Source organism: Solanum verrucosum, unplaced genomic scaffold (assembly GCF_900185275.1).
Source record: "Solanum verrucosum unplaced genomic scaffold, falcon-dt-bn FXZP01000252.1, whole genome shotgun sequence".
Classification (NCBI taxonomy): domain Eukaryota; kingdom Viridiplantae; phylum Streptophyta; class Magnoliopsida; order Solanales; family Solanaceae; genus Solanum; species Solanum verrucosum.
Window position 1 is genome coordinate 6,056,113 of NW_026019988.1, and position 121,743 is coordinate 6,177,855.

The window sequence follows — 121,743 nt, forward strand, 5'->3', positions numbered from 1 at the left end:
AATTATATGTACTATCAGGGAACTATATGTGATTACTGATTATGCTACTACAAAAGATAAATTTAATTTGAATTGTCTTAATTTGTTATCATGATATGACATTGATAGTATCAAACACAGCCACATAGTGTTTTAACCAATGCATATGCCGGCAAATAATCCATGTCTTGGTTTCGTATTGATCGTTCATTTTTGGCCTTATATCTTCATTCTTGACTTAAACTTTATTTGTATATATACAGGCAACAACCCCCTCTTTTCTAAACAAAAATCAACACTCCTGAAGATGGCTGATGCTTTTGTGTCATTTTCACTTCGAAAATTGGGCGATTTCCTCAGTCAACAAGTTTCACTGAGAACAAGTCTCAGAGATGAAGTTACATGGCTGAGAAATGAGTTATTCTTCATACAACCTTTCCTAGAAGATCCAGAACTAAAGCAATATGCAGATCATAGAGTTGTACAATGGGTGTTTGAGATCAACTCTATTGCTATACTCGAGACTTACACCTTTGAGGCTGGTAAACGTGCTAGTTGTCTCAAGGTTGTGCTTGCATATGTAGGAAGGAGAAGAAATTATACAATGTAGCCAAGGAGATCAAATCACTCAAGAAACGAATCATGGATATCTCTCGCAAACGAGAGACTTATGGTATTACAAATATCAATAGTAATGCTGGAGAAGGGCCAAGTAATCAGGTTGCAACATTGAGGAGAACTACCTCATATGTGGATGACCAGGATTATATTTTTGTTGGATTTCAGGATGTTGTAGAAATATTGCTAGCTGAAATTCTGAAAGCAGAGTCTCGTCGAAGTGTCCTCTCCATTTATGGCATGGACGGTTTAGGCAAGACCACTCTTGCGAGAAACCTCTACAGAAGTCCTAGTATAGTCAATACCTTCCCTACACGTGCTTGGATATGTGTTTCTCAAGAGTACAACACAATGGATCTTCTTAAAACTATCATAAAATCCATCCAAGGTTGCACCAAGGAAACTCTAGATTTGTTGGAAAGGACGACAGAAGGAGATCTAGAAATTTATCTCTGTGATCTATTAAAAGAACGCAAATACCTTTTGGTGGTTGATGATGTATGGCAGAAAGAAGCATGGGAGGGTTTGAAAAGAGCATTCCCGGATAGCAAGAATGACAGCAGAGTCATTATAACCACGCGCAAAGAGGATGTTGCTGAAAGAGCAGACGACAGAGGTTTTGTTCATAAACTTCGTTTCCTAAGCCAAGAAGAAAGTTGGGATCTCTTTCATAGGAAACTACTTGATGTTCGAGCAATGGTTCCAGAAATGGAAAGTCTAGCTAAGGATATGGTGGAAAAGTGTAGAGGCTTACCTCTTGGGATTGTTGTATTGAGCGGACTACTTTCGCATAAAAAGGGGCTACACGAATGGCAAAAGGTGGAAGATCACCTTTGGAAGAACATTAAAGAAGATAAATTTATTGAAATCTCTAACATACTATCATTAAGCTACAATGATTTGTCAACTGCGCTCAAGCAGTGTTTTCTCTACTTTGGTATTTTTCCAGAAGATCAAGTGCTCGAGGCTGATAACATAATACGGTTGTGGATGGCAGAGGGTTTCATCATACCAAGAGGAGAAGAAAGAATGGAGGATGTCGCTGAAGGCTTCTTGAATGAGTTGATAAGACGAAGCTTGGTTCAAGTGGATTATACATTTTGGGAAAGAGTTACTAAATGTAGGGTTCATGATTTACTCCGTGATCTTGAGATACAAAAGGCATTGGAGGTAAACTTCTTTGACTTTTATGATCCAAGAAAGCACTCGATATCCTCCTTATGTATCAGACATGTCATTCATAGTCAAGGAGAAAGGTACCTCTCACTTGATCTTTCTAACTTAAAGTTGAGGTCAATTATGTTCTCTGATCCAGATTTTCGTAATATGAGTCTTATGAACTTCAGTAGTAGTGTGTTCCAACATCTCTATGTGTTGTACTTGGATATGCGTGGTGACAATATGTCTACATTACCTGATGCCATTGGAAGTTTGTACCACCTTAAGTTATTAAGATTGAGAGGTATCTATGATGTTCCCTCTTCCATTGGCAACCTCAAGAATCTACAGACACTTGTTGTCACTGACTGTGGATACTCTTGTGCACTACCCCGCGAGACAGCTGACCTGATAAATCTAAGACATTTAGTTGCTTCGTATTTAAAACCTCTGAAACGTATAAGCAAACTCACTAGTCTGGAAGTTCTTAAAGACGTTCGTTGTGATCAGTGGAAAGATGTTGACCCTGTTGATTTAGTCAATCTTCTTGAATTAAGGATGAGTGAAATTAATTACCAAATCTTACTCCTGAACAGCATTAGCAGCTTGAAAAACCTTAGCAGTCTCACATTGTTTTGTGAATTTGATGAATCATTCTCATCCCTTGAATTTCTTAGTTCTTGTCAAAAGCTCCAGAAATTGTTGTTAAAAGGGAGAATATTAGAGAAACTGCCAGATCTGTTTCCAAATTCCATCACTATGATGGTTCTTTGGAAGTCAAAACTCATGGAAGATCCGATGCCTACTTTGGGAATGTTGCCAAACCTAAAAGATCTCATATTAGAAGATACTTATAATGGAAAAGAAATAATGTGCAGTGATAATAGCTTTCGTCAACTCGAGTTCCTTCATCTTTATCATCTTTCAAACCTAGAAACATGGCATTTAGCCACAAGTGCTGTAACACCCCAGAGAATTTTTCGAACTAAGACTCGAGCCGTCCTTCATGTGGAGTGAGATTTTACCGAGGAATAAAAATTTCTTGAGTGTTAAGTTAAGGTCCCTAGATGTAGCACATTGAGTTCCAAGAAGAGTTGAATTGGAAATAGTCATTTTTGGAAAGAATTCAAAAATCTGGAAAATTTGGCCAAGTATGGGCAAAAGGTGAGTTTTTGGTCAATTTTGAGCAGTCGTAACTCCTAGCTCAGAATATTGAGGCAAATTTCCAGTTATGTCTGGAAAGCCCTTGGAATGATCTTTCCAACGCCGCTGAGTTTGCTCATTCTGAGTTTGTATGAGTGAGTTATGTCCTTTGGAAGTTGAGCTGTTGGCACAGTCGCACAGGGCAGTTTAGTCCGAAAATTTTAAGGGTACTTTGGTCTTTTCCCTAGCCAATTCTTTTGGTTATATTGAGTTGTTAGACTGATTTTAAATCAGTTTTCCTTTTTAAAAGTGAGAGTTAGGGTTTTGGAGAGAAGAGAGAAAGAAGAGGAGAAAGAGAAGAAGAAGCAAGGATTTCGTCAAGATCGTCGTGGTTTTCGTTGGGGGTGATCCCTATTAAGGTATGTCAGATCATAGTGTTGGGCTGGTTCTTTCCCCCACATGCCAAACTCGTTTTTAATTCCGAGAAAGATTTGTTGTGGTTGTTGAATTCTTGTGGTTGTGTTGTTGAAGTTTCTTGTTGGTTTAGTACATGTTTCCGGTTGTGATTTTGAGTTGAGTCTATTGTATATTAAGGATCTTTATGACTCTAAGTGTTTGCTGCTGGAACCTGTATGTTGAGAGGGTTTAAAGTTGGAAAGAAACAAGGGGAAAAAGTTGGATTTTTGGGGGAAAAGGGTTGGGGTGTCGCGCCAGCCAGCGCACCCCAAAAAAAAGGGACGCTAAACTTTCCCGTTGGGGCAGAGCGCCCAGCAGGCCCCTCTGAAGTTTGAGGGCTGGCGCCCCGCGCCTCTTAGAGCGCCAAGGACGCCAATCCTTCCCTTTACCTTTCATTTCCCACTTTTTCATACATGTTCTAATTGTTCCTTGGTAAAGTACCTATGTTTTATAGTTGTTTTCAATACTCTAAGGTACATCTAAACATCCCGAACTCATCCATAAACATGTGATCATGATCCTTGAATCCATAATCCAATTCAAGGAAAGGTAGGATCCAAGTCAAGTGAAGTTAAGAGGTAAGTCAAAGCAAGTTTTTAAAGTGTTTCAAGCAAAGTTTCTTAAAGTTTCCAAGAGTTTTTATTGAATGTTTTAACTTCAAAGTTAAGAGTTTCAAGTCAAGTTAAGAGTTTCAAGTTGAGTTAAGAGTTTCAAGTCAAGTCAAAAGTATCGAGTTTCAAGTCAAGTCAAAAGTTAAGAGTTTCATGTTAAGTTAAGAGTTTCACATCAAGCCAAGAGTTTCAAGTAAAGTAAAGAGTAAAGAGTTGAGTTCATTTTCTCAAAAGTTATTAGGGAACTAAGTATTTCCCAAAGAAGTTGATAAATGTTTTCACATTTGAGCAAAGAAAGGGAACATTGATTCCAAAAGAGCCTTTGGGCTAAGCTTTGAGTAATTATCTCAAATTAAAGAAAGAAGTTATTTTAAAAGCATGAGCCAAAGTATTTTTGGGAGTAGTATTGAGCACCGAATTGGGGACACGAGTTCATATTAACTCAACTCTCCATAAGAACCATGTAGCCAAACATGGGATTTCTCGGGTCATACTTTTTAGATGATCACGAAAGTTAAGCTAGTGGATCTGCTAAGAAAAAGTAAGGTCCTATATCGATGGCAAGGTATAGGATGGTCCTTGGGCAACGTGAGGTAAAACGTTGTATCATCACTAAGGCTCATAGTGGTGGTTGTCGGTTAAAGAACCTCCCACAAAAGTTATATTACTTTTATATAAGTAAAGTTGAGTTTATTATCGTTTTATCTTTAACGAACTAAGCTGTTTATACTGTTTTACCAGTTTTTATATATATATATATATATATATATTGCATGCGTCTTATTGCTTTATATTGAGTTCAGTTATTCAAGAGTCGAGTATCTAGAGTTGAGTATCTATCTTTGAGTTGAGTATCTGTCTCTAAGTTCAGTATCTATCTTCTGAGTTGAGTAAGTTTGAGTAGTTTTGAGTATTCCTTGAGTTGAGAAAGTTTGAAAAGAGGTAAGTTATTCAGTTTATTCCAGTTTTTATTCTAGCCTATGTTGTTTAGCTTCCCAGCTTACATACTCGTACATTCCACGTACTGAGCCATTTGGCCTGCATCTTCTTATGATGCAGACACATGTATTCAGGATCATCAACAAATAATTCGTTGATACATCCGGGAGTTCCAGTTAGCTATGACAAGCCTCCTTGCTCCCGGAGGATTTCATTTACCTTGCAGTTGCATCAATTGTTAGGAGGTCGTGGGTCTTGTCTCGGCTTCCATCTTTATCGGTTAGAGGCTTCATAGATAGACAGTAGAGTTTCAGAAGTCTTTTCATTTATTTTGTTAAATGTTTTGAAGACTAAAGTTGCCTTTTATGGCGAGTTGTATATATATTCTAGTATACAGAGTTTTCTTTTGACTTAAAGATTTGTAAAGTTGAGTTTATAAACTCTTATTTAGTTTTAAGCTCTTGTATGCTTAAGTTAGTCTTCCGCTTAGAGTCAGCCAGGATGAGGGTTCGCTTGGGGACCAGTAATGGTCTTCGAGTGTCGGCCACATCCAGGGTGTAGGCTCAGGGCGTGACAAGTGTCATGCCTCTCACTAAAAGTCTTGCTATCAGTTGTTGTTCAAAGCTGAAGGAGATTCCAGAGAGAATGAAATATCTTAAGAGAAAAAAAATACGGTGGATCTTTACAACCATATGCGGGATTTTATTTGATAATAGAAACCTATTTGAATGTTTTTTGGCTTTTGAATGTGTAATTTCTTTCTGTTTTTGTTAGTGTGTGGAAAAATGTGTTGGAAGAGAACTTTTTTTTTTTTTTTTTGGGATTGTGTGATGATTTTTTTTCCCCGCAAATTTACCACTAGGGATAAGTGCAAGCAAGGGGGGTTAGGCCTTACCTTACTAATCCTAATGAAGTACCTAATGTCTACTACCTAATAAGCATGAATAAAATAACAGCTAGAGAGAACTAAGTATTTTCTGATCACCACAGAGTTTGTAATACACTCCATGGTGATATTACAAATGAGGATGCTTAAATAATGTAAAATTATGCCAATCAAGAAGAAAGTTGAGTTATCAACCTCAAACTTTCTATTACAAACGCATAAATTAAAAAAAATTGATTGCCCATCAAAAGTAACTTGAAGTATTTTTCTCTTGTCTTCTTCTTCAAACCTATCCAACAACACTTGATAATTCAAACTTTCTTTATGGATTTATTGGATCTTGTTGAACCTATACTGTCAAATGATTCTGTTTTTCCTGTCGCATTAGTAGGTGTCTTGGAACAAACTCCTCAGTCATTTTACCGTCCCAACTATATTGCCTTCCATGTGTCTTCTTTTTGATTTTGTTGCTTCCACTTCTTTGTTGCCTAGGTGATATATCTCCTTCCCTAGCCACTATATCAAAGCATATGTCCAACATATCTTCCTCATCTTCATCAAGAGAATCCTCGCCCAAATCAAGCATATTGTCTTCCTCATCTTCATCAAGTGAATCCTCGCCCAAATCAATTGTATTTGACACTAAGGCGCTTGACTCATTCATCTTTGCAATCACACATTTAGGCACAAATACGGGAGCTTCTGGACTTAATTTGCTATTCAAAGTAGGTGGTGAGACCTTCTTTTCTTGGATCAAATCGTTGTCATTCTCTGTTAACTTTACTTGCTTTCCAATAGTCTTCAATAAAGCATCAAAGTTATTCGAACATAATAGGTCTCTTGAGGCATGACTAATATCTTGTCTCTTCTCACTGTCATGAAAATTTCCAGTCGCACCTTTTTCACTACATGGAGAATTATTTTGACTAGTCGGGGAAAGACTCCGATTACTAGTTGATTTGTTGTGTGCAACCAGTGTCCAATTTTTAGTTACATTCTTGGTTTCAACTGCAAAACATGCTGCCTAGAATTTTCAGCATCTTGAACATCAGATGTATCCATTAGTTTGTGTCCTGAATCCATTAGTTTTTTGCCTGAACCAACTCGCGGCGCATCAACCCCAACTCTTGGCACTCCCCCTTTGTTTTCGGTTGTTGTTTGAACACCATTATTTTGTGATGATTTAATTAACAGAAAAGGGGTTAGAAAATATGATTGTCTTCACTAGTTTGGTCTAAAAATGTATATATATATATATATATATATATATATATATATTTATTTTTTATTTTTTTTAAAAAACACATTCTTTTTCTAATAATGATTTTTTCATTAGAAAAGTGTTTATCCTACTTCAATTTATAAAAAATGTTTTCTATTTTATTAGAAAGTTTTCATCGTTATCTAAATTAAAATTAATGATGGGGTTACTATGAGGGCATATAATAAAAGAAGTTGAGAATTCGCAAAGAGAAAAATTGTTCATAAGTCAGTTTATGCCATTAACGGTAGTTATAGCACAAACATATCTCGCTCCTTCTCTAGCGAAGTGTCCCTTTTGATTAAACTAAAAATTGAATGGCCCTTTATGTATTTTGAAGGGAAAAAGTGATGTTTTTTTAACTTTGGATTCGAAATTTAACCATCCAAATATAACCCATGAACGAGTTTTTATAACAACTTTAAAATAAAAAATAATAAAATGAAGATAATATATACTATTCCATCTGTTCACTTTTAATTGCCATGATTTCCTTTTTTAGAGTCAAACTATAATTTATACCTTCATATAAATTAGGACGAAGGGAACAATAATCATGTTGAGCCATCATGTTTGAAAATCGAAAATCAAATGATCAAAACTAAATAACAAAAACAATCAAATTGTAAAACTGAATGCACAATAATCACTACAGAGTACCTGAAGCAACTAGGAAGGGTGGAGCTAGTTTTTCAGTTATGGATTCAACTGAATTCAGTAGCTTTGATCTAAATCCTATATAATAGATATAAATTGTTAATTTTAAAACCCAATAATTGTAAATGATTAGAAATCCAAATTATTCAATAATAATAACAACATTGCATGATCAGTACTGTTAATCATCAATTGCTTTTAATGGATCTATCTTTGTATGATGAATATTCCCCCCTTTGCAAGAATTATACCAAGCATTAAGATTTATAATATCAAAGCAAAAAAATAGAAGTGGTCTTTTGCCGGCAACATATATAATTTATAAAATACAAATTATGGAATACTTTAATTTTCATTGGTGGAGAAATCAAAGGATGGATAAATCTATTTAAACAAAAGGACATTAAAGAACTAAACTCAATTATTTGTAACACAAAAGTAAAATAAATAAATATATATACATACATATAGCTAGGAGCTCAATTTTGAGAATTAGAGTGCTAACCACATTCCTAATTATAACTTTAATCATGGGGTACTTTAATTGTTTTGTGAGAAGTGAATTTCCAGAGTCTAAATTATTGGACCATACATGCAATGGTGAAATATATGACAAAAAATGGCCCATTTGGAGATAGTTTGTCTTATGTTCTTATAGATTTAAGTAATGAGACACCAAAACAAGGTTATGATTATTACATAACATTTCCTTAACCTAATGATGCTTTAGCTTATGGTCATGCTACTTGTAGTTCAAATGTAGAATATTTAGATTGTGATACTTGCTAAAGGATATTTGATGACTACTTGTGATGGTAGTATTGGAGGTCAAGTCGAATTTGTCGATGTTCCATGAGGTAAGAACAATATTCCTTCAGCTAATAAACTAGAGCCTCCATATCTTTTGTTGTTACGATACGTTGAGATTCAGATCTTGTTCGATGGTCTTTTTCATATCTTTCCATTCATTGTTCTTCTTTTGTGGCCATTGGTTTAGTGTTGAAATAATTGTGTTGAGTTTGATGTTCTTAATTTGATTTTGTAATGTTTATTTAAGTTGCAAAGTATTTTTAGTTTACCATGAAGAAATTATACTCTTTAACATTAGAAATTGTGGTTCAATATATAGAGCATAAATTTACCATCAATTTCAGCAAGGCCTTGACAATTTTCTACCATAGTAGAAGTGTCAGTATATCAGATGGTATCAACATGTCTGTTTTTGGTAATTTATTTTATTTATGAAGGGCGTTTTGGTCATTTTAGCTCAACTTTCTTTCCTCTCATTCCACGTGTTCAACTTGCCACTGTTGTGTTGTACGTGGCACCCATGCCTCTTTCCACTTTGCTCTCATGTATCATCTATAGAAAAACTCTTCTTCAGTTCTCATATAAGCAAAGTAAAAGGAAAGCAGATAAAGGTGTTTGCTTTTCAGCTCTTTCCAGGTCTCACAATGGAAAAAAAGGTATTAGCTTTCACTTTTTGTTCTTCCGCACTGCTGCTTCCATTGATTTTTGAATATGGCTGCAGATAAAACTTTTGGTTTTCTGTCTTCCGTAGTATCGCTTTAATTTTCAGTTAATTTTTTTTTTTTTTTTTTTTATAATTTTCGAATTGTTGTATTTATGGTATATGTATGGCATGTTCTGTTCGTTTCCATTAAATTATGCTTCTTCAGTAGCATTGTTATAAAAAAAAAGCCCTTCAATCATCACACAATATGTTTCTATAACACGCGTACAACCCCTCTTAGACATCTCCGAGAACTTTAGAATTGAAGAGCAGGAGTAATACTTTTTTTATGTCAACAAACAAGAAGCAAAATAATCCTCCGCAAGTGGCCTTTTGCATATTTGGTGTTCTGTAGAAATAGGAAGCTATTTGACCTGTAAGTAGAGTATGACTATATGGCAAGTATAATGTTTGTATACTTCCACTCTTGAATCAATAATGCATCTTAAGGTACAACTAAACTCAATTTTGAGTAACCCCAGAGAATGTGGTGCAATTGATGAGATTGCTCTTCTTTTTTTTTAAGCAGAGGTTTCGATTTCAAATTCTGGATATAAAAGAATCCTTTGAAGGCTCAATTTAAAACTAATATGTGTCTATTTAGGGCTGTTTGCAAGTTTTTAATCCATTAAATTATTGGGCTAGAAAGATTCCATCTAGCAAAGGATGTCCAAAAAAGAGTCACTTAACTGTTGGAAGACTACTTTTTTTGCTGTACGTGTCTATGTTTACCTGGTAGATCATTAGCAAATGTAAGAAAGTTATGAACACATTGTTGTATGTTTTGTGTTTATAAGACTTGCTCGCCTCAGCCATAGGTTAAGATAATATAATCTCTTAAATTTCCTATCATTTAAATCTCCTCTCGGGCACATTATTGTGGAATACAACAGTTTGTTAGCATGTACTTTAAAGCTCCAATAGATAAAAGTTGGTCTAGCTAGCAGACACTCTGCTAAGTAAATGCAAAGAACTTAAAGTGACCAAAAAAAAGCACATGATGAAAGGAAAAAGAAAAATAGTAAGATTTAGGCCAAGACTTGAGGAGCATACATTGAGAGTATAATTTAAAAGCCTGCACAATTCTATAAGAGATTATATGTGACTAAAAATAAGCAAAACTTCTCACATCTCTATGACTCTTGGCTTTATCAAGTCCTTTCATATAAGTTGTGTTCTGAACTCAATTTATGATTGACGGAATTGAAGTTAATACTCTTCTTCGATGTTTGAGGCTTCCTGTGCTTGCTTTTCATATTTTGTTGTACATTTTTATTTTTACTTTATTAGAAGTCTCAATTTAAGTGGTGATACTAATTTACCAAGCTAAATCAACACTCGGTTTTTCTTCTACTTTTGTTAGGTTTTTTGTTTTTGATGGTACTTTAGGTTCCATTTTGAATTGGTTGATTGAACTTGAAAAAGTTTACCGCCTTTTTAGGAAATAGCAGAACCAAGATTCAATTTTTTTTGTATCCTGGAATTCAAATTTTAGTGAGTAAATGCATGGATATAAGGGAAGGGATGGCATTATGTGGTTCTGCAGCTTAAGGATTAGTGGTTTTGGTTTTACGGTAGGTAGTGGGTCTGGAAAGTGTGTTTCAAAAATATAAATCCTAACATTGCAGTTCAATCCAATATGAGGAGTAGTAGTGGTAATGTGAATTCAGGATACCAAGTTGAGAACTGATCATCCAATTCTGGTCATGGGGTTAACATTAGTATTCTGAATCTGAATTTGTCTCTGAATAATAGTATAGTACGTACCTTATTGAAGTGACGGTGCTTCCATAGACGAAAATGTGATTAAAGTAGTACTAAATATTCCTCAGCTTTTAATTCTTTAAATATTTTATAATTATCGATACTAAATTGCTAATATAACTGTTCACACTTAGCTTATGCACTTTTCTTGCTTCGTAATTGTTCGTTGTTTACTCCTACTCTTCATCTCTTCTTCTTCTTCTTTCTTCCTATTTGGTAGAATATAATAACAAAAAACAATACATGCCTAAACTACCATATTACTAAAAAACAAACAACTTTTCTCACATATGCTTTTGCAAGAAAGTAAATCCCAGTTTGCTATCCTTTTGTCAATGCACTGCCTCCAGTGAAAATTAGGGCAAGACATCCATAGTTTCAACAAGGTACGTCACAATCTGCTACACTAGCTTCATTCTTACTAAATTATACCTCCACAATCTAAAATACTTCTTTGTAATTGCAGATATTTTGTCAACTACAAAGCATCAGCATGACTTGCCATCACGATTTATTTTGCTTTTTCTGTACAAATATGTAAATATGTATGAAACATAAACAATAACAAATATAATAATACTTACATACATTTACAACCTATCATAAAAATTACTGCCAAACATAATATATTAGGCCCGTGCGCGCACGGGCATCCCCATCTAGTTATACATATAATATGTCACACCACAAAAAAAAAGTGCAACAGGCAATCAATATTTTTATCCCTCTTAAACTAACTAATCCAGGAATAATTATTCTCAAGGTAATTTATTCCCATCAAACGAGTCCTAAGAGTAGGGCTGTTGAAATCAAATAGAAATTGATAATTTGAATCGAAAAAAATTATTGGTTTATTCATAATGGTTTATTGATTTGGTAGTTTCGATAATGGTTTTGATTTATTTTATTATTGGGTTATCGATTCTTAACAATTTGAGATTTTTTCTTAATGGATTAACTAATAATCCGATGGTAAATATTAAATGATTACACTTATACCATTTGATATATAAAAAGTCTTTGACTTAGAGTTTAGTTTCATACTTTTATTTTTGTCTGTCTGATAATCTCGATTATTCTACAATGTGAAAGTGTTTGCTTTTAAGGCATGGTTAATTTGGTTTGTCACATTTTTTCTAAGTGATTTCCAATATAATGATTATTTTTGTGTCAAATTTTAATGGCTAAATCGATAATCGAACTGATCATGATCAATAATTGATAAATTTAAGCTAATATCTTTAATGGTTGTATAACAGTTTAGCAGGTTTACAGATTCATAACCGAAAAGTCAAATCAATAAACTTTAAAACATAATGGATTAATATGCATCACTGAGAGTGGTAATAATAGAGGTATGCATCGGTCAGTTCGGTTTTATATATTATCCTTTCGATTTATTGGTTTTTTATTTTTGATTTTTAAATACGCTAAACAAATATCCAAACAAATAAGATATTTTTTGATCGATTTTCAGTTTAACCAATAAGATATTTCACGAGTCTTCAAGTTCTTAAAGGCTTTCATTGTGATCAGTAGAAAGATGTTGACTCTGCTGATTTAGTTAATCTTCGAGAATTAAGCATGCATCATATTAAGAAATCTTACTCCCTAAACAATAATGATATTGCACTACTTAGACAAAGGCCACAATCTGAAAATTCAATCCATCAATTCAAATCAAATATTCCATGCTTTTGGTGTTACTTGTTTTTAGTTTTCACTAAATATTCCTAGGAAACCATATTTTCATTACAACTTTTTCGACTCTTGCATTTCTTTCGAAGATGTTTTGAAAAATATTTTTTTGAGCCAAGGGATTTTCGAAAATAACCTCTCTATCCGATAATGATAGAGATAAGGTCCACGTACATCTCACTACTTGTGGAACTTTAATTTTCTGAATTTATTATTGTTATTGTTGTATTATATTCATAGGAAAACATACATGGGGTATATGGTTGGTATGACGAAAGTAATCATTTAAAAAAAAAAAAAGTAATTATGAATAAACTTTTATATTTTTTTGGGGAAATGCATAAGTACCCCCAGCCTATGCCCCAAATCCCTGAGACACACCTAACCTTTACTAAGGTCCTATTATCCCCCCCTCCCCCCGAACTTTTTTCATATATAATATTCTACCCCTTTTTGGCTTACGTGGCACTATCCTTGAAACAATTGTCAACACGCGCTGGACGAATCATAGATTTCTCTCGCAAACGAGATACTTAGGGTATTACAAATATCAATAATAATGCAGGAGAAGGGCCAAGTAATCAGGTTACAACATTGAGGAGAACTACCTCATATATAGATGACCAGGATTACATTTTTGTTGGCTTTCAGGATTACAGTTCCTCTTTGTCCAACCAATTATAAAGAATGTGGTTAGATCTCTCATTTTCAAATTGAATCCATATGTATCTAGCATTGTGTACCTTCCTATCTTCTATTTGTTTTGAGTTTCACATGTTGTTTAAATAGATTTGTCCATCTCTATTGGTTTCTCCATCAATGCAAATTAAATATCCATGATTTTGGTGCTACTTGTTTCTAGTTTTCACTAAATATTCATTGGCAAACATATTTTCATATTTTATTGATTTCAATTTACTCAAGTGTAAAGGAAAACGAATTGGAAAGAGCACAGAGCTATGCTACTTGTTCTGTTTTTATCTGTTGATATTCAGCCTCCCATTTTGATAGAGCGAGTTTCTGAATTGGGACAATGGCAAAAGCAGAAAGTAAAAGCAGTGGAACGAGCTGGGATGTCAAGAGCATGGATGTTGCGGTTGCTGGCTTAGGATGGTTCTCCCTGGGTTTAAAAGGCGAAGCAGATTTAGCCTTGTGGACATATGATGGCATTCAAATCACATTGCGTGAACCATTGGTACTTGATCGTTCAGCCTCTATCGAAAGACCTGGTTTTTGGCTACCGAAGGCTCTATCAGAGGCCATCGCTAACTCATCAAAGCTTGAAGGTCAAGAAGCAAGGGAAAAATATCCATCAGAGGAGACAATGCAACTTTCATAACTATCTGTAACATCCGGCAATATGAAATAATTGAAGAGGCTTAGAATTGGAAAATTTCATTTTTGGAAAGAATTTAAAGTTTTGGAAATTTTGGCTAAGTATGGAAAATGTGAAATTTTGGCCAACTTTGAACAGCCATAAATTCTAGCTCAGGATGAGTTAGGTGAAATTCCAGTTATGGTTGCAAAGTTCGTGGAACGACCTTTCCAACGCCACCGAGTTTGCTCGATTCCGAGTTCGTATGAGGGAGTTATGACCTTTGAAAGTTGGGCAGTTGACAAGGAAATCCGTCCGGGAATCATTAAGGGCATTTTAGTCTTTTCCCTAGCCAATTCTTTTGAGCTCATATTGTTGTATTAGGATGATCTTTGGATCATTTTTGTCCCATTTTTGAAAGAGAAAGAGTTAGGGTTCTTGAGATTGAAGAAGAGAAGAAGGAGAAGAAGAAGAAGAGAAGAAAGAGGAGATTTGTCAAGACCATTGTGGATTTTCGTCGGGGGTGATCCCTATCAAGGTATGTGAGTTTTCCGTGTGGGTTGATCCTTTCCCTCACACACACCAAGTTTATTCTATGCTTTGAGAAAAGATTGGGAATTGTTGTTGAAGTGTCGAAGTTGTTAGTTGTTGATATTGTTGTTGAGGTTGTTGAAGTTATTGTTCGTTGTGAGGCTTGATTGGGTTGTGCATTAAGTTGAAACCTATTGTATGTTGAGGGGATTATGATTCTAAGAGCTATGACCCTTTAAAGGTTGATCCACCATCGATTTGCAGAAATTTCTGGGCTGTCGATCCCCATCTACGGGACTGACCTACGGACCGTAGATCGATCGACGGTCCGTACTGGTCAACCGTCAATCGGAACAGAAGTTGGTTTTTGGGGCATCGATCTACGGTCACGACCTACGGTCCGTGGCCTGACCTACGGACCGTAAGTCAGGACCGTAGGTCAACACTTGGTCTTTTTTTCTTAAATGAATTCTGGGGAAAATCTCTGACGCAATCTACGGACCTGCAGTACGGACCGTAAGTCCATCTACGGTCCGTCGATGGCGTCCGTAAGTCCCATCTGTGTCACCAGAAATCTGAAGTCTCAGCCAAGTTTCCCTTCTTCTTTTCTCACTTTCTCATGCATGTTCCAAAGTAATTCACCTATGTTTTGTAGTTGTTTTCGACGTTCCAAAGTGCGTCTAAGCGTTCAAGAATCCTTCCATAACATGTGATCGAAAACCTTGAATTCATAATTCCGATTCAAGGAAAGATAGTTCCAAGTCAAGTGAAGTTTCAAGTCGAGTAAGAGTCTTAGTTTCAAGCTAAGTCATGAGTTTAAAGTTGAATTCTCTTCTTAAAAAAAAAGAAAGCTATTAGGGAACTAAGTATTCCCAAAGGAGGTTGTAAATGCTATTATATTTGAATAAGAAGGGAATCATGTTTTCTTTCCCCAAAGGAGCCTTTGGGCTAAAGTTTTGAGTAATTATCTCAATCAAAGAAAGAAGTTATTTTAAAAGCATGAGCCAAAGTATTTTTGGGAGTAGTATTGAGCACCGAATTGGGGACACGAGTTCATATTAACTCAACTCTCCATAAGAACCATGCGCCAACATGGGACTTGACGTATCATTCTTTTTAGATGATCACGTAAGATTAGGCTAGTGGATCCACTAAGCAAAAGTAAGGTCCTATATCGATGGCAAGGTATAGGATGGTCCTTGGCAACGTGAAGTAAAACGTTGTATCATCACTAAGGCTCGTAGTGGTGGTTGTCGGTTAAAGAACCTCCCACAAAGCTGTATTATGTTTATAAAAGAAAAGTCGAGTTTGTTGTCATTTTATCCTTAACGATCTAAGTTGTTTACATTCTTTTACAAGCTGTATATGTATGGCTTGTGTCTCATTGCTTTACTTTGAGTCCAGTTATTTATATGAGTTGTTCAGAGTCAAGGTAAGTGATCTCTTGTTCTCCTTTCAAGCTTAAGTTGGGGTTCAGCTTTTCCAGCTCACATATTCGTACATTCCATGTACTGATGCCAGTTGGCCTGCATCGTCTTATGATGCAGATTCAGGTACCCCGGATCAGCATCCTGCACGTCGTTGATCCAGCCAAGCACTCCAGAGTTTGTGGTGAACCTCCTTGCATTCCGGAGGACTCAATTATTTTGTGTACTTAGTTTTGTTCTATTAGGATGTTGCGGGTCTGTCCCCACATCCATCTCAGAATATTAGAGGCTTCAATAGACAGTCAGTCAGTCAGTCAGTCAGTCAGTTAGTTTTGAGTCTCTCATCCATGTATGCGTAGATATATATGTAAATATTCTATTTTGAGACTCGAGTTGCCCTTTGGGCCATACTTTTATTAGTTAAGTTGTTTATGTCTTTGCATGGCATTGAGTTATTCTGTTGAGTTAAGTTTCCGCTGAGTTAAGAAAGCCAGGCCAAGGGTTCGCCTGGGGCCAGCAATGGTCTCCAGGTGCCGGTCCCGCCCAGGGTGTAGGCTCTGGGCGTGACAAACTTTGTATCAGAGCACAGAGTTCAAGAGTCCTAGGGTGTCTATGAATCCGTGTCTGCAGAGTCCTAGTTATCGGTGTGAAGCGCGCCACATCTATAATTGGGAGGCTACAACATTTAGGAAGGTTTCCCATTTTTTTTTTCATACTCGTCTCGTGCGCTAGAGTTGATCTCTAAAGAGTTTCTTTTAATCCGTGCTTGCGCGTGTTTCAGATAGTCATGCCTCCACGAAGAGTTGGCAGAGGGCGTCTCCCTAGACGCTATGTTGATGAGCAAGAGTTACCTGATGCACCTGGAGTGCAAGATCAAGGGGAAGTTTCTAATGCCGAGTTCAGAGAGGCAATTAGAATGTTGAGTCAAGCTGTAGCAAATCAGATTGGTCAGCAAAGGGGAGCTCGACAGGAAGGAGCTGACACTTCAAGGATTCGTGAGTTTTTGGGGATGAATCCTCCGAGTTTCACGGGTTCGAGCACTACTGAGGATCCAGAAAACTTCATTGAAGAGTCAAAGAAGATTTTTGATGTGATGCATGTGTCAGATACTGAACGGGTTGAACTAGCTGCGTATCAATTGAAGGATGTAGCTAGAACTTGGTTCGACCAGTGGAGAGGGGGCAAAGTTGAGAATGCACCACCTGCGAGTTGGGCCTGTTTTGAAGAAGCTTTCTTGGGACATTTCTTTCCTCGAGAACTGAAAGAGGCCAAGGTACGTGAGTTCCTCACACTTAAGCAGGAGTCCTTGAGTGTTCATGAGTACAGTCTGAAGTTCACCCAACTTTCCCGCTATGCTCCGGAGATGGTTGCGGACATGAGGAATAGAATGAGCTTGTTTGTTGCTGGGCTGTCTCGGTTGTCGAGTAAGGAAGGTAGGGCTGCAATGCTTATCGGGGACATGGACATATCCAGATTAATGGTCTATGTACAGCAGGTTGAGGAAGAGAAGCTGAGGGATAGGGAAGAGTTCAGGAGTAAGAGAGCCAAGACCGGTAATGAGCCTGGGCAGCAGAAAGGTAATGTGAATCGTTCGTCCTTCCAAGAAAGGCAAAAGGGACCTGCTCCACCATCTGTTAGCGCACCCGCACCAAGATACAGGGGTGGTCATAATGGCCAGAATTCGAAGGACTTCAAGGCTAGACCAGTACAGTCCTCAGGTAGTGTGGCACAAAGAAGCAGTTTGTTTCCTACCTGCGCTAGGTGTGGTAGAACCCACCCGGGCAAATGTCGTGATGGCCAGACGGGATGTTTTAAGTTTGGGCAAGAGGGTCACTTCGTGAAGGAGTGCCCTAAGAATAATCAAGGTAGTGGAAGTTTGGGTAGTAGGACCCAATCTTCATCAGTTGCTCCCCCAGACAGGATGGCACCTAGAGGGGCTACTTCTAGTACCGGTGGAGGAGCAAATCGCCTTTATGCTATCACCAGTCGCCATGAGCAAGAGAACTCTCCGAATGTTGTCACTGGTATGATCAAGGTCTTTGCTTTTGATGTATATGCTTTGTTAGATCCAGGGGCAAGTTTATCTTTTGTAACTCCTTATGTTGCGAATAAGTTTGATGTTCTTCCTGAAAGACTTTGTGAACCCTTTTGTGTCTCTACACCGGTTGGGGAATCTATACTAGCTGAAAGAATTTATCGTGATTGTCCTGTTTCTATCAATCACAAGAGCACCATGGTTGATTTGATTAAGTTAGATATGGTAGATTTCGATGTCATTCTAGGTATGAATTGGCTTCATGCTTGTTATGCATCGATAGATTGTAGAACTCGAGTGGTCAAGTTTCAGTTTCGAGTGAGCCAATCTTAGAGTGGAGTAGTAGTTCAGCAGTGCCCAAGGGTCGTTTTATTTCGTACCTTAAGGCAAGAAAGTTAGTTTCAAAGGGTTGTATCTATCACTTAGTCCGAGTTCATGACTCTAGTGTTGAGATACCTTATTTTCAGTCAGTTCCTATAGTAAGAGAGTTTCCAGAAGTTTTTCCTGATGATCTACCCGGAATTCCTCCCGAGAGATAAATAGATTTCGACATAGATCTCATTCCAGATACTCGTCCTATCTCTATTCCGCCTTATAGAATGGCACCGGCAGAGTTGAAAGAGCAGTTGAAAGATCTTCTAGAGAAGGGTTTCATTCGATCGAGTGTCTCACCTTGGGGTGCTCCGGTTTTGTTTGTGAGAAAGAGAGATGGTTCCCTTAGGATGTGTATAGATTACCGCCAGTTGAATAAGGTTACCATCAAGAATAAGTACCCTCTTCCGAGGATTGATGATCTTTTCGATCAGCTTCAGGGTGCCACTTGTTTTTCGAAGATTGACCTCAGATCAGGTTATCACCAGTTAAGAGTAAGGGAACGTGATATTCCAAAGACAGCTTTCAGAACCAGATACGGTCATTATGAGTTTTTAGTCATGTCTTTTGGTTTGACCAATGCGCCGGCTGCTTTCATGGACCTGATGAATAGAGTCTTCAAACCTTATTTAGATATGTTTGTTATTATCTTTATTGATGACATACTAATCTATTCAAGGAATGAAGAAGATCATGCTAACCATCTTAGAATAGTTCTTCAGACCTTGAAAGACAAGGGGTTGTATGCCAAGTTCTCTAAGTGTGAGGTTTGGCTTAAGTCTGTGGCGTTCCTAGGTCATATTGTGTCCGGTGATGGAATTGAAGTTGATACTCGAAAAATTGAGGCAGTGCAGAATTGGCCTAGACCCACATCTCCAACTGAAATTAGGAGTTTTTTGGGTTTAGCTGGCTATTATAGAAGGTTTGTTGAGGGGTTCTCGTCTATTGCATCTCCTTTGACAAAGTTGACTCAGAAGGCCGCGAAATTTCAATGGTCTGAAGCTTGTGAGAAAAGCTTTCAGGAATTGAAGAAGAGATTGATTATAGCTCCAGTTTTGACGCTACCAGAAGGTACTCAAGGTTTTATGGTGTATTGTGATGCATCTAGAGTTGGTTTGGGTTGTGTCTTAATGCAGAATGGCAAAGTTATCGCTTATGCCTCCAGACAGTTGAAGGTTCATGAGAAGAACTACCCAACCCATGACTTAGAGCTAGCTGTTGTAGTATTTGCTTTGAAGTTATGGCGTCACTACTTGTATGGTGTGCATGTCGACATATTCACTGATCACAAAAGCCTTCAATATGTGCTTACTCAGAAAGAGCTTAATCTCAGACAGAGGAGGTGGTTAGAGTTACTCAAGGATTATGACCTGAGTATTCTTTACCACCCAGGTAAGGCTAATGTTGTTGCTGATTCTTTGAGCAGGTTGTCTATGGGTAGCACCGCCCATATTGAAGAAGGAAGGAGAGAGTTAGCAAAAGATGTGCACAGACTGGCATGCCTGGGAGTCAGATTTACAGATTCTGCAGAAGGAGGAATAGCGGTGACGAGCAGGGCCGAGTCATCATTAATGTCAGAAGTGAAAGAAAAGCAAGATCAAGATCCCATTTTGCTTGAGTTGAAGGCAAATGTTCAGAAGCAAAGAGTATTAGCTTTTGAACAAGGGGGAGACGGTGTATTGAGATATCAAGGTAGATTGTGTGTACCTATGGTAGGTGGACTCCAAGAGAAGATTATGGAGGAAGCTCATAACTCCAGATATTCCGTTCATCCAGGTTCCACCAAGATGTATCGTGATTTGCGTGAAGTTTATTGGTGGAATGGCATGAAAAAGGGCATTGCTGAGTTTGTTGCTAAGTGTCCAAATTGCCAACAAGTGAAAGTTGAACACCAAAGGCCCGGTGGTTTGGCCCAGAGGATAGAACTTCCAGAGTGGAAGTGGGAGATGGTCAATATGGATTTCATCACAGGGTTGCCAAGATCTCGCAGACAACATGATTCTATTTGGGTGATTGTCGACAGAATGACAAAGTCAGCTCATTTCCTACCGGTAAAGACTACCAATACAGCCGAAGATTATGCCAAGTTGTACGTTCAAGAGATAGTGAGACTTCATGGAGTCCTAATCTCCATTATTTCAGATAGAGGTGCACAGTTTACTGCACAGTTCTGGAAATCCTTTCAGAAAGGCTTGGGTTCGAAAGTGAACTTAAGTACTGCCTTTCATCCTCAGACTGATGGGCAAGCAGAACGCACTATTCAGACCTTAGAGGATATGTTGAGGGCTTGTGTGATCGATTTCAAAGGTAGTTGGGATGATCACCTACCTCTAATTGAATTTGCCTACAACAACAGTTATCACTCTAGCATCCAGATGGCTCCATATGAAGCTCTTTATGGGAGAAGATGTAGATCTCCTATTGGATGGTTTGAAGTCGGTGAAGCACAGTTGATAGGACCAGATTTAGTTCACCAAGCTATGGAGAAGGTGAAAGTGATTCAAGAGAGGTTGAAGACGGCACAGAGTCGTCAGAAATCCTACACTGATGTTAGGAGAAGGGCATTAGAGTTTAAAGTAGACAATTGGGTATATTTGAAGGTTTCACCCATGAAAGGCGTTATGAGGTTCGGTAAGAAGGGGAAACTCAGTCCCCGGTATATGGACCTTACCGCATAGCTAAGAGGATTGGCAATGTTGCTTATGAGTTGGAGTTATCACAAGAGCTAGCAGCGGTTCATCCGGTATTTCACATCTCTATGTTGAAAAAGTGCATAGGTGATCCTTCATTGATCCTACCGACTGAAAGTGTTAAGATCAAGGATAACTTATCTTATGAGGAAGTGCCGGTTCAGATTTTAGATCGCCAAGTTCGTAGGTTGAGAACGAAAGATGTGGCGTCAGTCACGGTCCTTTGGAAGAACCAATTTGTTGAGGAAGCCACTTGGGAAGCCGAAGAGGACATGAAGAAGAGATATCCGCATCTTTTTGAATCCGGAGGGAATGCGGATTAAGGTATTAATTTCCTTCTTAGTGCTCTTTAAAATATAATGGGCATGTTGTCGTTGTTGTTGTAGTTGTTGTTGTTGTTTGCATAATTGCTTGTTGAGTGTTTGAGTTAGATGTTACACCCTTAGTTTTGTAAGAGCAACCTCATTCGAGGACGAATGTTCCCAAGGGGGAGATATTGTAACATCCGGCAATATGAAATAATTGAAGAGGCTTAGAATTGGAAATTTTCATTTTTGGAAAGAATTTAAAGTTTTGGAAATTTTGGCTAAGTATGGAAAATGTGAAATTTTGGCCAACTTTGAACAGCCATAAATTCTAGCTCAGGATGAGTTAGGTGAAATTCCAGTTATGGTTGCAAAGTTCGTGGAACGACCTTTCCAACGCCACCGAGTTTGCTCGATTCCGAGTTCGTATGAGGGAGTTATGACCTTTGAAAGTTGGGCAGTTGACAAGGAAATCCGTCCGGGAATCATTAAGGGCATTTTAGTCTTTTCCCTAGCCAATTCTTTTGAGCTCATATTGTTGTATTAGGATGATCTTTGGATCATTTTTGTCCCATTTTTGAAAGAGAAAGAGTTAGGGTTCTTGAGATTGAAAAAGAGAAGAAGGAGAAGAAGAAGAAGAGAAGAAATAGGAGATTTGTCAAGACCATTGTGGATTTTCGTCGGGGGTGATCCCTATCAAGGTATGTGAGTTTTCCGTGTGGGTTGATCCTTTCCCTCACACACACCAAGTTTATTCTATGCTTTGAGAAAATATTGGGAATTGTTGTTGAAGTGTCGAAGTTGTTAGTTGTTGATATTGTTGTTGAGGTTGTTGAAGTTATTGTTCGTTGTGAGGCTTGATTGGGTTGTGCATTAAGTTGAAACCTATTGTATGTTGAGGGGATTATGATTCTAAGAGCTATGACCCTTTAAAGGTTGATCCACCATCGATTTGCAGAAATTTCTGGGCTGTCGATCCCCATCTACGGGACTGACCTACGGACCGTAGATCGATCGACGGTCCGTACTGGTCAACCGTCAATCGGAACAGAAGTTGGTTTTTAGGGCATCGATCTACGGTCACGACCTACGGTCCGTGGCCTGACCTACGGACCGTAAGTCAGGACCGTAGGTCAACACTTGGTCTTTTTTTCTTAAATGAATTCTGGGGAAAATCTCTGACGCAATCTACGGACCTGCAGTACGGACCGTAAGTCCATCTACGGTCCGTCGATGGCGTCCGTAAGTCCCATCTGTGTCACCAGAAATCTGAAGTCTCAGCCAAGTTTCCCTTCTTCTTTTCTCACTTTCTCATGCATGTTCCAAAGCAATTCACCTATGTTTTGTAGTTGTTTTCGACGTTCCAAAGTGCGTCTAAGCGTTCAAGAATCCTTCCATAACATGTGATCGAACACCTTGAATTCATAATTCCGATTCAAGGAAAGATAGTTCCAAGTCAAGTGAAGTTTCAAGTCGAGTAAGAGTCTTAGTTTCAAGCTAAGTCATGAGTTTAAAGTTGAATTCTCTTCTTAAAAAAAAAAAGAAAGCTATTAGGGAACTAAGTATTCCCAAAGGAGGTTGTAAATGCTATTATATTTGAATAAGAAGGGAATCATGTTTTCTTTCCCCAAAGGAGCCTTTGGGCTAAAGTTTTGAGTAATTATCTCAATCAAAGAAAGAAGTTATTTTAAAAGCATGAGCCAAAGTATTTTTGGGAGTAGTATTGAGCACCGAATTGGGGACACGAGTTCATATTAACTCAACTCTCCATAAGAACCATGCGCTAACATGGGACTTGACGTATCATTCTTTTTAGATGATCACGTAAGATTAGGCTAGTGGATCCACTAAGCAAAAGTAAGGTCCTATATCGATGGCAAGGTATAGGATGGTCCTTGGCAACGTGAGGTAAAACGTTGTATCATCACTAAGGCTCGTAGTGGTGGTTGTCGGTTAAAGAACCTCCCACAAAGCTGTATTATGTTTATAAAAGAAAAGTCGAGTTTGTTGTCATTTTATCCTTAACGATCTAAGTTGTTTACATTCTTTTACAAGCTGTATATGTATGGCTTGTGTCTCATTGCTTTACTTTGAGTCCAGTTATTTATATGAGTTGTTCAGAGTCAAGGTAAGTGATCTCTTGTTCTCCTTTCAAGCTTAAGTTGGGGTTCAGCTTTTCCAGCTCACATATTCATACATTCCATGTACTGATGCCAGTTGGCCTGCATCGTCTTATGATGCAGATTCAGGTACCCCGGATCAGCATCCTGCACGTCGTTGATCCAGCCAAGCACTCCAGAGTTTGTGGTGAACCTCCTTGCATTCCGGAGGACTCAATTATTTTGTGTACTTAGTTTTGTTCTATTAGGATGTTGCGGGGTCTGTCCCCACATCCATCTCAGAATATTAGAGGCTTCAATAGATAGTCAGTCAGTCAGTCAGTTTTGAGTCTCTCATCCATGTATGCGTAGATATATATGTAAATATTCTATTTTGAGACTCGAGTTGCCCTTTGGGCCATACTTTTATTAGTTAAGTTGTTTATGTCTTTGCATGGCATTGAGTTATTCTGTTGAGTTAAGTTTCCGCTGAGTTAAGAAAGCCGGGCCAAGGGTTCGCCTGGGGCCAGCAATGGTCTCCAGGTGCCGGTCCCGCCCAGGGTGTAGGCTCGGGGCGTGACACTATCCAACTATAAGAGGCAGCTGAGTCAATTTTCTTGTGAACATTTCTAGCGTACAAGGTCTTGTACGACGACTTAAAATGGGCAGGTTGAATTGAATATGAGCGGATTGAAACTAGATTTCTAGATTGTATTGTTTTCCGTTATTTACATGCTGTCACACAACAGTAATTTGAAAAAGGAACTACACGAAAAGTAGGTTGCATGATAAAACAGAATTACTAGATATTTAATACCACTAACTACCATTACCATGAATCATCATATTTTATCACCGCATTAGATATGACAATCAAGAAGAAGTGAGATATTCCAAAAAAAAATGCACCTTTCGCTTTAGTGGGAAATTTCAAAAAGCTTTAATACATCTTTTTCCTTTTTGATAATGGTTGTCTAATCGTACTTCTTTTATTCAGAAACCACATGGTCATGTTTAGTTTTTTCTGAACTTTAATCATATAAGTGATAAGTGGACCCTTAATTGAACACATTATTTGTTCTTACTTTTATGTCTATTCCTTCTGATCTCTATCTCCCATTTCCCAACTTGTATTCCAATCTTATTTTCAATCAAAAGTAGTATTCCTGAAGATGGATGATGCCTTTCTGTCATTTGCAGTTCAAAAATTGGGTGATTTCCTCATAGAACAAGTTTCCCTGCATAAAAATCTGAGAAATGAAATTGAGTGGCTGAGAAATGAGCTACTCTTCATACAGTCTTTCCTCAAAGATGCAGAACTAAAGCAATGTGTAGATCATAGAGTCCAACAGTGGGTGTTTGAAATCAACACTATTGCTAATGATGCTGTTGCTATACTCGAGACTTACACCTTCGAGGCTGATAAAGGTGCTAGTTGTCTCAAGGCTTGCGCTTGCATCTGTAGGAAGGAGAAGAAATTCTACAATGTCCTCAAGGAGATTCAATCACTCAAGCAGAGAATCTTAGATATCTCTCGCAAACGAGAGACATATGGTATTACAAATATCAATAGTAATGCTGGAGAAGGGCCAAGTAATCAGGTTACAACATTGAGGAGAACTACCTCATATGTGGATGACCAGGATTACATTTTTGTTGGACTTCAGGATGTTGTACAAACATTGCTAGCTCAACTTCTCAAAGCAGAGCCTCGTCGAACCGTCCTCTCCATTTATGGCATGGGCGGATTAGGCAAGACCACTCTTGCCAGAAAACTCTACAAAAATCCTAATATAGCCTCTAGCTTCTCTACACGCGCTTGGATATGTGTTTCTCAAGAGTACAACACAATGGATCTTCTTAAGACTATCATAAAATCCATCCAAGGTCGCACCAAGGGAACTCTAGGATTGTTAGAAACTATGACAGAAGGAGATCTAGAAGTTCACCTTCGTGATCTATTGAAAGAACGCAAATACCTTGTGGTGGTTGATGATGTATGGCAGAGAGAAGCATGGGAAAGTTTGAAAAGAGCATTCCCGGATAGCAAGAATGGCAGCAGAGTTATTATTACCACGCGCAAAGAGGATGTCGCTGAAAGAGCAGACAACAGAGGTTTTGTCCATAAAATTCGTTTCCTAAGCCAAGAAGAAAGTTGGGATCTCTTTTGTAGGAAAATAGTTGATGTTCGAGCAATGGTTCCAGCAATGGAAAGTCTAGCTAAGGATATGGTGGAAAAGTGTAGAGGCTTACCTCTTGCAATTGTTGTATTGAGTGGACTACTTTCGCATAGAGTGGGGATGGGCAAATGGCAAGAAGTGAAAGATCAACTTTGGAAGAACATTATTGAGGATAAATTTATTGAAATCTCCTGCATTCTATCATTAAGCTACAACGATTTATCAACTGTGCTCAAGCAGTGTTTTCTGTACTTTGGTATTTTTCCAGAAGATCAAGTTCTCGAGGCTGAAAACATAATAAGGTTGTGGATGGCTGAGGGTTTCGTACCAAATGGAGAAGAAAGAATGGAGGATGTCGCTGAAGGCTTCTTGAATGAGCTGATAAGACGAAGCTTGGTTCAAGTGGTGGATACGTTTTGGGAAAAAGTTACTGAATGTAGGGTTCATGATTTACTCCGTGATCTTGCCATACAAAAGGCATCCGACACAAACCTCTTTGACATTTATCATCCAAGAAAGCACTCCAAATCCTCTTCATGTATCAGACTTGCCTTATATGGTCAAGGAGAAAGGTATCACTCACTTGATCTTTCTAATTTGAAGTTGAGGTCAATTATGTTCTTCGATCCAGTTTTTCCTAATGTGTTCCAACATATAGATGTGTTTCAACATATATATGTGTTGTACTTGCATATTAAAGGCGGTGGTGCTATACCTGATGCCATAGGGAGTTTGTACCACCTCAAGTTGTTAAACTTGAGCGGTATCAATGACCTTCCCTCTTCCATTGGCAACCTCAAGAATCTACAGACACTTGTTGTCAGTGAGGGCAGATACTTTATCATACTACCCCGCAAGACAGCTGACCTAATAAATCTAAGACATTTAGTTGCTCGGTATTCAAAACCTCTGGTACGTATAAGCAAACTGACTAGTCTTCAAGTTCTTAAAGGTGTTGGTTGTGATCAATGGAAAGATGTTGACCCTATTGATTTAGTCAATCTTAGAGAATTAAGCATGTTTGATATTATCAACTCTTACTCCCTAAACAACATTAGCAGCTTGAAAAACCTTAGCACTCTCAAATTGATTTGTGGAGAAGGTCAATCATTTCCATCCCTTGAATTTGTTAATTGTTGTGAAAAGCTCCAGAAATTGTGGTTAGAAGGGAGAATAGTGAAACTGCCTGATCTGTTTCCAAATTCCATCACAATGATGGTTCTGAGGTTCTCAGTATTGACAGAAGATCCGATGCCTATTTTGGGAATGTTGCCAAACCTAAGGAATCTCTATTTAGTAGCAGCTTATGAAGGAGAAGAAATAATGTGCAGTGATAACAACTTCAGTCAACTAGAGTTCCTTAGTCTTTATGATCTTGAGAACTTAGAAAGATGGAATTTAGGCACAAGTGCCATGCCTCTGATTAAAGGTCTTAGTATCCATAACTGTCCAAATTTAAAGGAGATTCCTGAGAGAACGAAAGACGTGGAGCTGTTGAAGAGGTGAAGCTTTTCAAGCACATATATAATCGTAGAGGTATTGATGGGGGCATGGCATTTCTGCCAAGCACATATTGGTTATTAATTGAGTGGTTTTAGTGTTTCATTTCTTATTATTGTTTTAAGCTTTTTGAGTTGGTTTGAACATAATTCGTCTACTGTATGTTCTCTTGCTTATCCACATTTAAGACAATGCTTTATTTATAGGCATAATACATATATTGGCCCCTAAACTTGGCTTCAAATTTTAACTTTGACCTCCAACTTTCATAATGCACAAATAGGCACTTTAACTATCCTACCTTTAAATAAATAAACACGCGATTTTTGGAGTCAAAAGCATGAAATGCACACGCTGCCACGTGTATTAGTGACCCACTCAATGGCTGCCAACTATTCAATGCATATGGGCCCATTTTCCTGTCTATTTGACACCTTTTCAAATAATTTCTCTTTATTTTTGCCTCACAACTTCTTCCTTCACTTTCATTTTGTGGTAAATTAATATTTGAAAATGTCAATTATTCAATTTATAATTTATTTGTCTTATTTTTTTTTTAATTTATGTGTATTCAAAGATTACATTTAAGATACTATAAATTATTAGACTTAATATTTAAAAAATTTTATTACAAATTTGAAAATTACGTAATATACACTATTAATTACAATAATTACTAATTTAAAATATTTTTTCAATCTAATAAGAACCTACAAACACACTATACGTTATATTTAAAAGTACTATAAATCATAATTAAAATATATTTTTTTTAGAAAATTTTTTGTTGACTCTTGAAATTCTATTGGTGACACATGAATTTGAATAGATGGAACAATATATATTGAAAGTTAACAATACTATAAGTTATTCGAAAATGACGTTAATGATTTTTATAAACAACAAATTAGCAACTAAAATATTTTTGAAAAAACATACAAAAAATTAGTTGATGAATCAGCCACCACACCGTGGACATGTATGCTTTTTGTGATTAAAATTGAGTTTAAGGGTTATTTTGGTCATTTAAGGATTTTTCTTTAAACTTCAAGCTTTATTAATAGTGATGTATTCATTTTAGAGTTAACATGAACATTTACTACCATATAAATATATATAATTTATTCAAATTTAAAATTTAAAACTATTTATTTAACGTCAATTAAAAATTAACTTTTAAATTAATTATTAGCACGGGCTCGTCATCACTAGTATATAATATAATAAGCGGGAATAGAGGGGACCTTGGGGTCGACACGTGTTCCTTTTTCCTTCTGGACAAAAAAAGACTATACAGACAAGAGGTCAACCTGTAAAAAAAAAGGGGGACCCATATTTTACTATTGAAGGATACGTGTTTCTTTTAAATTTCTTTTACCATACTAAATAATTGTATAAAATATTATAAATCACGATAATTAATTACTTAAATATTTAAAAGATATAAAAATATATAAAAGATCTGATTGACTCTTCAAATTTTACCGGTGACGCATAAATTCGGACAAATGAAATAATATAAATTATTTGATAATTTCTTAGAAAGTACTATAAATTACAGTAATTAACAGCTAAAAATATTTCAAAGACAAAAAAAATTGATTGAATCTCAAAAAAAATAATTAGTAATACACGTGTTCCTTTTTCCTTCTTGCCAAAAAAAAACTTCATTATAATTTTTTTTCGTAATAACAAAATTTTTTATTAAATGTCACTTGCATTTTGCAGTAAACAACAAATAATGCAAAAAAGAGGGGAAAATTGTTGAAAAAAATATAAAAAGGGTTTAATTGTCCTTTCAATGCTTTTTTTACTGTTGACCCCCTGAATTTTTCCATCTGACGCGCCTAATTTGAGTGTATTTCACGCATTTTGCCAGGTAGGATCCGAGTGTTTTTTTGTTTAAGTTTTGGATAGTTAAAGTGCCTATTTGTGCACTTACAAAGTTAAAGGTCAAAGTTAAAATTTGAAGTCAAGTTTAGGGGTCAATATATGTATTATGCCTTATTTATATGTTAAAAAAATGAAATTAAAAATACTCTCTTGTCCACAATTTAGTAGTATTTTTTTGTTCCTCTTTAATATAAATATAAATAATATTTGTGTTAAATCAACAGAGAAGAAGCTCTCACTTGAATACATTTACCTTCATCAACTTGCCTTCTCCAACCATCAATCAAATTTGCTGTTTTTTCTTATGTTTTCGTTTTTCAATGTTTAATTTATTTCTGTTTTTGGCTTTTCTTCGTGTGTGGAAACATGTGTTGGAAAGCAACTTTTTTTTTTTTGGATTTTGTGATGATTTAATTAACGGAAAAAGGGTTTATAATATTCTTAAATCATGTAAAATGAATAAAAATATCCTTCATTGATAGTTTGATCCAAAAATATCATTATCTTTAATAGTTTGATCTATAAATGCTGTTATTGTTACTTAATAAGTCCAAACTGTCTTTTCCCAATTAAATTTATTATTTCTCTTTTTTTTTAAAGCACGTTCTTTTCCTAATAATGTTTTTTCTTCATTAGAAAATGTTTATCCTACTTCAATTAATGACGGGGTTACTATGAGGGCATATAATAAAAGAAGTTGAGAACTCGCTCAGTGTACAACGAGAATAGCAAAAAAAAAAAACTTTCAAACTCGCTTAGTATGGAGCGATTTTTGGAAAAAGAAATAGTGAGCAAATCGCACATAAGTCAACGAGAAAAAAGATAAAACAAAAGAGAAAATTGCTCATAATTCAACTATTTAAACAAAAGGACATTAAAGAACTAAATTCAATTATTTGCAACACTAAGAAACTGCATGTCCATTGCTAAATACGATTTCTCCTATTCCAACAGCAAATCTCAATATGTATTTTGTCAATCACGCATCACAAAGTTACAACGGAAGACAAGGACTTCCAATGGTGTAGATCTTTCGGCCTTTATTCTTCTTTGTAATATTCAATTTTGGGTTTAGGCAAATATTGTATATATAGTATATGATGTTGTAAAATATAATTAATATTACTAAATTAAAGCTTTTTAGTAAATAATTATAATTGAACGAACATAGGACAAGTGTTTTTAAATTATTAATACATATTGTAATAAAATTACTTGTATTTTGAGATCAAAATGACCAGATATCATTAAAACATTTCAAAATACATTCAAAGTTTAAATATGGGATAAAGTGACATTTCTTTAATAATATTATTTCTTACTTCACTCAATTTTGTAAACAAATCTAACCAACAAAATAGAAAAAAAATATTCAGTCAAAAAATGTCACCAATAGCCTTTCCTCTTGAGGTTATGAACATAAATGATGTACATCATTTAAGTACAAATTTTGTCTTAAATATTCATACTTGTAATTTAGTATGCGCATGACACTAATAAGGATTACCAAAGTATTTCAATATTTTATCTTCATATGTAACATATCTTTTACAAAATATTATTACTCTATTAATATTTGAGTAAGGCTATCATAGAGAGGTAATTTTACAAAAAATGTGTACTTGGTTTATCATGAATGATGATTATATATACTTTCGTAGAATAATTTAATTTTAATATATGAATAACATCACCTATGGTGAAAAATATTTCATTTCATTAAGTTTCTACCTTATCTTTGTGGAGTTGTAGTCTTCTCCTTTTTTTTTTTGCCGCATACATATCATATAATTGGTCTAATGAAAGTATCTAGTATCTTATAAAAGTTGTATCATGATATTAAATATTTAAATTTTTCAATAACAAAAAATAATAGATGAATAAAATGTAAAGTATTATTTATAGAATCATTAATTTGATTTAAGATCATTTAATGATCAATCACTATTTTCTTATCTATTTTCATATAGCTAGTAAGGAGTGTATCTTGTGACATAAAGAAAAATTATATGGAACAATACATAATCAATGAAGAAGGAAGACGGAAATATATGTTCGTGCTATATTCACTCTAGTGTTCCATTTGATTTAAATCTCTTGCCACCAATACTTACTTTCTCCGTTCATTTTTACGTACATATCTATTAAAAAATAATTATTATCATGCCTATGTTATCATATTATAAGTAAGAGAAAAGACATAAAGTCACCACTGAAGTTGTCCCATATTTTCATAAAGACACCTTAACTTTGGAAGTGTCCTATCACCCTACAGAACTTTTTGATATCTTTGTAAATGGGCCATTTTGACTCATTCCCTCGTCTGGGTTGTCGCGCGTGATGCTCACTCTTTTCAACCCGTTCAGCCCGACCCGATTCTTTACTAAAGTAGAAAAGTCTTTTTTTCTTTGTTATTTCTCAGCTTTCCAAATTCTTCACATTTTCTTGTCTCTCTATCAAGGAACTTGAGAACAAGAGGAAGGAGAGAGTGCAGGTAGCATACGAGAGGAGAAAGCAGTTGGCAAAACTTAGAGTTAAGGCTGAGAAAGTTGTTGAGGACTGAGGAGAAGCTTGGACCTCAACTCGGCATTATTGCTCTAATCAAGAATTGAATTGGAACATAGTTATTTTGAAGTACAATTTTGTTGAAGATCGATAAATCGACTTATAATTATCTTTCTCTTTTTGTTTCTCTTTCTTGGTATTGTAATTGGGTTTTGCTTTGATTTTTGCCTTTCTCTGTTTTTGGGTTGAATTTTTTTTAGTATTTTCTCACTTGGGTGTGAACAATTTTTGTTGGGTGTGAGTTTTTCAGTCAAATTAGGATTTCAAAATAGAGGGAATTTGAGAATTGATTGCTCAATTGAGACTTTAAGGAAGTTGTTAATGGAGATGATTATAAAGAAGAGCTTGAAAATGGTAATGTTGAGTTTGAAACGTAATGTTTTGGGGAAGAAGATGATTTAAAGCACTTAAATAATTAATAAAAAAACCAGTGAAATGTGGCACCTTTTAATTGGGTTTTATCAGAAAAAATAAACATTCACGCGCGTATTGTGCGTGTTCACAAACCAGTTGAGAAAATGGGTCAAAATGACCCTTTTGCAACGATATTCAATACTTTTGTGGGGTAATAGGACACCTGTATAGTTAAAGTGTCTTTTTGAAAATTCGAGACAACTTTAGATGTGACTTTATGTCTTTACTCTATAAGTAAAAGTGAAAATCTATTTTTGAATAGTGAATTTAACATCAAAACTAATAATTCAATGGACTATGTTGATACCCCATTGTTTTAGAAAAAATAGGAAGAAACTCCTTCGTTTGAAGAAAAAGAATAGAAAATAAAAAAACAAAGAAGAACTATCTTACCCAAATCATATGCCTTTTTTCATAGATGTTTAATATTATTGTCTCTCCCACAACTTTTCGTCACTGTTAACTCATGAAAATGGTAAGAGAAAAAAATACGAGTGTGAATTGATGAATGATTTGCTACAATTTTTTCACCAACTTTTTCTTATGAGGTACCTCGAATTTCGTTAAATTTCGAACTTCATCAATTTTTGTAAATAACACTTGAGATTTTTTAAGAAGAAGAAGAGTAGAGAACTTAAAGAAATTGTAGTTTAAAAGTGTGAGGAAACCCCTCTTTTTATAGCCGTCAAATAGTAGTATGAATAGGTGTTAATTGTGCCTTATCTGAAAAGTCACAACCTTTCAAAAAAGTCATTGCTTATCAGCAAAGTCATAACCCTTTGAAAAAGGCACAACTCATCAGAAAAGGCACAACCCTTTAGAAAAGTCACAACCCTTCGGAAAAGTGATAACTCATTGAAAAAGTCACAACCTGTAAAAAAAGTCACAATCCTTTGGAAAAATCACAACACATTGAAAAAGTCACAATCCTTTAATTTGAAAAGGTATCCACTTTCAATATAATAAACTTATTTAAATTAATAAATAAATAAATTGAGTATTTTTAATTGGGGGTATTATTGTAATTCAACATTCAAGTTTGGAGTTCATGCTTTTAAGGTAGTATAGAATTAACGGTAAAAAATGAAATGCTATCTTTTAAAATTCATTTGGATAGTTGAGCTCCTGATAAATTAATATCTAGTTATTGAAAATCTTATAATATCACATGAGAATGACCTAGCTCCTATGGTGAGATTTGATATCTTTGATCAATAAAATTTTGATAAACCATTTTGTTATTAAAACTGATAAGAACAAATACAACATTCATATCCTTCTTAAGACTTTAATTATAACAACATATATAGTAAAAAAAAATACATAAGGAGTAGAGTTCTTGATGATACCTTCTCCCGTAACCAAATAAAATTCAAAAGCCTTAATAATGATCCAAGTGCTTCACTACTTTAACTGTACAAAAAATGGATAACCTTTTGTAGGGATTCTTCTCATGAAATAAAAATAATGATTTATATAGATAAAAGTAGAGGAATATCAAAGACATCCTAAAGTTTTGAATTAAATATTTGAAAGTTACGAATATGAAAAACATGAGAGTTATGATTATTAAGAGTACCAATTGAATAGGTAATTATAATAGATATGAATTATGAAGGTGAGTATTTAAAGCAAAATAAGAAGAAAAATAATAAATAAGTAAATAAAAGAGAGAAAAACATTACGGCAAATGATATTTAAATAGATAGTGTTATCATATTATTTATAGTGAACAAAAAATAACCACATCATAATAATAAGACTTCAAATATAATTCTTTGATTTTTCCTATACATGAAAGTATTAATTACTTTTATGAACTGCATAAAATACAAAATGCACATAAATTTTCATAAAGTCAAATACTACTACATTAATTAAGTTATTTAAATTATTTTAGAGAAGGGGGAAAGGTTTAGTTAGAGTATCCGATACAAGTTTTCACGTACTAAATAAATGCACATACTTTTATGGATATTTTAATCTGGGAAAATGCATAAGTACCCCCCAGCCTATACCCGAAATCCCAGAGACACACCTAACGTTTACTAAGGTCCTATTACCTCCCCGAACTTATTTTATATGTAATATTCTACCCCTTTTTGGCCTACGTGGCACTGTCTTGTGGGCCCAACGCATGTTGACATTTTTTTCGAGGATAGTGCCACGTAGGCCAAAAAGGGGTAGAATATTATAGATAAATTAAGTTCGGGGGGGGGGGGGGTAATAGGACCTTAGTAAAGGTTAGGTATGTCTCTGGGATTTCGGGCATAGGCTGGAGGGATACTTATGCATTTTCCCTTTTAATCTTTGTTATAAATACATTAATGTGGATGTCATCCGTAACTCTCTTCAAAGATCATTCGTAACTCTCTTTGAAGTTCATGTATGAAATAAATGAACACTATTTAGTTCATGTAACTTTCAAGAGACATTTTGTCCTATAAATAGGCGATGATTATTTTATAAAAGATACAATTGAAAAGTACAGAAGAAAGAAATAAGAAAGCATTATCCCTCATATATCTTGTCTATATATTTATTGTCTGATATTATTTTATATTGCTAATATTTCACAACACGTTATCAGCACGAGTCTCTAACCAACTGAGACCTACTTAATTCGAAATTAATTCCTAAAAGTTAATCAACTTTCTTTTAGAGTCAGGTATACATTTATATGTTTATAACACCTCTTATAGGACTTGCATAAATCTTTGATCGATAATTTAATTACTGCATATATAACTTGATTTAGCTATTATTATGATACTTTACTAGGCATAATAATCAATACGTTGCAAGTTTATATTGTTATGTTATTTATATGCTACTAACTTATAACTCTAAATTAATTACTAAGTAATATGATAGCATGCTAGTTAAAATAACTCGTAAGTATTTTCATACATTATGATAAGTATATTGGTGTGTCATAAAGAAGAATATTATTGTATTAAATATGACTTGAAACTCTTACAAAAATTTGGCGTTAATATCTATTGAAACTAATAATAAATATTGTACAACAATTAAAATTACATATTAAAACTATTGTTTCAATACATCATTAGTTTATATGTTTTTGAGACATTCAATGTGCATGCATATAACATATAATATATTTTATAATTATATTATACTTTATCATTTATTATAAAGAAACCAACATCATAATATTAACTAAATTATTTTATGATAGTTTTCATCATGTCGAATTTGTCAAAGCTTGAATTTGTGGCACTTGACATTTCTGGAAAGAACTATTTGTCATGGGTACTTGATGCTGAAATTCACCTTACCGCTAAGGGTCTTGGTGATTGTATAATCGAAGGAAATAAAGCATCAAGTCAGGATAAAGCGAAAGCTATGATTTTCCTTCGTCATCATCTTGATGAAAGCCTGAAGGTTGAATACTTAACAGTGAAAGATCCACTTGAATTGTGGATAGGTTTAAAAGGGAGGTATGACCACCTCAAGGCAACTGTATTGCCAAGGGTTCGTTATGAGTGGATGCACTTACAGTTTCAAGATTATAAAACTGTAATTGAGTATAACTCTGCTGTATTTAGAATCACTTCCCAATTAAAATTATGTGGGGATGTTATAAAAGACGAGGACATGTTGGAAAAGACACTAACTACTTTCCATGCCTCCAATATGATATTACAGCAACAATACCGTGAAAAGGGTTTTAAAAAATACTCTGAATTAATCTCATGCCTTCTGGTGGCTGAGCAGCATAATGGCCTTTTAATGAAAAATCATGAAGCCCGTCCCACTGGAAGTGCTCCATTATCGGAGGCCCACGGGGTAGAAGCACACGGCCAGTCTGAAATAAGACAAAATAATCGGGGCCATGATAATGTGCGTGGACGTGGCAAAGGCAAAAGACGATATAATAATCGTCAAGGTGGTGGTCATAACAAAAGGGAGAACAATATGGGTTCTCAAAATAATCCTTCAAAAGGCAAGGGCGATCACTGTCATCGTTGTGGCCTTAAAGGTCACTGGAAAAATGAATGTCGGGCACCTGAGCATTTTGTCAGGCTGTATCAAAATTCCTTTAAAAGGAAAGGGAATAAAGGTGGTGCCTCCTTTTCTAATGCCCGAGTGGAGTCACATTTGACTCTAAAAAATGATGCTCAGGCAGGGTCTTCTCAAAAATATGATGAGAATGTTGAGGCGAATTTAGCATTGAAAGATGATGCTTTTGATTGGCTCGATGATATTACTCATCTAGAAGCCGAGGACTTCTTTAGGGATCACAATTGAAGATTGATAATTGAATTGGGAAATGAATAATATTATGTGTTTTTAATGTCTTACTTAAAGTTCATGTACTTAAATTTTCTTTTGTTAAGTTTCATACTTCTTATTATGTATTTTTATTTTTATGAAGATAAATAAAATTTCCTAGTCTTCAGTTGGATCCAAGATGAGTAATGGAGATATGTGTCTTCTAGACAATGCCACAACTCATACGATACTAAGAGAAAAGAAATATTTCTCTCATTTGGTAATGAAAAAGGCATATGTTAATACAATATCTGGTAGTACAAAATTGATTGAGGGCTCTGGAAGAGCAGCCTTGTTACTACCCGGAGGAACATTATTGGTAATTGATAATGCATTGTATTGTAGTAAGTCTCATAGAAGTTTGTTAAGTTTCAAGGTTATTCGCCAAAATGGCTATCATGCTAAGACTGCGAATGAAGGAAATGTTGAATACCTTTATATTACTACAATAAATGCGGAGAAGAAAACTGTGCATGAAAAATTGCTTGCACTCTCTTCTGGGTTGTACCATACAAATATTGGTACGGTTGAATCACATGCCATAGTAAACAAAAGGTTTACTGGTTCTAATGATTTTATCATTTGGCATGACCGGTTGGGCCATCTCGGTTATAATATGATACGCATAATAATTGAGAATTCACATGGACATAGTTTGAAGAACCAAAATGTTCTTCAATCAAAGGAATTCTCTTGTGCTGCTTGTTCACAAGGAAAGTTGGTTATCAAACCATCAACGACTAAGGTTAGAGTGGAATCTCCCGCATTTCTGGAACGGATACAGGGTGATATATGTGGGCCTATTCACCCTGCATGTGGACCATTTAAATATTATATGGTCTTGATAGATGCATCTACAAGATGGTCTCATGTGTGCTTATTATCAACTCGTAATATGGCTATTGCGAGGTTGTTGACTCAAATAATAAGGTTAAAATCACAATTTCCAGATTATGCAATAAAAACAATTCGTCTTGATAATGCTGGTGAGTTTACATCTCAGACATTTAATGATTATTGTTTGTCCACTGGAATAACAGTTGAACATCCTGTTGCACATGTTCATACTCAAAATGGTTTAGCAGAGTCATTGATTAAACGTCTTCAATTGATAGCTAGACCATTGTTGATGAGAACAAAGTTGCCTGTTTCGGTTTGGGGGCATGCTATTTTGCATGCAGCGGCACTTGTGCGCATAAGGCCAACCAGTTATCAAGACATCTCCTTATTACAATTGTTTTTTGGTCAGGAGCCAAACATTTCCCATCTTAGAATCTTTGGTTGTGCGGTATATGTTCCAATTGCCCCACCACAACGCACAAAGATGGGTCCCCAAAGAAGGTTGGGGATATATGTTGGGTATGAATGTCGTTCTATTATAAAATATTTGGAACCTAGAACTGGAGATTTATTTACGGCAAGGTTTGCTAATTGTCATTTTGATGAATCAGTATACCCAACATTAGGGGGAGAACAAAAGCAATTGGGAAATGAGATAGATTGAAATTCACTTTCACTGTCTCATTTAGATCCTCGAACAAATCAATGTGAGCAAGAATTTCAAAAGATAATTTTGTAACATCCGACAATTTAAAATGAACATGAAGAAGCTTGAAATTGGAAGTAGTCACTTTTGTAAAAAGTTCAGAATCTGGAAATTTGGCTAAGTCCAGAATCTGGAAATTTGGCTAAATTCAAAATCTGGAAATTTGGCTAAGTGTGGAAATCAGTGAGTTTTTGGCCAACTTTTAGAAGTCATAACTCCTAGCTCAGGATGATCCAGGAGTAGTTCCAATTATGTTTGGAAAGCCCTTGGAACGATCTTTCCAACGCCACCGAGTTTACTCGATTCCAAGTTCGTATGAGCGAGTTATGCCCTTTGAAAGTTGGGCAGTTGGCAGGGAGTCCGTCCGGAAATTTAAGGGCATTTTGGTCTTTTCACAAATCAATTGTTTTGGTTATATTAAAGTGTTAGACTGATTTTAGATCAGTTTGTCTCATTTTTTTTAAAGAGTAAAGAGTTAGGGTTCTTGAGAGTGAAGAAGAGAAGAAGAGGAGAATAAGAGGAGAAAGGGAAGATCAAGCAAAGATTCTTCAAGATCATCGTGGATTTTCGTCGGGGGTGATCCCTATCAAGGTATGTGAGTTCTTAGTGTTGGGTGATCCTTTCCCCCCGCACACCAAGCTCATTTTTATGATTTGAGAAAAGATTGGAATTGTTGTTGAAGTTGTTAGTTGTTATTGATGTTGTTAGTTGTGTTGTTGAAGTTATTGTTGGTTGTGGGACATGATTGGGTTGTGTATTTGAGTTGTAATCTCTTGTATGTTGAGGAATTTTATGATCCTTAGTGTTGGTTGGTTCATACCCCCACACACCAACTCGTTTTTAATTCCAAATAAGATCTATTTTGGTTGTTGAAGTTGTTGGTTGTGTTGTTGAAGTTCTTGCTGAATTGGGACAGGATTTGGTTGTGTTTTTGAGTGGAATCCACTGTAGGTTGAGGGGTTTATGACCCCAAGTGTTTGGGAAAAGAACCTTTGAAGTTAAGAGGGTTAGAGTTGGCAACATGAAGGAGAAAAGGCAGCCTGCTTTCAGGGAAACAAGTCTGCGTCGCGGCTGTTTTCAGAATTTAATTTCGCAATTCTTCTTAAGTTTAGTTGTCCTAAATTATTCCTAAACATCATGGGGTCCTTCCAAACACAAATCATTACCCTTGAATTCATAATCCAATTTAAGGAGAGTTAGTTCCAAGTCAAGTAAAGTTAGAATTCAAGTGAAGTTAGTTTCCAATTCAAGTGAAGTTAGTTTCCAAGTCAAGTGAAGTTAGTTTCCAAGTCAAGTCGAGTGAAATTAGAAGTCAAGCTTAGAAGTTAAGAAGTTAGTTCAAGCAAGTCCTCCAAGCTTTTCAAGAGTCTTTATTGAACGTTTTAAATTCATTCTAAGGCTCAAGTTGCAAGTCAAGTAAAGAGTAAAGAGTCAAGAGTCAAGAGTTTAAAGTTGAGTTCATTTCTCAAAGTTATTAGGGAACTATGTATTCCCAAAGAAGTTTTAAGGAAATGTCTTTACATCTAAACAAGGTTGGAAACTGAGATTTCCAAAGATCCTTCAAGCTAGTTTTTGAGTAATTATCTCATATCAGGAGGAATAAATATGTTTTAAAAACATAAGAGCTAGTACATTTTTGGGAGTAGTATCGAGCGCCGAATTGGGGGAGCGTTCAAAGAACCCGCAGCCCCCATAGAACCATGTTAGCCACCATGGGTAGAAAAGGATCATACTTTTTATGAATCCTTTTCAGATTAGACTAGTGGATCCATTAGGTAGTTCAGGTCTTATACCTTTGGCCGGGTATAAGATGCTCTGGCAGCGTGAGGTCGATCGCTGTATCATCACTATAGCTCTTATGTGATGGTTGTCGGTTAGAGAAACTCCCACAACAGTTATTGTATTTTTATACACAGAAATTATTGTATTTTACATACATCAGTTCAATTGTATTTCTATATACATCTCAGGCTTATTGTATCCTTGTATACACACAGAGTTTATAGCATGTTTTAAACAGTCTTTCTTTATATCACACTTGTTTTAAATTGCCTTATATTGAAAAAAGTCAGTCAGGTTGAGTTGAGTTGAGCAAAGTAAACTTTTCAGTTTCTTCCAAATTTCCTTCTAGCCTATGTTGCTTAGTTTTCCAGCTCGCATACTCGTACATTCCATGTACTGATGCCAGTTGGCCTGCATAGTCTTATGATGCAGATACAGGTACCCCGGATCAGCATCCTGCACGTCGTTGATCCAGCTGAGCACTCCAGAGTCAGTGGTGAGCCTCCTTGCATTCCGGAGGACTCAATTATTTTGTGTTCTTAGTTTTTGTTTTATTAGGATGTTGCGGGGTCTGTCCCAATATCCATCTCAGTATTTTAGAGGCTTCATAGACAGACAGTCAGTCAGTTAGTTTTGAGTCTCTCATCTATATATATATGTAAATATTCTATTTTGAGATTCGAGTTGCCTTTATGGCCATATTTTATAAGTTAAGTTGTTTTGTAATATTGCATTGCATTGAGTTATTCTGTTGGGTTAGGTTTCCGCTGATTTAAGAAAGTCAGGCCAAGGGTTCGCTTGGGGCCAGAAATGGTCTCCGGGTGCTGGTCCCGCCCAGGGTGTAGGCTCGGGGCGTGACAAATTTATTTGCAGAATATTGCAAATCAATTGCCGGATGCATTTACTAACCTTTCACGGGTTACTAAATCATATATCCAAGTTGCTAATGCTCAAGTTCGAGTTGATGTCCCGATAGGACAAAATGTTAAGGCAAATGAGTCTGGACCACGCTTAAAACGTGGTAGACCAATTGGTTTCAAGGATAAAAATCCTCGAAAAAGGAAAGGAATAAATGATCAAGATGATCATAATATATAGGCAATTGCTCATGAAGAGCTCCAAGACATAATAAATGAAGACACCACAGAGGAGGTCCATGTACCTGAAAATAATGAGAATGAAGAAATCTCTATAAATTATGTCTCGACGAGAAAAATGTGGAATCGAAATAATATTGTGTTGGATAATATTTTTGCCTATAATGTTGCAGTTGAAATAATGCAACAAGATGAGGATTTAGAACCACGATCTGTCAATGAATGTAGACAGAGAAATGATTGGTCAAAATGGAAGGAAGCAATTCAAACAGAATTGGCTTCACTTGAAAAACGTAAAGTTTTTGGACCAATAGTTCGAACCCCTGAAGGTGTCAAGCCAGTTGGGTACAAGTGGGTTTTTGTGCGAAAACGTAATGAAAATGGTAAAGTCGTAAGATATAAAGCACGACTTGTGGCACAAGGATTTTTGCAAAGACCTGACATTGATTATGAGGAGACATATTCTCTTGTGGTAGATGCAATTACCTTCAGGTATCTAATAAATATGACAGTTCATGAAAAGCTTGAAATGCATCTAATGGACGTTGTCACAGCCTATTTATATGGCTCACTAGACCACAATATTTTTATGAAAATCCCTGAAGCACTCAAAGTGCCTGAAGCATATGAAAATTCAAAAGAAAATTGTTCAATAAAGCTTCAGAAATCCTTATATGGATTGAAACAATCAGGGCGAATGTGGTATAATTGTCTTAGCAAATATTTGCTAAAAGAAGGGTATAAGAATGACCATATTTGTCCTTGTATTTTTATACGAAGGTCAAAATATGAATTTGTAATAATATCTGTTTATGTTGATGACTTGAACATCATTGGAACTCCTACAGAGCTTTCAAAAGCCGTTGAGTGTTTGAAGAAAGAATTTGAAATGAAAGATCTTGGAAAGACAAAATTTTGTCTTGGCCTTCAGATTGAACATTTGAAAAGTGGAATATTTATCCATCAATCAACATATACCGAAAAGGTTTTGAAGCGATTTTACATGGATAAATCACACCCATTGAGTACCCCGATGATTGTGAGATCTCTCGATATAAATAAAGATCCATTCCGACCTCAAGAAAAGGATGAAGAGATTCTTGGTGATGAAACACCATATCTTAGTGCTATTGGGGCACTAATGTACCTAGCCAACAATACCCGGCCTGATATTTGTTTCGCAGTAAGTTTATTGGCGAGATGCAGCTCATGTCCAACAAGAAGACATTGGAAAGGTGTTAAGCATATATTCAGATATCTTCAAGGAACAATTGATATGAGATTGTTGTATTCTAATGCATCCAAGTCAGAATTGATCGGTTATGCAGATGCTGGCTATTTGTCTGATCTACATAAAGCCCGATCTCAGACAGACTATTTATTCACATATGGAGATACAACTATATCATGACATTCGATGAAGCAAACAATAGTTGCTACTTCTTCAAATCATGCAAAGATAATAGCCATTCATGAAGTCAGTCGAGAGTGTGTTTGGTTAAGATCAATGACTCAACACATTTTGCAATTATGCGGTCTTTCTGTGCAAACAAAGATTCCAACAATATTGTATGAAGATCATGCTGCTTGCATAGTTCAATTAAAGGGAGGATATATCAAAGGAGACCGAACAAAACATATTTCACCTAAGTTTTTTTTCACACATGAACTTCAACAAAATGGTGAGATAAATGTTCAACAGATTCGTTCGAGTGATAATCTTGCAGATTTATTCACTAAGGCATTGCCAACATCAACATTTGAGAAGTTAAGATATAAGATTGGAATGCGTTGTCTCCAGGATATCAAATAAAGTTTTCATCAGGGGGAGTAAAATACGCGTTGTACTCTTTTTCCCTTAACCAAAGTTTTGTCCCATTGGGTTTTCCTAGTAAGGTTTTTAATGAGGCAACACTCAAGGCGTATTACAAGATATGAGTACTCTTTTTCGTTCACTAGGATTTTTCCCACTGGGTTTTTCCTAGTAAGGTTTTAACGAGGCACATTATCTATGGACATCCAAGGGGGAGTGTTATAAATACATTAATGTGGATGTCATCCGTAGCTCTCTTCAAAGATCACCCGTAACTCTCTTTGAAGTTCATGTATGAAATAAATGAACACTATTTAATTCATGTAACTTTCAAGAGACATTTTGTACTATAAATAGGCGATGATTATTTTATAAAAGATACAATTGAAAAGTATAGAAGAAAGAAATAAGAAAGCATTATCCCCATATATCTTGTCTATATATTTATTGTCTGATATTATTTTATATTGCTAATATTTCACAACAATCTTTTTATTTTTTTTATTTTACACATTTTCACTTGTAGTATTTATCATCATAATACTAATATAGTTATATGATTATTATTTAATATTTAATTAGTTAAATATTTTATAATATTTTTAATTAACATAGGGGTAATTAAATGATGATTCAACTTTAGACTTATTCTTTATATATATATATATATATATATATATAAATATATATATATATATAAATATATTTAATGAATGGTACATAGCATATAAATTTTAAAATAATTGAAAATTCAAAAAGAGCAAGAAAAAGTTAAATGATTCTCTTGACCACATAGATATGCCCGTCACTTGGACTTCCTGAATACTATTAGTTTGTAGTTTATATTTATTACCGAAAATTTTACAAATCTAAAATACTAAAAAGAAATTCTAAAGGTTGAATAATTGTGGAATATGAAAGCAATTCCACCACATTGAATTGAATGAACTAATGAGTGAGAATGTATATGTTTTCTTGTTTCATTTTAATGAAATATATTATTAATAGATCGGTAAATTTACTTTTTAATACCTATAATTAAAGGATTAGTGTTTAATTAAATACTTATATGACTATTCAACCTATAAAGGATAATTTGATAATTCAACTTTTAAATTTTTTTGTTCCCACTTTTAGTATATACTAGTCAGGGACACATGCGTTGCACGTGTGAGCCATGTTAATGTGTATCATTCTCTGTGGAGAGACATTTGTAAAGCAATGTTTTCATGAGTGGGTGCATTATTATTGATGTAGTAGAAGCGTACATTGTGTTAATTAGTCTTCTGATGATTGCATGAGATATTAGTAGGAACGCCAACATGAAGTTAATATGAAGTGTCAAAAGAGAAGTTTGGAAGTAATGTAAATTATTATTAATAATAATAATATTAAGATATTAGAACGGAATACAATATCAGGAAAGCTCATAATAGTACTGAAAGAACTATTCCGAATATGATATTAACACATTGAAGAGTATGGGTCGCTGAAGAATCCATTATGTTTGCATAGGTGTGTCTTCTAAACCTGAGATTTGAAGCAATGTAATGTTGTTAGTATGCAGGATCTGTAAATAGTTAATTATCCATGTTAGAATGGCCATATATGTATATGGAGTTATCGTACCTAAAACTTCTTTATAGACGATGTTCTTTGTGTATGTTCCATTTTGACGTTTGGGTTGCTCTGTTAGGACAATTACTTTTGTTGTGGACATAGATATCCCTTTTGAGAGTGCCACATACAATTGACAATGTGAGAAAACATGTTGGGGCAAATACAAACAAACATTTTGAATTGTTTGACCTTGGGCTTTATTTATAGTCATTGCAAAGCAAAGGCGTACCGGGAATTGCTTCCGAATGAATTTAAATGGGTATCCTTCATTTTCTGGTGGTGATAATTGAATTCTAGGAAGAAACACATGGTTTGTTGCAGAATGACCACTTGATATTTCCGCTTGCAAGACATTTTGGGAGAAGCCTCGACATATCATTCGTGTTCTATTGCATAAGCCACTTGAAGAGTCTAAATTCCTTAGCAACATGATGGGTGCATTTTCCTTCAATTCTAACCTGCATTTAATAAGATATGTCAAAATCTATCCATTTTGATATTTGTTACCGCCTCTTCATGATTGTAACTTGTAATGTATGATCATCAATACCTATGTGGCGGGAGAACGTTTGGTGTTAAAGTATTTAGATAGTCTTCTTGGTAATAGTTGTTGGTGTCATCTTCTGCTGAGTCAAAGCTATTGAATATCTTGCTTTCACCTGGGAACATGGCTATTAACTTGTCATTAAGTTTATCCACATGGTCATTTCTACTTGCTAAAATAGCTCTTTAGTGACATATTTTGCCGTAGCAGCATTTTCTTGCATGTTTGGAAATATCTCTTGTATTATGGATTCTTCTGGAAATCCATCCCAAGAATGCTTAACAATCAACTGTTCAGGGAGAAGGATTAAATTGTCTCTTATTGTTGGTTCATCTCCGTTACCCACGCGAAGTAAGAACTCACTGAATGTTGGATCTGTTCTTGCTCTCATAGTTCTTGTAAATTGAATCTTCTCCATCAAAGGCCAGAGATATGATTTTACCAAGCTTGCATTTACAATTTCCGCTCTAGTTGATTTTGGAACTACTGGTAACAGTACCTGCCGAAAATCTCCTCCAAAAACCATGACTTTTACACCAAATGGTTTATCGATGTCCATTATGTCTCTGAAGCTCCTGTCGACTGTTTCTATTGTTTGTCGTTTGGCCATTGGTGCTTCATCCCATATAATCATTTTTGCTTTTCTAATCAATTTGGCAGCACCACTTTGCTTTGACATGTTTGTCATAGTTGATTCATTTGTTTGAAGGGGGATCTCAAACCTCGAGTGTGATGTACGTCCTCCTGGTAAGTTTGAAGCTGCTACGCCACTGGTTGCTGTTGCCAAACCTATCATACCTCTTGATCTAACATTGGCAAGCAATGCACGGTATAGGTATGTTTTCCCAGTTCCCCAGGTCCATCCACAAAGAATATTCCAATTGTTCCAGCATCGATTGTTTGCATTATTTTTGTAAAAGCATGATGTTGTTCTGGATTTAATTGTGATTGTGCCTCAAAATCTTCTGTAGGTATCTGCACAGACATTTCTTCATTTATTTCTCTACTTTCTGATGGACTAACTTCGAGCAAATCTTGATCTATTTGAGGAATGTCATATATGGCTATGCTCTTGCCCATACTTTGCAAACAATTATTAATACTATTTAGGGTAGACTATAATATAGTATTGTGTGAGTTGCCATATAGCCTGTTGAAATCCTCAGACATATCCTCATAATAAGTATCCCAAAGTTTTCTAATATCCGTTGGGTTACAATGAACCAAAATTGTAGCAAACAAACTTCGGAGAGCTAATGGCATTTTGAAGACAACAGCCTCACTTAAACATTCTGATATGTTGTTGTCGGACTCGAGTAACCCTCTTTCTTTGGCTGCTTCTTTGAAGGTCTGACATTGTTTGCCGTTGACCGTGAGTAAGTCATTGAATGACAATGGTCCTCTTACATGGTTTAGTAATAACCGCTCATAATACCTTTCCCCTTCTCGAGGATTAGCTGTACAATATAATCAATATGTACTAATTAATAAGTTTAACAATTATCGATGTGTATGAAGTTATAGTTTACTACATTTGGCTTACCAATTGCAATGCGACCAATTACAGATCTTGTTTTTCTTTTTGTCCAAGTCTTTATCTTTGAATTCCAAACATAATACTTTGGGAATTCTCTATAAAGGTATGCTTGTGCTTCAGTGTCAATTGAGCACATTCTGAAATACTCGGTCAACATTGTCTGCTTGACACCATTCCAGGCAATGACATTTTGTAAATTTTGGTTTTTCCAGTAAAACACTGTGAGCTTGTTTAGAGTTAGTTTTTGAATTTTGACTATTATAATTATTCATAAAAGAAAGTGTTTATTATTATGCATTAATATGTGTACCTGAATGTTTTCCTGGAAGATGTAGTTGAAGGTTGATGACTGCAGGTTGCATTTCAGTCAAGTTGAATTCATATATTCTCCATAGTGCTTCAGGCGGTGAGACCCACTGCGCATCTTGGAATGTTTGTATTTTATCAATAACATTTTCACCATCATCAGATAGAACATAAACGGCACACCGATCATGACCTTTATATATATACTTGTATAGATACTTTATTGCTTTGACTCCTGAGCAGACCTCAACATTAATGTGACAATTGTATCTTGTAAGCAGATAAGGGCTATAAGGTACCACCCATTGATTAGTCATATTCATTCCACGAACAGTCTCTATTCTTCCATCCATTCTTCTTTTGTAAATTGGATATCCATCCTTTGCTTGGATTGATTTGTTGTTGTATGGCCTAGGATAATGATATTTACACTGTCCATTTTGCATGCATGTGTTTGTTGGACGTTTGTTTCCACATGGACCATGCATCACATGTCTGAGCACCAATTTATGCAAGATAGGATACTCACATTTATTTCGAATCTCTGCTGAGATTACTGATCTCCTGATTTGATCTTGTGCCCTTCTTTTAATATGAGAAGGAGGTGTACGTGTGGTAGTCCCCGTTTTTGGAAATCTACCACGAATACATGAGCAACAACAATTCCAAATATTTCTTTCTTAAAAATTTGGTCTTTTATATCTTGCAACTTAGCTCTGAATACTCTTGTCACCAAGTCAGGTCTATCTTGAGGAGTCTGTCCGGGGCGCAGTTCTTGTTGGATTTCTATCCAGTCAGGATTACACGTCATTGTTATAAACAGATCTGGCCTTCCAAAATGTTGCACCAAAGCCATTGCATCCATATATCGTTTTTTCATATCTCGTGTTAAAATAGAGTTACCTCTTCGTCGACTAATATCAGTTGCCAATGAATACCCTCACCATTTGCATTTTTATACTCTTTTGTTAAACTCCGTCGAATGACTAAGACTTTAATCACCCATTCTGTTGCATATTTCTTCAACTTACTAATTGGTAGGCACTGGTTCTCGAGCTCTTCCAGACTTGTCATTGTATTGTTGTAGTAGCTAGGATGTACTACTACAATATATATTTGTGACGTAGATGCTATTTATTTTTCTATAATTAGTGTTCTTTTGGTCTAACAATAAAGATGCTTCAGAATATAATATTCACCAAGCATAAACTAATTCTTCTTTTTTAATTTTAAAACCGAGCAACTACAACTAACAATAGTATAAATATCACATTAATTGAAGCAAGTTAATCCAAGGTGGAGAAATGTTACCAATTTTGGTGTTGCCGAAAGGAAGAAACCTGTTAAAAGTAGTAGAACATGAAGAGATAATAAACGTAATTTCAAATAGAAGGAAATGAATAAAAATGTAACAAATTATTATAACGGAAGTATTGCAAACGTATCGGCCTCAAAACGGAAGAGTCCTTGGTGGACAATCTATTGGCATATAACGAAAGTATTTCAAACGTTTCGACCTCAAAGCGGAAGAGTCCTTGGTGGACAATCTATTGGCATATTATGGCAATAGCTTTATTTTGTAACAACTTAACTGGACGTGAATGCTATATTTTTCTACTACAGCAGTATAGCTAATAGCAGTTTATTTAATTAGAGATTTGGAGATTATGTATTTCTTAATGTAAGGTATAGATTTGTTGTGTGAAAATAATATCTTCTTCGAATTCTGTATGTTTCTATTTTTTGGACAGAATTATGGGTTACTAAGAATGCCTGAAGGCTAAATTCCCTATATAGTTTAATTGTTCTGTTAATAAAGGAGTCTTTGTTGCTGATTTTCACTCAAACTCAGGTTGGCAATTAAATTTCCGAGGAAGCTAAATGTTTGGGAGGTATAGGATTTTTTCCAATTGCTTCAGCAGTTGGAATCATTGTAAAACTTTCCTAATGTAAGGTATAGAATTGTTGTGCTAAAATAATCTGATCATTTTCTTCTTGAAATAGGATTTTTTCTAGACTCGAAGAGAACATGCCATGCATATAATGACTTGCTCTTTCTGACTCTCTTAGGAATTTTGGTGTCCCTTGACTTTATCACACCTCATTGCTTACTACGCTACACCTTTGGAAGAGCCTCTAAGAAACAATTGATAAGTGCAATCAATACTTTAATTGAGTGATCTTTCTGACTCTGTTAGGAATTTTGGTGTCTCTTGACTTTATCCCACTTCATTGATCACTACGCTGCACCTTTGGACGAGCCTCTAAGTAACTCTGCTATGTCTGTTTCATTCCATTGCTATATTACCTCTGTTATTGCAGAATTTTAGTTAACTTTGATTGGGCACGATCAAGGCAAAGACATGACCTGAAGTCTTAACTGTTCCAAATGGTTACAGCTAACTCATTGATGAATTTGAATTTTTAGCGTATGAAGTGTTTTAATGTCTAATTTCCAGTAATATGATATTTAAAAAGCATCATTTTTTTTATCAGTAAGGTTCTTATGGACAACAATAGTTAGGAAACTAATCAATTTAGTCAGTAGAAAAGAAGTAAGTTTTTCATGTTTGAGTTTAGATGATCACACTTTGCTAAACGTATCCAAGCAATATTTCTTAGAAAAAGTAAGGGAAAAAAAGACAGCAAAGCGGTCATATAAGACTGTCTAAAAGCTATCAAGTAAAACTGATCGCAATGTGCGAGGAAACTAAGGATGTAAATATATTTTCGATTAGCATCAAAACAGAGCAGAAGCAAAGCGTCAAGGTTAGGAAAGTAGATTAACCTTAAGAAAACGCTCTCGCCTCTTGTCCCCTACAGCAAAGTAAAACACCTGTAGTGTTTAAAACCACAAAACAACATTTAACAGAAGTTAATGATTTAAAGTAAAAAAAAGAACAATTGAGAAGATAAAAAGGAACTGAAGACTGCATAAACTCCAATATATGTTTTCCATCACGGGTTGTTCATATCATCCTGGATAAAACTTTCTACGATAGGACGTGTCACGGCCGGGATAAAACTCAGTTTGGTTACCTATTATCGGCTATCTTATTTGTTAGTGCACATTACATGGACCAATATCATCTATCAAATGTCAATTCAGAGCCCATAAATATGTTGTTTTTACATTGGATGTGAATCCATTTATGACGGTCCTTGATAAAATATATCTACTCAAAGAACTATGCAATAAGAGATTATTTAAGAATTAATGCAATGGAACAATTTTGGATGAAGTTGATTACTAAATTACACCACGGCCAATGAGTAAATTATTGCCAGAAATTATTTAGAGTAAAGTGGCATGGGTAATTGGTCTATTAATTTATTCAAAATAACACTCTGTTGGCTGCTTTGTCACGGTCAAGTTAAGGTGGTCATGTCATAGTTAGTTGGACTTTTAAATAAAGATAATTTCTTAGTCTCCGGTTGCCATTGCGTTGAATTGGTTACTCTAGGAGAATGATAATTTCTGCCTGCCAGAAACTAAAAGCTATCAAGTAAAAGTGAATGTAATGTGCGAGTTCATATAAGACCATCTAAAAGCTATCAAGTAAAACTGTTCGCAATGTGCAAGGAAACTAAGGGTGTACATATATTTTCAATTAGCAGCAAAACAGAGCAAAAGCAAAGCGTCAAGGTCAGGAAAGTAGATTAACCTTAAGAAAGTCGCCTCACCTATTGTCCCCTACAGCAAAGTAAAACACCTGCAGTGTTTAAAAACCACAAAACAACATTTAACAGAAGTGAATGATTAAAATTTAAAAAAAAACAGTCGAGAAGATAAAAAGGAACTAAAGACTGCATAAACTCCAATATATGTTTTCCATCACAGGTTGTTCATATCATCCCGGATAAAACTCTCAACTTGAGCACTATGCATACTTTGACTGAAACGACAAAACAACAACAGTGCACAGATAATGACACAGCATAGAAGATTTCGTGGCATTAGTGCCCAAGAAACTATTGATGATGTGCGAGCTTGGGATGGCTCAGCATGGTGATGGAAAACAATACATGGAATTGGACCAGTCTAAGGGTTATCATCCTTACGATCAGAATGTGCACTGGACTCTTTGATTGTCCTGCCCTCCGTTCATGATCACAGTTCTGTTGACATTTGGCCGTAACTATCATGCAACAAAAACAGAGTAGGAACAATATTTACCTGATAATGATGTATTTCATTCAAGCACAGAAAAGAGAAACAAAGCTTTAATGGACAATAACATGTTGTTGGAGACATTTATACAGATGAGTAAAGTATCTGAAAAGTTTTGGAAGAACGGATAATTTATGTAATGGAACTTGAGCGTTGCAGAAGGGAAGGTTGAGCAGCAACTATACAACTGTTACAGCGATCGTGAGGGAAGTGGAACAGGAGGTATACGTTTCTGCAAATTAAATTAGGGCTGACAGCAAATTAAATTTATTATAAATTTACTTTATAATAAATTAATATTTAACTAATATTTTAAATAAATTAATATTTAAATAATACTGCAGGGGTAAAATGGTAAATCAACTTTGGGGTTAAGAGGTTCATGCTTATAATAATATATGATGATATATATCTTATTCCATGCGGTTAAATAGGGAGGAGCAGAAAATGGTTGAGATACGAAAGGAGCTACAACCTCGAACTTATAGGATTAAGGCAAGCTAGTCTCTCTTATTTACTTTATCGTTTGTTTTACAGTCCATAATATGATCTATATTTTGATAAGCTACTTATTTGAACTTTACCATTAGTGACCATAAATTAATAATTTGAACTTTATGAATACATTTAAATATCTGTACAAGTGTATTGCAGGTAATCCCATGAGGACCCTTGTTTGATTTGAAATTGCAATCTAAGAAATGGGAAACTTAGCGCTGGTGCATAAATATCCAAATTTACCAGTTGACTAACATTTATCAGCATTACTGCACATTATGATATAAAAGTTCAGCAAATAAAATTTACTATTCATATGTTTTCTGGACTTGCTTGTGCGTTGTGATTGGTGAATAATGCATGTTCTCACACAATTTATGTAATTTTTAATTTGTTATATTCAAAGATTTTAACTGATTTGTCAAAGAAAGGAAAAGCATTTTGGAAATTCCATTCTTTGGCCTGCAAAGGACTGATATATTTGTTTTTCCTTTTCCACTGGAGAACATCTTTTCCTCCTCTTCTAAATTTCTTACTTGTCTACTGAGTTTTTTAATATCTAGAGTAAAGAGTCCAGTGTAAAAAGTGTCAGTTCAGTATTTCGTTACGTGTCACCAATAGAAGGGGAGCTTTGACGTAACTGGTAAAGTTGTTGACATGTGACTAGGAGGTCATGGGTTCGAGTTGTGGAAATAGCCTCTTGCAAAAATGTAGGGTAAGGCGGCAAACGACAGACCCTTGTGGTCCGTCCCTTCCCCGAACCCCGTGTATAGTGGGAGCTTAGTGCACCGAGCTGCCCTTTACCAATAGCATTGTTGTGTTTGATACTTGCCTCTTGAGTCTTGAAACAAATGGGTGAAACTTAGTAATCTGGTTCCACCACCAGAATAACCTGGAGATGATAAGGGAGAGAGTAGTTTGTAGTTTCCTCTTAACTGAAGGGTTACTTCACTTTACTTTGAAGAATCCTGTGATGCAGTGTCTCTAACTTGAAATTTGTACCCTTTTTCTTTCTTTCCCGATATACCAATTTTGGAAATAGTTGTACATATATAGTCTTTCTACATGAAGTTCTATAGATTCTTTGCTCTAGAAATAGGTTCAGGCCTTCTATTTGGTAGGTAATATTGATGAAGCCACTGCTAGGGCTGTGGACTTCGAAATGGAGAGAAATTTGATGAAATGACCTTAAATATTTGTAAACTGACCCCTAATCAAATTGTTTGGGATTCAGATAGCTCCTTTTATTCGTCTTTTTACGTTTATATTGCAGTTAAAGATATATATGACTGCAACAAACTTTTTGCCTGAGATTAAAAAAACTTTTCAACTCTAAATGTATTTTTCCCGATTTTCTTGCAGCATGGGCAGACTGTACATATAGGGGGCTTAGTTAGACTGGATCTAGTTCAAGCCTCAGTTGAAACAATCTACGTCACTGTCTGGGCATCGCCTAGTGTATCTCTTCATCTAGGGAAGACAGAAAATGCCGATGAGCTCAAGAACAACCATGCTGGAGTGAGATTGCAGGTAATACTCCATTCTCGTAGTATTTCTGATTCAATAATATTTCCTACTTTATAGCCAATTCCACTCGAACTACATCAGTATGTTTTTTGTTGAAGATCAATATATAGATTTGAGAGAAGTACAATGAAAGGTGAGATAGTATTGTTTGCTAAAGAGAAGTTGTAGATGCAAAAACAAGTTAACAACTAAGAACATGTTGCAAGATGCAAGTTAGCCTGATAGCGGATGTCATAGAGCCGTATGTGTAAACAAATCCTTTACTCTTGATCGACCAAGAACCAAAGAAAGACTATTTTCCTAAGATGTTATTAATGGACATCTTCTATATAAATTCATCCATTTCTTTGCAGCTAATAATCAGCTCTCACCAAGCACGCTTCTATCTGTCTACAACCATTTTTTTAATGGGCATCTATAGAGGCAAAAAAAAAAACCTTTGCCATATGAGGCTTAATGCATTATTCGCTTGAGGGGATGTTAGAAATAAGTCTCAGTCAAAAGTTTACATAGGGGACAGTAGTTCTTCAGTTATGGTTGAGTTATAGGTTCTGATGCCCGCTGGTTGACCAAAGAGCCAAAACCAGGTGAATCACTTAATCTGTGGGTCAGAGTTGTCAAAGGCGCGCTTAAGCCCTGAAGCAAGGCTCAAAACGTGCTGAGCGCTTCACCTCACTTAATGTGCGCGTCCGTGTCATCATCTGTGCCTTTTTCTATTACGTGTTAGAGTTTTTTTGCACTTTTGGCTTTTGATAACATTGATTAGGGCTGGGACTATACCAACCATTTTCTCCTGCATTGGGAGTTCCCTATGGATCTTTCGTAACCTGTCTATTCATATGCGTGATCTCTTCTGTCCAAGTGGGCACAACATTACTTCCTAAAGCCACATCAAGAAAAAGGTGGGAAAGGATGAAATACTGCAACATAACGGACTAAACAGTATTCGGAAAAAATGCACAATTTTGCTAAATTGAATATTGAAACAGTATGTTTTCCAAGTTAATATCCAAAGGGAAATTTGCTCCAGGAAGCTTAACAACTCGCATTGTTGAGCATATCTAACGAGTTGTGTTTGTTCAATGCTCTCTGGTGCTCCTTTTCATCATCTTCTGCTCCGACCTTTCACCATTCAAATCTTTAGATGCTATATAATATTTGCGTACCATCGATGCCTCTAAGATGGGTTCAATTTACTCAAGTGTAAAGGAAAACAATTGGAAAGAACACAGAGCTATGCTAATTGTTCTGTTTTTATTTGTTGATCTTCAGCCTCCCATTTCCATGGAGCGAGTTTCTGAGTTGGGACAATGGAAAGAGAGGGAAGTAAAAGCACGTGGAACGAGCTGGGATGTCAAGAGCATGGATGTTGTGGTTGCTGGCTTAGGATGGTTCTCCCTAGGTTTGAAAGGCGAAGCAGATTTAGTGTTGTGGACATATGATGGCATTCAGATCACATTGCGTGAGCCATTGGTACTTGATCGTGCAGCCTCTATCGAAAGACCTGGATTTTGGCTACCAAAGGCTATATCAGAGGCCATCGCTAACTCATCGAAGCTTGAAGGTCAAGAAGCAAGGGAAAAATATCCATCAGAGGAGACAATGCAACCTTCATAAGTATCCGACTAAAAGAGGCAGCTGAGTCAATTTTCTTGTGAACATTTCTAGTGTACAAGGTCTTGTACGATGACTTAAAATGGGCAGGTTGAATTGAATATGAGCGGATTGAAAACGGATTAGACAAAAAAGGAAAAAGAATCCCATATGAAGGAGAAACAAATAAAAACAAGAGGGAGAAGAGAACACATGCCATTATAGTGGAAAACAGGAACCTGTTGAAATTCCTTCTTGTTTTCATTCATCTCTTGTAATCAAGCACTTGGGGATTTTAGCCTTTTTAAGTTACTGTGTGCTAAATTACTCATATTTTCCAGTTCTCTTTGTTTAACTATATTAGATATAACTAGATCGTATTGTTACCCATTATTTACATACTGTCACACATCAATAATTTGAAAGAGGAACTACACGAAAAGTAGGTTGCGGGATAAAACAGAATTACTAGATATTTAATACCACTAACAACCATTACCACAACAATCATGAATCATCATATTTAATCGCCGCATTAGGTAGCGAGAATCAACGAGCAGTGACATATTCCAAAAAAAAGGTACCTTTCGCTTTAGTGGGAAATTTCAAAAAGCTTTAATACTTCTTTTTCCTTTTTGATAATGGTTGTCTAATCGTAATTCTTTTATTCGGAAACCACATGGTCATGTTGGACTTCAGGATGTTGTACAAACATTGCTATCTGAACTTCTCAAAGCAGAGCCTCGTCGAAGCGTCGTCTCCATTTATGGAATGGGCGGATTAGGCAAGACCACTCTTGCAAGAAACCTCTACAAAAATCCTAATATAGCCTCTAGCTTCTCTACACGCGCTTGGATATGTGTTTCTCAAGAGTACAACACAATGGATCTTCTTAAGACTATCATAAAATCCATCCAAGGTTGCGCCAAGGAAACTCTAGATTTGTTGGAAAAGATGGCAGAAATAGATCTAGAAAATCACCTTCGTAATCTATTAACAGAACGCAAATACCTTGTGGTGGTTGATGATGTATGGCAGAGAGAAGCATGGGAAAGTTTGAAAAGAGCATTCCCGGATAGCAAGAATGGCAGCAGAGTTATTATTACCACGCGCAAAGAGGATGTCGCTGAAAGAGCAGACAACAGAGGTTTTGTCCATAAACTTCGTTTCCTAAGCCAAGAAGAAAGTTGGGATCTTTTTTGTAGGAAACTAGTTGATGTTCGAGCAATGGTTCCAGCAATGGAAAGTCTAGCTAAGGATATGGTGGAAAAGTGTAGAGGCTTACCTCTTGCAATTGTTGTATTGAGTGGACTACTTTCGCATAGAAGGGAGGTGGACAAATGGCAAGAAGTGAAAGATCAACTTTGGAAGAACATTATTGAAGATAAATTTATTGAAATCTCCTGCATTCTATCATTAAGCTACAACGATTTGTCAACTGTGCTCAAGCAGTGTTTTCTGTACTTTGGTATTTTTCCAGAAGATAAAGTGCTTGAGGCTGAAAACATAATAAGGTTGTGGATGGCTGAGGGTTTCGTACCAAATGGAGAAGAAAGAATGGAGGATGTCGCTGAAGGCTTCTTGAATGAGCTGATAAGACGAAGCTTGGTTCAAGTGGTGAATACGTTTTGGGAAAAAGTTACTCAATGTAGGGTTCATGATTTACTCCGTGATCTTGCCATACAAAAGGCATCCGACACAAACCTCTTTGACATTAATCATCCGAGAAAGCACTCCAAATCCACTTCATGTATCAGACTTGCCATTCATAGTCAAGGAGAAAGGTATCACTCACTTGATCTTTCTAATTTGAAGTTGAGGTCAATTATGTTCTTCGATGTGTATTTTCATAATGTGTTCCAACATATAGATGTGTTTCGACATATATATGTGTTGTACTTGCATTTTAATGGTGGCGGTGCTATACCTGATGCCATAGGGAGTTTGTACCACCTCAAGTTGTTAAGCTTGAGAGGTATGGGTGACCTTCCCTCTTCCATTGGCAACCTCAAGAATCTACAGACACTTCTTGTCAATGACCATGGGTACTTATGGCGACTACCCCGCGAGACAGCTGACCTAATAAATCTAAGACATTTAGTTGCTCCGTATGCAAATCCTCTGGCACATATAAGCAGACTCACTAGTCTTCAAGTTCTTAAAGGTGTTGGTTGTGATCAGTGGAAAGATGTTGACCCAGTTGATTTAGTCAATCTTCGAGAATTAGAGATGACTAATATATACGAATCTTACTCCCTAAACAACATTAGCAGCTTGAAAAACCTTAGCACTCTCAGATTGTCTTGTCAAGATTATGATATTGAATTATTCCCATCCCTTGAATTTGTTAATTGTTGTGAAAAGCTCCAGAAATTGAAGTTATATGGGAGAATAGAGAAACTACCTCTGTTTCCAAATTCCATCACAATGATGCTTCTTGAGATCTCAAAACTGACGGAAGATCCGATGCCTATTTTGGGAATGTTGCCAAACCTAAGGGATCTCCAATTGAGAAGAGCTTATGAAGGAAAAGAAATAATGTGCAGTGATAACAGTTTCAGTCAACTAGAGTTCCTTAGTCTTTATGATCTTGAGAACATAGAAAGATGGGATTTAGGCACAAGTGCCATGCCTCTGATTAAAGGTCTTGGTATCCATGACTGTCCAAATTTAAAGGAGATTCCTGAGAGAATGAAAGTCGTGGAGCTGTTGAAGAGGAATTATACGAGGTGAAGCATTTCAAGCATATATATATATATGATGTCTTCATAATCGTAGAGGTATTAATGGGGGCATGGCATTTCTGCCAAGCACATTGGTTATTAATTGAGTGGTTTTAGTGTTTCATTTCTTATTATTGTTTTAAGCTTTGTAATTGGTTTGAACATAATTCGTCTACTGTATGTTCTCTTGCTTATCCACATTTAAGAAAGATGCTTTATTTATATGTTAAAAAAATGAAATTAAAAATACTCTCTTGTCCACAATTTAGTAGTATTTTTTTTGTTCCTCTTTTATATAAATATAAATAATATTTGTGTTAAATCAACAGAGAAGAAAGCTCTCACTTCATCAACTTGCCTTCTCCAACCATCAATCAAGTTTGCTGTTTTTTCTTATGTTTTCGTTTTTCAATGTTTAATTTCTTTCTGTTTTTGGCTTTTCTTAGTGTGTGGAAACATGTGTTGGAAAACAACTTTTTTTTTTTTGGATTTTGTGATGATTTAATTAACGGAAAAAGGGTTTATAATATTCTTAAATCTTGTAAAATGAATAAAAATATCCTTAGTTGATAGTTTGATCCAAAAATATCATTGTCTTCAATAGTTTGATCTATAAATGTTGTTATTGTTACTTAATAAGTCAAAACTGTCTTTTTCCAATTAAATTTATTATTTCTCTTTTTTTTAAAGCACGTTCTTTTCCTAATAATGATTTTTCTTCATTAGAAAATATTTATCCTACTTCAATTAATGACGGGGTTACTATGAGGGCATATAATAAAAGAAGTTGAGAACTTGCTCAGTGTATAGCGAGAATAACAAAAAAAAAAACTTTCAAACTTGCTTAGTATGTAGCGATTTTTGAAAAAAGAAATAGTGAGCAAATCGCACATAAGTCAACGAGAAAAAAGATAAAACCAAAGAGAAAATTGCTCATAATTCAACTATTTAAACAAAAGGACAATAAAGAACTAAACTCAATTATTTGCAACACAAAAGTAAAAAAAGATATATACATTCTATTTCTACCATAGTAGAAGAGTGAGTGAGAATAGGGTATCAACATTTGTGTTTATAGTTATCATTAAAACATTTCAAAATACATTCAAAGTTTAAATATGGGAGAAAGTGATATTTCTTTAATAATATTATTTATTACTTCACTCAATTTTGTAAACAAATCTAACCAACAAAATAGAAAAAATATATTCATTAAAAAAATGTCACCAATACCCTTTCCTCTTGAGGTTATAAACATATATAAATGATGTACACCATTTAAGTACAAATTTTGTCTTAAATAATCATACTTGTACTTTAGTATGTGCATGACACTAATAAGGATTACCATAAGTATTTCAATATTTTATCTTTATATGTAACATATCTTTTACAAAATATTATTACTCTATTAATATTTGAGTAAGACTATCATAGAGAGGTAATTTTACAAAAAAGGTGTACTTGGTTGTTATCATGAATGATGATTATATATACTTCAGTAGAATAATTTAATTTTAATATATGAATAACATCACCTATGGTGAAAAATATTTCATTTCGTTAAGTTTCTACCTTATCTTTGTGGAGTTGTAGTCTTCTCCTTTTTTTTGCCGCATACATATCATATAGTTGATGTCTAATGAAAGTATTAGTATCTTATAGAAGTTGTATCATAATATTAAATATTTAAAATTTTCAATAATAAAAAACAATGGATGAATAAAATGTAAAGTATTATTTATAGAATCATTAATATGATATAAGATCATTTAATGATCAATCACAATTTTCTTATCTATTTTTATATAGCTAGTAAGGAGTGTGTATCTTGTGACATAAAGAAAAATAATATGGAACAATACATAGTCCATGAAAAAGGAAGACAAAAATATATGTTCATGCTATATTCACTCTAGTCTTCCATTTGATTTAAATTTCTTGCCACCAACACTTTACTTTCTCCGTTCATTTTTACGTACATATCTATTAAAAAATATTTATTATCATGACTATGTTATCATATTATAAGTAAAAGTGAAAATCTATTTTTGAATAGTGAATTTAATATCAAAACTAATAATTCAATGGACTACGTTGATACCCATTGTTTTAGAAAAATTAGGAAGAAACTCCTTCGTTTGAGGGAAAAGAATAGAAAATAAAAAAACAAAGAAGAAATATCTTACCCAAATCATATGCCTTTTTTCATAGCTGTTTAATATTATTGTCTCTCCCACAACTTTTCATCATTGTTAACTCATGAAAATGGTAAGAAAAAAATACGAGTGTGAATTGATGAATGATTTGCTACAATTTTTCTCAGTTCCTCTTTGTCTAACTAAATTCGATAACTAGTAGTGAGGGGTACTGAATCTTCTTGACATAAACTGGAAAATTCTTGCAACTTCGACAAACATAAAAAATCACAGTATCTCAATTTGAAATTTTACCTCAACAAAACATTACAACAAGTAGGGGTGGGCATAAATACCGAAAAACCGAAAAATCGAACCAAACCGAAAAAATTCGGTTCTTCGGTGTTTCGGTTCGGTGTCGTTTTTTTTCGGTTCTTCGGTTCGGAGTTCGGTGTAAGGGTCCCGAAACTACGGTGCACCGAAGAATCGAAGTTTTATTAAATAAATTTAAAAGTATTTATTATATTACTTAATTTTTAACTTTACTTGGCCCATTTCGATTTTTATATTTATACCTTCCTAACCGTCTATTTCAATCGTGCCAGTTGGAGGAAAGCCCGTCTTTTTTTGCCTACTCCTGGTGCCTAAAGGCAAATAGCTTCTTCAATAGCCAAGTCGAGCAGTCAAGCAACGGGTTGAAGTCAAAGACAAGACAAGTCCTACTCTCAAGCAAAAGGCTAAGAGCGCTTGTTCCACTTCTAGCTCGTTAGGGATGGGATTCCTAAGACCTCTGATGCCCTGACTCTCAGTCTCAATCAAGTAAGAAAGGGAACCAAATAGAATTACAGAAAGAAGGGTTCTATTCGATGAAGAGTTCCCTAGCTGGAGGGTTTTGCACCGAGAATGAATGAATGAATGAAATAGTGGAGTCTTAATAAGAGTAAGGATCGAACACCCGATTCCTATAACAAACGATTCTATGAAAAGAGGTTGAAAATCGCATTTTGGGAAATCTTTCTTCCCGGTGAAGCGCCTTGGAATCTCGTTGAGAAGCATGACAATGGGTACGACCTCTTGTGAAATCGGTCGTTCAAGCTCTTTCCTACCCCTTTCTATTTCGACTTCTTTGAAAGGTGAAAGAGTAAGAAGCTAGACCGACTTGCTCTTAAATTTAAAGCAGCAAGAGCAAGTAAGTAGGCTTTTCTCCGCAAGAACAATCTTGACTTTCTTTAGACTTTATAATATAAGGCCCTTTAAATGATCGTAAATGGCCTGAAATGTAACGACCTATGAGAGAAGGGTTTTTAGAAAAGAAAGTGTACCAATCCGAGAAAGCCTCACGACCTGGTGGTCGGCGTAACAATAATAACATTTGTCGATATGCTACCGCCTGTTTACTAAGATCATCATAGATTATTAATGCGTGCATTCCATTATCGCGGAAATATTCCCCCATGGAACACCCAGAATATGGGGCCAAAAATTGTAGAGGAGCAGGATCCAAAGCGATGGCTGCTACAAGAATAGAATATTCCAAAGCATTCGCTTCTGAAAGAATTTGAACTAATTGTGCCACAGTTGAGCGTTTCTGTCCAATCGCTACATAGACACAATACAATGTCTCACTCTCAGAGGTGGCCCTTGAGTTCAGTTGCTTTTGGTTTAATATGGTATCGATAGCAATAGCAGTTTTTCCAGTTTGTCGGTCCCCGATTATAAGTTCTCGTTGACCACGACCTATAGGAACCAGGCTATCTACCGCTGATTATGGTATGGTATTGTCAGATCCGAACATAGGACTACTTTATTTGTTTGCCATATCTTCGCTAGGTGTTTATGGAATTATTATAGCAGGTTGGTCTAGTAATTAGGGGGCGGCCGTTCGGTCGCCTATGATACTAGGACCAATAGGTTCAAAATGGGTTTGTGCCGCAGGTGTTGAACGATCTACTCTACACAGGTGTGGGCTTACAGGGCTAGGGCTCATAAACCCTTTCTTTCATTTATCAATAGGGCCCTGCCCTGGTCGGTCACTTTTCTGGGCCGGGATCGATAAGTGGGATCCTAAACTTAAATAGCAAAAATCTTAATAGCAAAATAGTAAACCCTAAAGACCTAAAGTCTAAACTAAACAAAACTCAATTTAATTCAAGTTTGAGCAGCAACTTGGTGTTTCTACTTTCTACTCTTTTTTTTATCATTTTATGTTGTTACTTTGAAGTGAGAACAACAAATTGATGTTCTTACCTTTTATTGTTAGACGGTTAGTTGTTACTTTGAAGTTTGAAGTGTGAAGTGAATAACAATTGTTACTTTATTATATACTCTCTTTATTTTTGTTGACACCGAAAAACCGATTTTAAAACACCGAACTAAACCGAACCGAACCGATCTAGTTTGGTTTGAAATATGGTGCACACTTTTCTAAAACCGAATACCGAACCGAAATTTGATTAAACCGAACCGAAGAACCGAACGCCCACCCCTAACAACAAGTCAACAACAATGTTGGGTTTTGGGCCTTTTTTCCTTCTTATGTGGATAAATTTAGCTCAAATTTGACTAGCCCACTTTTGCCCATAAGCCCAATATTATGGTGCATATGTAAGACTTTCTTTTTAGGTCTTATTTTGAAACTGAATCGCTCATAAATCAGCGAGATGATCAATTTTTTATGCCGTTAACGATAGTTATAACACAAACATATCTCGCTCCTTCTCTAGTGAAGTGTCCCTTTTGATTAAACTAAAAATTGGACGACCCTTTGTGTATTTTGAAGGAAAAAAGTGATGTTTTTTAACTTTGGATTCGAAATTTAACCATCCCTACATAACCCATGAACGAGTTTTTATAGCAACTTTAAAATAAAATATAAAAAAAGGAAGATAATATATACTACTCCCTCCGTTCACTTTTAGTGTCATGATTTCCTTTTAGAGTCAAACTATAATTTATACTTTCATATAAATTAGGATGAAGAGAACAATAATCACGTTGAGCCATCACATTTGAAAAATGAAAATCAAATGATCGAAACTAAATAACAAAAAAAATCAAATTGTAGAACCGAATGCACAATAATCACTATAGAGTACCTGAAGCAAGGGTGAAACTAGTTTTTTCAGTTATGAATTCAGCTGAATTCAGTAACTTTGATCTAAATCCTATATAATACATATAAATTGTTAATTTTAAAACCCAATAATTCTAAATGATTAGAAATCCAAATTATTCAATCAATATATATATATATAAATAGTACATTAAATTAATGATGATTTATTTATATTATTCCTTTAGTTAATTATAGTAATTATAGAGAATTGATTGTCTTCTTCATTGATACATAACCGTTATTTTTCTCTCTTTATTTATACCTCATTATGTGATCATCATTTAATTAATTATTAATCAACTTTATTATTCAATTTTTTCACCTTTTTATTTGAATTTTTATAATATTTTTCTTATTAAAATTAAATATATTTATGGAAGTATAAAAAGATTATTTATTGGAATTAAATGCTCAATTCTTAAGTTATACGTTTTTCCAAAACTTTTAGACTTTTCTTACATCTTCCTGCAGGGAAATTGTAACAATTGAATTAAAAATAAGAGTTAAATGTTAGTGATAATAATAATGTGGTAATTAAAATAATTAAAAGCTATAAAATGAAAACCAACAGTTACTAATAATAGAGAGGTGTGAGGTAATGAAAAGTCACGAGAGCAACTAAAAATTACGCCTATAAATTCATGAGAATTGCAAAGATCCAATCAAATGACTACAAAGTTTTCTTCCCACATGACGAGGTATGTTGAATGACTAGCAAATTTCTCTTTTTACTTTTTTCTTTTAACTTATTATTTATTTTCGAAGTATGTCATAGTTTTATTTTTATGTAGAAGCAAATAGTATTTTTATAATATATATTTAGATTGCTTTGAATAGTGATATAATTTCTTAACGATTCTCTTATGTCTACCCTTAATAGAATATTAAATTTGGCTATATGAGATTTTGTGGCATGTTATATAACAATTATTTCGCTATTGATTTGATGAGTTTTTTTTTTTTTAATAATGATCAACATGTTTAGGCATCATTAATGGACAACTAAATTGTAGGGGTGAACACCTTATACTTGACCTGTCATACTTTCAAAAGGGGGGGGGGGGGGGGGAGGGAGGGGGAATGAAAAAATAAAAATTTGAAATGAAAATATTTTTTAAAAACAAACTCTAAATTATATTTTTTTTTGGGGGGGGGGGGGGAGGGGGCTGGTGGTGGTGGGAGGTTAGGGGTTAAAAAAATTGAAGTTGAAATTATTTTTTAAAAATAAACTTAAAATTCTTTTTTCTTGAGGGGTGGGGGCTTGTGGGGGGGGGGGTCAAGGGTAGGGGTGGGGTGGAGTAAAAAATAAGAATTTGATATTGGAAATATTTTTTAAAACAAACTATAATATTTTTTTGGGATGGGGGTTTGGTATGGGCTGGCGGGGGGGGGTAGGGGGTGATGGTGGGGTGATAAAAATAAAAAAATGAATTTTAAAAAATAAGTTTTAAATTTATTTTTTCAACAAAAATAATTGGTTGTTTCAACAAAAAATTTTGTAATTTGAAGTTGGAGGAGAGTTTTGGAAAATGTTTTCCTTAATTTTTGAAGGGAAATCATTTTCCTTAAATTTGAGAAAAATGAGTTGATTTGAAAAACATTTGCCAAAACTTTTAACCCAACCAAACATGAGAAAATTGGAAAACATTTTCGGAAAATGTTTTCCTTCCTACCAAACACACCCCTATTTAAAGAAAAAGGACATTAAAGAACTAAACTCAATTATTTGTAACACAAAAGTAATAGAAATTATATTGGGATGAGGCACAAGTGCCCCCCCTAAACTATGACCGATATCCCAGAGACATACCTTAACTAAACTAAGGTCCTATTACCCCCCTGAACTTATGTTTTTTGTAATTTTTAACACCTTCTGTCTTACGTGGCACACTCCGCGACTCCACGCAATTGAGGCGCGTGGGAGATATTTGGATCCCACATAAGCCAAAAAGGTGCACAAAATTACAAAAATATGGGTTCAGGAGGGTAATAGGACCTTATTTTAGTTAAAGTGTCTTTGGGATTTTGGTCTTAGTGTAGGGGTACTTGTATCTTTTCACCTATACATACATATATCTATGAGTTCAATTTCGAGAATTAGAGTGCTAACCACATTCCTAATTACAACTTTAATCGTGGGGTACTTAAATTGTTTTGTGGGAAGTGAATTTCCATAGTCTAAATTATTGGATCATACATTCAATGGTGAAATATAGGGGTGTACATGGCCGGGTTGATTCGGGTTTTTCAAATATCAAACCAAATCATTAGTGTAAAAATTTTAAATTTATAAATCAAACCAAACTAATAAAAGTCGGGTTTTTATTCGAGTTTTTCAACCTCGTGTTGGCTCAGGTTTTTCAAATACCAAACCAAATCATTGTGTCGAATTTTTAAATCAAACCAAACTAATAAATCTCGTATTTTTTCAGGTTTTTGGGTTTTTCCGATAAAGTGTGCATACAAATATATAATTAATTTGTGCTCCAAATATTTCTTTAATCCAACCAAATACAACTATCTAAGGTGTTTCTTAAGAAAATAACACAAAATATGAGATGAGTGATGACACTATAATATTCAATAAAAAATAATAATGAAATCATCATATAAAATAAATATTGCAAAGTCATAATGAAAATGATCATAATTTAAAAGTACTAAATCATGCTAAAATAAATCTAATAAGTATTAGTTACATGATTAAATATTTTAAAAAAATATTAGATTATGTATTTTAAATGTCTAAACCAATACAAAACTAAAGAATAAATATTCAATATTATTGTCATTCTTAGTGTTGAATTAATTTATTTTGTTAGCATAGTATTGATTTGATTTCGAATTGAGCTTTATTAGAGTTATTAATATCTATGAACTATAACCTTTATTGGACCATTCAAAATTCTAAGTTTAAAAAAACTTGAAAAAATATGTTAAAAGATAAAATTGTGAAAACATATAAGTAATATTTAGAAATTACATCAAAGTCAAACCAAACCATTAGTCGGGTCTTTTTTAGTTTGACTCGATTTGCGGTTTGATTCGATTTTATAAGTTAGGACAATGGCAAAAGCAGGAAGTAAAAGCACGTGGAACGAGTTGGGATGTGAAGAGCATGGATGTTTCGGTTCTTCCTAGGTTTGAAAGGCGAAGCAGATTTAGCTTTGTGGACATATGATGGCATTCAGATCACATTGCGTGAACCATTGCTATACTCGAGCTTCTCTTCATGGGTCGTCCCAAGGCTTGCGCTTGCATATGTACGAAGGAGAAGTAATTCTACAATGTCGCCAATGAGATTCAATTACTCAAGCAACGAATCATGGATATCTCTCGCAAACGAGAGACTTATGGTATTACAAATATCAATAGTACTAATTCAGGAGAAGGAACAAGTAATCAGGTTACAACACTGAGGAGAACTACCTCATATGTGGATGACCAGGATTACATTTTTGTTGGACTTGAGGATGTTGTAGAATCATTGCTAGCTGAACTTCTCAAAGCAGAGCCTCGTCGAAACGCCCTCTCCATTCATGGGATGGGTGGATTGGGCAAGACCACTCTTGCCAGAAACCTCTACACAAGTCCTAATATAATCTCTAGCTTCCCTACACGCGCTTAGATATGTGTTTCACAAGAGTACAACACAATGGATCTTCTTAAGACTATCATAAAATCCATCCAAGGTTGCGCCAAGGAAACTCTAGATTTGTTGGAAAAGATGGCAGAAATAAATCTAGAAAATCACATTCGCTAGCTATTAACATAATGCAAATACCTTGTAGTGGTTGATGATGTTTGGCATAGAGAAGCATGGGAAAGTTTGAAAAGAGCATTCTCAGATAGCAAGAATGGCAACAGAGTTATTATTACAACGCGTAAAGAGGATGTCGCTGAAAGAGCAGACAACAGAGATTTTGTCCATAAACTTTGTTTCCTAAGCCAAGAAGAAAGTTGGGATCTCTTTTGTAGGAAACTACTTGATGTTCGAGCAATGGTTCCAGCAATGGTGTTTCGACATATATATTTATTGTACTTGCATATTAAATATGGTGGTGTTATACCTGATGCCATAGGGAGTTTATACCACCTTAAGTTGTTGTTTAGCGGTCCAACTCGCATACTCGTACATTCCATGTACTGATGCCAGTTGACCTGCATCTTTTGACGATGCAGACGCAGGTACCCAGGATCAACATCCAGCACACCATTGATCCAGTTGAGCACTCCAGAGTCAGTGGTGAGCCTCCTTGCTTTCCGGAGGACTCGGTTATTTGTAACATCCGACAATTTAAAAATGAATATGAAGAAGCTTGAAATTTGTAAATAGTCTTTTTTTTGAAAAAAATTTAAAATCTGGAAATTTGGCAGTCCAGAATCTGGAAAATTTGGCTAAGTTCAAAAATTTGGAAATTTGGCTAAGTGTGGAAATCAGTGAGTTTTTGGCCAACTTTGAGCAGTCATAACTCCTAGCTCAGGATGAGTTAGGAGTATTTCCAGTTATGGTTTCGAAGCTTGTGGAACGATCTTTCCAACTCCACTGAGTTTGCTCAATTCCGAGTTCGTATGAGCGAGTTATGATCTTTGAAAGTTGGGCAGTTGGCAGGGATTCCGTTCCGGAAATTTAAGGGCGTTTTGGTCTTTTCACAAATCATTTCTTTTGAGCTTATATTGTTGTATTAGGCTGATATTTGGATCATTCTGTCCCATTTTGAAAGAGAAAGAGTTAGGGTTCAAGAGAAGAAGAAGAGAAGAAGGAGAAGAAGAAGAGAAGAAAGAGGAGATCAACAAGATTGGTCAAGATCATTGTGGATTTTCGTCGGGGGTGATCCCTATCAAGGTATGTGAGTCTTTAGTGTGGGTTTATCCTTTCCCCCCACATACCAAGCTCGTTTTTATGATTTGAGAAGAGATTGGATTTGTTGTTGAAGTTGTTAGTTGTTGTTGATGTTGTTAGTTGTGTTGTTGAAGTTATTGTTGGTTGTGGGACAGGATTGGGCTGTGTATTTGAGTTGTGACCTATTGTATATTGAGGGATTTTATGATCCTTAGTGTTGGTTGGTTCATACCCCCACACACCAACTCGTTTTTAATTCCAAGAGAAGATTTATTGGTTGTTGAAGTTGTAGTGGTGTTGTGTTGAAGTTCTTGCTGATTTAGTACAGATTTCTGGCTGTGATTTTTGAGTTGAATCTATTGTATAATAAGGGTCTTTATGATTCTAAGTGTTGCTGCTGAAACCTTGAGGTTGAGAGGGTTTAGAATTGGAAAGAAACAAGGGGAAAAAGTCGGATTTTTGGGGAAAAAGGGGCTGGGCTGTTGCACCTCTCCTAGTGCCAAGGACACCAATCCTTCCCTTTCATTCACCATTTCTTTTTTTATACATGTTCCTAGGTATTATACCTATGTTTCCTAGTTGTTTCCAACACTCCAAGGTACTTCCAAAAGTCAAGTAAAACTACAAGTCAAGTGAAGTTAGTTTCCAAGTCAAGTGAAGTTAGTTTCCAATTCAAGTGAAGTTAGTTTCCAAGTCAAGTGAAGTCAAGCTTAGAAGTAAGTAAGTCAAAGCAAGTCTTTAAGGTTTTCCAAGAGTCTTCATTGAGCGTTTTAACTTCATTCTAAGGCTCAAGTTCCAAGTTAAGTATTGAGTTTCAAGTCAAGTCAAAAGTTAAGAGTTTCATGTTAAGTTAAGAGTTTCACATCAAGCCAAGAGTTCAAGTAAAGTAAAGAGTTTAAAGTTGAGTTCTTTTCTCAAAGTTATTAGGGAACTATGTATTCCCAAAGAAGTTTTAAAGAAATGTTTTTACATTTAAACAAGGTTGGAAACTGAGATTTCCAAAAAGCCTTCGGGCTAGTTTTTGAGTAATTATCTCATATCAGCAGGAAGAAATATGTTTTAAAAACATAAGAGTCAGTACATTTTTGGGAGTAGTATCGAGCACCGAATTGGGGGAGCGTTCAAAGAACCCACAGCCCCCATAGAACCATGTTAGCCACCATGGGTAGAAAAGGATCATACTTTTTAGATGAATCCTTTTCAGATTAGACTAGTGGATCCATTAGGCAGTTCAGGTCTTATACCTTTGGCCGGGTATAAGATGCTCTGGCAGCGTGAGGTCGATCGATGTATCATCACTATAGCTCTTATGTGATGGTTGTCGGTTAGAGAAACTCCCACAGCAGTTATTGTATTTTTCATACACAGAGATTATTGTATTTTTATATACATCAGTTCATTGTATTTCTATATACATTTCAGGCTTATTGTATCTTTGTATACACACAGAGTTTATAGCATGTTTTAAACAGTCTTTCTTTATATCGCACTTGTTTTAAATTGCCTTATATTGAAAGAAGTCAGTCAGGTTGAGTTGAGTTGAGCCAGGTAAGCTATTCAGTTTCTTCCAGATTTCCTTCTAGCCTCTGTTGCTTAGTTTTCCAGCTTGCATACTCGTACATTCCATGTACTGATGCCAGTTGGCCTGCATCGTTTGATGATGCAGATTCAGGTACCCCGGATCAGCATCCTGCACGTCGTTGATCCAGCTGAGCACTCCAGAGTCAGTGGTGAGCCTCCTTGCATTCCGAAGGACTCAATTATTTTGTGTTCTTAGTTTTTGTTTTATTAGGATGTTGCGGGGTCTGTCCCAACATCCATCTCAGTATTTTAGAGGCTTCATAGACAGACAGTCAGTCAGTTAGTTTTGAGTCTCTCATCTATATATATATGTAAATATTCTATTTTGAGATTCGAGTTGCCTTTATGGCCATATTTTATAAGTTAAGTTGTTTTGTAATATTGCATTGCATTGAGTTATTCTGTTGAGGTTTCCGCTGAGTTAAGAAAGCCAGGCCAAGGGTTCGCTTGGGGCCAGAAATGGTCTCCGGGTGCCGGTTCCGCCCAGGGTGTAGGCTCGGGGCGTGACATTATTTGTGTTCTTAAGTTTTGTTTTATTAGGATGTTGTGGGGTCTGTCCCAACATCCATCTCAGTATTTTAGAGGCTTCATAGACAGTCAGTCAGTTAGTTTTGAGTCTCTCATCTATGTATATATGTAAATATTCTATTTTGAGACTCGAGTTGCCTTTTTGGCCAGATTTGTATCATTTAAGTTGTCTTATGACCTTCCATTGCATTGAGTTATTCTGTTGAGTTAGGTTTCCGCTGAGTTAAGAAAGTCAGGCCAAGGGTTCGCTTGGGGCTAGCAATGGTCTCCGAGTGCCGGTCCCGCCCAGGGTGTAGGCTCGGGGCGTGACAGTTTGAAAAGAGCATTCTCAGAAAGCAAGAACGGCAGCAGAGTTATTATTACAACGCGTAAAGAGGATGTCGCTGAAAGAGCAGACAACAGAGATTTTGTCCATAAACTTTGTTTCCTAAGCCAAGAAGAAAGTTGGGATCTCTTTTGTAGGAAACTACTGGATGTTCGAGCAATAGTTCCAGCAATGGAAAGTCTAGCTAAGGATATGGTGGAAAAGTGTAGAGGCTTACCACTTGCAATTGTTGTATTGAGTGGACTACTTTCGCATAGAGTGGGGCTGGACAAATGTCAAGAGGTGAAAGATCACCTTTGGAAGAACATTATGAAAGATAAATCTATTGAAATCTCCTGCATTCTATCATTAAGTTACAACGATTTGTCAACTGCGCTCAAGCAGTGTTTTCTCTACTTTGGTATTTTTCCAGAAGATCAATTGCTCAGGGCTGACAACATAATAAGGTTGTGGATGGCCGAGGGTGTCGTACCAAATGGAGAAGAAAGAATGGAGGATGTCGGTGGAGGCTTCTTGAATGAGCTGATAAGATGAAGCTTGGTTCAAGTGGTGGATACGTTTTGGAAAAAAGTTAATCAATGTAGGGTTCATGATTTACTCCGTGATCTTTCCATACAAAATGCATCTGATACAAACCTCTTTGACATTTATCATCCAAGAAAGCACTCCAAATCCTCTTCATGTATCAGACTTGCCATTCATAGTCAAGGAGAAAGGTATCACTCACTAGATCTTTCTAATTTGAAGTTGAGGTCAATTATGTTCTTCGATCTAGATTTTCCTAATGTGTTTCAATATATAGATGTGTTTTGACATATATATTTGTTGTACTTGCATATTAAATATAGTGGTGTTATACCTGATGCCATAGGGAGTTTATACCACCTCAAGTTCTTAAGCTTGTTAGGTATCGATGACCTTCCGTCTTCCATTGGCAACCTCAAGAATCTACAGACACTTGTTGTCAATGAGGGGTTATTCTATTGCAAACTACCCCGCGAGACAGCTGACCTAATAAATTTAAGATATTTAGTTGCTTCATATTCAAAACCTCTGAAACGTCTAAGCAAACTCACTAGTCTTGAAGTTCTTCGAGGTGTCTCTTGTGATCAGTGGAAAGATGTTGACCCTGTTGATTTAGTCAATCTTTAAGAATTAAGCATGCGTTGTTTTACCAAATCTTACTCCCTAAACAACATTAGCAGCTTGAAAAAACTAAGCACTCTCACATTGTATTGTGTAAATAATGAATCATTCCCCATCCCTTGAATTTGTTAGTTGTTGTGAAAAGCTCCAGAAATTGTGGTTACTAGGGAGAATAGAGAAACTACCTCTATTTCCAAATTCCATCACAATGATGCTTCTTCAGAACTCAGAACTGACAGAAGATCCGATGCCTATTTTGGGAATGTTGCCTAACCTAAGGAATCTCGAATTAGATGGAGCTTATGAAGGAAAAGAAATAATGTGTAGTGATAACAGTTTTAGTCAACTTGAGTTCCTTAATCTTACTCGTCTTTGGAATCTAGAAAGATGGAATTTAGGCACAAGTGCAATGCCTCTCATTAAAGCTCTTCATATCGATGATTGTCCAAGAGTACTGAAGGAGATTCCAGAGAGAATGACAGACGTGAAGCGTATTTTATAATAGCAAAGGTAAATATACAAACAAATCCCAATCCTACATTTCTTCATTTTTTTTTCTTTTTTATATAAATAATAATATTTGTGTTAAATCAACAGAGAAGAAGTTGTCACTTGAAGACATTCACCTTGGCTTCCCCAACCATCAATCAAGTTGGATTATTTCAACATTCTGTTTTTTCTTATGTTTTGGTTTTTGAATGTTTAATTTCTTTCTGTTTTTGGCTTTTCTTAGTGTGTGGAAACATGTGTTGGAAGACTAACTTTTTTTTTTTTTTGGATTTTGTGATGATTTAATTAACGGAACAAAGTTATCCTACTTCAATTTATTAAAAAAATAATTAAGAAATAAAAATATTTTCTATTAGAAAGTTTTTATCGTTATCTACATGAAAACTAATGACGGGGTTACTATGAGGGTATATGATAAAAAAATTGAGAATTAGCTCAATGTGCATCGAGAATAGCCAAAAAAAAAACTTACAAACTCGCTTGGTGTGAAGCGATTTTTGGGGGAATAAAATAGAGAGCAAATCGCTCATAATAAAAGAAGAAGTGAAAATCGCTCATAAGTCAACGAGATGATCAATTTTTTTATGTCGTTAACAGTAGTTGTAGCACAAATATATCTCGCCCCTTCTCTAGCAAAGTGTCCCTTTTGATTAAACAAAAATTGAATGACCCTTTATGCATTTTAAAGAAAAAGTGATGTTTTTGACTTCGAATTTGAAATTTAACCATCTCAATATAACCCATGAACGAATTTTAATATCAACTTTGAAATAAAAAATAAAAAAGGAAGATAATATATACTAACAGGGAACTACATGTGGATATTCCTCCCTTTGCAAGAATTATACCAAGCATTAGGATTTATATCAAAGCAAAGAAATAGTAGTGATCTTTTGCAGGGCAAATTATACATTTTATATAATATAACATTACAATAAGCATATTAGACCAAAATTATGGAATACCTAATTTTCATTGGTGGATAAATCAATGGATGGATAAATCTATTTAAACAAAAGTCATTAATAATTAAACTCAATTTGTAACAAAAAGAGAAAGAAATAGAAGATACATATATATGAGTTCGATTTTGAGGATTATTATATAACATTTCCTTATCCTAATGATGCTTTAGCTTATGGTCATGCTACTTGTAGTTCAAATGTAGAATATTCAGATTGTGATACTTGCAAAAGGATATTTGATGACTACTTGTGATGGTAGTATTGAAGGTCAAGTCGAATTTGTTGATTGTTCCATGAGGTAAGAACAATATTCCTTCAGCTAATAAACTAGAGCCTCCATATCTTTTGTTGTTACGATTCGTTGAGATTCAGTTCTTGTTCGATGGTCTTTTTCATATCTTTCCATTCATTGTTCTTCTTTTGTGGCCATTGGTTTAGGGTTGAAATTAAATAATTGAAATAATTGTGTTGAGTTTGATGTTCTTAATTTGATTTTGTAATGTTTATTTAAGTTGCAAAGTGTTTTTAGTTTACTATGAAGAAATTATACTCTTTAACATTAGAAATTGTGGTTCAATATATAGAGCATAAATTTATCATCAATTTCAGCAAGGCCTTGACAATTTTATACATATAATATGTCACACCCCAAAAAAAAAGTGCAACAAGCAATCAATATTTTTATCCCTCTTAAACTAACTAATCCAGGAATAATTATTCTCAAGGTAATTTATTCCCATCAAACGAGTCCTAAGAGTAGGGCTGTTGAAATCAAATAGAAATTGATAATTCAAATCGAAAAAAAATATTGGTTTATTGATAATGGGTTATTAATTTGGTGGTTTCGATAATGGTTTTGATTTATTTTATTATTGGGTTATCGATTCTTAACAATTTGAGATTTTTTCTTAATGGATTAACTAATAATCTGATAGTAAATATTAAATGATTACACTTATATCATTTGATATATATAAAATCTTTGACTTAGAGTTTAGTTTCATACTTTTATTTTTGTCTGTCTCATACTCTCGATTATTCTACAATGTGAAAGTGTTTGCTTTTAAGGAATGGTTCATTTAATGATTATTTTTGTGTCAAATCTTAATGGCTAAACCGATAATCGAACTGATTATATGATCAATAATCGATAAATTTAAGCTAATATATTTAATGGTTGTATAACAGTTTAGCAGGTCTACAGATCCATAATCGAAAAGTCAAATCAATAAACTTTAAAACATAATGGATTAATATGCATCACTGAGAGTGGTAATAATAGAAGTGTGCATCGATCGGTTCGGTTTTATATATTATCTTTTCGATTTATCGGTTTTTTATTTTTGATTTTTAAATAGGCTAAACAAATATCCAAACAAATAAGATATTTTTTATCGATTTTCAGTTTTGGTCCTTAACGGTTTGATTTTCAGTTTAACCAATAAGATATTTCACGAGTCTTCAAGTTCTTAAAGTCTTTCGTTGTGATCAGTAGAAAGATGTTGACCCTGTTGATTTAGTCAATATTCGAGAATTAAGCATGCATCATATTAAGAAATCTTACTCCCTAAACAATAATGATATTGCACTACTTAGACAAAGGCCACAATCTGAAATTCAATCCATCAATGCAAATCAAATATTCCATGCTTTTGGTGCTACTTGTTTTTAGTTTTCACTAAATATTCCTAGGAAACCATATTTTCATTGCAACATTTTCGACTCTTGCATTTCTTTCGAAGATGTTTTGAAAAATATTTTCTTGAGCCAAGGATTTTTTGAAAACAACCTCTCTTTCCAATAATGATAGAGATAAGGTCCAAGTACATTTCACTACTTGTGGAACTTTAATTTTCTAAATTTATTATTTTTATTGTTGTATTATATTCATAGGAAAACATACATGTCGAAAGTAATCATTTTTTTAAAAAACAAAGTAATTATGAATAAACTTTTTATATTTTTTTCTAAAGAAAATACTATTTTTCACTCACCACGTCAAACATCATAAAACATTTCTAAACAAATATTTTTCGTGAACAATATTTTTTTAGAAAATAATTTTGCACAAAATATGACTTTAATAGTACCAAACTATAACACCCCGAAATTTTTTTAAATTAAGACTCGAACCCTTCTTCGTTGTGAGTTGGATTTTACCTAGGAATTTAAAATTTCTTAAGTATAATGTCAGATCACTAGATATAGCACCTAGAGGTGCACTTGACGAAATGGAGGGAAGGGGTAATGGAAAGGAGCAAATCCGTTATATTCTTTGCCATCATCTATATTATTGATTAATTAGGTGGACCATTGTGTACAACACATATAATTATTACTTTAAAACTTTTCTCCATATGTATAATATAATTTTCCCACAAGTTGTGTAATGGTTGTTGAAGAAGCTTTAATACATATTTCATTTTCCCACAAGTTGTGTAATAGTTGTTGAAGAAGCTTTAATACATATTTAAAGAATGTACCTTTGGCTTAGCTTGCATCTTTTTCATTTCCTCTTGCCTCGTCTAGTCGTACTTCTTTCTTTCAGAAATCACATGCTCAGGTCTTTTTTTTTCTTTTTTAAGAGTAATGTTAAATAGACAAAAAAATTTAGTCATAATTTGATCAGAAATGTAAAAAGTCTATACTATCTTTATATCAATTTTACATTTATTCCCTTATTATTTTTTCCTTCAAAACAAAATCAACTTTTTTCTATTTTCCAAACTCCTTGAATTACTAAAATACAAACTCTTTAGCTGCCAAGGGAAATGAAAAATATTTTTGTGTATATTTTTTTTGTGTATGTATAGTTTATTCTATTTATTTAAAAATAAATATTGTTTAGTTACTTAAAAAAAATTGTACGCTTTAGTTAAAAAAATATTTTTGTAATTTTGTTTTTATACATTAATATTTTTTTCATTACTATACCATACAAATCATAGACGTATCTAGGGGTTCCGTGGGTTCACACTTCACGTGAACCCATGCTCCCCTTTGTAGATTATATATAATAGTGTTATATTTAAAAAAAAATATATTTAAATATAGAAGTGTGAACCACGTTAAATGTATTGATATTAACCATATCTAAAATATTTTGAGTTTTTAATGTCATTATTGGAATAATTTTAAATAATGTTTAAATATAAAAAAAATTAAAATAAATTTTTATAATGTGTCGATTTCTAACATATTGTTTGATCTTTATAAAATTTATTTGTTTTAATTTTTTATTAAAACAAAATTCATACAGGGATATATGATCCATCTGATATAGAAGTAAATTCATTTATTGAAACATAATTAATAAATAAATTAATAAGAATATAAATTTGACAAAGAAGGATATAATTGTCCGAAAGAAAACCAGTTTAGAGTGTGAATAAGTATTTGGGTCATTATGGCTAAAAGATTTTTCGTTTTTCTAAACTATTTATGTCTACTGCTTCTAAGTGCATGTTTTCTAAACTCTTTTCTAGATAAAAAACAATACTCCTGAAGATGGCTGATGCCTCTCTGTCATTTGCACTTCAAAAATTGGACAATTTCCTCGTTCAGCAAGTTTCCCTGCGTAAAAATTTGAGAAAGGAAGTTGAGTGGCTGAAAACTGAGTTACTCCTCATACAGTCTTTCCTCAGAAACTGAGTTGTGCAATGGGTGTTTGAGATCAACACTATTGCTAATGACGCTATTGCTCTACTCGACATTTACAACTTCAAGGTTGATAAAGGTGATAATGATAGATTTATTAGTTGTCTCAAGGCTTGCGCTTCCATATGTAGGAAGGAGAAGAAATTCTACAATGTTGCCGAGGAGATCCAATCACTCAAGCAACGAATCATGGATATCTCTCGCAAACGAGATACTTATGGTATTACAAATATCAATTGTAATACAGGAGAAGGGCCAAGTAATCTGCAGGTTACAACATTGAGGAGAACGGATGACCAAGATTACATTTTTTTTGGACTTCAGGATGTTGTACAAAAATTGCTAGCTCAACTTCTCAAAGCACAAGTCCTACTATAGTCTCTACCTTCCCTACACGCGCTTGGATATATGTTTCACAAGAATACAACACAATGGATCTTCTTAAGACTATCATAAAATCCATCCAAGGTTGCACCAAGGAAACTCTAGATTTGTTGGAAAAGATGGCAGAAACAGATCTAGAAAATCACCTTCGTAATCTATTAAAAGGAAGCAAATACCTTGTGGTGGTTGATGATGTGTGGCAGAAAGAAGCATGGGAGAGTTTGAAAAGAGCATTCCCAGATAGCAAGAATGGCAGCAGAGTTATTATTACCACACGCAAAGAGGATGTCGCTGAAAGAGCAGACAACAGAGGTTTTGTCCATAAACTTCGTTTCCTAAGCCAAGAAGAAAGTTGGGATCTCTTTTGTAGGAAACTACTTGATGTTCGAGCAATGGTTCCAGCAATGGAAAGTCTAGCTAAGGATATGGTGGAAAAGTGTAGAGGCTTACCTCTTGCAATTGTTGTATTGAGCGGACTACTTTCGCATAAAAAGGGACTAAACGAATGGCAAAAGGTGAAAGACTGCCTTTGGAAGAACATTATTGAAGATAAATCTATCGAAATCTCCAGCATACTATCATTAAGCTTCAACGATTTGTCAGCTGCGCTCAAGCAGTGTTTTCTGTACATTGGTATTTTTCCAGAAGATGAAGTGATCGATGCTGAAAACATAATACGTTTGTGGATGGCAGAGGGTTTCATCATACCCAGAAGAGAAGAAAGAATGGAGGATGTCACTGAAGGCTTCTTGAATGAGCTGATAAGACGAAGCTTGATACAAGTGGAAGATACATTTTGGGAAAAAGTTACTGAATTTAGGGTTCATGATTTACTCCGTGATCTTGCCATACAAAAGGCGTCCGGCACAAACCTCTTTGACATTTATCATCCAAGAAAGCACTCCAAATCCTCTTCATGTATCAGACTTGCTATTCATAGTCAAGGAGAAAGGTATCACTCACTTGATCTTTCTAATTTGAAGTTGAGGTCAATTATGTTCTTTGATCGAGATTTTCCTAATGTGTTCCAACATATAGATGTGTTTCGACATATATATGTGTTGTACTTGCACATTAATTATGGTGGTGTTATACCTGATGCCATAGGGAGTTTGTACCATCTCAAGTTCTTAAGCTTGAGAGGTATCAATGACCTTCCGTCTTCCATTGGCAACCTCAAGAATCTACAGACACTTGTTGTCAGTGAGGACAGATACACTTGCCAACTACCCCGCGAGACAGCTGACCTAATAAATCTAAGACATTTAGTTGCTCCATATTCAGAGCCTCTAAAATGTATAAACAAACTCACGAGTCTTCAAGTTCTTAAAGGCTTTCGTTGTGATCAGTGGAAAGATGTTGAACCTGTTGATTTAGTCAATCTTCGAGAATTAAGCATGGATCGTATTAGGAACTCTTACTCCTTAAACAACATTAGCAGCTTGAAAAACCTTAGCACTATCAGATTGCTTTGTGAAGGTTCTGAATCATTCCCATCCCTCGAATTTGTTAATTGTTGTGAAAAGCTCCAGAAATTGTGGTTAAGAGGGAGAATAGAGAAACTGCCTCATCTGTTTCCAAATCCATCACAATGTTGCTTCTTTGGGACTCAGTACTGACAGAGGATCCGATGCCTATTTTGGGAATGTTACCAAACCTAAGGAATCTCCAATTGATTTGGGCTTACAAAGGAAAAGAAATAATGTGCAGTGATAACAGCTTCAGTCAACTCGAGTTCCTTCGTCTTTATATTCTTGTGGACCTAGAAACATGGCATTTAGGCACAAATGCTATGCCTCTCATTAAAGATCTTGTTATCGAACGTTGTCCAAAGCTGAAGGAGATTCCAGAGAGAATGAAAGACGTGAAGCGTACTTGATAATAGGAAAGGTAAATATACAAACAAATCCCAATCCTACATAACATTTCTTCATTTTCTCCTTTTTATATAAATAATATTTGTGTTAAATCAACAGAGAAGAAGTTGCACTTGAAGACATTCACCTTCATCAACTTGGCTTCGCCAACCATCAATCAAGTTGGATTATTTCAACATTCTATTTTTTTTTTGGACCAAAGTATTGACTACAAAAGTATTTTTGGATCAAATTACAAACGGATGATACTTTGTTCCTTTCACATAGTTTAAGGGCATTTTTAACTCTTTTCCCTCTTTTATATAAATAATATTTGTGTTAAATCAACAGAGAAGAAGCTGTCACTTGAAGACATTCACCTTCATCAACTTGGCTTCTCCAACCATCAATCAAGTTGGCTGTTCTTTCTTATGTTTTATTTTTACAATGTTTAATTTCTTTCTGTTTTTGGCTTTTCTTAGTGTGTGGAAACATGCGTTGGAAGACAACTTTTTTTTGGATTTTGTGATGACTTAATTAACGGAACAATGTTAACAATGTTCTTAAATCATATCATATTATACTAAAAGTCGGAAGCCACAAAAGTAAAAGTTGAAATACTATTTTAACCTATCTTAATTTAAAATGTTATAAAATATCTAAGCAATTAAATATTAAATAATAATTATATAATATTATATTATATTAAATACTAAAATGAAAACGTGTTTTAAAACGCATTTTAAGAATGTCTCTCCATTCTCCAACATAACTTTTGAGCTTTCTATAGAATTCTAGGCAAACTTTTGGCTTATAAAGATCATGTGCATGAGTTAAAATTATTATTGACAAATACATAAGCTAATTCGTCTTTCAAAGCTTAGAAGAAAAAAGAAACTGATTTCATCAATTACAGAAAATGCTTAAGCATGGTGATCGCCGATTAAGGTAGAAGGTTGTAGTGGAGTGTTCTCTTACTTTCTGAAGGGTTTAGGCTTAATGGTGTTTGTCATAGTAGTACTTTTATTCTTGTACTGTCTTGCTTTTGCTTTCTACCACCAATTGTTTTTATGGTGTTTCGGTTATTGCACATTTTTTTTGTTATTGTTTTCGTAATAGTTGTTATATTATATTATATTCTCTTCACTGTCATTTTTCTTTTTCATATTTACTCTGATTTGCTATACTCGACTCAAGTTAAGGGTCTTTAGAATTGAGGTAAGGTCTATGCACACCCTACACTCCCTAGACGGATTTCACGAGATATGTTATTATTATAAAAGAAATAGCTATAAAATCAGACAACAAATTTAAACGTTTGGGCTGAATTGATAAATGTACATCTGTTTTGATTTGTTAGCAAGTTTTGTCAAGAAATATGTTTATTCATCCTGTTTGATAAGTTATTGATAATTTTTAAGATTTCTTTTGTCGTTAAATTTCAATTCTCTTAGTTAATTCAGTAGTTAGAGGTATTTACATGCACTTCCAGTAATCTAGAGCATGAAATTCAATCGGCATATTTCTATATACCATTATGGGGCTATGTGATATTGATTTTTTTTTCACGTATTTATTGCTAGATGGTAATTGTGTTTGTCCATTTTTTTGAGTTTATTTCTATTCAGCAAATAAATAACTAAAGTAATGAATTACAGTAAACACAATACAAGTTCAAATTTTAAATGGTGTCTCCATATCATAACAACAAATATTTTCTCAAATGACATAGCTTTTAAAATACATTATTGATTTAGTATTTTGTTACACAAATTTTATAATAAAAGCTGAAAATATATATGCAATGGATGTTCCATATATATATACTAGATAGGTATGGTCCGTGCTAGCATGGGCCCAACATTTTTAGTTTTAAGGTGAAAGGCATGTGGTTGTTATTTTTAGACTGTTTTTTAGAATATTGATAAATTAATTATTGTTTAGCATTGACTCAAATTTCAAACAACTATTTGTCTATTTGAGTTTTAAGTTTCAAGTCATATTGTTCTGAAGTTCAGTGTTTCATGTGCAAAATTTCATAATTTTGTATCCTCATGTTCATTTCTTTAGTTTAATATTTCAGATGAGTTTAATTTTTCAGTTCAAATTTCAAGAAATTGTATGCCAGCTCGCTGGGTACCAATTCAAAACATCATGACAAATGTCCAGACTGTTAGACAATTGGCATTTTTTCCAGCTTATTGTTTTTTCTGTTTTGTTACTATTTTTTACTTATTTCAGTTTAGTGCTTCCTATTTTCTAGCTAGACTTAGTCAACTTTAGTTGCTAAACTTTCTGAAGTTAGTGGCCCCTTTAATGGCTGTTAGTGGCCCCTTTTATGGTTGTTAGTGTCTACTAGATAGGAAATGGTTAGGTTTTTCCTTGTATAAATTCAGATCTTATGCAAATTAATATATAGCTGGAATTTCATAAGTTCACACAATTTTTATTCTTCAAATCAGTTTCTTGAGTATTTTTGTTCTAACAGTGGCATCAGAGCCTCTAGTTGATCTTACAGGACCAAAGAGTGTTAACCTACAACACAAATGGCATCCAACAACCTACCTTTAAATCCACCATTCACTTTCACCGGTGAAAATTACCAAATCTGGTCTGTGAAGATGCAAGCTTTTCTGGAAGCCTATGAACTTTGGGAAACTATGACGGAAGATAAACCATTTGCTGCTCTACCAGCAAATCCTACCTTGGCTCAAATCAAATCCAACAACGAAGAGAAGGCAAAGAAATCTAAAGCCAAGTCGCTTATGCAGAATGCTGTGGCAGATTCTATGTTTTACAGAATCATGGCTTGCAAAAGAGGCTTGGGATAGGTTGAAAGAAGAATATCAAGGCAGCGATAGAACACGTCAAATGCAAGTGTTGAACCTAAAAGAGAGTTCGAGTGCTTGAATATGCAGGACGATGAAACAATCAGTAAGTATGTTGATCGAATCTCCTTAATTGTTAATAACATTAGACTTCTTGGTGAAGAATTCACAGACAAACGAATTGTGGAGAAAGTTCTTGTGACTCTTCCTGAGAGGTTTGAATCTAAGATTTCCTCTCTTGAAGAATCCAAGGACCTGGGCAAACTTTCATTAGGTGAACTAATGAGTGCTCTTCAAGCACAATAGCAAAGGAGGACTATGAGACGGGACAAGTTCACTGAAGGAGCTTTCTCTGTACAAAAACAAATATTTGGTAAAGGAAAGCAACAGGTCAACCAAAATAATAAGGGCAAGCATGATGGAAGAAACAATAGTGGAGATGTGAAGAAGAAGTTCCCTCCGTGCAAATATTGTAAAATAACTACACATCTGGAGAAGTATTGTTGGTGGAGAGTCGATGCTATATGCGGCAACTGTAAGCAGACGTGGCACATATCCAAGGTCTGCAAATCAAGAGCAAAGGCCTCTGGTTCTTTGCAAGCACAAGTAGCAGAAGCTGCGGATGCACATGAGGAGCAACTCTTTGCAGTTTCATACTTTTCAATCAATGAATCCTCTGATTCATGGTTTCTTGACAGTGGTTGCACACATCACTTGTGCAATGATGCTGAAATGGTAAAATTCCTTGATGATACTTACAAATCTAAAGTAAAAGTGGGAAACGGTGAGGTAGTAGAAGTCAAAGGCAGAGGTACAATGTCTATCTCAACAATATCAGGTATCAAAACTATTCCTGATGTTTTGTACACACCTGATATAAGTCAATATTTGTTGAGTGTTGGACAAATGCTTGAAAATAATTATTCTCTGCATTTTAAGAATCGTGAATGTGTTGTTTCGACCCTTCTGGAGTAGAATTATTTTATGTCAAGATGAGCAACAAAATGTTTTCAGTTGATTGGGAGAAAATAACTGACCAGGCTTAAACTATTACTTCACAAACATGTACAAACCTATGGCACAAAAGGTTTGGTCACTTCAATCTGAGAAGCATCGTAGAGATGAAAAAGAAGGAGCTAGTGGAAAATATGCCTGAATTTCTTTCTAATGCTCAAGTTTGTGAAACTTGCCAATAGGGAAAGCAAACAAAATTGCCATTTCAAGCAAATCAAGTATGGAGAGCTAACCAGAAACTTCAGCTCATTCATACGGATGTTTGCGGCCCAATGAAAACAGATTCATTAAGTGGTAACAAATATTTTCTCCTCTTTATTGATGACTACACCAGAATGTGTTGGGTTTATTTCATTAGACTAAAGAGTGAAGTCTTTGATGTTTTTAAACAATTTAAAGCTTTAGTAGAAAATCAATGTAATCTTAGTATTAAGGCTTTAAGGTCTGACAATGGAGGAGAATATACTTCTTTTCAGTTTGTGGAGTTTTGTAATAGCACAGGTATTGAAAGTCAATTGACATTGCCATACACTCCTCAACAAAATGGCGTGTCTGAAAGGAAGAACAGGACAGTAATGGAGATGGCCAGATGTCTTTTGCTCGAAAGAAAGATCCCAAATCAGTTTTGGGCGGAGGCAGTCAATACCTCTATATATTTGCTGAACAGATTGCCTACTAAGGCCTTGCAGGACATGACTCCATATGAAGCTTGGTGTGGGAACAAACCATCAGTACACCATCACAGAATCTTTGGGTGTATATGTTATTATCGAGTTCCAGAAACAAAGAGGACTACGCTGGACAACAAGGCTCATAAAGGCATATTTATGGGCTATAGTTCATTCAAAGGTTACAGGATTTTCTGTTTGAGATCAGAAAAACTAATTCTCAGCCGAGAAGTGAAGTTTGATGAAGCAGCTGGTTGGGATTGGAAAAATTAGAAGACCTCTTATTCTGATTTATTTTCAAAAGAGCAGCCTCAACTTTCAAAAGATGAACTAGTGGATGATGTACCAGTGAGGGGAACTCGATCCTTAAAAGATGTCTATCAACGGTGTAACTTGGTTACCTCTGAACCAACAAGCTATGCTGAAGCACAAGACTCTCAGGCATGGAGGAGAGCTATGCAAGATGAACTAGACATGATCGAGAAGAACGGAACCTGGCAGCTTGTTGACAGACCTAGAAATCGCAAGGTGATTGGTGTAAAATGGATTTTCAAGACAAAATGGATTCAATCATGATGGAACAATTTGCAAACATAAGGCTAGATTGGTGGTGAAGGGATACGCACAACAATATGGTGTGGATTACCAGGAAACATTTGCTCATGTAGCAAGGTATGACACAATCAAGCTTATTCTTGCATTTGCATCTCATAGCTCCTAGCAGATTCATCAACTTGATGTCAAATCGGCTTTTTTGAATGGTTTTCTTGCTGAAGAGATCTATGTAGAGCAACCTGATGGTTTCTCAATTCCTGGAAAAGAGGATCAAGTTTATCTCTTAACGAAGGCCTTGTATGGCCTAAAACAAGCCCCAAGGGCATGGTATGAGAGGATGGACAATCATCTCATCCAACTTGGCTTTAGTAGAAGTCAAAGTGAAGCTACTCTGTATGTGAAAGTCACTACATATGAGTCCTTAATTGTCTCAATTTATGTGGATGACATGCTTGTAACAGGAAGCAAAATTGAACTAATCCAAAGATTCAAGGATGAAATGGAGAAAATCTTTGAAATGACTGATCTTGGAGTCATGAAGTACTTTCTTGGCATGGAAATGTTGCAGTCCAGTGATGGAATTTTCATATGCCAGCAGAAATACATTTCGGATATTCTAAACAGGTTCAAAATGCAAGACTGCAAACCTGTGAGTACTCCAATTTCTACTGGTGTGAAGCTTGGCAAGGATGAGGATTCCGAAAAAGTGGATGATAGTATGTATAGAAGCTTAATTGGCAGTCTTCTATATCTAACCGCAAGCAGACCTGACATTCTATTTGTTGTAAGTTTGCTCTCTAGGTTCATGCATTCGCCTAGAGACACACACTTCACAGCGGCTAAAAGAGTGTTAAGGTATATTAAAGGAACCAGCAAGTTTGGAACTTTTTTCCCAACATCTGCCGAAGTAACCATGAACCTGATCGGGTACTCTGATAGTGATTGGGGTGGCGGAGCTGATGATTCCAGAAGCACCTCTGGATATCTTTTTTGTTTGGGGACAAGTTGTTTTAGTTGGAGCTCTAGGAAACAAGAAACTACAGCTCAATCAACAGCAGAAGCTGAGTACATAGCTGCTGCATCTGCTGTGAATCAAGCTATCTGGCTAAGGAAGATGTTGAAGGACTTGGACAATGAACAAACAGAAGCTACCAAGATCATGTGTGACAACAGTTCAGCAGTTTCTATCTCAAAAAATCCAGTGTTTCATGGTCGAACTAAGCATATCAAGATCAAGTTTCATTTTATTAGAGAAGTCCAACAATCTAATGAAGTGTTGCTTGTTCATTGTTCATCTGAGAACCAGCTAGCTGACACTTTCACTAAGTCATTGCCAAAGGAAAGGTTTGAAGATCTGAGGCAATGAATTGGTGTTTGCCAAAAAAATGCCAAGGAGGAGTGTTAGACAATTGGCATTTTTTCTAGCTTATTATTTTTACTGTTTTTTACTTATTTCAGTTTAGTGCTTCCTATTTTCTAGCTAGACTTAGTCAACTTTAGTTGCTCAACTTTCTGAAGTTAGTGGCCCCTTTAATGGCTGTTAGTGGCCCCTTTTATGGTTGTTAGTGGCCCCTTTTATGGTTGTTAGTGGCTACTAGATAGGAAATGGTTAGGCTTTTCCTTGTATAAATTCAGATCTTATGCAAATTAATACATAGCTGGAATTTCATAAGTTCACTCAATTTTTATTCTTCAAATCAGTTTCTTGAGTATTTTTGTTCTAACATAGACATGATTTGATTACTCACAAATTCGCAAACTTGATTGAGTGGAACTGTAGGAAACCTTATTTTAGACTGCACGCTCATATTACAGGGTCCTTGGTATGCAATACCAATATATAGCAGAACATGTATTGATGGAGAAAGTAGTAAAGAAAAGGAAAAGAAAATTCACCTCTAACGCCAGTTGCTCAAATATATATTCAATAATTGCTCGATCGGTACTACACCGTCTGACTGACCTATATCGCATCACAAGTTATTTGCTTCTGCAAATTGCTAACAACAGAAATATGCCTTACATGGAGACCAACCTGTAAAACTCAATAAATTAGGAACCACAATTATATTAAAAGGGCAACTGCATCAATAAAACAACAATAACATACTTATAAAGTGGGGTGTGAGAATGATAGAGTGTATATAACCCTTACCCAGCAAAATTGTTTCAAATTGATTCTCGACTAAAGGAAAAACAAGCCTGAAAAAAAAAACAGAAGTACAATACAATAATCAAGGTACATATATAAAACAATAGAGAGTAAAAGAAATCGAAGGACACAAAACTTCCAAAGCAATACTATGACTACTAAGATAATATTATGCTAAAAGCTACATAGATTCAGCTAGAAAAAATTGATTCCTTATATTTAGAATCTGCAACTAAAACAAAAGTATAAAACATCAATATAAAAGGTAATGATTCTTTAACATAAACAATATTTGGACTGTAATTCTTATATTGGAACTAATCAAACAATTTATCACGGTTTTCGCAAATGAGTGTTTTACATATCAAACAGACGAATTGTTTAAGAAATATGATCAAAGTCACTAAAACACGTTGTTTAACATACAAAATGAATGTTTAATTTTTTCAGGAAATCTCGGACAAACCGTTATGTAGATTAATAAAATTTGATCTTAGGAGTCAAAACAAACTTTAAAATGACATGAAATGGTGCACGCTTTATTATTCCAGATTATTCAAAGTAAAATACATAACTATTGTCCGTCCACATTAAGAATGAACTTGTTGCCAAGCACCTTTATTTGATATTAGACCATTGATACAGGTAAAAGGAATTTAAACTTAAGGCCTGGGGAAAGCTATATTATATTGCTCGAACTCTTCAAAAATGTCACCAGTTGCGTGTCCAGCACAGGTGAAACAACAACAATTTTGAAAAGTCAAGTAACATAGAAAAGGGCTATCAAACCCTCTACAACAATGACTATGCCTCCACCCGAGCAAGTTGGGGGGTCGTATATAAGAGTTTTGAATGATCATGCATGTTGTTTCATTTAAGCATATTTCATTCCAAAATGACTACTAATCCTTTACATTGGGAAAAAAACTAAACTTAGCTTGAAGAATACTCCGAGGTAGCTATAGAGGCAGAGGCAGAGCTACAAGCTTGTCCACAGATTGAACAAAATGAAGTAGCTAGCTTTGGCCCAAAATTCAATAAGTTGTCTTTTCTAGAATCTAGAACTCATAACCTCAAAATCCTAGGTTCGCCTCTACTCGGCAAGATCATTTTAAAGTGTAGAATACTATATGAAGAATACTATATCCGTAAGTGGATGATATTGAAGAATCAAATTCTTTACAACTCCGATCCATTCTTGGTAAAAGAACTTGATTCATGTTTTCACCAATCTAGTAAAAAATGAATTATTCTATAGAAGATGAAAAAAGCAAGATACTGTCAATGAAGTCTATGACAAACTACACTTCGACATATAATTAGGACTTATCTTTGAAAAATGAAAGTAAAGAACAACTAGTCGGCACTTGATGTTTAGCCAGCGAGCATACAACGTCTAGGCCTTTAGTGGTATGTACTCTGGTCTCTGGATATGCCAGCTTGATGAAGATTCAGGAAATATCAATGAAAGCTGAAATTGCAGCATTTACAAGCTCCACTAATTTAGTGAGAAATTAAATTGACGGTAAGGGCATTAAAAAGATAATTATCTTTTTCGAGTCTGCTAGAATGTTTGATTTGGGGATTTGTTGAAAGCCTATGCCGAGAGGTTTTAGGGAAGGGGACATTTGGAGCTTCTGCGGACAAGGATATGGTTCCTTGAAGATCCAGAAGTTGTTTCTAGAAGAAGCAGTTTTTCAAGAACAACTTCAGTATAAAAATATGTTTGATTAAAAAATATAAATTTGAAAATTTCTTCTTCTGAAGAAGAGAAAACTTACTATGTTTAAGCCAATACCATTGTGAGACCACAAAACTACTAAAGCATGTTGAGAGGCATATGAAATGTAAAACCAGTTAATAAGATCCTTGAAATGTAGGCATCATATCATCTGAAAAAGATTTTTCTAAAACAATAGGGAGAGAATTTAGAAAGACAACCCTATTTTCTTGTTATACATACCATGCTTTCAAAGTACCCTTTTTAAGACAACCCTTTGTTCAAACTTGCACAAAGGGTAGTGATTTTAACTATTAAGAGAAAGTGTTGACATTTCTATACAGTAGATAGAAATATATATATATATTATGGTGTGTGAAGTAGGGGTGTACATAGGTCGGTTTGGTTTGGTTTTTCATTAAAAAAAACCTAAACCAATTATGTCGGTTTATTAAATCTAAAAACCAAATCAAACCACGCAAAGTCGGTTTTTTCGGTTTCGGTTTTAGTCGGTTCTTTCGGTTTTTTACAACTATACGATGTTTGAAAATGTGATCAAATATATTTTTACTTACCTGTGTGATAAGCTAAACTTAAGAAATGTTAAATGAATAGAAATTTTCGTAAAATTGTAAAATTCACATGAGTACAAAATATTTTTTTTTGAAATATCAACGTTCATTATGTTAAATTAATAAAATTAAAGGATACAGTCAAACTGAATACAAAACAAAATATTTACAAAGTAAATTGTTAACTTCGAATTTGAAAAACTATAACAATATAATTGTAACTTCGGATCTTAATACAAAATAAAATATTTACAACTTTTATAAGCCCAAATTTGAAATAAAATATATAAACATTGAAAACTATAAACTAAGTAGGCGTTTGGTGAGATGGAATCAGCGTTTGGACATGCGATTTACGCTGATTCCATCTCATGAGATGTGATTCCATATTCTCCAAAAATCATGATATGGAATTATATGGGAATTCCATATCATGATTTGAGATATTTTTCCACATTTATATCTACTAACCATTTATTTCATATGTAAATAAAATTTATAATCACATCATTACTTTTTAAAATTTATTATTCTCACAGACATAAAATTTATTATTCTCACCAACATATAGTCACTTTAACTCACATCAACCGATTGTTGAGTAATAAATTTATTATATGGCCTTAAGTGCACATTTATATTTTATGTGTAAGGTATTAGTATTTAGTTACATATTTCCTATCAACTTTGTTTAAAGAGATAATATTTATTTTATGACTTTGCATTGTCTTGGAAGCACTATTTTTATTACTCTTACAAACATTATTTTTATGAAGTGCATTCTATAATGCTTCCAATTTATTTTATGTTCGCTAAACTAATATTGATGTATTTTTTATTTGATAGGATTGTGTTGGTGCGATTGATGGAACATATATAGAAAGGGACGTTCCTAAAGCAGTGCAACAAGCATATCGTAATCGCAAAGGAAGAACATCACAAATTGTCTTATGTGCTTGTGTTTTTGATATGCGATTTACCTTTGTTGTTGTTGGTTGGGGAGGTACTACACATGATAGTAAAGTACTTGAGAATGCACTTGTTGAACCAACGTCACAATTTCCATTTCCGCCATATGGTAACTTTAAATTACATCCTTAGAATAAATATTATTTATTTACACAAAGTTGTCTCATTTATGTCACATATGCTTTTAGTAATTCTTTAGGGAAAATGCATAAGTACCCCCCCAGCCTATGCCCAAAATCTCTGAGACACACCTAACATTTACTAAGGTCCTATTAGCCCCCCCCCCCCCGAACTTATTTTATATATAATTTTCTACCCCTTTTCGACCTACGTGGCACTATCCTTGAAAAAATTGTCAACACGCGTTGGACCCATAATATAGTGCCACATAGGCCGAAAAGGGGGAGAAAATTATATATATAATAAGTTCGGGGGGGGGGGGGGGAATAGGACCTTAGTAAAGGTTAGGTGTGTCTCAGGGATTTTGGGCATAGGCTGGGGGGGGGGGGGGGGGGGTACTTATGCATTTTCCCAATTCTTTATAAAATGTTTGTTGGTAGAAACATATTATGTTGTTGATGCTAGTTTCCGAAACACAGAAGAATTTTTAGCTCCATACAAAGGACTACGCTATCATTTGCAAGATTACCGAGGAAGTGAAAGAGAGCCTCAAATTCCCAAAGAACTGTTTAATTATAGGCATTCATCTCTACACAATGTGATTGAACGGACTTTTGGAGCTTGGAAAAATAGATTTAGAATACTGAAACAAGGCATGAACCATTATGATATTGATACACAAGTGAAAATTGTCATAGCTTGTGTAGTGTTACATAATTATTTGCGAGAATACTAAAGTACTGATGAAATATTTATGGTCTATGAGCATAAAATATAGTTGCGGATGATATTGACCAACAAATGGCTCAAAGTAACAATGTTGGTTCGTCTTCTCGGTCACATGATCGAGAAATGCAAGTTCAACGTGAGGAAATTGTCTGTACTATGTGGGAGAATTATATTAAAGACTAGTACACTACAATTTATGTTCAAATTTTTTTTATGAAATTAAAGTTAGATGAAACAATTACTTAAGTGGAGAACAAATAGCTTTGTAATAATTTATTATGCAATTTTATAAATTTTTGTTTATTTGATAAGATTGAATAAACAGTTGGGGCTATTTTAATAGTTTTATGACTTTTGAGATTTTTATGTTTATAAGAAAATATACAACACAAAAATTTCATATCGCATGTCCAAACAAAACTTCAATTTCATCTAATGATGTCATATCATGATACCATATCGCATGGTCAAACAGGCCCTAACTAAAAATATATTAACAAAGTAGATTATAAATAACATTTTTTAGCTATAAACAAAATAAAATTATATATATAATATTTACAAAATTTTACAAGCCCAAATTTGAAATAAAATATATAAACAATGAAAACTATAAACTAACTAAAAATATATTAACAAAGTAGATTATAAATAATATTTTTTATCTATAAATAAAATAAAATTATATATATATATATATTATGTTGGTTTGATTTGGGTTCGGTTTGACTTTTTTTCTTTTAATACCATATCAAACCAAGGGTGGTCGGGTTTTTTTTTCAACTGCCAGACCAACCAAACCAAACCACAAATCGGTTTTTTTCCGGTTTGATTTGGTTTGACTTTACGGTTTGACTTGTACACCCCTAGTGTGAAGCAATGAATATGATGTCAAGCACCGCTGGTAAATTTTGTCTCTACTTTTATCAGAAATAAGTATTATCTTATTCTGGAGAAAAATATGATGCATACTTCGTTATACATAATTTGCATATTATAGGATTTTTTAGTGCAATTACTTCCATCTCATGGTCTGTGCCTTTTGTGCTTCCTCTTTAAACTTGTAGCTTACAAATTCCAAATATGGATAACTTATTGATTCTATATTTATTTTCTATCTATAATCTGTATGAATAAAGTCTTGTGAATGATGTGTATGTTTTATTTTTCTTCTATCTTTTGTGTGTTTTTCCTCTATCTTCACCAACCTAATTATTATGAATTTTTATTATTATTATCGTAAATCTGTATTGTTATTTGGCTCAAATTAGTGATGTGACCTTTATTGAAAGTGTGTTAACTACTAAACAAAGTTAAAAAAATTACCAATAATATAGCTTCAACGGAATTGATTTACCGATGGTACCTTCAAAGGAATTGATTTTAAACATTAAAAGGTGCCCCTCATTTGGTGTTTCTTGACGCACATTAAAAAATATTACTCACTTCACACAATTTACATAAAATTTTAATTGTTCTAATGAATCTATAAAAATTCACATGGAACACACGTGCAACGCACGTGTCCAAAGACTAGTTATGTAAAAAAAAAAAATATATCCTCAATTGATAGTTTGATCCAAAAATATCAGTCTTCAATAATTTAATTTAAAAATGCTCTTATTGTTGCTTAATAAGTCAAACTGTCTTTTTTCAATTAAATATATTATTTCTCTTTTTTTAAAACACGTTCTTTTATTAATAATGATTTTTTTTCATTTGAAATTGTTTAGCCTACTTCTTATGGATCTATCTTTGTATGAATATTCCTCCCTTTTCAATAATTATACCAAGCATTGGGATTTATATCAAAGCAAAGAAATATTAGTGATCTTTTGCCGGCAAATTATATATCATATATATATATATAAAAGAGAACCCTAGGTCTACCTACGTGGCGCCACCACAAACTAGGATTCTCTTTTAATTTATTTATTTCCAAAATTAGCCTCCCTTTCATGAAAAGTTGTGACTTTTATGAAAAATTGTGACTTTTACAAAGAGTTGCGACTTTTATGAAGAGTTGCAATTTTTATGCAAAGTTGCTGCGTTATTGGGCTTGTCTTGTTGATAACCTTGAGACTGGCGAAGACTGTGCTCCAGCTAGTGGTGAAGGAAAGAGGGAAGCGACTCGTTCCTTCCTTGTGGAGAAGTCAAAACAGACTATGACGGCTCCGTTGCTTTATATCTTTCTTTTCATTTTCTTTTATTTATCTAAATAATTAGAACTTATTGTTGAAGATAAAGTCACATAGTCCATTCATTAAGGTTGGGGATGGCTGGAACCAATCAGAAATGCAAATCGCGCAAGCAAAACCAGGAACAGACCGCAATGCAACGACTAGGACTCGTGTCGGAGGAGTTTTGAGCTTGAGCTAACATTCATGCGACTTATATGAAAAGTTACGATTTTTATGAAAAATTCTGACTTTTATGAAAGGTTGTGACTTTTCCGATAAGGCACAATAATCATTTATTCACACTACTCTTTGTTGTCTATAAGTAGAGGGATTTCCTCTCATTGGAAAAGGTACAAGTAACCTCTAGACTGTGACCGAAATTTCAAAGACACGCCTTAACTAAACAAAGGTCCTATTACCGCCCTGAACCCATTTTTTTTGTAATTGTGTACACCTTTTAGCTTATGTGACACACTCCATAACTCCACGCAATTGAGGCGCGTGAGAGATATTTGATTGTCACATCAGCATAAAAGCTGCACAAAAATACGAAAAAAATGAGTTCAAGGGGTAATAGGACCTTGGTTAAGTTTAGATGTGTCTCTAAGATTTCGGTCATAGTCTAGGGGGTACTTATGTCTTATCCCCATTTTAAAACAGCGAAAATTCTAAACTTTTTCTTCTTCTGCACAATTAAATAGGGGTAATGCATAAGTACCCCCCCTAGACTATTGTCACGCCCCGAGCCTACACCCTGGACGTGGCTGGCACTCGGAGACCATTGATGGCCCCAAGCGAACCCTTGGCCTGGCTTTCTTAACTCAGCGGAAACTTAACTCAACAGAATAACTCAATACAATGAAAGGTCATAAAAAAACTCAACTGATAAAATCAGGCCAAAAAGGCAACTCGAGTCTCAAAATAGAATATTTACATATATACATAGATGAGAGACTCAATACTAACTGACTGACTGTCTGTGAAGCCTCTATAACACTGAGATGGATGTTGGGACAGACCCCGCAACATCCTAATAAAACAAAACTTAAGAAAACAAAATAACCGAGTCCTTGGAAATGCAAAGAGGCTCACCACTGACTCTGGAGTGCTCAGCTGGATCAACGGCATGCTGAATGCTGATCCTAGGTACATGTGTTTGCATCGTAATAAGATGCAGGCCAACTGGCATCAGTACATGGAATGTACGAGTATGCGGGCTGGAAAGCTAAACCACAACTCAAGCTTGAAAGGAGTACAAGAGAACACTTACCTTGGCTCTGTTCGACTCATGAATAACCGAACTCAATATAAGCAATAGAACACATGCAATATATAAATAGCTTGTAAAAATAGCGTAAACAATTTAGCTCGTTAATGATAAAACAATAACAAACTCAACTTTACTTATATAAAAGTAATATAACTTTTTTGGGAGATTCTTTAACCGACAACCACCACTATAAGCCCTAGTGATGATACAATGTTTTACCTCACGTTGCCCGAGGACCATCCTATACCTTGCCGTGATATAGGACCTTACTTTACTTAGTGGATCCACTAGCTTAACTTACGTGATCATCTAAAAAGTATGACCCGTTAAATCCCATGTTTGGCTACATGGTTCTTATGGAGAGTTGAGTTAATATGAACTCGTGTCCCCATGTCACGCCCCGAGCCTACACCCTGGACGTGGCCGGCACTCGAAGACCATTGCTGGCCCCCAAGCGAACCCTTGGCCTGGCTTTCTTAACTCAGCGGAAACCTAACTCGACAGAATAACTCAATGCAATGAAAGGTCATAAAACAACCCAACTGATAAAATCTTGGCCAAAAAGGCAACTCGAGTCTCAAAATAGAATATTTATATATATACATAGATGAGAGACTCAATACTAACTGACTGACCCCGCAACATCCTAATAAAACCAAAACTAAGAACACAAAATAACTGAGTCCTCCAAAAAACAAGGAGGCTCACCACTGACTCTGGAGTGCTCAGCTGGATCAACGGCGTGCTGGATGCTGATCTTGGGTACCTGCGTCTGCATCATCATAAGATGCAGGCCAACTGGCATCAATACATTGAATGTACGAGTATGCGAGACGAAAAGCTAAACAACAACTTAAGCTTGAAAGGAGTACAAAAGAACTCTTACCTTGGCTCTGTTCGACTCATGGATAACCGAACTCAATATAAAGCAATAAGACACAGGCAATATATATAAAGCTTGTAAAATAGTGTAAACAACTTAGCTCGTTAATGATAAAACAATAACAAACTCAACTTTACTTATATAAAAGTAATATAACTTTTGTGGGAGATTCTTTAACCGACAACCACCACTATGAGCCCTAGTGATGATACAACGTTTTACCTCACGTTGCCCAAGAACCATCCTATACCTTGCCGTGATATAGGACCTTACTTTAACTTAGTGGATCCACTAGCTTAATCTTACGTGATCATCTAAAAAGAATGACCCGTCAAGTTCCATGTTGGCTACATGGTTCTTATGGAGAGTTGAGTTAATATGAACTCGCGTCCCCAATTCGGTGCTCAATACTACTCCCAAAAATACTTTGGCTCATTAGTGTTTTAAATACATCTTTCTTTAGTTTGACATAATTGCTCAAAACTTAGCCCAAAGGCTTTCTTGGAAAACATAGTTCCTTTCTTACTCAAATGTAAAAACATTTATAAACTTCTTTGGGAATACTTAGTTCCCTAATAACTTTTGAGAAATGAACTCAACCTTATACTCTTGGCTTAACTTGAAACTCGGTACTCTTTACTTAACTTGAAACTCTATACTCTTTACTTAACTTGAAACTTGAGCCTTAAAATGAAGTTAAAACGTTTAACAAAGACTCTAGAAAAAACTTTGAAGACTTGCTTGGACTTACTTCTTAACATCTAAACTTGACTCTTAACTTCACTTGACTTGATCGGAACCTTCCTCGAATTGGATTATGAATTCAAGGGTGAAGATCTCATGTTTATGGATGAGTTCTTGACGTTTAGACGTACCTTGGAGTGTTGAAAACAACTATAAAACATAGGTACATTACCAAGGAACATGCATGAAAAAGTGGGGAATAAATGGGAATCCTTGGCGCTCTGAGAGGCGCGGAGCGCCAGCCCTCAAGCTTCTCAGAGGCCTGCTAGGCTCTCTACATGGCGCGCCGCCCCAAGGGCTGGACTTCAGAGTCCCTTTTGGGGCACGCTTGCTGGCGCGATGCCCCAGCCCTTTTCCCCGAAAATTCGACTTTTCTCCTTAGTTTCTCCAACTCTAAACCTTCTAAACTTCAAAGTTTCCAGCCCCAAACACTTAATATCATAAAACCCCTCAACATACACTAGATTCAACTTGAAATCACAACCGGAAACATGTACCAAGACAACAAGGAACTTCAACAACTTCAACAAACACAACCAACAACTTCAACAAACACAACCAATCTATTCTCGGAATTAAAATGAGTTTGGCGTGTGGGGGAAAGAACCAATCCAACACTATGATGTCACAAACCTGAATAGGGATCACCCCCGATGAAAACCACGACGAATCCTTGCTTGTTCTTCTCTTTCTCCTCTTCTTCTCCTCTTCACACACAAACCCTTACTCTTACTCTTTTAAAAGGGGAAAAACTGATCTAAAAATCAGCCTAAACCCTTAATATAACCAAAAGAAATAGCTAGGGAAAAGACCAAAATACCCTTACAAATTCGGGCTAACTTCCTTGTGCCAACAGCCCAACCTCCAAAGGGCATAACTCACTCATACAAACTCGGAATCGAGCAAACTCAGCGGCGTTGGAAAGATCATTCCACGAGAATTGCAAACATAACTGGAAATACACCTAACTCATCCTGAGCTAGGAGTTATGACTGTTCAAAGTTGACCAAAAACTCACTTTTTCCCATACTTACCAAATTTCCAGATTTTGAATTCTTTTCCTATTGGAATGTATGCGTCCACTAGTCTAGATGGGACCAGGTCCTCAGCACAATTACAATAACAGAAAATAAACAAAGTGCTGAAAGTAAAGATTGCACAACAACTTTACGTGGAAACCTCCTTGCTCAAGGGAGTAAAACCACGACCTGGCCTACCAGGACTTTTCAAACTTCTTTCACTAATCTTCTCAAGCAAAAGCAAAAGCAAGTTTACAAATCGAGATTAGCCTACTAATCCCAACTCTAAGCAATACCTCCTATTACTTAGATGAGCCAGAGCAGATACAACACTGCCCACTAAGCTATCACCCCTAGATAACTTGGACTTTGCTAAGTGGATACAACACCGCCCACTATACTAATCCTAACCGATTAATATAGACTTTTAGAGTAAGAACCTAAGTTACCCTTAACCTAGTTCTTACAATGATTCAAACAAGTTTGAAATGTTTCTTTCACAAGTGAAACGGATCTTACAATATCAGAACTATTACAAGCAAACAAAATAACAGCTGGTATAAAAAGCTCTTGAAGCAATCGATCAAGTCCCTTGCTGTTCTTGAAGCTTGAAAGACTCTCTCTTTGAATGAATGAATGAATATTGTTGTGTCATGTTTGACATATACCATGAAGAGTTATTACCAAACGTACAAGCAACCTCCTTTCTTCTGATTGGTGAAGTACTCTGCAGTTTCACCAACTTTCTGACGCAGACAGCTTTTACAGCTGTACCGCACTCTGCCAGCTGGCAGAGTATTCATACTCTGCAGAGGACCAGGTCCCTGCACTTGTGAGGAGATCATCAAAACATCTAGGAGTATAAGCACTTATCAATTTCCCCCTTTTTGATGATGACAAACAACCTGCATATCTCATCTCATGAGTGGAATAACATTCATTCAAAACCCCTTTTGTTAGTGCACAATGCCATAGTTCCCCCTTAGTTCAATGCCCCTATTCCAGTTCCCCCTCAACAAAAACTTCCCCCTTTTGACATCATTGAAAAGGTGAAGCAGTAAACATATTTAAGTTAAATGCAAGGCAATAAAGAAGTCAGGGCCTTGGGCCACACAGAACATGTGTATGTAAACATAAAGAGAATATTAAACCACACATAGACAAGGCACTTAACAAAAAGAGAGCATCATATCATATATATTGACCACTGTAGTTTAGCCAAAACAACAAAAGACACAAGGTAAACCATCAAAAGAACAGACAGACAACAGAAGAAATAAGACACATTTAGAACGGAGGAGGGGAGGGATTAAAAGTACGCATCAACAGCAACATGCGCTCATTTGCACTCTCATGGGCCTGTATCAGTTGCTTGTTTAGGGACTTAATGTCCTCATTTAGAGAGGCATTTGTCTTCAGCAACATTGTGTTTTCATCCCTTAATTCTTTAAGCACCAGTTCGTGACTCTCACTGGTACCAGGTACCCTGGAAATTGCCTTCTGCAGTTTAGACTTCAGCCTGGTGATTTCAACCTCTTTATCGCTCAGAATCTTGGTGAGATCAGTCACCTCACTCCTAAGAATAGCCTGCTGTTCCAAAACATCTGCCACCTGAGATCTGCCCTTAGCTGGTCCCTCAATGCACTCACATTCTAGTAGAGTAGACATAGTGAATATTTGTTTGGTAGTGCCAGGTACCCCTCTTCCTACTAGGACTTCAAAATGGTTAAAGACAAAGTTTAGCAAATACCCATAAGGAATTACGTGCTTCGCATTCTTCCATGTCATTACTCTATGCATGTGTTCCAGCATAATTGCTGGGAGATTAATTTCCTCAAGCTTATCAAGTTTTTCCATGAGGAAAAGATCGGCAGCAGAGGCCACTGTTCTCTTCTCAGTCCTGGGCACCATTACTTTGTTAATGAACTCAAACATCAATTGATACTCCCCATTAAGAAACTTCTTAGGAAGGTCTGCACGCTTGACATCTCCTCGTTTGGTAGCAAGCTTCGAGAAATCACCAGATGGTTTGCATCCCTCAATAGTTCGAACTCCCACCACAGGCACTCCAAGAATAATTCCCAGAGTTTCTTCATCAAGATGAATCTCCACATTCCTGATTGTCGTTATGATTCCACCACCTTCCAGTAGTTCCATTTTATGGAAGAACTCACGCACTTCGGGTTCGTGTAAGTATGGAACTGGTGGTTCAAATAAATGATTCCAGCCTTGAATGGTAACAACATCAATCAAATTGGCCATACCAAACAGTGTGTTAATGTCAGGGTCAAAGACTCTACCATTCAAGACCTTTTGTTGCTCCATATTCTCTACCCGCTCTTTTCTAGTCAAATCCTTTTCTTTGATTTGATCTTTAATCTTGGGACCAGGTCTCTTTACGGGTTGTTCCTCTGACTGCTTTCTTCCTTTTTTTCCCTTTGCAAGAGATGTCTGCTTTTTAACCTTTGCATTCTTTGCAGTAGATTTCTTTCCCCCTTTTTGATTTCCCTTTGATTTAATCCTTTCTTCCTCAGCTTCTCTCCTACTTTTTACCACATACTTGATAGCATCTTTAGATTCACTTTCACTATTCGCAATAGACAAAGGAGTAGAGGCAGGATGTTCAGGTTTAAGCCCTTCTCTTCTCCTCTTCCTAGTTCTTTCCGTGTGGGCTTTGCTTGCAGCAATAGCACTTCCCATAACCTTTTGTGCTTCGCTCCTTGTAATATACTTCCTTTTGTCCCCTTTAGAGTGAGACAATTCCAACTTTCCCTTCCCTTTTCTCTATTGCTCCTTTGCTCGTTCAGCAGAGTTTTCAACAATGTCAACCTCAGATGTACCTTTAACTGCTTCCAACTCAGAAACATTTGCTTGAGATTGGTTTGCTCCACGCATTCCCCTTGAGCGCCATTTTAATGGAACCTCTTCTTCTTCTTCCTTATCGCTTCTAACATCAAATGATTTTGGTGTTTGGTCAAAGATAGGCTCACTTCTGGGAAGGACCTGATCCGGTGACTCCAACTCATGCTCCAGAGAAGTGGGTTGAACATCACCTCTTAAAAAGGCTAAGCTTTGAACGGCCACAAGTTCAGCACCAGCAGTTAGAGTACAAGATTCAGGACTTTTTCCTTCAGGTAAGTCCCCTTCAAACGCTCTCTCAGATATGGTTGATGACACTCCCATAGAACCAATGTTAGTTTCTTCCGAAAAAGGACCCTCATTAGGTTTTACCACAGATTGTGCTTCTAAAATTGGGGATTTTTCACTAGATAGGACCAGAGTAGGAGAGCAAACCAAGGTATTTCCAGAGTAAAGAACATGGGAGACTAAGATGTCGGCCGGCGGGGAGATGGGTTCAATCATTTCGCCGGCACCACAGATAGGGGTGGAGGGAGACTCTTCAGGATGAGGAACGGAGAAGTTGAATGTGCTAGGGTTTTCAACCTCTTGGGGGATGGATGTTCTTGAGGAAGACTCAGTCATAGATATTTTTGAAGAGAAGAGGGAAAAACTTGGAGAGAAGTTTAGAGAAATATTTATTTTTTTGAAAGGAGAAGAGAGAAGCTAAAAGTAAATTCTCCAAAAATATTTAAAATTGAAAAAGTATCGGGTCTCAATGGAGGTGACCTTTGGTATTAAAAAACGACAAGACGTTTTGAAACTGACGCGATGAATGGGCGAGTGACACGTGGCAGTGATGTTTGACTTTTAGACAGTGTAGTATAAGTGATACTAACCTCATGAGGACCAGGTCCTCCTTTCAGTTTGTAACTCCGTGTGTGTGATTAAACCTTCCCTTATCTGGACACACCATGAGTGTATACCTGCATTAATGTACAGAAGTAAATTCTTTTATGACAAACATTACAACAAGTATAGATACCTGCCCTCCTTAACATAATCAATAAGAAAAAAAATTATGTTGAAAGGTCAGGTAATTTTGAGCATCCCTAGCCGCATCCTGTTTTTGATGAAGACATCTTTACTTAACGATTTTGTAAAGATGTCTGCTAGCTGGTCTTCCGTTTTACAGAACCTCATCACCACATTTAGCTTTTCAACATTGTCTCTTAGGAAGTGATGCCTTATATCTATGTGCTTTGTCCTCTTGTGCTGGACCGGATTTTTGGCCATGTTCATGGCACTAGTATTATCACAGACGAGAGGAATAGTGTCTGTAAGTACACCAAAATCTTCCAGCTGCTGCTTAATCCATAACAATTGTGCATAGCATGATGCAACAGCCACATACTCTGCCTCTGCAGTAGACAATGCCACGGAATTTTGCTTCTTTGTTCCCCATGAAATCAAGGTTGATCCCAGGAAGTGTGCCATGCTTGATGTGCTTTTTCGATCAACAAGAAAACCTGCATAATCAGCATCAGTATAACCTATAAGATCAAAAGAGTCATCAGTAGGGTAGAAGAGGACCAGGTCCTGAGTTCCCTTCAAGCATCTCAGGATACGTTTGGCTGCCTTAAGGTGAGACTCTTTTGGTGTTGCTTGAAATCTTGCACACATTCCTACACTAAACACTATATCGGGCCTGCTTGCAGTGAGATACAGGAGTGATCCAATAATTCCCCTATACATGGTCTGATTGACCTCCATACCATTTTCATCTTTATCAAGTTTCACACTTGTGCTCATAGGAGTATCCAGCACTTTTGCCTCAAGAAGATTAAAGTTCGTGAGCAACTCTTTGATATACTTTTCTTGGCATATTGAAATGCCTTGAGAGGTTTGTTTGATCTGCAAGCCTAGGAAGAAAGTGAGTTCTCCCATCATGCTCATTTCAAACTCACTGCTTATCAAATAAGAAAATTCCTTGCAGAGTAAATCTGTAGTGGCTCTAAAGATGATATCATCCACATAAACCTGCACAATCAGCAACTCCTTTCCTCTGGATTTCATAAATAGTGTATTATCAATTTGACCTATTTTGAACCCATTTGCAAGAAGGAATTTTGACAGTCATTCATACCAAGCTCTAAGAGCTTGTTTTAACCCATACAGAGCCTTGTCTAACTTCAGCACATGATTTGGCAGTTCTGCATCTTCAAAGCCTGGAGGCTGCTTGACATATACTTCTTCCTTCAGATTCCCATTCAAGAAAGCACTCTTGACATTCATTTGAAACAGTGTAAATTCCATATGAGCGGCAAATGCTATTAAGATTCTGATGGCTTCCATTCTGGCTACAGGAGCAAAGGTCTCATCATAATCAATTCCCTTTTCTTGGTTGTAACCCTGTACCACCAGTCTTGACTTATATCTAGTATTGATCCCATGCTCATCCAGTTTGTTTCTGAAGACCCATCTGGTCCCAATAATGGTTCTATCAAGTGGTTTAGGGACCAGGTGCCACACCTTGCTTCTCTCAAACTGATGAAGCTCCTCCTGCATTGAAGTTACCCAGTCTACATCCTTCAAAGCTTCCTTAATGTTCTTGGGTTCAATGGATGATATGAATGTTGAATGTGCAACTAGATTTCTTGATTTAGACCTAGTTTGAATTCCTGAGTCAAATGGAGAGGTGAGATTGTCTAGTGGATGTGAAGATTGATGTTTCCATCCAGACTTTTCGGTAATCTCTTCTTCTCTGTCAGCATCAGAATTACCTTCATCTTCTTCAAGATATTTAGGCACGGTTTCATGTGATGCATTTGAAGGACCAGGTCCTCTTAAGTGTTTTGCATCATTCTCTTTTGCGCCCTGATCATCCTGTTGCTTGGTCATCAACTCCCCAACCTCGTAGTCCTCATTGTTCTCTCTTCTTGTACCCAATTCATCAAACTTGACGTGCATGCTTTCCTCAACACAAGAAGTTCTTTTGTTGAACACCCTATAAGCCTTGCTTGTAGATGAGTACCCAACAAGTACTCCCTCATCACTTTTGGCATCAAACTTGCCTAGATCATCCTTTCCATTTTTTAGCACAAAACATTTGCACCCGAATGGCTTGAGATGGGCAATTAAAGGCTTTCTGTCATTTAACAGCTCATAAGGTGTTTTCTTGATGATTGTTCTGATAAGACACCTATTTGTCACATAGCAAGCTGTATTAATTGCTTCAGCCTAAAAATTCATTGCAAGTTCTGAATCAATCAGCATAGTTCTAGCAATCTCCACCAGAGTTCTGTTTTTTCTTTCAACAACTCCATTTTGCTGAGGAGTTCTTGGTGCTGAGAAATTGTGGTTGATTCCATTTTCTGCACAAAACCCTTCAAGTATAGAGTTTTCAAACTCCGTACCATGATCAGATCTGATACTGGCTATCTTGCAATTTATCTTCAATTGGATGGCTTTGGCGAAAGTGATCAGAGTTCCAGCAGTCTCATCCTTTTTCCGCAAAAACATATTTCAGGTGTACCTGGAGAAATCATCAACAATCACAAGAATATATTTTTTACCTCCTCTGCTTTGAATTCTGACCGGTCCACACAAATCCATGTGGAGAAGTTCCAGAGGTCTGGTAGTGCTCACACCCCTTTTTTTGCCTTGAAAGAAGATCTTGTTTGTTTTCCTTTTGCACAGGCGTCACAGACTTTGTCATTTGAGAACTTCAGCTTTGGTAATCCGCTGACTAGGTCCCTGCAACAAGCTTGTTAAGTAAAGAGGTACTTACATGACCCAGTCGTTTATGCCAAAGATTTACATCGTCAGTTTGAGCACTCAGACATGACAGGCTGACTCCTTCAATAGAATCAAGATCAGCAACATACATATTCTTGACTCTTTTTGCAGACATCGCAATTTTCTTAGTTGCACAGTTTGTAACCACACAGCTTTCAGACATGAACTTGACTTCATTTCCCTTATCACAAATTTGTGAAATGCTCAAAAGATTGTATTTTAAACCCTCCACATAGTGTACATTATTTATCGAATTATCAGCCGATCTCCCTATTCTGCCAATACCAAGGATAAAGCCCTTCTTTCCACCACCAAACGACACACCACCACCTTGGTGTGCTTCCAAAGAGAGGAAGTTTGAAGTGTCTCCAGTCATGTGCCTTGATCATCCACTGTCCATATACCAGCACTGACTCCTTCCTCTCTTCTGCATAGAAATCATTTGTTAGATTTAGGAACCCACTTCAGACGGAGTTCCCAATAATCATTAAGAGGTCTGATAAGAAACCTTTCTGTCCAGGGAGGCATGATGTTTTTACTGAAACGATATGGGAGACCAGGTCCCTTGTGTCCCTTTTTAACATTATTTTCAGATCTAATAACTCTCACATGCCTTTCTTTAGGTTTTCTCAGAATCTCACAATTTTCTTTCAAATGACCATTTCGACCACAGTGAGTGCATAAAAGGTTGTCCGATACAGACACATATTTGCTATGGGGATTGTACGGAGGTTCTATTAGTCTGCGTCCCAACCCTTTCTTTCCATTGAAACTTTGATTGGACAGATTAGAGAGTATCTTAGAGGAGTCAGTCCATTTCAGGGAGTGACTTAATTCCTCCTTGACCCTACTCAAATCCTTTCTCAGTTGAGAATTTGTTTCAAGAGAAGCGACTAGCTTAGACTCAGAATTTTTTAGCTTTTCTTCCAGTTCTTCCTAAAAAATGCTAAGCTTTCTCTTCCCACCTACTGAGTTTCCAGGTCCTTCTCAGATGTTATGTTACAAGTCTCTAGAATACCTATCCTTTCACTAATTTCAGCAACTTGAGACATGAGAGCAGAATTCTTATCTTCACACAAACTTAATTTTTTATTCAACATTAAGTTTTCAGTGGTTCGTTCATCAACACAATCAATAAGAAGAGCAGCAAGTTTCCTCAAATTTTCAATAGGCAGATTATCTAGATCATCTTTAAGATCAAAAAGAGTTACCTCATCTGAATCCTCTAATCAGAATTTGCCATTAAGGAGAAAATAGAGTTGAAAATGCTTTCATTATCCTCAATGGCCATCATTGAGACATCCTCATGACTCTCTTCATCTTCTTCTGATTCACTTGAGTCATTTCCCCACACAGCAAAGGCGTTTCTCACCATCTGATCCGCATGTGCCTTCCTTCGAGCATGGTCTGGGACCAGGTCCCTCTTGCGAGGTCTGGTGTCATGAGTTTCCTGCTTTTGACTGGGGCAGTTCCTCATGAAGTGTCCAGGCTTGCCACACTTATGGCAAAGATCATTTGCAGTAGTAGTTCTGCTGGAAGGGGTTTTCTTTTGGAAGCCTCCATGCTTCTTTAAGATCTTCTGAAATCTTCTACTGACATATGCCATCTCATCCTCCTCTTCAGTCTCTTTACCTTGAGATATTTTCAAAGCAATGGACTTCTCCTTCTTTCCTTCCTTCACAGTTATCCCCTGTTTCTTGTTCATCTCGTAGGTCTGAAGATTCCCAATCAGTTCATCCATGGAAAGTGTCATTAGATCTTTGGCTTCTGTTATGGCATCCACCTTGCTTTCCCAAGATTTCAGAAGCACCTTGAGAATCTTGCGAATTTGCTTACAGACAGGAATAGGCTCACCCAACCCTCTCAGCTCGTTGGTGATAGAGGTGAATCTTGAGTTCATATCAAAGATGGATTCCCCTTCCTTCATAATGAAATTTTCATACTGAGTGGTAAGCATATCAACTTTAGATTCTTTTACTCGTTGAGTTCCTTCATGGGCTGTTTGAAGACAATCCCATATCTCCTTGGCAGTCTCACAAGCAGAAATCCTGTTGTACTCATCTGCTCCAATTTCACACACCAAAATTTCTTTGCTTTGTAGTTCTTTTCTATCTTTCTCATATCTGCCTCATTGTAGTCCTTTATGGTTTTGACAACAGTGGTGGTAAGCTCCCCATCCTTCACTTCCTTTGTAGGAACATATGGTCCATCAAGGATGATGTCCGATAACTTAGAATCTTCAACGTTGATGTAGTCGTGCATTCGATTTTTCCACCAGCCATAGTATTGTCCATTAAAACGCGGTGGCCTGGTAGAAGATTGTCCTTCCTCCATATTGGGTGGAGCAGCCATTCCGTCAGGATCTTTCCTCTTCTTGGTGTTAACCAGAGAGAAAAGACGTACTCTGATACCACTTGTTGGAATGTATGCGTCCACTAGTCTAGATGGGACCAGGTCTTCAGCACAATTACAATAACAGAAAATAAACAAAGTGCTGAAAGTAAAGATTGACAAGAACTTTACGTGGAAACCTCCTTGCTCAAGGGAGTAAAACCACGACCTGGCCTGCCAGGACTTTTCAAACTTCTTTCACTAATCTTCTCAAGCAAAAGTAAAAGCAAGTTTACAAACCGAGATTAGCTTACTAATCCCAACTCTAAACAATACCTCCTATTACTTAGATGAGCCAGAGCAGATACAACACTGCCCACTAAGCTATCACCCCTAGATAACTTAGACTTTGCTAAGCGGATACAACACCGCCCACTATACTAATCCTAACCGATTAATATAGACTTTTAGAGTAAGAACCTAAGTTACCCTTAACCTAGTTCTTACAATGATTCAAACAAGTTTGAAACGTTTCTTTCACAAGTGAAACGGATCTTACAATATCAGAACTATTACAAGCAAACAAAATAACAACTGGTACAAAAAGCTCTTGAAGCAATCGATCAAGTCCCTTGTTGTTCTTGAAGCTTGAAAGACTCTCTCTTTGAATGAATGAATGAGTATTGTTGAGTCATGTTTGATATATACCATGAAGAGTTATTACCAAACGTACAAGCAACCTACTTTCTTCTGATTGGTGAAGTACTCTGCAGTTTCACCAACTTTCTGACGCAGACAGCTTTTACAGCTGTACCACACTCTGCCAGCTGGCAAAGTATTCATACTATGCAGAGGACCAGGTCCCTGCACTTGTGAGGAGATCATCAAAACATCTAGGAGTATAAGTACTTATCATTTCCAAAAATGACTATTTCCGATTTCCAGCTTCTTTATAGTTATATTAACTTGCAAGATGTCACAATATCTCCCCCTTGGGAACATTCGTCCTCGAATGAGGTTAGTCTTACTAGGCTAAGGGTGTAACATCAAATTCAAACACCCAACAAGCAACCATGCAAACACAACAACAACAACATGCTCACTATAATTTAAAGAACACTAAGAAGGAAATTAATACCTTGATCAGCATATCCTCCGGATTCAAAGAGATGTGGATATCTCTTCTTCATGTCCTCTTCGGTTTCCCAAGTAGCTTCCTCAACAAATTGGTTCCTCCAAAGGACCTTGACTGATGCTACATCTTTCGTTCTCAACCTACGAACTTGTAACATCCGACAATTTGAAATAGCTTTGAATAGGCTTAGAATTGGAAATTTTCATTTTTTGGAAAGAATGATAAAATCTGGAAAATTTTGGCTAAGTATGGAAAAATGTGAATTTTTGGCCAACTTTGAACAGCCATAAATTCTAGCTCAGGATGAGTTAGGTGGAGTTCCAGTTATGATTGAAAATTTCGTGGAACGATCTTTCCAACTCCACCAAGTTTGCTCAATTCCAAGTTTGTATGAGTGAGATATGCCCTTTGAAAGTTGGGCAGTTGACAGGGAATCCGTCCGGAAATTTTTAAGGGCATTTTGGTCTTTTCCCTAGCTATTTCTTTTGAGGATATATTGTTGTGTTAGGCTGATATTTGGATCATTTTGTTCCATTTTAAGAGAGTGAAAGCTAGGGCTTGAGAGTGAAGAAGAGAAGAAGAAGAGAAGAAGGAGAAGAAGAAGAGAAGATCGAGGAGATCAACAAGTTTCAGTCAAGATCATCGTGGATTTTCGTCAGGGGTGATCCCTATCAAGGTATGTGAGTTCTTTGTGTGGGTTGATCCTTTCCCCCACACACCAAGCTCATTTCATGATTTAAGAAAAGATTGGATTTGTTGTTGAGTTGTTATTTGTTGTTGAGTTGTTAGTTGTTGTTGATGTTGTTAGTTGTGTTGTTGAGGTTATTGTTGGTTGTGGGACATGATTGGGTTGTGTATTTGAGTTGTGATCTATTGTATGTTGAGAGATTGATGATTCTTAGTGCTTGGGGTTAAATTCATTGAAGTAAGGATGGTTTAGAGTTGAAGAAAAGGGAGAGAAAAGTTGAGTTTCTGGGCAAGGGTGTTGGCGCGTCGCGCCTGCCAGCGCGCCCCAAAAGGGACTCTGAAGTCCAGCCCTTGGGGTGGCGTGCCTCTCAAAGCGCCATCAGGTGCCTTCTGAATTTCAAGGGCTGGCGCTCCGCGCCTTGCAGAGCGCCAAGGACGTCATGTTCTCCCTTTCTTTCCACACTTTCTCATGCATGTTCCTAGGTATTATACCTATGTTTCTAAGTTGTTTCAAACACTTCAAGTTGCGTTTAAATGTCAAGAATTCATCCGTAAACGTGTGATCATATACCTTGAATCCATAATCCAATTCAAGTCGAGTTAGTATCAAAGTTAAAGGGAAGTTAGAGTCAAGTCAAGCAAAGTTAAGAAGTAAGTCCAAGCAAGTCTTTAAAGCTTTTCAAGAGTCGTTATTGAACGTCTTAACGTCGTTTCAAGTTTCAAGTTAAGAAAAGGGTATAGAGTTTCAAGTCAAATAAAAGAGTATCAAGTCTCAAGTTGAGTTAAGAGTTTCAAGTCAAGTCAAAAGTAAAGAGTTTCAAGTAAAGTAAGGAGTAAAGAGTCAAGTCCATTTCTCCAAAGTTATTAGGGAACTATTTACTTCCCAAAGAAGTTTCTAAATGTTTTTACATTTAAGTAAGAAAGGAACCATGTTTTCCAAAAGAGCCTGTGGGCTAAGTTTTGAGTAATTATCTCAATCAAAGAAAGAAGCTATGTTAAAAGCATGAGCCAAAGTATTTTTGGGAGTAGTTTTGAGCACCGAATTGGGGACACGAGTTCATATTAACTCAACTCTCTATAAGAACCATGCGCCAACATGGGACTTGACGTATCATTCTTTTTAGATGATCACGTAAGATTAGGCTAGTGGATCCACTAAGCAAAAGTAAGGTCCTATATCACGGCAAGGTATAGGATGGTCCTCGGGCAACGTGAGGTAAGACGTTGTATCATCACTAGGGCTCATAGTGGTGGTTGTCGGTTAAAGAACCTCCCACAAAAGCTATATTACTTCTATATAAGTAAAGTTGAGTTTGTTATCGTTTTATCCTTAACGAACTAAGTTGTTTACATTGTTTTACAAGCTTTATATGTATTGCATGTGTCTTATTGCATTACATTGAGTTCGGTTATTCTTGAGTCGAGCAAAGTCAAGGTAAGTGTTCTTTTGTGCTCTTTTCAAGCTTAAGTTGTGGTTTAGCTTTTCCAGATCGCATACTCGTACATTCCATGTACTGATGCCAGTTGGCCTGCATCGTCTTATGATGCAGACACAGGTACCCCGGATTAGCATCCTGCACGCCGTTGATCCAGCTGAGCACTCTAGAGTCAGTGGTGAGCCTCCTTGCATTCCGAAGGACTCGATTATTTTGTTTCTTTTAGTTTATGTTATTAGGATGTTGCGGGGTCTGTCCTAACATCCGTCTCAGCATGTTAGAGGCTTAATAGTCAGTCAGTTAGTATTGAGTCTCTCATCTATGTATTTATGTAAATATTCTATTTTGAGACTCGAGCTGCCTTTTGGCATGTTATGCATCAGTTGGTTGTTTTATAACCTTTCATTGCATTGAGTTATACTGTTGAGTTAAGTTGCCGCTGAGTTAAGAAAGCCAGGCCAAGGGTTCGCTTGGGGCCAGCAATGGTCTCCGAGTGTCGGTCCCGCCCAGGGTGTAGGCTCGGGGCGTGACAGAACTTGGCGATCTAAAATCTGAACAGGAATCTCCTTATAAGATAAGCTATCCTTGATCCTAACACTTTCAGTTGGCATGATCAATGAAGGATTGCATATGCACTTCTTCAACATAGAGATATGAAGTTAAAACGTTCAATAAGGACCCTTGAACAACTTTAAAACTTGCTTTGACTTGCTTCTTAACTTCTAAGCTTGACTCTAACTTCACTTGACTTTGATCCTAACTTTCCCTAAATTGGATTATGAATTCAAGGGTAATGATCTCATGTTTATGGATGAGTTCGCGATGTTTAGATGTATCTTAGAGTGTTGAAAACAACTATAAAACATAGGTACATTACCAAGGAACATGTATGAAACGTGGGGAATGAATGGGAAGGATTGGCATTCTTGGCGCTCTGAGAGGCGCGGGGAGCCAGCCCTCAAAGTTCAGAAGGCTTGGTGAGGCGCTCTGCATGGTGCGCTGCCCCAAGGGTGGAAGTTCAGAAACTCTTTTGGGGCGCGCTGGCTGCCGCGACGCCCCAACCCTTTCCCCAGAAAACTTGACTTTTCTCCTTCATTTTTCCAACTCTAAACCACCTTAACTTCAAAGGTTCCAACCCCAAACACTTAGAATCATAAAACCCCTCAACATACAATAGATTCAACTCGAAAACACAACCGGAAACATGTCCCAAATCAACAAGAACTTCAACACAACCACAAGACTTCAACAAACACAACCAAATCTTTTCTCGAAAATTAAAACAAGTTTGGCGTGTGGGGGAATGAACCAAGCCAACACTATGCTCTCACATACCTTAATAGGGATCACCCCCGACGAAAACCACGACAATCTTAACGACCTTTCTTCTTCTTCTCTTTCTCCTCTTCACTCACAACCCTAACTCTCACTTTAAAAAGGAAAAACTGATTTAAAATCAGTCTAAAACCTTAATATAACCAAAAGAAATGGTTAGGGAAAAGACCAAAATACCCTTACAAATTCGGACTAAACTGCCCTGTGCCAACAGCCCAACTTCCAAAGGACATAACTCACTCATATGCACTCGGAATCGAGCAAACTCAGCGGCGTTGGAAAGATCATTCCAAGGGCTTTGCCAAACATAACTAGAAATACACCTAATTCATCCTGAGCTAGGAGTTATGACTGTTTAAAGTTGACCAAAAACTCTTCTTCTTTTTTTCATACTTAACCAAATTTCCAGATTTTGAATTATTTCCAAAAATGACTATTTCCAATTTCCAGCTTCTTCATAGTTATTTCAAATTGCAAGATGTCACAACTATGATTGAAATCCCAAAGACACACCTAAACTTAGCTAGAGTCCTATTAGCCCCCTAAACTAATTTAAAATGGAATAAATACATCACAAACATTGACATGTTATAGAGAGTGTGCACACTCTCTTAAAGGCAAGTGATGAGTGCACAAATTGGACACATGTCATTTTTTCATTGGTAACTTTATAATTAGTTAGTACACATATTTATTGATAATAAAACTTATATATATTTAATTATTTTTGTTTCTTTCTTTGTAAATTATTTATTTAATTTCTTTTCCCTTGAAACTTTATTTAATTAATTTATTATCTTTTCACTTTTAATTATTTTTAATAAATTATGTGTATTTTATTTTTAAAAAATATTTAAAAGTGTCCTTTAATTTTGATGTTTTATTTGATTTTCTTCACTTATTTTGGTATCCGTTCAAAATTAACTTATTTTAAATACATGACATTTGAAATCAACTTAAAACGAAAGACAAAGAAAATAAACTCAATAGAAAAATAAAAGAGAAAAAATAATGAATGTAAGTAAAAAGTAAAGTTTCTATACAGGTAAAAAAGTGTGTATTAACTTAATTTAAATACAAGATAAACAAAATAAGTATATTTTTTTTAAAAAAACTAAGGAAAAAAAATTATTTAAAAATAAAATAAAATATATATATATATATATATATATATATATATATATATATATATATATATATATTTACACACATGGCGGGCGAGTGTGTACAAACACAACCAACTTGGGTGGTTGAAGATGCCACATCAACACAAAAGGTTCACAAAAATACGAAAAAATGAGTTCAGGGGGATAATGGGATCTTAGTTAAGTTTAGGTGTGTCTCTAAGATTTTGGTCATTGTCTAGGGGGTACTTATGCCTTATCCCCAATTAAATATTCGTGTACTTTGCTCCTGTTGAGTGGCTCATTGACACCATTGTTTTTGTATCAATACACTGGTAAATAGAATCGTTCTATCCTGAGAAGATCTATTCTTTAATCCTCGGGTACTAGAGGGGAATAATTTCCTTAAGGGAACAATGTGCATTCAGTGGACTCGATTTTTTCCTTTCTGTTTCATTCTATTGTTACAGATCCTGGTATATTTTTTACAGTCATTAATTTAAGCTTATGTTATTAATTGTTGTTTTTTAGTACATGTTTTAAACTTTGTTGTTTATGTGTATGCTTTTGATCATTATGTTGAAGTAAAGATATGTTAATCAAGAGTTTGATGTAATCATTAGACTATTAGTGTCATGTAGATTAGAATTTTTAAACTTGTAAAATAAATGACTTTGATCTTTATATAGTTTTCAGTGGCTAAAAGATCCATGGGATGTCCAAGAAGGGACTTTTGAGTGTTCAGAAGTTATGGTGGTTCCACACTACCTTGGAGTTTTAGTTATTCAACTTTCTATCTTATCGAGACATTCAATCAATTAGTGACATCCAAATAATAAAGGAATGTAGTGGGATGGTAAGTATTGTAGTCAACCTTAATCAAAAGTTTGGTGTTTTGAGAAAATGGTCAGATGTCCCCCCAATCTATTACCGGATTTCCAACTACACACTTATACTTTACGGGGATCCTATTACCCCCCCCCCCCCGCCGAGCTATTTTAAAGTGGAATTATTTCCTCCCTGAAATGTCATTACCAGGCATGTGTCTTGTGGTGAAATACACGCACTTGACACGTGTATTTCACCATTTAATAATTATTTTTTAAAAAAAAGTTCTCCTCCTTCCTCTTCCTTTCTTCCCCAATCATTTTTTCAACCCTAACTATTCTAAACACCATTTTTTACCTCAATAAATTTCTATATCTCTAACAATTTATAAAAACGAAAATTCAAGTCACCTTTTCTCTTCCCCATTCTTTATTCTTTCTCCCTCTAAAATAATCATGATTAATTTATAATTTGAGTTTTTGATTTTGATTCTTCATGGGTTTTAGGAGAACACGTAGGATCCTTCTTTAAAAATGTAGAAGAAATTGTTTTGTTTTAGTTTCTTTTAATAAGTTTGAAGATATTTTTTAAATATACAATTACTTCATTTTGATTTTGTTACTCTTGAGTCCATGACTCTAAAAAAAATTAATTAATGGGTATGTTTTTTAAAAAAAAAAATTAATTTAATTTGTTAGATATGTTCTAAATAAGTCTATTGAAAAATTATTTATTCATAAAATGCATTACTTGTTGATAATTTTTATGCCAAACATCCATTGAAAAAGCTTCAACAATGATAATGGTGAAAAATGTATAGTTGTATAGATAAATAAGAAGAAAGAAAGAGAAAGAAAAAAGAAAATTAGAAAAAAAATGGAAATTATTAAAGAAATAATTATCTCCTTATAAACATTAGATTAAAAGTCGCAAAAAAATAAATAAAGTTTTAACCATATTGATCGAAACATAAACAACAAAATATGCCTTTTGGCTATCAAAGTAGTGTCATTGACTGCGAATGATTTTGAATAAGGGACTTGCCAAGACATCATTTAATTCAAATTATTTCAGTGACATACGTTATTTTATTGAACTCCAAGAGATGTGTTTTTAAATTTTAATTAACTTATCAAGTACACAACTAATTATATAGGGAAAATGCATAAGTACCCCCCAACCTATGCCCGAAATCCCAGAGACTCACATAATACTATACTAAGGTCCTATTACTCCCCGAATTTATTTTATAAATAATTTTCTACCCCTTTTAGGCCTACGTGGCACTATCCTTGAAAAAATTGTCAACACGCGTTGGGCCCAGAAGATAGAGCTACGTAGGCCCAAAAAGGGTAGAAAATTATTTGTAAAATAAGTTCGGGGGGGGGGGGGGGGGGGGGGGGCTAATGGGACCTTAGTATAGTATAAGTGTGTCTCTGAGATAACGGGCATAGGTTGGAGGGGTACTTATGCATTTTCCCAATTATATAAGATGTATAATATTTAGATTATGTATGTAGATGCCTTGAATAGGAGAAAAACTCTCGCAATTGATGAATAAAATGTTTATATCACTTTTTGAAAATACAAATATAGACAATGAAACAATTACATATCTTTCCTAAAGACTTTGGTGATGAATAACTACAGTAAAATGAAGAATTAATAACAAAATGCATAAACACTTAGAATCAAATCTTTTTGGTATTAAGATTAAAAAAATATTTCATTTCATCTGTGGATAAAATATTCTTGACAATTTATCGTAAGGCTATACCCACTTGAAAACACTTATATTATCAAATATTCAAAAGTAGATTATTGACGTAGTTCACCACCGTGCGAAGTGCAGGCAATCTACCTAGTTTTATATAATATAACATTACAATAAGCATGTTAGACCAAAATTATGGAATACTTAATTTTCATTGGTGGAGAAATCAATGGATGGATAAATCTATTTAAACAAAAGTCATTAATAATTAAACTCAATTTGTAACAAAAAGAGAAAGAAATAGAAGATACATATAGCTAGTTATGTGTTCAATTTTGAGGATTAGAGTATTAACCGCGGACTCCTAATTATAGTTTTAATCATGGGGTACTTTAATTGTTTTGTGAAAAGTGAATTTCCAGAGTCCAAATTATTGGAACATACATGCAATGGTGAAATGTATGACAAAAAGGGCCCATTTGGAGATAGTTTGTCTTATGTTCTTATAGAATTAAGTAATGAGACATCAAAACAAGGTTATGATTATTACATAACATCTCCTTATCCTAATGATGCTTTAGCTTATGGTCATGCTACTTGTAGTTCAAATGTAGAATATTCAGATTGTTATACTTGTGTTAGGCTTGCAAGAGGATATTTGATGACTACTTGTGATGGTAGTAGTGGAGATCAAGTCGAATTTGTTGATTGTTCGATGAGGTATGAACAATATTCCTTCAGCTAATAAACTAGAGTCTGCATATCTTTTGTTGTAACGATTTATTGAGATTCCTTGTTCGATGGTCTTTTTCATATCTTTCCATTCATTGTTCTTCTTTTGTGGCCATTGGTTAAGTGTTGAAATAATTGTGTTGTTGAGTTTGATGTTCTTAATTTGATTTTGTAATGTTAATTAATTTGAAAAGTGTTCTCAGTTTATATTTGAAGATCCATCTCCTCAATTATATTAGGGAGAAGGCACAAGTAGCCCCCTAGACTATGACCGAAATCTCAGAGACACACCTTAACTAAACTAAGGTTCTATTACCCCCCTGAACTCATTTTATATATAATATTGTACACCTTTTGGCTCATGTGGCACACCCCGTGACTCCACGCAGTTGAGGCGCGTGGGATATATTTGGATGCCACGTAAGCCAAAAAGGTGTAAAAATTACAAAAAAAAAAATGAGTTGGGGGGGTAATAGGACCTTAATTTAGTTAAGGTGTGTCTCTGGGATTTGGGTCATAGTCTAGGGAGGTACATCTACCTTTTCCCATTGTATTATAAAGAAATTACACTTTGCCTTCAACTTACACAAAGCACAATACTTTATCTTAGCTACCAAGTCCAATACATATAACTAAGGAAAAGGAATATAACGTCGTTAATAAAGGACATAAAGAAATAAAAGAATACTCTATGTACAATCATACACCTTCTACAATGCTCCTTGAACGTTGTTTATATGAGGATGTGATAGACAACGTTATTCTTTCTATAAATATAGGAATAATCTTATGGAATTAGTTATTTCGCGTCACCCTATCATATATATAAAATAAATTTCTCATCAATTATAGTATAAAGAGAAAACACATAAAGTGACACTTGAAGTTGTCTCAAATTTTTAAAAAGACACCTTAACTATGCAAGTGTTTTATTAACCCCCTAAACAATCCTGAACTAATATTATTACATCATTTTTTTTGTCCACCTGGCACAGAGAGTGTATGCACTCCCTTAAAGAGCGTGAACAAACTAAAATAGAGAATATAATTTTATTTTGGGAAAAGGTAGAAGTACCCCCCTAGACAATGACCGAAATTCCAGAGACACACCTTAACTAAACTAAGGTCCTATTATCCCCCCCCCCCCCCGAATCCACTTTTTTGTAATTTTGTGCACCTTTTTGGCTTACGTGGCATCCAAATATCTCACACGCGCTTCAATTGCGTGGAATCACAGAGTGTGCCACGTAAGATAAAAGGTGTACAAAATTACAAAAAAAATAAGTTCAGGGGGGTAATAGGACCTTAGTTTAGTTAAGGTGTGTCTCTGGGATTTCGATCATAGACTAGGGGGGTACTTGTGTCTTATCCCTTTTATTTTTACAAGTATTTTGCTATAAAATATATTTTCTTAATTTAGGCCATTAACGAAATTTTCAATATCAATTAATAGATAATGTAGTATTCGATTGATGACTAATGACTCAAATATAATCTCTAAGCTAAACTTAAAATAAAAATAATGAAATAAGCACTAGTTGGATTAGGCTGTTAGCAAAATTTTCAATAATAATAAACGGATACTGTAGTATTCGATTGGTCACTAATGACTCAAATATAAGCTCTAAGCTAAACTTAAAATAAAAACAATGAAATAGGCACTAGCTAGATTAGGCCGTTGGCGAAACTTTCAATAATAATTAACGGATACGGTAGTATTCAATTAGTCACTAATGACTTTTTTTCACTAATGACTCAAATATAAGCCCTAAGTTGAACTTAAAATAAAAAACAGTGAAATAGGGCACTACCTGGATTCAAACTCTAGCCTCGCCAGTAATTTCTCTAGCTCATACCAGCGACCCAAGGACAGTTTTATGCTCCATTTGTGTTCACTGTTAATTATATTCTACTTTCTGTTAGTTTCTCAAAAAAGATACATGCATATACATATAACTTTTTTTAAAATTAACGGGTGCACGTGCACTATGTGGGTCTACCTTCTGCATATAGTACAAATATTGGAATAAATAATCTTTAGACTACCTAACACTACATCTAAATATCTAATCAAATACAAAATTAAATAGTCAAATTAGTTTTCCTTTCTTCCTCCTAGCAGACCATCCTCAAAGACTCGTTTGGTAAGATGCTTAGTTATTTCGAGATTGCGATATTATTTATATCTCACATTAAGTTACAATCCGTATTATTAATTTCAAGATAACGTGTTTCGACTAAACGAGCCCTAAGAGGGCCGAGGGGGTACTAGCACATTCGAGACCCTTGTAGGAGTACCCCTAAGCCGTTCTTCTCAGCACTCCATTTCTCACTCTCTGTCAGCTTCTTCACTGTTTATTTTTTTTCAGCATAAAAAATTCAAATCAGCAATAGATAAAAATGTTGTATTTGTTGCCACATCTTCATTCTGGATGGGCAGTGGATCAAGCTATTCTTGCTGAAGAAGAACGCCTTGTAATCATTCGATTTGGCCATGATTGGGATTTTACCAATTACCCAGTGAAACAGCTGAGCTAATAAATCTAAGACATTTAGTTACTCGGTATCCAGAACCTTTGATACATATATGCAAACTCACCAGTCTTCAAGTTGTTGATGGCATCTGTTGTGATCAGTGGAAAGATGTTGACCCTGTTGATTTTGTCAATCTTTGAGAATTAAGCATGGAGTATATTACCAAATCTTACTCCCTCAACAACATTAGCAACTTGAAAAACCTTATCATTCGACTGTAATTTTGAATTTCAACAAACTATAATTAAAAATTCAGTCCAAAACTAATTCAAATTTTACCCAAATAATCTCAAATTTTATATTATTAGTCTCGTCAACGTTTCAGTTCTTTTGAGAAATCACCAATTCAAAACAAAATTTGTTTTCAGGAAATCAATTTTGAGATCTTGACCTTCAAGCTCTTACAAAATCTTTATGGAGTAACCTCCCAGGCTGAATTCGAATATTTTATTTCTTCTCTTCAAAGTTACAAAACGCATCTTCAAATTGAGAAGTCATGTTCATATTTTTTCCTATAGATTCCCCTAACAAGGATAGTTAAAAAGAAAAGAAAGGTATCTATTATTTAAAGATGAAATTTGAACGTACTAAATTTAAAATTTCTAATTTTACGATTAATAATATGATTTTATAAGCACATTGATACCATGAAAATTTTAAAACCATATATTTTAAAAATCTTCTAGTCCTGATTAAAATGGCGTACCTAGTAAAACATGTTTCGATAAAATAAAGCAAATGGAATATTATTAATTGGGAAAATGCATAAGTACCCCCCAGCCTATGCCCGAAATCGCAGAGACACACCTAACCTTTACTAAGGTCCTATTACCCCCCAAACTTATTTTTTAATTAATTTTCTACCCCTTTTGGTCCTACGTGGCACTATTTTGAAAAATTTGTCAACACGTGCTGGGCCCACAAGAATAGTGCTCTCAAATTGTATTGTTTGAATATGGAATCATTACCATCCCTTGAATTTGTTAATTGTTGTGAAAAGCTCCAGAAATTGTGTTTAGATGGGGGAATAGAGAAACTGCCTCTGTTTCCAAATTCCATCACAATGATAGCTCTTTGGAACTCAACACTGAAAGAAGATCCGATGCCTATTTTGGGAATGTTGCCAAACCTAAGGAATCTCCAATTGTTTAGAGCTTATGAAGGAAAAAAAATAATGTGCAGTGATAACAGCTTCAGTCAACTAGAGTTCCTTATTCTTTATGATCTTGAGAAGCTAGAAACATGGCATTTAGGCACAAGTGCCATGCCTCTCATTAAAGGTCTTCGTATCCATCAATGTCCAAATTTAAAGGAGATTCCAGAGAGAATGAAAGACGTGAAGCATATTTGATAATAGGAAATGTAAATATACAAACAAATCCCATTCCTACATAAAATTTCTTCATTTTTATTTTTATATTAAATAATATTTGTGTTAAATCAACAGAAAAGAAGCTATTATATGAAGACATTCACCTTCATCAACTTGGATTATTTCAACATTCTCTTTTATCTTATGTTTTGGTCTTTCAATGTTTAATTTCTTTCTGTTTTTGGCTTTTCTTAGTGTGTGGAAACATGTGTTGGAAGACAACTTTTTTTTTTGGATTTTGTGATGACTTAATTAACGGAACAAAGTTTAAAATGTTCTTAAATTATGTAAAATAAACAAAAATATCCTCAATTGATAGTTTGATCCAAAAATATCATTGTCTTCAATAAAAAAAATAAAAATGTCTATTAGAAAGTTTTTATCGTTATCTAAATGAAAACTAATGATGGGGTTACTATGAGGTTATATAATAAAAGAAGTTGAGAACTAGCTCAATATGCATCGAGAATAACAAAAAAAAGAAGAATAAAACTTACAAACTCCCTTAGTGTGAAGCGATTTCTTTTTGGGAGGGGGTGGGGGTAATAGAGAGTAAATTGCTCATAAGTCAGCGAGACAAAAAGAGAAAATCGCTCACAAGCCAACGAGATGATCAATTTTTTTATGCCGTTAACAGTAGTTATAGCACAAATATATCTCGCTCCTCCTCTAGCGAAGTGTTGTACTTGGAGATGAGTGTTGACAATACATATTCTGTATCAGTACCTAATGCCATAGGAAGTTTGTACCACCTCAAGTTGTTAAGATTGAGACGTATTCGTGATGTTCCCTCTTCCATTGGCAACCTCAAGAATCTACAGACACATGTTGTCTATGACTTGGGATACTCTTGTGAACCACCCCGCGAGACAGCTGACCTAATAAATTTAAGACATTTAGTTGCTTCATATTCAAAATCTCTGGTACATATAAGCAAACTCACTAGTCTTCAAGTTCTTGAAGGCATTGGTTGTGACCAATGGAAAGATGTTGACCCTGTTGATTTAGTCAATCTTCGAGAATTAGGCATGACTGATATTACCAAATCTTACTCCTTAAACAACATTAGCAGCTTGAAAAACCTTAGCACTCTCAGATTGTTGTGTCGCCGTCTTGCATCTCCATTTCCATCTCTTGAATTTGTTAATTGTTGTGAAAAGCTCCAGAAATTGTGGTTAAAAGGGAGAATAGAGAAGCTTCCTTTGTTTCCAAATTCCATCACAATGATGCTTCTTTGGAAGTCAAAACTCATGGAAGATCCGATGCCTATTTTGGGAATGTTGCCAAACCTAAGGGATCTCGGTTTAGATGGAGCTTTTGAAGGGAAAGAAATAATGTGCAGTGATAACAGCTTCCGTCAACTCGAGTTCCTTCATCTTTATGATCTTGAGAAGTTAGAAACATGGCATTTAGCCACGAGTGCCATGCCTCTCATTAAAGGTCTTTGTATCCATGCTTGTCCAGAGCTGAAGGAGATTCCAGAGAGAATGAAAGACGTGAAGTTTTTGAAGTATATGGGAGGTTTTATTTTATAATAGGGAAGGTAAATATACAAACAAATCTCAATCCTACATAAATTTCTTCATTTTTTTCTTTTTTCTATAAATAATAATAATATTTGTGTTAAACAGGAGATGAAGCTGTCAAGTTGATGAAGACATTAATCAAGTTGGATTATTTCAACATTCTGTTATTTTTTTTGTTTTGGATTTTCAATGTTTAATCTCTTTCTGTTTCTGTTAGTGTGGGCAAAAAGCGTTGGAAGACAACCTTTTTTTTTTGGATTTTGTGATGATTTAATTAACAGAAGAAAAAGGGTTTAAGATATTCTTAAATTACGTGAAAAAGATAAAAATGTCCTTAGTTGATAATTTAGTTCAAAAATATCATTGTCTTCACTAGTTTAGTCTAAAAATGCTCTTATTATTACTTAATAGGTTAAAAATGTCTTTTTTTAAAATAAATATTATTATTTTAAAAAAACACATTATTTTTTCATTAGAAAAACCTTATCCTACTTCAATTTATAAAAAACCATTAAGAAATAAAAATGATTTCTATTTTATTAGAAAGTTTTTATCGTTATCTTAATGAAAATTAATGACGAGTTTACTATGAGGGCATATAATAAAAGAAGTTGAGAACTCACTTAGTGTGCAGCGAGAATAACAAAAAAAAAAACTTTCAAACTCGCTTAGTGTGGAGCGATTTTTGGAAAAAGAAATAGTGAGCAAATCATTCATAAGTCAACGAGAAAAAGATAAAATAAAAGAGAAAATCGCTCATAAATCAACTATTTAAACAAAAAGATATTAAAGAACTAAACTCAATTATTTGCAACACAAAAGTAAAAAAAGATATATACATACATGTAGCTATGAGTTCAATTTTGAATAAAGAGATAATCTTGCCACTTACTAATACTCCTAATCAAATACTCCCTTTGTCCTAATTTATGTGACTTACTTTCCTTTTTAGTCAGTCCAAAAAAGAATGACACATTTCTATATTAAGTAACAATTTAACTATATAATGTCTACTTTACCCTTAATGAAATGATTTACAGCCACACAAATTTCTATCATTTATTTGGACCACAAGTTTTAAAAGTCTTCCTTTCTTTCTTAAACTTCGTGCTGAGGCAAACTACCTCACATAAAATGGGACGGAGGGAGTAGTACATATGGACTCGGAGATGAACTCAAGATTTGAAGACTTTGGGTGTTTCAATATTATCTTAATTTAAGCAGTAAGCAAAATATTTAATAATAATTAACGGATAATGTAGTATTCGATTGATCACTAATGACTCAATTATAAGCTCTAAATTAAACTTAAAATAAAAACAACGAAATAAGGCACTAGCTGGATTCAAACCCTGGTCTCGTGAGTGATTTCTTTAACTTGTACCAGTTCCTCATGGTGCACAATTAATTATATTCTACTTTCTCTCAATTTCTCAAAATAGATATACACGTATATAAATATTTTTTTCCGAAATTGACAAGTGTATGTTCACCATATGGGTCCACCTTCTGCATATAGTACATAAATTGGAATAAATAATCTTTAGATTAACTAACACATCTAAATATCTAATTAAATAATTAAATAATTAAATAATCTTATATTTTATCTGAACCATATCAATCCTAGCAAACCATCCTTAAGGACTCGTTTGTTAGGATGGCTAGTTATTTCAAAGGCATAATACATAAATGTACACTTTAACTTGTTCTCATTTCACATTTATGTCCTTCAACTTTGGGTATGCATAACTAGGCACTTAAATTTGTATAAACTTGAACAAGTAGACACATGAATCCTACGTGGCACAATACACGTAGGACACCACGTAGGACAAAAAATGACATGTAGGATGTCATGTAGGACATATGTGTCGTTTTGTTCAACTTTATATAAGTTTAAGTGTCTACTTGTGCATACCCAAAGTTGAAGGGCATAAATGTGATTTGAAGTCAAGTTAAAAGACATATTTATGCGTTATGCCTATTTCAAAATTGTGATATTATTTATATCTCACATTACGAATAGTAAACAACATAATTAATTTCGAGATAACGTGTTTCCGACGAGACACTTGTAGGAGTAGCACTTTTGGTACCCCTAAAAATATTCATGTCGACCTCTCATCTCTCTGTTTCTCTCCCTTCTCTCTCTCTCTGTCAGCTTCTTCACTGTTTTTTTTTCAGCATAAAAAAATCAAATCAGTAATAGATAAAAATGTCGTATTTGTTGCCACATCTTCACTCTGGATGGGCAGTGGATCAAGCTATTCTTGCTGAAGAAGAACGCCTTGTAATCATTCGATTTGGCCATGACTGGGAATTTGGGATGATACTTGTATGCAGGTACCTTACAATTAACATATAATTGTCAATTTTTTGAATTTTTTTATTTGGGTTTTTAGCTAAAAGAAGAATCTTGGAATAGGTATAGAGGATTCGTATAGTAGACTCAACTAATTATGGTATGAACAATTTTTAACATACAATTGTCAATTTTTTCAAATTTTTTATATGAAATTTATTTGGTTTTTAGCTAAAAGAAGAATCTTGGAACATATACAGAGGATTCATATAGTCAACAACTTGTTTAGAATTACATATAAGCATTTGAACATATAAATGGGCAATTACTGGAAATAGGTAATTGGTGAAAAGAAGAATCTTGCAGTTGTAGAGGATTCATGTGACTCGAACTAGTTTTGAATTAGATAGAAGCTGTTAAATTGATGACTTGATAAAATAGGAAATTTTATTGGCTAGAATGGAGCAGATTAGATTAATTGGTGATTATTTGGAAGGACAACTTTGACGGG

The 121,743-nt window shown here is 35.3% G+C and overlaps 4 protein-coding genes, 1 long non-coding RNA gene and 2 pseudogenes across 5 annotated transcripts; 6 read left to right on the plus strand and 1 right to left on the minus strand.

The window, feature by feature from the left end:
• The first annotated feature begins 286 nt into the window (after nucleotides 1-286).
• Nucleotides 287-5,678, plus strand: LOC125819132 (putative disease resistance RPP13-like protein 3). The gene is given in 3 exon segments (XM_049498647.1): nucleotides 287-542; nucleotides 545-2,703; nucleotides 5,472-5,678. Coding segments are annotated over 3 exon segments (2,622 nt in total).
• A 7,515-nt stretch (nucleotides 5,679-13,193) lies between these two features.
• Nucleotides 13,194-65,840, minus strand: LOC125818670 (uncharacterized). Its single transcript, XR_007442409.1, has 2 exons — nucleotides 65,748-65,840; nucleotides 13,194-13,291 (listed from the first exon to the last, which is right to left on the minus strand). It is a non-coding gene; the product is annotated as an uncharacterized LOC125818670 (long non-coding RNA).
• Nucleotides 24,630-27,143, plus strand: LOC125818643 (disease resistance protein RPP13-like). Its single transcript, XM_049498155.1, has one exon. It carries the CDS (start codon nucleotides 24,630-24,632, stop codon nucleotides 27,141-27,143), a length of 2,514 nt encoding a protein of 837 aa, XP_049354112.1.
• Nucleotides 51,148-54,712, plus strand: LOC125818665 (GTP-binding protein BRASSINAZOLE INSENSITIVE PALE GREEN 2, chloroplastic-like). The gene is made up of 3 exons (XM_049498178.1): nucleotides 51,148-51,219; nucleotides 52,585-52,752; nucleotides 54,022-54,712. Exons 1-3 carry the CDS (start codon nucleotides 51,172-51,174, stop codon nucleotides 54,364-54,366), a joined length of 561 nt encoding a protein of 186 aa, XP_049354135.1. The 5' UTR covers nucleotides 51,148-51,171; the 3' UTR covers nucleotides 54,367-54,712.
• LOC125818663 (disease resistance protein RPP13-like) lies at nucleotides 65,644-69,701 on the plus strand (annotated as a pseudogene).
• Nucleotides 69,702-76,376: 6,675 nt separating this feature from the next.
• On the plus strand, nucleotides 76,377-78,136 carry LOC125819133 (disease resistance protein RPP13-like). Its single transcript, XM_049498648.1, has 2 exons — nucleotides 76,377-77,736; nucleotides 77,784-78,136. Exons 1-2 carry the CDS (start codon nucleotides 76,377-76,379, stop codon nucleotides 78,134-78,136), a joined length of 1,713 nt encoding a protein of 570 aa, XP_049354605.1.
• A 42,941-nt stretch (nucleotides 78,137-121,077) lies between these two features.
• The window catches only part of LOC125818666 (thioredoxin-like protein YLS8), a 3,122-nt pseudogene continuing 2,456 nt past the window's right edge, over nucleotides 121,078-121,743 (plus strand).

What these genes read in the sequence shown, in the direction of transcription:
- LOC125818643 (XM_049498155.1), top strand. Translation starts at nt 24,630, where the DNA reads ATGGATGATGCCTTTCTGTCATTTGCAGTTCAAAAATTGGGTGATTTC.
- LOC125818665 (XM_049498178.1), top strand. Translation starts at nt 51,172, where the DNA reads ATGGTTGAGATACGAAAGGAGCTACAACCTCGAACTTATAGGATTAAG. An exon ending in CTCGAACTTATAGGATTAAG is followed by an intron (nt 51,220 to 52,584) that starts GCAAGCTAGTCT and finishes ATTTTCTTGCAG; the next exon opens with CATGGGCAGACTGTACATAT. An exon ending in ATGCTGGAGTGAGATTGCAG is followed by an intron (nt 52,753 to 54,021) that starts GTAATACTCCAT and finishes GTTGATCTTCAG; the next exon opens with CCTCCCATTTCCATGGAGCG.
- LOC125819133 (XM_049498648.1), top strand. Translation starts at nt 76,377, where the DNA reads ATGGCAGAAACAGATCTAGAAAATCACCTTCGTAATCTATTAAAAGGA. An exon ending in TATCAGATTGCTTTGTGAAG is followed by an intron (nt 77,737 to 77,783) that starts GTTCTGAATCAT and finishes TGTTGTGAAAAG; the next exon opens with CTCCAGAAATTGTGGTTAAG.